Below are 130,643 nucleotides of genomic sequence, written 5' to 3'. Positions count from 1 at the left end.
GTTTGAATTCATGTCACTGAGACTGCTTATACTCATCACTGGTCTATAAACTCTTATTAGTCAGACCTGACAGTGGGTGACATCTTGATGAAAGGAATAGCCTGTGGATCACCATCCATTCAATAACAGTTTACAGCAATGATTTTAAATGAGCCATTTTCCCAAAGACCACATACCAAAATATTTTGGGGAGATAAATAAAGTGATACTGGAGGATTTTTTTTTTTTTTTTTTTTGAGAAGGGGATTAGAAGGTCCCAGAGTTCTTTGTCACTGAAATAACCACATGTGTCAGGTAAATTGGCAGAGCTATTATATTTAGATTCTAGAAAGGGTTCCTTAGATGTTGAGGTCTTGGATACCTCCCAAAAGACTTGCTCTCTGGACAGTTGAAGCAAAATAAAATTAGAGGGGAAAAGTAGTTCATAGCCACCACTAGTGTTTTCACTTTTTCTGAATATCACATGGTACAAGATGTTGATGAGAAAAGACGGACTTATGAGGGGTGACTTGACAGGAATCACATTTTCATTTCCTTCATAAAATTTTACAAGATTTTCTCTCTCTCTCCAGTGGCCACCTTGGTGTTTTGCCTTTTGGAGGCCAATATGATCCTCCCTATGAGAAAAAGATATCCCAAGGCATTTCCTTTTTTCTTTTGCAAGATGCAAACAGAGGATTCCATTAAATTTTTTAATTTGTTTAACTGGCTTCTAATTTTCCAGACTCCTGTCAAGCCATAAAACTGACTGATGAATGACAGGGCCCTGCTAGGTTTAGCTGGGGTGTAATGTGAGCTCCCAGGGATGGAAACAATAAAACACAATTTTCTGAGGAATGGGGTTTTGCAAGAGACTGCAAGCTCTGACTTCACCACACCCTTTCATTTTGTTAGCTCCAGTTCAGCAAGTTGCTGCTGATTGATTTTGTTACATTTTCTATCATTACGAGCTGTCTGTTCACAAACGTAGGAGAGAATCCTCCAGGTAGCTCCAGGTCATTTAGGAAGACAGCTGATGGGTGCTGTGCTGGGGACTTGCTGTGCATGTATGGGAGCCACGGGCCTGTGGAACGACACGGCCCAGGCTCACCCAGCGCAGCTCCTAAGAGAGGAATCAAAAGGCAGCTCATCTCACCTCCCACACGGTCCTTCTTTGGAGCTGCCCTACACTGAAAATCTTCTTTCTTTCCAGTCATCTGTACATTTTCAGAGGACAGTGGGTGGAAAAGAAGAAAGAAGCAAGCAGTAGAGCTTGTTTTCAGCAACCATTGTCACATGCTGGTTTTGGAAACCAAGTGACAAGATGTTCACGATACAATTCAGCTCACTGTCACTAACACGGTCAAGTTGTGCTGGAAGGGAAGCTTCCTCAGAACTCAATACTGATTCCTTGGCTTTCTATATAAACCCAATCAGATCTGACTCATTTCTGCAGAATATCCTCCTCAGCATCCAGGCACAGACAGTAATAACTATTTTTGCCCTGTCAGACTGCCTGCAAGTAATCTAATCGGATCTGGAACATTTTAATTCATAATGAATTGGTCCATCTAGCTGCAAGTGTCACTAAGCAACTGCAACAGTAAGCCTCCAACTTTGGGCACCACCCTGCCAGCTGTGCCAGCCTGGTCTCCCAGCTGTGCCACCAGCAGCACAGACACCGACCTCTCAACAGGACTCTTGTTACAGGTCCCAGGAGTGCCAGCTGTTTCTCTGTCCTGGCCAAGCACAACTACAGTGAACGGCAGAGGCTGGAACAAGGCTTTCCCCAGCCTTTCAGCAGTTTTCATAACAGACTTTTTCAGTCTTTGCATTCCAGGATTTTGAGATGGGAGTGAGACAGGACTTGCTTGGGAGGCAAAATCCTGAGCCATTCCCACTAAAATCCTGTGCCCTCCTGCTGCTGACCTCAGGACAAGATTACTGCCAATCAACCCTAGAGCAAAATCCCTATGGGAATACCATAGGGCTGTGACTTCTCTGCAGCATCTTGCAGCAGCCTGTGCTTGTCAGAGGCTGCAAAGCAGGAATGCATCTGCCCTTACAGTGACAGCATAGGGAATTTTGTTTTGGTTTTGAATAAAAGATTGATAGGGTAAAGGCAACTGTGGGGGACAGGTCAAACACGGCTAATGAAAAAAGCAGACCCAGTCTTCATCCTGTTTTATTGCTTGCTAATAGAGTAGTGTTTAGCAATAGCTTGTGTGTTGTAAGGCTTAAGGTTATCAGCAGACTGACTGCAGAGAGCTAGTTAGAATTCAGCCTGCATCTGGGACTGTAATCTGGCAATTTAAACAAAAACATGTATTCTGCATAGGTGCATGACATAGACTATTGCTATCATTAATACAGCAATAGTCATAATAAATCACATATTGAGTGTGTTTGTTATTGCAAGGAAAACTTAATTATCATTTCCAAGCTGGCAGCATTTGATTTACTTTTTGCTATCTGTATAATTAGTTTCCAAGTTGCAACTGCAAAATCTCTGTCTTGGTGGGGGTAGGAGGTGTGGAGTTACAGCTGCAGCCATCGCTCTGGCAAAGACAGCTTTCCCTTGAGAATATTAATTTTTAGCACAAAAATAATACTCAATTAAAATTCCCCTAGAAGGGGGGGCACTGCTTGGAAGGCGCCTCTCAGGGAGCCTCCCCTCGCCCTGCGGAGCTGTTTTTGGTACAAGGAGCTCTCTAGTGTCCAGCTGTAATAGTGCAGCTCGGGAAGAGGATGCTGTGAGCACACAACGTGATCCAACACGTGTGCCAGTGGAAGGCCTGGGTCTCTTCAGGTCCCCAGTGCTACCGCGCAATGTGGAAAGTGCTACTTAATATCGCTATCGTCGAAAAATAGTACTCAAAAGTTTTAAGGCACAGCACAGAGGTCTCCTTCATTGCCACCAATTTCTCTGCCTGTTCCTTAAAGGAACTTCTGCTGCACTGATGAAGTGGCTCCGGCTCAGTCTGTGGGGAGAGGATGTGTGTAGATGTCTGTCCGCATTCAGGCCATGGAAAAAAAGGTTTACACTTTCCCTGTGTTCCCCTCCAGGGACAGCAAAGGGCCTGCCATTCATGGGTCTAAGGCCACGTGCTCATACTGGCTAGAGGCAGTCTATTTGGTATGAGTGAATGCCTAATTGCAACCCCTGACTTTTCATTTATGCACCTGATTATGTGGAATTGTCTCAAGCCAGACAAAGCATGCCCATGATCACTAACCCTAGAAAGAAAATTCCAACATATGTGTGGATGGTGGTGTCCAAAGACAGATCACTCCTCTGTGTTTCTAAATTGAAAACCTGGACATTTTAGTTGCAATTGTGCAGGTTTGAGCACATGCTAGAATAACAATATATTGTCTTCACACTGCTTTTAATGCTTGCATTTGTTTTTTTCAACACATTAGTGATGAACTCACTAATGTTGATAAAAATGGATTAAAAATCTATTTGGTTATCACTGAGTATCACAGATGGAGAATAATGACTTGATGAATTGGCAAACTGAGATTATCTGGAAATATGATGAGAGGCGCTTGAAGCTCTTATAAAATACACCATCATTTTTAACATCATTTTGCTATTATGGCACCTCCCTTGTGGATTCTGTGGTTTAACACTGCGAAAAAGGATGCCAGAGCTGAAGCTTTGCCACTGAAAGGCACCATCTTGTGCTTCCTATGCTCTGCTGCCCACAGCAAGGTTTATTCCACAGTAGAAAATAAATTAAGATGTAATAATTAACTAAGTGCATTTCAAAGGCAAGAAATCCCAGAGAGGGCTAAGATGCTCACCTTTAATCACTGCAAACAAAATGATGGTGGCTTTCCTGCAAGTCACTGTGAGCCAGAGGTTCCAACCTTTTGCCTTCAGATGGGTTTGCAGCAGGTTTTTCTTTTCCTGCTATTGACCTATCTTGTCTGAGCTCAGCTTGCAGAGAATCCTTAGTTCTAGAAGCTGGGAAACAATTTCACAACATAAGCCACAAGCAACAAAGAATCCTGCCAGGTTCAGGTCAGTCACGACAATAATAGTTTTTTATCCACTTAGCATTTTAGCTCAGTATTAGGGTGATCATTCTTGATAAATGCAAAACCTATCATTACATTATTATGTCCAAGCAGCCTGTGGAATATCTGGGATATGGCAGCCCATTTTCCCTTAATTTTTGCAAACCTGCAGGCATGGTGGCAATGGTTTTACCATTTTCAAGGCACCACTTTTTTTTTTTTTTTTTTTTTTTTAAGAAAACAAAACAAAACAAAACCCTGCTGATATTTTCAGACCAGATAATTAAAGGAGGGGTTTCCCTCCTCATAAAACTTTTTGTAAAAACATCCTCTGATGGTTAATCTCAAAAATGTGGGTTCCTTTTTCCTCAAGAATTAGGTTAAAAGTGACTGTTAAGACCTTCTTATCCAAACTCCTCCATAATGCAGGGTCTCTGCAAAGTCCATGACTAATTTCAGTTTTATTTGCAGTGTTGCAGCACACAGAGCCCTCACTCCCTGCTGATTGAATTCAGTCTCCCTCAATTGAATTCAATTGCTATTGAATTCAGGAGAACTGGCCCAGAGCCTTAGAAAAAAAGAGCAGTTCCTGGAGTCCCAGCACTGTTTGTCAGGTAGGACTTGGTGTTTTACACTCTGTCACGTTTGAAAATGATAAACTAGAAGATGTGTCAGATGTGTTTTAACAAGAAGAATAAAATCTGTAATTCAAGACAGCACAGAAAGCACCTGGTTTTAGGCTTTGTTTCCATTTTAAAAAATAGAAGAGGCTCAGAGAAGCATCTGCTGAGCTTCTGAATGGGTTTGGATCAGCTGCAAGTGCCTGTCTGCCAAAGGCAAGTCCAACTCAGACATGAAACCAGGCAAATCTCAGTGAGGCTGGGTCAGTTTCACATTTACATCCCAAACCCATAGTAAATCTGGATTGGTAGCAAATGGATCTGACCAAACAAAAAAAAAAAAAATCAGAAGCTTGCATGTCCTTCACAAAATGAAATTCCTAAATATCAGGCAGTTGCAGAAAGCACTTAACCATTTGGGGATACATTTCTGTCTTGCTCTGTTTTTATGGATGCAGAATTATGGAAATCTCCATCTGATAAAATTTTCAAGTGGAGAAGAATATTATTTTTCCATGAATAGGTCCAATCATGTAAGGTAAGTATGTAGCTAATGTAAAACTTCAGACTCTGGGGTACCCACAGCCCTTACCTGAGCTCACTGAGCTACAACCTGAGGGCACAACAATTTTACTGGAAACTCCAAGAGCAAATCAGAATTTTTGGACTGCCACTGATTGTATAGGAGAAATGTCTTAATTTGGTTGATATAGGGGGGCTTTCTGAAAAAAAAAAAGTTACTCGTAGTAAAGAAATAATAAGAAGTGTTCACCTTGTTCTCAGCTAAGCTGTGAGATTTTACTCTCCCTGGCAGGGAGCAGTGGCAAACTGATGAAGTAACAGATGTGGTAGGTCTGGAATCACTTCTGATCTGCCACAACCAGCCATGGATCAGCTTGGCAAAAGCCAAGCTATGTGTCATTGCCCAGGGAATAATAAGTAGACATCCACCTGTAGCACCCATAGACACCAGCAGAGTCTAGGCAGAGTCCCAGGACCCAAATCTGAAGGGAACCACTGCAAGCAAAACCATCATGAGGAGCAAGAGTCTTGTGGGCTTGGGTTGACATTGCTAAATGCAGCTCCTGCTGCCCCTGAACTCACCATCCCACCTCACCACAGCTGCTTAGTGAAGGCACTGAACGGTGCAACCACGGCTTCAGAGCTGGCTTGGTCTCTACTGCTGAGACAGAGCTGTCTTGCAAGCCTTGCAAGGTGTGTCTGCCCAACACTTCCCACGGCTTCTCTTCCCAGGGTGACAAACCTCTGCAGATCTCTAACAACTGCCTTTTCCCTAAGTGACAGTGATGCCTTCAAAACAGGCTCTAAGCTCTTTTTACACTCTCTTCCCAATACTGAGCTGTGCACATAACACGTGAACAACATTAGCAAATCCTAAAACAGGTGCAGATGCTTTATCTTCTTTAACAGCTAGGAAGCCACTTCGTAGAGCAAGATGAACGTGAGTTGATCTGCTCAGACCAGAACTTTGGAAAAGAAGTTCACAGGTTTAAAAAAATAATTTCTACTTAAAAGCCAAATAACAATAATAATTTATAAAAGGAAAAAAAAGATAATCCAACCAGCTAGTTGACAAGTTCTCTGAAGAATTGTGAAGGCTTTCCTTTGCCAACAAGCTAGACACAATGGCACACCCTTTAAAGCTTTTGCCCATCACCTTGCAAGCTTGCTTAGATTTTCCTGTGCTCTCACTGGGAGTTGGTAGGATTAGTGTGGGTATCACATCTGAATCCTTGGCAAACCTCCTCCAGCCATCAGCACAGTGGTGGCAGGGTAGGTGTTCAGGGTGGGAGATGCCAAAAGGCAAAGGATCTGGCCTTGTTGCCAGTGTTGGTGTTGCCAGTGTGCCATTCAGCTGCTTCTGCTGAAAATTAGTCTCTCTCCAATTCTGATGAATATTGATGAACTTCACAGCATCAAAAGAAGCAAAGGCAGGACAGCTGTTTGAAGGGACAAACACTTCAGTTCTGGATTGGAAGAAAAAGAGAGAGAGACAGCAGAGTTGTTGTGATGAGCCAGGCCTTCTCCCTCACTTGTCAAAATGTGATTTACAGACACACTTCCATTCACCCTGTGGGTGCCAGTTCCCACATCCTGTGTCCACAAATCTCTCTTGTTAATTGGATAGGCAATATGTGGGCTGCCTCCTCTATAAAAAGCTTCTTTAAACTGGGACGCTTCCCAGCTCATTTTAATAAATCATGACTATAATTACATTCTTTTGCTGCATATTTCTGCAATAGAATCTGTATCATTCACTTACTGGCCTTCTTTACTGTCCAGCTCTCATTTCGTCTTGCTTCTGAAGCTGCTTTTCTTGACTGGTCATTCAAAGAATGCCATTTGCTTTGAACTCCTAATCTAACTCAGCTGCTTTTTCCTTATCTTCAAAGCCTCTCCTCATTCTGTCCATCCCAACAATCTCACTTGTGGCTCCAGCTGCTTTTTGCCATCAGTGACCACTTCAACTCACTCCTGATAGTTCTGCTCACTAAGGCTGTCCCACTGCCTCAAGAGTCACTTCCACCAGCATGCCAAGTGCATCTGAGGCTGCCTCTTCCCAGTGGTCACCTGGCAAAAGCACTCATTTACATAACAAAACCCCTTTGTCGATGGAATTTGCTCCTCTTCTTTTGGGGAAGTGTCTGTTCTCCCTTAAGGACTTTAACACACGATCAGCATTACTGCGAAGCCAACAGAGTAACCACCACCCCCATCCAAGTGGAAGAACTTTGCCAGACTCTACAAGAAAGCACAGTCTGGAACTGCATTGCCCTCGGGGCTGGAGAGGGAGGGGAGACAGAGCCGCTGAAACACTTGTGCTGGCTGCTATGAGAAAGAAGTCAAGAGGTTCAGTTCGCTGAAGTTCCTCATAGCTGTAATTCCCCTTTTACATGGCCAGAACAGGGGGAGGATGCCCTGAGCCAAATACTCATGCTCCTTTTGGCTTTGGGGTGCAGTCTGCAGAAGGAGCCAGGAGTCCCAACCCTCAGCTTTAAATCCCACTCAATCAACAAAAAGCTTCTCTTGGTTTTCATTTTCCTAAATGTCCTGTCAGTTCTAATGTCTAGAGGTGACAGGACTGATCTTAGGAGCCATGTTTTGGAAAAAGATGCAAAAAAAATTACAAAGAAAAAAAAAAGAACTGAGAATCTGGATGGGATGTGGGTCAGATGAAGGAGTCTAAACATTCAGTCGTCGCTTGGAAATAACCAGAGTTTTAGACATGAATGTGTGAGGCACCGTCTTGTCCTATGGCTCTTAAAAGAACTTACCAATTTCTTTCTTTAAGACAGAGTAATTTTTTAAGTGAAAACTTTGTCATTCACTACCTCAAAAGAAAAATGTAAAAGGTTTTACTGTGTACAGTTATAATGCGGGGTTGGTTTTATACTGACAGTTGGTTAGTTTCAGATTCAAAACAGATCGAGAATGCCTCTTTTTTGCATAACTCCAAGCTCAGCTTCAAACATGTAAGTGGGAAAATTAACATTAAAATGAATCCTTAAACTGCAATTATTTGGAAGATGCAGAGCATGAAGCATTCAAATGGCTCTCACTCAGTGACCCAGTTAAAATATACAGATCAGTACTGCAATTTGGTTGCAAACATTTCAGAAACTTGAGGATGTGGAGGCTCTACCCTCCTCCCAGCTTTATTCTCCTCTTGGTGCTCTAATGCAGCCCAAAGAAACAAATACATGTCCAAAACATTTTTGCCTTGAATGCATTTCCATTAGGTTGAGATCTTCCTCAGGCTTTATGAGGGAACATCGAAATACTCAAGAGAGCAGGTAAGCTTTAGGGATGTGTCAGAGTATCATACAATCATTGGTAATATGAGGCAGGAACTATTTACACTGGCACTGAAAATTCAACTGCTGTGCCACATTACTGTGAAGTAAAAATGTATCATATCAGATAAATAAAATCAAAGAAATAAAATCTCAGTATTTGCTATTACATAAGAATGGCTTTGTTGAAGGAGGCACTGGTCGAAGCATCATGTAGATTCTGAGAAGAGGGAAAATTAATTTCTTATTTTTTCCCCATTTATTAGAAGAGGCATGTTTGAGATACACCAAGAAATGGAGTGAGGTAGTATAGTGCTGTTGGTGTGAAAACAGAGTGTCCTTCCCCTGCAAAAGGGTAGCAGAACACATAATCAGTGTGAAGGACCTCATAAAACTTTGCCCTCAAAAACCCCAAGTTGCTCGACTTCCTCCTAAAAAATTCTCACACCATTACCAAGTAAGCAGAAGTGACCAAGCTGACGCCTTTGTCCCCCTCTCTTTCGTCTCCTTGTGACCAGTCTTGCTGTTTTTAAGGGAAAATGCAAGTGAGGGAAGCTTACAGCCACTGTAACACCCCTGGCAACACAAGGTAATACAAGCAAGAAGGGACTCCAGGAACTCCAGCCCCGACTTCTCAGTGGGAACCAAAGGAATAACCTCACCAGCTGACAGCAACAGCAAAGGCTTGTTTTCCCTGGGGTTTATATGCTAGTGGAAAAGGAGCAGGATGTATTTGGCAAACATTGCATTCTCAGTGCATTAACACGCTGTGGCTGCATTTCCCTTCTTTCCAAGGCTGGCTTCGGGTTTCGTTTCTTTTTTTTGCTTCTATATCCACTCACAGCAGCTGGGCAGGGTCTGAAGGAAGCCTAATGCAGCAGTGAGGAGTGTGACCTTTCCCGTAGCTCAGCGAGGATGGGCTGCAAATGAGATAAGCAGCCTGATGTTCTCCAGGCACCTCCGTGCAGCTCTCCCACTGACATCATTCGGGGACTGATGCCAGCACCTCCGACAGCTCCTGGTCACATTCGTCTCACAGAGCCTGCACTTTCCTCCCTCTGCTCAGCTGAGCAGGCTCTTGTGGTGCTCTTCTTAATTGCCTTTGCAAATGACAGATTGTCTGATACCGAGGAGACCTGTGGAACAGTAACCTGCCTGCTGATGCCCAGGTGGGAACGATTCCATTGGCTTCTCCTTTCATGGTAGTCTGAAGGTGTTCCCACCTCTCCTCCAGCCATCTACACCAGCCCTCTTTGCCCTTTCACTTGTACCAGGGCCAGACAAGGGAATAATCTGATGTTTGGGGTGGGTGAGGGGGTGAGAGGGTTCTTCAGGAGGGCAGGGGCACACTGTGGGCCATGGGGGGCTCACAGGGAACTGGCCAGAGAAGTTCCACAGCCCAACTCCTTTCCAGCTACATGTGATCTTCCCAGTAGACCTGTACCACAGTCCTGTCTAGTGTTCCTGGGCCTGGGGACAAGTCAAGGAGTGGGAACCATTAGTGAGGGAACTGGAACGGTAACAATGGTATTTTTTTCCCGCAATCCATTTTGGGAATCAAATGGTAATTATAATTACAAGGCAAAATTAACACACCTCCTATGAAATATGTATTTAAGAAGCAGCCATTCAATATAAAGCAAGAGCTCATGTCTGAAATCACTCATTTCTGTAAAGATTTAACATTTTAATCTGTAAGAAAGCCCGAATGACATCAATTAAATACAAATATTAAGAGTGATAGAACCTCTCTGAAGCCACTGAACATGGCACTTGCATTCAGTGAGAGCAGGGTGAGACACACAATGCAGCACCAAGACATACCCAGCTGTTCACAGGCTTAGGTTTGTATCTACGTTGCAAGAGTTGCAGGCAACGCGTATTTCCTTTGTAAGAGACCATGAACAGCTGTAACTTGAATATCTAAACAGTCTGATAGAGAAATCTCATGAACTAGGAGAAGATATGATACAGGGGCACTAAATAAAAGAGCAACATAGAATGATAGGGAGAACAGTTAGTCCAGCCATTCCATTCAAAGCAGGACTATCTTCAACATTTTCTCATGGTCTTGCAGAGTCAACTTTTGGTAATCAGGGCCTCCAGCCTCTCTGAGTACCTCTTCAGCTCTGCATCTCTCTTCGGGTGAAACCCTTTTTCCTCAGGCACAGTAGGAATTTCCCCTGGTGTAAGTTGTGCCTGGTGCCTTTTGTCATTTCTCTCTGGGCACCTCTCAGCAGCTCTGCAATCCCCATTATGTAGTTCAAGGTAACCATAAGGTCCCACCTGAATCTTCTCTTCTTAAAGCTGAACAAACCCATCTCCATCAGCCTTCCTTGAACATTGAACTCCTGCCTACTGACCATGTTAGTGGCCACTCACTAACATTGCTCCAGTTTATCAATGCTTTTATCAATGGTTTCTAAGAGCCAGAACCAGATGCATTACACCAGATGTGGTTTCACAAGTGCTGGATAGAGGAGAACAATCCCTGCCCTGACCTGCCAGCTGTGCTGGTATTACTGCACCTCATGTCTGGTGTGGTTGGCTCTCCTTGTAGAAATAGCACATTTTTGACTCATGTTCAGCTTCATGTCCATCAAAACCTCCAAGTCCTTTTAGTTTAAGCTGATTGCCAGCCAACCATTCCCCAGCTTGTACTGTTGCATGGGGTTATTATCTCCCAGCTGTGGGACTTTGCCTTCTTAAATTTCATGCCTCTGCCATCCAATTTCTCCAGCTTGTTCATATCCCCCTGAATGACAGCAGCCTTGCCCTCCTGCATATACTACTCCCAATATACAAAATAACTGGAAGCAACATTATGGAAGAGATGATAGTCAGCTTAATGGTACTGTATAAACTCAGAGAGGAGCAGAACTGACAGCTCTGTTATACTCATCCTTCTGCGGGAAAACAGCCTGTGCTGCTGTCCTTCACGGGGTAGTCGATGCCCTTACTTTTCAAGATGAAACTAAAGGATGATGCAGTTTACAGAGGAAGCTTATAGAATTCCTCTGAGAAGCTTTAGGAAGGACTATTAGAATTAAGGTGCCTTTTTATCTCTACCTTCTGTCCCAGAAATCAAAATTATTAGCATAGCCCAAAGCATGAAGCACATCATGCAATCTGGGAAAAAAGATGCACTTTCCTGTGACCTTAACTCAGTCACATAGGTCAGGCAGCAAAAACGAGCTGCTTAAAATAACATCTAAGCAGAGCTTCCCTGCATTTGTCCACAGGGGACAAAAAAAAAAAAAAAAAGGAAAACACCAAACAGCTATATTTCCTCTTCAGAGGCGCTTATTCATTCAAATAAAAAGACAACAGCTAAGTAGCAACAAGCAAGAATTAAGGAGAAGATAATGCTGCATTCTTAGTCACGTAAAACCTAAATACCTATTGCTGAGGGCAAAGGAGAAAGTGGCTCCTCTCCATGAGCTGTACTGATAGCACTACCTACACCTTTCCCTTGCACACACAGCAGTGGTTTTGACTCAGCCCATTTGGATTGTCTCTCACATTATGTTGAAACACCATGCAGGAAATCAATGAAAATCAATTATTAAATCCATTAGAAAGAGTCAAGCGCATGCTTAGAAAAATCCAAAGAAAATTAAGAGGAAACTTACCAGCTCAAAGGGAAACATGGTGCAGCTTCCAGTGTTGAGCCCTGGAAGGCAGGAAGAGCAATTGTGAGGACTCAGCCATCTGAAGGAGCAGGTTGACAGCTTTATTGAGCTGCTTGAGGGGCAGCAGCTCTGGATCACCCTCCTCTCTCCCCCGGCCTGGCCTTCATGCTCTCCCAGCTGTTGAGCTGAATAGATCAGGAAAATCCCACCACTTTCAAAGCAAGATCACAGTTTTTCTTGAGGTCAAAACAGAGTAGACACTTTGGGTCCAGGGTCTTGCTGCTATGAGAGAACTGGCAGCGCTGCCTCAGCTCCACTGGGTACCTTGCCTCCACAAACGGCAGCGACAACCCACTGTGGCGCTTAGGAATCTGGGATACCCTGCAAACTATGTGTCAGAAGACCTTTGCACCCTCCCAAGGTAGATCTCATCTCTGCAAGAAACAGATTCCTGACATCTGTCTCCCACCAGTTTCAGAATCCAGCAGATTCCTGTCTCCCATGGCGTCTCTCTGCTCTGAGGAGAAGCTGCTTTTGGCTGCCTGCTCCTGAAAGTGTTCCCTGCTGAGTCTGCAGCCACAGCCTCTCTCCAAGGCTCCTCATGCCAGAAGCACTGTACAACGCAGGGTAGGATGCAATGAATAATTTTGCTAATAAAAAAGCAATTTCAATTTCCTTGAAACCCTAGGATGCCTGCAAGCAGTTTTCTCCAAGGAAAAAACTTGACCATAAATTCCATCTTCATCAAAACAAACTTTTTCCTTTAGAGGACCTCCACTTGTAACAGCCCTTGCCTGCCTAAAGAAAAAAGATGCTGCCACAGACCACTTCAGTGACCAAGTTTTTGGCAGTCAGCTGGGATATGAGAAATCCCCTTCCCTAAATTAGGGCTGGACTGACTGACTCCAATGCCCTTCCAGTACCATGTCAGGTAAATGGGGAGGCTCCCTATTTTGTGGGACAGGAGAATGGCTGCTGTCACAAAGCCCTATGAACTCCTGTCCTAAGATTTAATAAGCAGGAGTGGAAGGTTTCTGCTACCTTTGAGGGTCTTTATTATTCAGCTGCAGGGAGTCATTCCTAGAGTAGAAAACAGGCCTTCTGTTGGAGTCAGGATCAAGTGATTTTGCTCCACTAGTTACCCTATAGTGTTTCATCAGAATAATCCTTTAGCACATGGCAATTTCCTTGCAGTTCCTGCTTCCTTGTCTGTTCCTTGTTTGCATACAATCAGAGCATCTACCTTGCTTTCCAAAGAGCATCTCTCACTCTCCAGAGAGCAAGCTAACCTTCTCATTTCTTCATTTTCACTCAGTGAGCCATCAAACCCAGGGAACAGAGTCTGTGTAGTGGAAACTCACTTAAGTGCTGGCAGCTAGACCTGCCAGAAGGATTTTTTTGTCCTCGTTAACTGCTGGGCCCACTTTACTCTTTGGATCAAAAGTACACCATGCAAGTGCTGCTGTTGGCTTGTTGTTCCTGGGACAGAAAAATAATCAGCCTGACCACAGAGAAATGACATAAACTGGCTTGTAAGGAATTTCCTCTCCTCAACTCCACATCTCCTTTTGTTACAAAAAAAAAAAAAAAAAAGGAATGCCAAAATGGGAAAGCAAGCCCTTGTTCGTCTTTCATGCACAGTGAACCTGAGCTCACTTACCTGCCAAATCTGTAAGGATACCCATGTGTTGCTCCCTCCAGAGTGCAAAGCCACTGACTTTTCTTGGTCTCTGCTCAGCAGCCACCCAGAAGGATCCAGAGCAAGAGGCAGAGGCTCAATAAAATAGATGTTGTGCCTCACTCTGAAACAGATATGGCAAGTTGAGCTGGCGAGGAAGAAAAAGCCAATTTGTCTCCGGCCCCTGTAAAATCCCAGACTGTGTTCTCAGTAATATGATCAGATTTGGGGCTAGATGATCAGATTTGGCAGTTCTAATAGAGTCCATCTGCCAGCACTGTAATTGTAAACACAACCAACATCTGAATATAATAATAATAATGATAAAAAGTAATGTTACCATGGCCCACACCCACTGGGACATCTCATTTTTGCTTTGGCTTTAGGATAAAGGATGATGAGGATGTTTGGACCAACAGCTTCATTTCAGCCAGTGTTTCTGATAAGACTGTCACCACATTTGTCTCTGGAAAATATTAAGCATAACATCGGGCTCATTCCTAGATGATATACAAGCAGCTTGTTTTTCTCATTTCACCACAAGCCTTATTGATATATACAATGCAAATAGATTGATACCACACACAGAGCACATCCATAGAGCCTGATTTCCCAATGTTATATGAGGTTTGTGGTCTTGTAATTCCATAGACTTAAATGAGTTTTACCAGAATAAAGCTGGTTCCTAAAGAGAAAGGATATATTATGGACTTGCACATATTACTTATGCATCCAACCAGAAATGTTAGTACAGGCAGACACCTGGCACAGATGAAATAGTTAAATTTGCCTCCTACTCCCTGTCACAAGACCCTGATTTCAGTTGCTTGCAACTGTCAAACATTCGGTGTTCAGGCAAAAATTTCCCCTCTAATATGCTTGCCTCAGGCTAAATATTTTTCAGAGAGTTCCAGCAAAATTAGCCCAGCCATTTGGAGGATGAATTTAGGGAAAACCACAGTGTTTCACTAATATTAAATAAGGCAGGCTCTGCCTGCCTTATTTAGAAGTTCTGAAGCTTTGAAGCAAGGCTTTCAAACACTGAAAGGAAGCAGTGTGGTGTATTCCAGGAGTGGATACTGGGAATGCTGCTGCTTTGGAAATCTGTCCACAATCCAAAGGAGACGTGCCCAAACCCAGCAGTTCACACTCGGCTGTTCCTGTGCACCAGGCCCTCAGTTGCCCATGTGTGGAGAGATCTCTGTGCTCACACAAGGCATCATCACACAGCAAACCCCCAGTGGGTGTTTACAGCACCATTTAGTAGGAGTGATCAATGCTGGAAGTGTTCTGGGACACAAGCACATCATGTTTGCTCTGCAGGCTGCAGTGAGCAGAGGCTGGTGAGTTCAGAAGGCCAGAGCCGGCAGCTGGGCAATATGGACAACCAGCAGACTTTGGAGAAGGAAAGAAGAGGGGAGTGAGAAAACTGCCCTAAGTTAAAGTTGTGTGGTTTTGTGGTTTTTGTTTGCTTGGGGGGTTTTTTGTTTGGTTTGGGGTTTGTTGTTCTGGTTTTTTTATAAACAACTACCAGCAATGCCCTGGTGAGCACTGCCAAAAAACCCCTTCTATTGTCTTTGCTTAGGCAGAGCTACATTAATTTCAGCTGCTCATCTCTAAGGAAATACAGAAAATACCGCAGAATTATGTATTTGGTACATGAGCAATCTTTAGACAACAAAGAAACAGTAAAAGTTAGGCTGGATCAGACCTCTCAAGTTAAAAGGTCTAACAGCCCACCACCAATTTAAAACAAGACCAAGGACCAAGCAGGAATTTCAGTAATTCTCTGCTGCTGGGGATCACTGTGGTGTAAGACAAACCAGCAGCATGCACAGATGGTACCTCTCTCTTGGTGACAGCACCTAGATAGTAACAGGTAGAGGGAGGTGACCACCTCCACAGGAAAGAGAGTGTGGCAGGAGCTGAGACAGGAGGGATGTCTGTGCATCCACTCTTTCACAGCAACTGGAGACAAAGCTCAGGTTCTCCAGAAGAGGTCTGGAGGACAGATCTGAAGAAATCCCTAGCAAAGAATGTGACCCACCTTCTTCTATGAGTTGGCCACAAAGACCAGCAGTTCCCAAACCTTGCAGCCCAGTGGTTCACAGTAAACCCACAGCACACCCTCTGTTCTTCAAACAGGATATTCCACCTTTAACTTACACTTAATTTGATGTTTAATACATCCCTTGCAGATGAGCTGCTGACCCCTTACTACAGCCACTGACAGACATGGGCTGCAGACCACCCTGCCAGAGAAAACAACTTTTCAGTGCTCTGGCTGCACACTCTTAACTCAAGTGGAGGTCTCTGCTAGATAGTCTAAATAGCTCAGCCATTTTCCTGGCCCCTGTGAGGGTACATATGGTTCCATATGCTGGGAAAGCTGGTTTTTTTCAATTTTTTCCTAAAACTAAGTGTATGAATTTATACACAAACCAATGTTAAAAAAATATTAAGGTTGCAGAATCAAGCAGTTAAAATTCAGGAACTGGCTGACAATGTCTTGGTCACAGAAAAGAAAGATCTAAATAAATGTGTTTTGATAGCCAAAAAATGCTCTCTGGAAGACAGGCTAGATAAATAGAAATAAAAGAACGAGGTCACTTTGTTTGAGAACAGCTTCTTAAATCATGATCATCTTTCCAGACCATTTCCTTCTCTCCTCCCTAAACTTCTGCCAAATTGCAGCTAGGTTTAACATGAAGATTTCACAAAAGGTTAATCTTGGCATTTGAGAAGTAAGCAAAGTTTGAGCTTCAGAGGTGTTTTTCTTAGATCATTTTGAAGAGCTATAATGGTGTAAATTGAGTACCTTAAATTTACCACACTGAAAAGCTGCAGCACTACATCATTCTTCCTGCAATTTTTCTTCCTCTGTAAAGATGACATAAATCCCTGCGGTGGGTCTGCTACAGTGTTAGACTTATCAAGGTGAAATCTGATTTCAGCAGAAGGAGGAAAAAAGATTTCAGAAGGAATGTGTTTAGGGTTCTGCAAACAACCCCATGTCCCACTTCTGCCCCCTCTCCTCTGTCATCAGACACACCCCAAATAAGCAGGAGATACCTCTAGAGGCACTGCTGAGAACCCATCAGAACCCAGCATACAGGAGGCACCAGTCAAAAGGCTTTGAATACTGGGCAAAACTTGGGAGGTTAAAAAAAAAAACCACGAAAAACCCAAAAAACCCCAACCCTAAGCACCTCCTACCCCCCCCAAATTTTAAAAATGTGGTAAAACAAACAAATAATTCATATGAAAGCAAAACAAATTCAAACCCCTTTCCCTGAGAACTCCTACAAGCCCTGCAGCAGCCTGTCTCCAGCAGGCTTCACAGAGGCTTATCTGCAGGTCAGAATGGGCCACGGAAGGAAACAGCCTTGAAATCTGGTGGCACTGCTCACACAGATCCTCCTGGGGGGGTGAGCAGGATTTCCAAATCCCAACCTGGTTGGAAACTTGTTGAGGAAATGAGTACAGGAGCAGCACAAGCTGCCAAAGGCTAAAACTAAAAGACCAAACTATAGGACAGCCACAGCTTGAGGCAGGGGTGGGAGTAGAAAGGAGAGGGTGATTAGTAAAGGAAGGCCCATTTAAAATGGGAACAAGTCTCAGTCCTACCTGTCAAGTTCTGTCTTTCAGCAATAAAGGCTGTGGTTTTTTTTCCACAGGAGCATTTTCACTAGACCCCCAAAACTGCAGACATCAGTTCAGGCAAGATGATAGCTCTGGAGAAGGGCCAGCAGAGTTCAAAGCCCCTAGTTGGAAACCTAAGCAACACTGACAAGCATTGAGGGAAAATTTATGAGGTCCTGATTGCTAAAAGCATATGCTTGGGATCTAAAAAAGTAACAATTATGCCACCCACGCTGCTTATTCTTTTCTTGTCTGAAGAGTTTTGGGCTAACATGTTGAAATGTAAAACAACCTGAGCACATTTTAGATAGGATTTATGGCATTCCCAGACTGACATTTAGTATCGTGGCTTGCAGTTGAGCAACTATTCAACAAGACACTTGCCTCTATAAATGCCACTATTTGGGCTCAAAGCTGGTTTTCATATAACTCAGAGCAACTCCAGTTCTTTCAGTTCCTGCCTGTTTATAGGGATGTTTCATGGTATACAGCACTGAAAAAGACAATGTGTAGAAAATAAAGGTTAAAGTCTTGTGCGATTTATCTTGTTTGAAAGCAGTGGAAAGGGGCATGTGAAACCTGCATCCCAGTAAAGATGCAGGACTGCCCCCGAATTAATTGGCGCTGGCTTGTGCAACCAGCAACCCTGTGAGGAACACAGGGAAAAACCCACTCACAGTGAAGAGCAATGGATCACTGGGTGGGGTGACAGGCAGCCTTAGCTTGTCATACCTGGAGATTCCTGAGCCTTTGACAAACACCACGGGTGCCCAACGGGGCTCTGTCTGGCTGCGTGGATTCTTCTTCAGTGTAAGTCCTGCAGAAAAGCAGCCATCCAGCTACATCCATGGGAGCAAGCAGTGAACTAAGCATGGGATGCAGGAAGGCAGAGGCATGTCAGGACTGCAATGTGCTGGAGTGTTCAGGCTGCACAATCCCTGCACACCACACCACAGCCCCCAAAACTGTATCTCTTGAGTGCCTCCATGCTCCTCATGAGAAATGAAGGCAGCACTTGGAGACAAACTTCTGCCCAAGGGCAGCTGCAGCACCAATGGCTCCAGCACTGCTTGTACAAAGCACCTTTGATTCTGGCTACATGCTCAGGCAGCTTTATAGGAACAATGGAATAATTTAGGACTGAAAGGAAACTCTGCAGGTCAGCCAGGCCAATGTCCTGCTCCCAGCAGGGCCGACTACACTGGGTAGGTCTTGCCCTTATGCATTAGGATGAGCAGACTGCCACAGCTAATCCTTTGTCTCTAAAGATCACAGAGGCATTACCTAGACGTGTTCTCCAAAACCAGAACATTTGCCACACAGCTTTAGGGTGGGAATTCTGTTGGGCAGCAGAAGCCATTGGCAAATTTACTGCATAACTGTGTATCACAGTGAAGCACAGAGAGAGGTCTCCATCAAACTCTCTATTCCTTTGATAATGCAAAATTGGCAATTTCCTGCTTTGCAGGGAAGAAAAAGCACATAAGATGTTTCCCTGGGGTCTAGTCACACCAGAGACCAGTGAAATTAGGTGGTGAATAGCTCTGGAAAAGGAGTGATATGTTGAGACCATTCACAGAGAAACAGAGGATGCTCCATGTCTCTCTCTAAAACCTCCATATGAAAAATCAGGTCAGAAAACTAGTATTTCATACCAGAGACATAACAGACATTGCTCTGCTTTAACAAAGCTCTCTTCCACTTCACAGAATATGCTTGCCAGACAATCATATGTTATTTCATTGAAATATTTTAGTGTCTGAAAGTATCAGTTATCTTCCTGCAACCACCATCAACAAGGCTTTGAATACTGCAAAGAAGAGGGAAACTAAACCTGTGCCTATCACCTCATGCAATCAAACCTAGTAAAAAATTTAGCCTTTTCGGAATGACAAATTGGTGGCATACAGAATGAAAATCATCTTGATGGCTAGCTGAGATCTGCCTGACCTGATCTTCCTAACATGATCACTATTTTTTAAAAAATAAAATCATGTGTACATCATTCTTGAAGATCATGGGATGAAAAACTATACATTAGGCATCCTTGGGCACAACTTCTAATGGGAAACACGTTTTACATTTTGTCACAGGTTTATAAATGGTTGTTCTCCACTCTCATAGCTTTTCCTCTATGGTTGACTCTCCCTATGCAGAACAGAGTCCTGCAGGCAAAGACTGGGTGATGGCACATCGATTGCTGAAATGAGTTCTTGCTTGACACAAGCAAGATGGGTAGCCCCCTTTGTACAGCCATTACTTGAACATGTGGGGAAAATGAAGCAGAGTTTTCTAGAATCACATGAAATCTAATATATAACACAAAAATGCCCCATGCTAACAATACTCCTGAGGATAAGCCCTTATGTTGAAAGTAAGATTGTTGTAGATGAAACATCACCTCCTTCATGCAAGTGCAAGGAACAACACATATAGAAATAAAGCTATTATATATCAAAGGCTGCAAATCAACATTGTGACTCTTACAGCCAAGGCTTTGCCATTCTAAATAAAGGCATTCTGTCATTCCCTGAATTAAACTGAGATAGGACCCAATGCAAGATAAACGTAGGAACAGGAGGAAAAAGTGTCCTAGACTACTAACAAAGGCTTTTCAGAAAGCTGCCAGAAGGGATGATGGACAGAAGATACAGCATCAGAAAGCATGTGTTTAAGAGACCTAGGATCTCCTTTCACACGCTCCTTCCTTGGATGCTCAGCTGGCCTAGGGAATTGAGGTGGTGGTGGGTGTTGAGATTGTGAGCCTGACTGCCATACATACTCTGTCAGAAGAAGGCCAAAAGCACCTTCAAGTGAAAAATAAATCTATTTTATTCTAAAGAGGTTAAATCTCTAAATGCTAGTCACCTACAGAATGGTACAGCTGAGCCCAGCATGGAGCAAAACACCATGACACACGTATGTAACAAAACCTATAGAACTGTCTTTTGCTATCAGCTTTCCTAGGAACTGCTGGACTCAAAGCAGCACTTCAACACCATCAGAGAGATTGCATCAATTTAAATAATCACACCTCACAAAGAACTTTTAGTACTACAGAACTTTGAGCCATAAACCAATTTAACATGTTACCTAAGTAATAAGGGAGACTCTTCCTTTCAATGTCACTCCTGACTGTCTCTCTCCTGCTTTCTGGCTCCTGTAGCAAGTCAGGCACATGGTGAAAAAAATACTTCAAGCCAGTGGGTGGCACTCAGTACTATACGCTGGATGTGTTGCTGATAGTTTGAATATATCAGATATTTTTAGGTACTGTAAGCAGTTCTAGGCAATCAAGTATTGTAATGAAGAGCACACAGAAGCTCAGCTACATCAGTTCAGTCAGGATTTTAAGGATTAAGGTTTTGCAGCTCTATCGTTGATGTGCTGGGATGGTACAAAAGGAGATTCTCCTTGCTTTGGTGTAGCCATTTTCAGCAGAATTTCACAGGCATTTTCAGAAGAATCATCTTCCTGAGAACTCCCCACTGTGCTCAGCTTAGCAGACAGTTATTTCCGTAATAGCAGCTTTCTGCGAGGAAATAGGAAACGTGGCTCTAGGTGAAGATATTCAGAGTTACCCGCCACGGTGAAAATCCCTGGGTTCCAGTGGGCCGCACCATTTGTGAAATGACACAGAGATGTTATAGGCAGGAAGATTACAGAGCAGCCCATCTTTTTGAGACGAGGCAGGAAGCCAACCGAGGCAGCCCCGGCGGGCGCGCTCAGCACCGCGGACAGCGGCGCGGCCGCTCCCGGCCTGCCCACGCGTGTCCGGCACTCGCCTTCCCTCTCTCCCTCCGTCCCTCCCTGCCGCACAGCAGGATGTCAGCAGGATGGCTGACACACCGCCATAGCCCAGGGCAGGCTTTCCACGCTGCCCCACGCGTGTCCCTTGGCTGGACCCGCACGTGGGAGGCTTCAGCTTTGTGGTGGAGATCTCGTTTTGGTACCTGAGGGAAAGCGTTTCCCCCACACATGACAGCAAGGATCTAGGAGTTACAGATGTGCTCTAAACTGGAGAAGGCACGGGCTCCGTAGCTGTATTAATAGCTTTCCAACTTCTCCCTAAACTTGCCTGTACCTGTGTATCCCCTCTTCCTCAATATCTAGACCCTCCCACAACCTGGCCTCTCCTATCTGGCTTTTCTGTACATCCATAAAGAGACAATACATTGTACAATGTTTCAATTTAATTCAGGGAATGACAGAACGCCTTTACTCAGAATGTATTATATCATATATATATATATTCTGTATATATCTGCACCTCTCATGAAGGGGTCACTGCAAAGAAGTAAAGTCTGATAGCAAAACTAAAGACTGGAAGACACAGTTGTGCTGCCTGCGCATCTCTATGTTATGTTTTGAGCAGTTTCAGGGGCAGTAATGTGCCTATACTTTCCTTGACAGTAACACAAAGTAAATGCCTGCAGGTGCCTTTCACAGCCCTCAAAAGCCAGTATTTCCCTGTCTAGCGTTTCTCCTTCACCAATAAGCTTTGTCTTCTTGGAAAACAACATGGGGGTCACAACCCATCTCCTTGAAACCTCCAGAGGTCCCTCCATTCATCTGGCTCTCCCAAGCTTAGATCTTTTGTCAGAAAGATACTTCTTTTCTCTTGTGAATAATAAGCCACCCGCTTCTCTCAGCAAGCAGAACATACCAGACACCTGCTGACACTTTGCAGTGCAAACAGCCACTGGTTTCTCATGTGGGTTCTCCCTTTACACTTTCCCTTCCCCCACAGCTCTATAGTTCATGATGCCACAGAACTCTACAGTTCATGCTTTAGCTTTTGGCCTGCTCTGAGGAAGTGACATACCCTCGCAATTGAAGCCAATGCTCCTTGAAGCAAACTGTAGTTTCCAGAGTTAGAAACTGCATAGCAGTGGGACTCATGCCTAATGCTTATTGCTTTTCCTGCTCATTTCCTTTCAAATGTGAAGGCTAATTATCCTCTGCTTGAAGCACAGCTACTTCATTCAAGATGATTGCCATTATCACATTTTGAACAAGTCAAGCACCTGCCCTCCTAATGATCTCTGCCCACACAGGCCAACCAAGCTATTCTGCTACCCTCAAAATCCCCCTGCCCATGATTACAGAAAGAGCAGAAAGACTGGCTAGATAAAATTCTGAGCCATCTTGTCTGATCTCCGAGCTGACCATGGTTTGGGCAGCAGGTTGACTAGGAACCTGTGGATACAATATTGCTGCTAGCAAGAATTTTCTTGCTTCTTTCTAAGCCCGTGGGATACTATTCTCTCTCATGAAGAGATTAGCAGAAGTTCTATGAACACCTGTGACCTTTTAGAACTATGTTTATGGTACAGTAGAAAAATATTTTGACAATGGATGTTTAGGAGTTCTAGCCAATCCACCCGGGGGTGGCTGATCCTTTGTCCAATTAGACTATGAAGAAAAAAGTCTATGAAAGAGTTTGTAAAATAATTAAATAAATCAATCTTGCTGCACAATTCCTCCCTGTTGGATCTTCTCTCCTCTCCTCCCTACGGCTGCGGGATGCAGCAATAGGAACCTCCTAAGCTCCCTTCCAACCTGAATTAAATTCTGATTCCAAGTCTTCAAGGAGGGATAGTAATAGAAATTGACAGAAAACCCAGCTCTGTAACATACTCCTTTCAAGGACTATGTTTCCTTTCTTTAGAGCTTTCCCGTGATTCTAACAGACAGATCTGGACACTGGACATGCAGGGGCTCAACAGTAACTCCAAATCAGAACCTTACCTACCTTTAGGTGCTTCTGTTTTGCAGATTTCCAAGCTCTTCCTGCCAATAGTCTTTTTTCAAGGTCCTACAACTTTGGTGTTCATAGGTTATCTTGCAAAGCGCTGATGAAGTGCTGACTTGAATGCCTCCCAAGTTTCCTGAATGCCATAGTATCATTTACTTGGGTAAGAGAATCCACAGTAAAAAGCAAAATTAAAAAGCACCAAAAAGTCGTGATAAATGGTGCAATTAAGGCAACGTAACACACTTTAAATCAGAAGAAGAGCTACAGCTCAGCTCCTGGGCTAGGGAAGGTTATAATTTACCATGGCAAGACAAAGCATATGCATCAAATTAGTCATGTTTCAGAATCTCTCTTATGCACAAAACATCAGCAAAACTGACCATCCACTTGCACACCATCAGCAAACAAGAAGTGGAGACTTTTCTTCTCTAATTACTTTAGGTTATAATCCTTCTGAGTGTTTCTCTTTCCCCTCAAAATAAACCCACCAGGGGTGCACTTACATTAGCAGAGCTCCCCACTCAACATGGATGGTTCATTTCCCTGAGCTTGCTTTATGAGAATGAAGCAGGCTTTGCCAGAGGATGACTTCGAGCATCTGATGCTTCAGGAGCACAACTCTGGCTATCCCTCACCCTCCCACAAAAACCTAACAAGATAACCCTCCTCATCTAAATTAGGTGCCTAAAACCAGGCAGTGCGCTTATTTTTTCCCTTGTTATTTCCATTAGCATTCCATATCCTGGTGCTCATCTGTATATCTTCAAAGGTCCACAGTTGCTGATATTTGCCCTCTATTTCTTCTTTAACCAAAAGGGGGATATTTTTTAAAAAGTAAGAAAATGTTATTGCACAAAGTTATGTTGTGAAACAGAAACCATTCAGAGAAGGATGAAATGTTTCCCTGTGCTTTAATATAGCTTCAAAAATTCTTTAGATTATGAACTGTTAGTGTACTGTTAGGCAATCTCCTGCAGCAGAATAAATCTTGGACTCAGGTGTCCCATAACACAAGTGACCTTGGATGAAAGCCACAAAAATGGCAACAAAATAAACTAGCACACATCCTTTGACATTAAGTAGCTGGTGCTGTATTTTCCTGCAGCAATACTGTCATAAAGTAAAATCCAGAGTTGAGTCAACCACAGCTCCATATCCAAATAAAAAGTAGAAGCAAATTATATCTTCCCCTGCCCAAAACTGGAACAGAGCAAAAATATGAAGAGATAAACTAAGTATTTACAGTTTATAAACAAAGCAATACTGTCCTTGTCATAGTTAATCCGGGATGTGTTTGCCTCATGTTTTCTGTATCTTCCCCAACCTGCAGTACAGTTACAGAATTTCATCATATAAGGATTTAGGTCTTGATTCAGTAATTTGGCCCTGAAATGCTGAAAAAAAATTGCTCAAAATCTATTTGAAAACATTTTACACAAAACTGTATCTAAAGAAAGAAACAGAACAGTAAGAGAATCTCATGATCCATGCTTTGTGGGAGTATCTACCGAGAGAAAAATCTAGCACCACTCCACAGTTCTTCCTAATTCAGCAGATCACAGCCCCAAACGCCCAAGAGGTGCACATGTGAGAGGAAGACAGAGGAATCCAGAATCACAATTAAGTGAGAAGATTTCTGTGTTTACCAAAAGCAGAAGCTGAAGATCGAAGACAAGATCCTGATGCCCTGGAAGATCAGAACATTGTGAAGCTACAGAACAGACAGTGAAGTGAGAGGGTAACAAAGCCTAATCAGAGCAGACAGAAACAAACACAAACGCTCCTCTGTGACAGGCAGCCAGGCATGATTTGCAGCCACAGAGCGCTGCTACTTCAGCCACACAGTGGCAGTGGTTTGTGTATTTTACTAGAAGAGTATCAATCACCAATAGCAAATCCCATTAAACAAAAAATCAAATGAGCCTTCACAAGACTTAGGAAAAAGCAACCACAATAACTGAGGCAGCCTGAGACTGTGCAGAATCCTCTCTTACTAACAGAACAACCTTTGGCAGCCAGGAAAAGTTCCTTTAGAGCCTCTAGCTTGGTGGCTCAGACAGTCCTGGGTTGCAAAGTACTTAGAGATCAGAGGAGCACAATGGGAAAGTATTTGCAACCTCTGTACCGTAGTCCTACCTTTAAGTCATCAGTAAACCTTTTGCCTAACAATGCATTGGGGTAAATATTCTGTAACTGAACATCTGGAGTAGTCACTCTTCTTTGCAGGGATTTCCATGCTTGCTGTTCCAGTGAAATCAATGTTTAGAGTATTTCTTGCGCATGGATTCTCTCTTGGCCAGGCTGGCTTTTTGTTTTCCTTCCATCACAATGGTGCAGACAGGTCCTGTCAGTTTTTCTTCAAAACAGTAATGGAAATTGAGCTAATCATGCTGTTCACCCTAACTGAGTTGATTCTTGTTTGGCAGAATTATGATCCTTGTCACACTGAGGAACTAGACTCCACGTCTCTGTTTAATCTCACCTCATGCTGACACATTTCTGAGTGGTCTATACATAGCAAAGGACGGTGATAACCGGTTCAGCTCAGTGCACAGTCAAGATGCACTGCAGTGTTCTCCAATTACTCTTGTTGCAGTTTTGTTTAACCCCCTGCATCCTCCAGGAAGATCCTTATAGCAGCAGGAACACGAGACACAGGGTGTGCTCCCCCTGTGAGGACACAGCTCTTGCAGAGCACAGCCACAACTGCAGCTGAGGGCGGAGTGCCAGCCCCGTGGCTGTGCTCAAATCCCTACACAGAGGCGCAGACATCTGGCCCCATTCCCACACTTTGCACAACAACCTCTCAGGGCAGGCAGGTGCAAGGCAAGGTACGTTGTATAAAAAGGACAGTATGGAGTATTTATATGTAATAGAAACTGTGTGAGGCACCCTTATTTATTGTAGTTGCACATTCTGCTCTACAGGGTGCTGACAGATAAAAGCCCAATATATTTAATAAAAAAGGAAAAATTCCATTATTCATATACTGATATGACCTTTCCATACTCTGTATTTTGCTCAGAATCTCATTTAAATGACAATGGAGAGTTTTCCTGATGTGCACACAATACCACGTAGCTTAAGCTCTGCCAGAAAAAAAAAAAAATCAGCAGGAAACTGCATGACATTAGTTAAATTCCAGTAATTTAATCAAACGGGTAATTAAATTATTTAAATTATTCATTTAACGTACCTGGCAACAAGAGAAAACCAACACTGATCCTATTTCACCCTTGCTGGGGACCAAATGAAACAAATTACTATTTTAAAAGACTGGGCATTAGAATTCAGGTTAAGAATGTGATTCTAGTTTAAAAAAGATCAACACTGTTAGAGGGCAGGAGGCAGCATAGGAGCCAAATATTTACTTTGGTAACAAATACACTCTTTAGAGCCTGTTAGGAGTGGCAATCACAACCTACAACTTCACAACCAATCCAGGATGTTGGTTAATACCACAGAGGGGCTTCCCAACCTGTACCCTCACACATGGCACAGATGATACCGCCAGTCATCTGGAGTCCTGCTTCCAATCCATCAGGTTCACTCCAAAGCCTCAAGGGGAATTAGCAATTGGGATGTCATTCATCATCTCGCTGAGAAACATTTTTTCTCCAGAAGAGCTTGTCATACCAAGCAACCCACACAAAATGCAATTAAAGAATGTCACTGCTAGACAGATTAGAACTGCAGTTCAAGAGTGGAACTCGCTGTTGATGAATTTCATAAATTAAGTATGTTCTGGCAGAGCTTCTGTGGAAGGTATTAGCAATGATCCAAACATCAGGACCTAGCAAACTGCATGGGTAAAATCCTAGCTGCATTAGAGCCAATAGCAAAACTCCCAGGCACTTATACAGAGCCAGAATTTTAATTTCTCATGCCAGGTGCAACACATTGCTATGGCTTTGGGCAAACTACACTAATTCAGCCTCCCTAGTTAAAAAATGTGGACCACTAACTACTGCTTTTGGAGAGAGAGAGACTGTGGAGGATACTCAGAAGTGACCCATACAGTAAAGGGCAAGCATTATCAATCAACGCAATTTAGCAAACAGGCTACTTCAGCAACTCACCATCAGAGAAATACTCCACTGATACAAACACCAGGCTTGCAGCTCCAGCTGGATTCATTTCTTGTCCTGGGGAGGCCTGGTAAAAGTATCTTCTTTATGAATTCCATGCACAGAAGACTGGCCCAAGCTTTGGTGCAGATGACTATCGATGTTGAGAACTGTGTTTGGGTGTTCTGCCTCAACCATCAGTTATGTTCTTTCACAGCCAACGTGTGTAAGTGAACAGTTGCTTTCATGAGTCAGGGATTAACAAACACACTGCTACACAAATGCATACATTAACTCTGGATAACACACACATTTGTTTAAAATTAATTCTCGGGTGTTCTTGCAAAAAAGTTTTATGGCTGTATGAAAAGCAGCTATAAAATGAGATTTGGCTCCTTGGTAGGTGGCAAGTTACATTTTTTTAAGAAATATTATTCTTTCCATATAAATGCACAACAGATGTAACATTCGACCTAAGCAATAAGATTTATTACTGTTTTTAAAGCAAATTCAGCACAGCTTAAGAGAACACTGTACAGAATTCTTTAAGCTAGGAAGAGGTTCTTCTTGACATCAATGCATGCTTTGCATTTGTCAATTCTTGCCCTCAAAGCCAACCCACAGTTTAGTATTTCAGGCTTTTTACAAAGGTGATGATCCTGCAATTCAATCTGCTAATGTAGCACATAGCAGGCTCCCTCCAGTCACAGCAGTCATGGGCTCATCTCTTTGCTTTTAATATCAAAAGAAATGTGCATGGTCTCTTTGGTCTCTTTTTGAGCCCCCAAAACATTTCACGTGATTTAAGTTAGGCGTTATTCCAACAGCACATGCAATCAAAAGCAAGTGTCACACATTGTTTGGCAATGAAAAATAAAAAATAAACATTACAGCTGTGATCAAAGAACGTGTCTTGCTTATATTGTCTTACATTAATTTCTTTACCTCATGCACTTTTGTGTAAGTATTTATTGTTTTGTATTTTCTTCAGAGGCCATAGTTCTTCTGGTTTCTAAAAATAACCTGCTTATGCATAGTCTTCTCTTTTCAAAGCACCATTCTTCCTTTTGTTAAGTTCATTTCCAAGATCTCTGTGCATGAAAAACGGTGAAAGATGAGTATGTGAAACTTCACTAACAAACACATTGAAAATACCCAGAAACAAGGAACAATTCTTGGATCAACACCTTCAGTGGTAAACAGTTCAGTGAAAAAGGAACAGGCCTCGAAGTTATGCAGTAATTTTGCATTTTGTATAAGGGCACGAAACATGAAAATTAAAACATACCTGAGAATAATATTAAAATCTCATCTCAAGAAAATTTTTGTTGCTCAACAGCTTTAACTACCAAGTAGTTTCACAGTTTTTGCATTTCATTTCATGTAACATAATCCAGATGGTCCAGCAGGCAGCCCCTGACCAACACACTCTCAGGTGAATCCTGCAGCTGACATTGCTGTATTCACATTGGAGAAATGCATGTATCTGAAAGTTCACCTCCTATTCCACCATGAACACAGCCAAGCACTTAAACTGTGAATCTCTATACAGCCTACAAAGAGAATTCTAGCATTAATATACACTTCCACCTCATTTTTCTGTTATGAACAACTTGTACTCAAAATCGTTTTCTGATCTCAAGTTCAAAGCATGGCACCAAATTTGGGGCTGCCCAAGCACATTCTCTTCCAAAGGAAGGCATGGGACAAAGTTCTTGGATGCTTCTCTAGAAGATCTAGGCAACACTGGGAATGCTGCAGATCTCAATCATATCAAGTGCAAGAGTAGTTCATCTGCCACCTCCCCAGACAAAGAGCACTTTCAGTAGCCCTTTAGGAGATATGCTGATAATCTTTAAGAAATATTCTAATCCCACTGAGCTCTCATGTTGGTGATTGCATATCAGCCAGTACAAGCAGTTTACAGACTTTTTAAAGGGATGCATCTGATTTCTGCCAGAGAAAAATCACATTAAGTCTTCACCTCTCATTAATGGCTGTCAGAGTCTCGGTACTGACATCCATACAGATGATGCATATCATATTTGAGGAGTATCTGAGTGTATTTGCAGTGAGTATAGGAATTGGATTCACAGGCCAGAAAAGTTTCTGCCTGTCTAGTGCCCAAGCACTGTTTTAATTTTCTTTCATTTTACACTGGTTTTCCCTGACTGGTTTTACAAAAGTAGTAGCAGTGGAAGAAGTGTCCAAAGCACCAAGTAGCTTGATCTGTTCATATATCCTCTTTACGATATGGTTTTATGCTGAGACTTCCTAGTATCTGGAATAGTGTCTGGCTTCCTTAAAAACAATGGGAACATGCATCTCTACTGTATCACACCCAGCTGGGGTAAAATCTGATATCCTAGAGAAAAGAATGGTATTTTCACTCCTAAGATCAAGAAATTCATGCCTGCTGTATACTTTCCTGCAGTGAGGGAAAATTGATTCTCCGTCCACCTGCAGAGACAGTCTCTTGGACTTGAAGAATGTCCTCAATCAGAGACAGAGATCCTTGAGGAACTGACCACCAGACTGCCAAATATTAACGACAGACTGGGGCATATCTCAAAATGAGGACTGGGTACTTCATTACATAGTGCATTTTTGCCTATCCTTTGGGCAAATTTCAGTACAAGGTGTGGGGATTTCAAAGTGCCCGTATTAAGGAGTAAATCACAAAGAGGCTCATCGAGCCACAGGCACATGTGAGGGGCTTTTGAAGTTCTGTATCATCTGTGTATGTCCAATGAGAGACTGTTCTACACAGAGAAATGCAACTGATAAATTGCATTGCTTCAAGAAAAAGAGATTTTATAAAAATTGTTTAAGGTTTACCTTTTCAGGTATTTTGAAAACTCCCTGAAATATCCAATAACACTGTGGCTGACAAAAGAAGAAATGGAAGGAAGAGAAAGACAGAAAAGTATTCTGGAAACAGGACAGTTAATCATTCATGTTGTCTACAATTCCTTTGGCTCACTAAAGTCTCAAGATAGACTGTGGCTTTGTAATAAGAAAAAAAAAATCCTCTACTGTCCTACCATCTCTCCTCTACAATGTACGATGGAATCTAGAGCCACAGACTCCCAGGACTTCACAGGCAAAGGACATATCCTAAAGCAGAGCATTTCATGGCTCCCTGACATCCCACAGGCACCCTTTCTCCCTAAAGCAAAGAATCTCACAATATCATTTTGTGTAGCATTCTTTACATATTTTGACTTATACTCCCAAAGCAGATTTATTTCAGTCAGACTGTGCACATGTAGGTTTTGAGTGATTGTTGAAGTTTGGGGTTTTTTAACCTTCTCCTCAGCTTGATATTCTGCACTCTTCCTGGAGCTGGCCATTGTGATTAAAGATTCTGCTTTGTAATGAAAGCCATGTACTTCAATGCTTAACTAGAGAGAGCAAAAAGAGGCAGCCAAAACATGTGGCAATTCTTATTTTCCTTTCACAAGTGACAAAACAGCATATGCAGTTCAATGCCCAGGATCAGTTAATTTTATCTGGAAAAGCAGCTTATGTTAAGTTCACAGTTGCTATGATTATAACCCCCATAACATCAATTTCGTATGTAAAGCCACTGTGGGGCCCATATGGATCATCTTTACACTTTGGGAATATGGGCTCAGGGCAACATAAGCCACCAGTTATCAGCCTTTGTCTTATTTTGCAATATATTCATGATTCTCTGTCCTTCCAATGGCAAATACATCGTGCTTGGTTGGCAGTGCTGGTATCTGATATTCCATGATTACCTTGGCTTCAAAGTGAGACAGTAAATGCATATTTGTGTTACTCTCCCTTTAATGTAGTACAAAGCTGGACACAGCTCAGAAAGAAACACCTAAAATCCATTACCTATTTATGATCATGTACAAATGGGTATTTATCATGTTAAAAGAGAACCACATGTTAAAGTGGAGGCTAGAGCCCAATAAATCATTTTGGATGAAAACCCTTTTCAAAAAAAAGGAATAAAATAATTAACATTTGCTTTTGCCAGGAGAAACATTTGCTCATGAATCTTCTGGGAAGGGAAAGGCATTTAACCTTTTTTACATGCCATTCCCTCAGACATCTCTGACCCCACTGCAAAATAGACAACAAAGATTCCCGACTCCACGCTGCTGATTAAACTCTTGTACAAAACATCTGGCTGAAATTTTCTTGGCAGTTGATTTGAAAAGTATACAAGAAGCAGAACTAGGGAGCAGCCATAGTTCAGCTGAGTGACACCAAGATAATGCTATGCAAAAGCAGATTTTACCTTGAACACATCAACTCCTAAATAATAGCCAGTGACTGTGCAAGCAACCTCATTAGCAGAAGAAAAATAAATCCATCTTCTACTCTGCAGGCCAGTGTAGAGAAGGCAAATGGGCTTTGAAAGAAACCCAACTTGACAATTTTGTTTCTTTTAATAAAATAATAAAGGGCTTAAACTGTTTACCTGCCTAATACCTAACTGCAATAGACAGATAGGAGAGAAGTCATCAATGCCCTTAACTTCCAGAAGCCATTCCTTGTATTTGTGAATGATTTCAAAACTTCTGTGGTTTCCGATAAACTCCCCAAAAAACTGGATGTAATGCTTTCCTACTTAGTGTCTCAGTCAATACACCCCAAGGCCTAAATTAGCAAAAGTGACCTGTAATTTTCATAATCTGACATTCAAAATAAAGGATATCCTGGCCCTCTTGCTGCTTTACCTTTAAAGAGCCTGTCCAGTGCAGGTCAGCAGATTGTTCCCTTTTGGAAATACAGACCCTGGAATTCTCACAGTTTTCTGCATGTGGAACAGGCCTAAAAGCAAGACATTTTCACTGCTGCTATTGACTAAGTAGCATCAGTGAAAAACCTCCATGAACCAGGCCAACTTTATTCTGCAGCTGCTGGGGAGAGGAGGGCAAAAAAAAGAAAAAGGAAGCAGCAGCACAGAACAGCCATAGAGTCTGACACAAAGGTGCAGGAAACATGAAAGCGTAGGGAACCTTCTGCCCCACAGCTGCCAGGCTAGGAAAATTCCCAAAGGAACATGCTGAGATCCTCTGGCTTTTTCCACAAGCCAAGGCAGAGAGTGCTTCAGATTTATCAGACTCAACCAGAATGACAAATGAAAGCTTCAGCACTGCACAGGGCCAGCAGTCTGTAATTTACTGTAGTTATGGAAAATTTGATGGTGTATGGAAAAGGCTTTGACTTTTTATTTGGGACCCTGCTGTAAAGAAACAGATTATCAGTATGTGTTTAAAATTGCTTGATAAATATTTTTAAATCATAAAGAAATTAACACATAGAGACAAAATCTGGTCTAAACATTTTATCTCCAATCCAAAGTTCACATTCTAAAGCACCCCTACTGCTTTGTGCTACACCACTGCCATCCCAATAGACCTAAAGGAGGGGCACCTATTCAAATTAGTTCTGCTATCACTTCCTCTCTAAATGAACTTACCCACAAACACCTTGTTCTATAGAACTCTTTAGGTTGGAAAAGACCTCTAAGATCATCAAGTACAACTGTTAACCCAGTGTTCACTTCTAAACCCTGTCCCTAAGTGCCACGTCCACATGTTGTTTAAACACTTCCAGGATGTTGATTCTTCCCACTTCTCTGGGCAACCTGTCACAATGTGTGACCACCACTCCCACGAGGAAATTTTTCCTAATATCTAGTCTAAACCTCCACTGGTGGAACTAGTCTCCAAAATTTAGGAAAAAAAGTCTGTCAGATAAATAAATTTCAGCAGGGAGCAAGAATAACCAACTGCAATGCAGACCAGAAATATAATCACAGAGTGTAACAGTAAGAAGTAAGTTTGAAGCTGTTCATTCTATCAAAATAAATAAAATATTGCAAGTATTTTGTACCACATTATTCAGTACTACCACTGGAATGGTAATGTATGAATAAAACCAGAAGAGATTATCCCATGTATAATCCAATATTCATCAATAATAGTAGAAATAAGTTGTCATGTAGAACATCTATGTGAGAGGGCCACACCACTTGTCCAGGCAGGAGCTAATATTGATGTAGATTTAGGGTAGCCACCTGCCAGGCAAGCCATTGTAACTCAAGTGAGTTGAATTCATGACTAAGAGAAATAAGTTAAGACTACTGCATCAAGGGAAAATCTGCCATTTTGTTAAGACCCTTTGTATGCTTTGCAACTCCAACAGACACCTTCTTCTACAGATTTGGTCTGCACCAAATAGGGAAGGTGTGATAATATTTTGAATCCAGCAATTTGTATGCAACCAACAAACAATTAAACCGAGCAGTAAAAAGCAGGTGATTGGAAAACATGGAACCAAGGCTTACAGTGTATCAAGAAATGTCCTTACACTTAAAAAATTATAATGCACTCCAAAATCCATTTGTTCAGGCAATCCATGTACAACAGAAGGCACTGTTATCCATATGAATCTATCAATTCTGCACAGCAAAAACCTGAGAAGTGCAACTCAATTAGATGCAGCCTGGCCCCTCCCGGTCATTCAGGTTCCTTGAGGACAAACATCTCCTTTCAGTCCATCAAATTATAAAAACACCACAAGAATTTGTACATTACAGTAGCTGGTTAGAAAGAACATTCTGGTGGGGGAAGCACACTGCTATTTTCCAGAAAACCTTCAGCAGCATTAAATTACCCTCCCCTATCACTCAGAAGCCACGATGATTTCAAGAAAATGTAATGATGAGACCCTTCCCATTGACCTTTGTAGCCAATCCTTCAGTTGCCACCGGGAGTACTTCCAGCAAAGTTAAATGCTGTGATCAGTCCTTTGTTGTCAAATGTGTAGCCACTTTGTTGTTCTACTGTCTTAGTCTCTAGAATTCAAAGAAAAAGGATATGAAAAATAGCCTCTAGCGAACACCTTTGTCAGAGACAATACAGCTCAGCTAAGAATGCAAAGTTATGGAAAAAACCCCCACCTGAGCCAAAATTTCATTCCCTAAATGCAATGACAGGAATAAATTACAATCAAGTGTGCACACCTCTGCAACAGAGTTGAAAAACTGATCCTTTACAGAATCAGTCTATGCTACACTGTTCTGCATTCTTTTTGACTAAATCTGAATTTTTTTTCCATGATGCAAGTTTTCTATACACCTAAAATCTCACACTGACTGCAAAGGCAATGTGAGTGGTTAAAAAGTTACAAAGCTGTTAAACACATAATAATTGATAGTAATCCTCATCAAATACCTGGCTGACAGGTAGATATGGCCTTAATTTGTTCTTCATTTCAGATGTCAGATTGTGTAAAACTAGTTCATAGCCTGTTCTAACAGCAGCACAAGTCAATGAGAAGGCAATTAATTAGAAACAACAGTAAACTTACTCTGAATAACACACACTTCCAGGCAAGGAATAATGTAATCATGATATCCTGCTCACGCTTCCTAGAAAACGTCAATTAGCACAGAGGTGGTTGTTACAGATTAGAAGCATTTCCAACATCTCTGCAACAGCTGGAATGGGCCCAGGGAAGTGACTCACCTGCAGCAGTTCTCCGGTGCTCTGCTAATGTGTAAATCTCCTGCAGCTGCTTCTTCTGATCCTCACTCAACGGCGCGGTCAGGGAATGGTACCAGGCTGCGTCCCGGCTCTGCACCGCTGTCAGAGCGGCAGTGGAGGAAAAGTGATCATCAGTTTACACGCAAGTTCATTCCAGAGTAACAAAATGAAACAGATGAATATTCTGGTTGGTTTTTTAAAACAGAATCTGCACTGCAAAACATGATCAGTATTCCTGTCGGTTTTCATCACACAGAATTCCCACTCTGTTAACAGAGGCAATCCATTTTCAGGAACTTAACTGCATCCTCTGCTTTCTGAAACAGAAAGTGAACTGTGTGGCCACTATTCATGGACAATGTGAATTGAATCTTCTCGTTTAAAACTCATATGAAAACTAAAAGCAACAGGATTAGTCAAACAGGAAAGGGAGAAAATAATTTCTGCATTAACATCTAGAAGGTGAGAAATATTTCTCTATATAGGAGTCCCTCTAGTGACCAAGCCCCACTTATTTAGGCTGTGATTGAAAAATTCTGAGGGAGAACGTGAAGAGAATTGATCTCTGGCTGTATTTGCTACCAATTTGTTTTTTGCAGCACTTGTAAGCCAAAAAATCTTAGGACTAACATTAGAAAGCAAGATCACATTTACCAGTTTCAGTAATCTAAACTATTACTTGTAACAAAGAAAAGGGTTTTTCCCAGTGATGACCATAAACATCTCCAATTTCACTATGTTATATCATTCCACCAACCAGCAAACACATACTTAGAAGTGCTTGTGTAAAAAACTGGTATTCATCAACACCATTTTCAAGGTCAAGAGGTGTGCTGAACCCTTCAAGAGCAGTCTCTTCCAATGCATCTTCATCCCAGTCATCATCATCATCATCCTCCTCTTCCTCTCCACCTCCAGCACTGCCACCTCCTCCTCCTCCACCGTGGTTCTCTTGCATTGCCTGGCTCACTTCATTTGTCTCATCCTCATCGCTCGGTATCTCTTCTGCAAAAGCATTGATATGTTTTGCAAAACTAAGTTTAAAAACTGTAAGAAAACAATGACTTATGAATTAAAAACAATTAGTAAATTTAGGATTTGGCTGGAAAAGGGACACACTTTCCCCAAAATCTTTGAAGCCTTGGAAAAATGAAGCTTTTAAAACATTTCCTACATTCAAGATCAGTTAAACTTTTGTTTCTACGCAGACCTGAGGAATGTGAAACTGCCATCTTTTCCTTCTTTCATTTATGCAGTCATTGTGCAATTATAGGGTCCAAAAATTTTAAGGAAATGTCTTCCATGAAGTGGAACAGCACTCTGCTTTTTAAATTACAAACAGAGACTTGCGTGGAATTCACAAATGTACATAAAACCATGAGAAATCCATCTGTACACCAACTGTCTGCCTTCTACTCTTCAGTGTTCCCTTATTTGAACAACTTAAACCAACACATTAAGTTGGCGTTACCTTCCATTCTGCTTATGCAACTATGACTCCCTGAATTAAATGCAACTACAATGTGCAATTCTAAATACTGCTCTTTCTTACTTAAGTATTTCTGAATTATAATCAAGATTAAAAAAACCCCCTTCAGTTCCAAACCTGCAGCTCTTCCTGTGTTAACAGTTTAGAAAGAATAAAGATGACTATAGATGCAGCAAGCAGGGACTGAATCACAGGACAGAGATTTGAAAATTTGTGCTGTTTCCATACCGTATTCCTATGTATTGAGAAGAATTCTGTAATTCCATTGTGTGAAATTCAAGTGGACTACATAATCTGCTTACATCCAATTAATTTTCACACCTCTAAACATCTATCTCCAACTCCTTGTCAAACAGATTTGCCTGCAATGCTGTGCATAATTCCCTCCCCATGATTCCCTCTGTAAGGCATTCTTTGATGCTTTTTCTCTTCTGGCAGACCCAGAGGTTAGAGGCCTATGTGCTCAAGGAACCTCAGCTGTCTCAAACCCCACTTTGCAAACAACATTCCATTTGGACAAAGAAGACCTGTCAGGATCTCCTTCAAAAATTCAATGAAAAAGATCTTTCAAACAGTTGGGTAGTAGGAACAGCTTCTTTCTAGGAAGTAAGAATATACCTAGTGGAGTCCTGGCAAATTCCTGCTGCCGATGTGAGAAGAATATTTACAACCCAGAAGAGTGGACCTGCAAGTTACTCTTAAACCAACAGACCCTTTCACAAAATGTTAGCTGTTACACCTTGAAACATCCTGATTACGCTTTGGGAGGAAAAATCAACTCAATACCAAAGATGGTATTTCAAGCACCCAGTAAGCCGAGTTATTTCAGCAGACTAATGAGTCTTAAAAATGAACTGCAATTTCTTACCCCCTTTAAATTAATTCCAGACAAAATCCACAATGTGAAAAGGGGAGATTTTACCATTATCTTCTGCAAAGTGTTTTTCATCTTTAGCATGATCCTCATGTTCTGTGAGCTCCCGTGAGGCGCAAACTTGTTTTAAGCCCAAGAAGAGGAGGAGGATTGAAGGAACAATCTGGGCAGCCACAGCATCCACTGCAGGTGGTCGGTTCTGCAATTCCATTAGGATGCTCAGTCCTATTATACACATCTTTCTGTCATGGAGTCTGAAACAAGACACAATTGTTAGACAAAAACCAGATTTTCACTGCAAGGATGTATAGAGAACACTAACGTCCTGGTGCTTGACATGGCAGAAGACAATGTCTCAGATGCTATGTTCAAAGTCTATGTTCAAAGATCCTACACAAACTATTTTCTTCTGAATGCAAGTTCCCACTGGAAAGTTCTTATCCCATAACAATTAAACATCTTTCAAGCACTGGTCAAATTCCTGAAGCAACTTTTTCTGATTACCAAATGCAAAATTTGTAATGCTAAATAAATACTGTTTAATAATTATGTAGAATATCTTGTCTTTAATAAATCATTTGACATACATTATCATTATTAAATAGGATGGAAAATTAATTTGCCTTGGCTTTGATAGCAGTACTGTTTCAGGGACGGAAATTGGCAAAAACTATTAGTGAAGAGCAATGATAAGCAGGAACGCATTGAATCGCAGGGTGTATTTATGGAATGCCCCAGGGATAGCTGAAATTAAATTACTAGAAGTCCATCAGAATGGCTGTCTTATACATATTTCAATATACAATTTCTAATGTTAACTTGAGACACATTGCTAACTCCAGAGAAAGCAGGGAAATAGTTCCACCTTATCAAGAATAACTGGCAGTATACGCAAAGTGGGAACTTGCAAATGAGGAGACCTCCAGTAAAACAAACTACAGATAATTGAAGGGAAAGAAATTCATTAAATTAGTAGCAGAAAGATTTTTATGTGACCATAGTCAGGAAACTGGGAAAGAATCTATGCTCTTAAACACAAGACTTGATTTTCACTTCCAGAAAGAGAAGTTTCTGCAAACAAGACGGAAAAAGTCTCTAACTGCCTCTGCAGATACTCTTTTGGTTCTCCTTTACTGGAAACATCAGAAGTATTCAACCTGGGGCTAACAATACAGTATTCTGCCATTATGGGCTGGAGAGGAGCTTTTTTTGTTTGAACTACTCCATTTTTATGCTGATGGCTCCTGTGCAAGCCTTCTGCAGGACAAGTAGTGCCAGCAAGACCTAGAGAAACCAAGCAAACCTCCAGAGCTGGCAGAAAGTGGCCATCCTCTAAACTCTTGGTATACTTCCATTAGTGAATCAGTTTTACTTTGGAATGAAGAGAATACAAGTTGAGAGAGATTAAATAAGATGGGCACCACAGACTGCAATAAAACTAACAGGGGGACAATCAGCTCAATCCACCATTTCAAAAACCGCTACAGAAATATAATTTTGAAGTGCTTAGCATTTCATAACCAAAGTTCCTATATAACATGCTACTGAACTATTATATCCTTTAAGTAACACAAGTGATCCTGTATTGCAGCTTTCTAAACTTTACTTGTGTTTAAACAAGGTTAGAGATCTAGAGGGATTTTATGACACCTCCCACATTGTTAGTCCTGTGAGGATTTACTGAAGTGATTCATTCTCAAAGAGTAGTTGACAACAAAAATAAATTATATATGACTACGCAGAACATTATGATCACAGCAGACCTTCCAAGAAAAACAAAGTCAAGCAGCATATCAAATGACACACTGTCACACTGGGTTTGGCTGCTTCGTTACATGTGTTGAAAAACGCACCAAAGTGCAATCAGGTGAAGAGTGTCCTGTAACCATAATCCTTTCTTTACCTGTGGAATGGGACACAGAAGAGGGCACACAAACCAGCCAGGGAGACTGAGATAGAGGAACAGAGTCTGCTTTCATAAAAAAAACCCCAACATAAATCCCTTACTCCTCTTAGCTGAAATGACTTAACTCCTGCATGTTGAAAACAAACCATTTGCTCTCATGCTGACACTTTGCAGACCAAAAGCCAAGCTAAAGATACTGCTACCTATAAATGAAGCATAGCTGTTATTTGGAGAGTTGTCCTTAGTGCAAGAGCAAAAGGAAAAATCTCTACTTCCTCTTTTTGCCAGCACTGTCATCCAAGTGTGACCAAAGCTCTGTAATCTATGCACAAGACTTCAATCCTGCATCTTGACACTGGGAAGCCATGAAATTTCTTCAAGACCCAAATGTACAAAGAAGCAATTTCAGCCACCTGCACAGAGTAGCTAACAACTCTTTGCACTGTTTTTTATCATACATTTGAAAAAGTTGCCATTGTACAATGCCAATTGCAAAATGCAACAGTAAAAGGTAAAAAAATCTTAGTAATTAATGGCTTAGCTTCATATTAAATTATCTTTTTGGGACAGCAAATCAAAGTACAAGAATGAAGCCCTGCTGTTTGAAAGGGAGTCAACATTGGGAAGCAGCCCAAATGACCAAAACCCGCAGCATATTTGTCATGCTCCACTGTAAAGCTGCTAAACAGAGAAGTTCCAAGAATGAACACGTCTTCAGAATATGCATGTTATTAGAAGGCCCTGCAGGACAGCAGAAATTGAGGCATTGAGCCATCTTTAGTGAACCTGAGCCAGAAAGAGCCTTTTCTTTCACCTGCCAGCAGAGACAAACAGCAGGAAAAGCATCTGCCCTACCTGAAGTTCAGTATTCTACTATGCCCCAGTTGTATTAAGGACCCACAGGACTGAACAAGCCAAATAGAGTTTTATATATTTTCATAATAGCAAAGAATGGCTTCAGGACCATTCCATTGCTATCAAAAGGCTCATTATTTCAGCATCCTTCCATCTGCTCAAGGGAGCCTGGATATGATTCTCCTCAGTAATTTGTGCTTTGAGATCTGTAGTTATTTGCTCAGAAGCACACAATAGCCCTCCCTAACAATCAGGGACTCTGCTTATTCCTCAATGGTTTATCAAGCCTGGAGTGTTAAACACACAACACACAGCACTGCAACGCACGACTCCAAGCCAAGTCTATTTTTAACAAGCTGTGTGTGGTCTTCAGAACCTGCAGGACCTCTTCTTGCTAAGCCACTTTCTTCTAATACAGCACAAAGGATTTTAAAATCTTTGGATTTTAAACCAAGCTGAAAGTATTTCAGAGAAAAATTGCTAAGCTGCTCTTTTTACTGGTTTGCTGTGCTCCTTTATGCGAGAATCAAGTTTCTTTCTATTACATCAATCTAGTTCCTGGACAAACTGCAAATAATTAGCCATTTCCTTCTAGCTGCAAAGTTGGAACCAACATAAGACTGGGATTTTTATATAGAACTCTGAGAAATCTAGGATTTTTAACTATTTAAACTGCTATCAAATATATAACCCTATGCAGCTTCAAAAAACCCAAAATCACTTACTGAGGGGTTTTTTGAAGCAAGTTAGATTTTCCTTTCACCCTAGTTACCACAGAAGAATTTTCAGTATGAGAATAAGCGTAAGTCATGCAGAAGCTTCACCCAAACCTCAGCTGTTAGGAAAAAGGTAGAAAGAGGTAAGGAACAAATGTTTCTGCAAAAGGCTTTCGAGTGTGAAGTTATTGTAGAAAACATTTAGAAATAAATACAATATCCTGTAGCATATGGGCACTATGAGCACAAAACCACAGACGTGATATCCACCATGACATACTGAATTTATGCACAGTCTTACAAGGAGTTCTGAGTTCTCCTTGCCTGGCTAATTTTTAATATACCAACTTTGTAACACTTTTTCAATAGTTTCCATGGTTTTAATAACATGGAAGAACAGCTACTGATCTTACCATAACTGCTCTTCCCATCCGTTTTTCCCATGGATTCCATCTCATGTGCTGCTCCAGAAATACTGCACTCTGCTGGCAAACACCATTGGCTCCAGCCTGAGCATGCGCAGCCATGCATAACCCTACAGCTGGCAGAGCAGGATCTATGGGGACTAAGACTTCACAGGAACAGAAGAAAGAAATAGAATCATAGAATCGTTTGGGTTGGAAGGGACCCTAAACTAAAGGTCATCTAGTTCCAACCAGTCTGCCATGGGCAGGGACACCTTCCACTAGACCAGGTTGCTCAAAACCCCATCCAGACTGGCCTTGAACACTTCCAGGAATGGGGTGTTCACACATAAGAGTGTAAGATTTATGTGGACAAAGCATCTTGAACAGCCACTGTTACTACCAAGTCCCAGATTTCCTGCATGGCTGACCAAGAAATGACAGCAAGATTCACCTGGTCCTTCACATCTGGGGGTGGATCTACTTTGATCTTGTCCAATTTCTCCAGGATCTGTGAGTTAACCAAATGATTTGAATCTGGGCCTAAAACTGCCTCTTAATGGAAATTAATCTAAATGTAAACCAAAGCAGCAAATGGCAGCTGATGAGAAAAAGGACTGTACAAATAAGGGTGCCCACTGCTCTCTGATGAAGACATGAACTCGGCAGGCGTGGACCCAAGAAAGGGTTTCAAGAACGCCAGATTTTTTTTGCATTTCTGTCTTTTCCTGTTCAGTTAGGCCTCTGAATATGGGGCTCCTTTAATACTCTTAAGAAAACAAATGGTCTTCTAGAAGCAGTGCTCTCCTGAAGGAAAAGGAGGAAGTCCCTTGCAGCACATCACAGCGCCTCACCAGCAGTACTACAGCAAAAGCCCTACCCTACACCTGCAAGCCACGAAGTGAGGAGACAGCACAGAAGGAAGAGTGACTTTTAGATTTAAGCAATATTACAGATAATTATTTCACTGCTGGCAGCAGCAGATCAAAGAGATTTTTGATCCTCCGCTGCCATTCAAGTGCAGTCTGGGCAGAATGACGGGCATGACAATCACGTGTTTAATTTTCATTTTCACAGCCTTTGTCAGCCTTTGTCTCAGATCTAAATACGAGTTTATTTGAGCAGTAGTTTCTTTAGCTGATGCTTTCTGAAAGCAACACAGAAGAACTGAAAATTAAGCTGTAGCTCACAGTACTATTTGAGATTGGGGCCTAGTCAGACCCTCAACATTTTTCCTCTCTGAATCTGACTAGTTTCTCACTGAATGCTCCAGGATAAACTGTTTTAGGCTATAAATCTCTTTCAGTTTACCACCTGTAGGGAATATCTTCTTTCCTACCATCTCTGTATGCATTCAGCATGTGATATGTAGTAGAAAAAAATGAAAGCACAAAGAGATGAAGCTCAAGAACTTTGCTTCAGCCATAAAAGAAAATTGGTACGTGTAAATCCTAAAATGTCTTGCTCTTTCCTAAAGCTGATAGATATACAAATAATTTAGTAATTAACAATAATATAACCACAAGGTGTGGAAGAAGCAACTTCAGGAAGACACGGTCTAAGCCTGTCCGTACACCTGCAGGCACATGTCAGCCTTCAGTAACAAAACAAAACTCAAGCAGGAAGGTGAGAGGTAGCTGTTAACTACATCTGACTGTCTGCTTTGCCTTTAAGTGGATTTGAATCTCACAGTTAGACACCACATCTCAGCTGAGAGGCAAGCACTGGCCTTCACCTCTGCTCAGCATCAAGTGCATGCTTTGCTAGGTGATGACAGGCTTTGTTCCCCTTCATTAACTTTACAAATATTCAGCTCCTGCCTGAGTGCACACCCGTGCAGCACACACACATTCAAGGGAGGTCACAGTGACGTTTAAGTTCAGCAGTATGCTAAGCAGTCAATGGCACAATGATAAACATGCAAGTTGATTGTGAAGAGCCATTTAAAATTCAGAGTGTGGGATTCACTGGAAAGAGTAATGCCTTTTTAAATTAAATAGAGCAGTTAAAAGTAACTTACAAAATACAGAACAGAAAGTACAGTATACAGTATCTCAGATAAAAAGTTAACATGCTGTTGAAAACTTGCTGATCAATTCCTAATATTGTAAAAAAAAAAAAAAAAAAACTTCAATACTTGCCCAAAAAAACAATCTGTGTCATTCATCCACTGGTTTATGAACTGTGCAGTGATGGGCTCAGGATTGTGTGGAAATCTGATGTTCTCCAAGGTGTGCAAAAGTAGGTCAGGATTGTAGTAGAGTGCAGCTATGGCAACTTGAAGACACATGGTACGAAGCTCACTTGTTTTAACTCCTCGAGTCAAGCGCTCCAGAACAGCCTCCACAAAGAGGGGAATACACTGGGCATAAGAGAAATGAGAAAAAAAGAAAAGGGAAGGAAAAAAAAAAAAGAAAATAATCATTAGACATGTTGCTAGATCACACAAAATTTTATACTACTTTTATCAGAATTATGTCCTGAGTTATCTGGAGTTCAGCTATAGAACCTAGGAACACATTCTATTCCCTTTCTAGCCTCCAATCACACATTTATAAATGTTCCCCAAAACAGCTCTTCTCTGAGCTAAAAATTGCGATGTTATTCTGAGCACAGAATATTTGGGGCCACTTGGTGAAACTTGTTCTAGCATGCATACAAGCTTCAGAAAGAAACTCAGACATTTTCATCTTTAAAGAAAGATACCAAACAATTTCAAAACTAACAGGCATTAGAAATTGAATTATCTAAATCTGTAACATAAGAAGTTTTTCCTAATATATGTAAAGTGATGTTAAATTTCTTAAAAAAGTTTAAAATGAGTTTGTTCTGATAAAAGCAAGTATGCACAAATTTCTAAACAATGATATGAACATCTTCTAAACATGTATATATTTCAATGTGCAGATTTATACTTTACAAAAATTTGGGAAGCACTAGGAAAGTTTTGGTTTATGAGTTTCAGTTCAATGTGCAACCATTTTAATTCACAGAGTTGTACAGCTCAATTAAGCCTTCCACCACACGCTTATTTTCAATGCAAATGTTCAAATGCAAAATTTCAAAAAATGCATTGAATTCACTTTAAACTCTTCCAGATTTCCATTAAAAATAAAATCTTTCAGGGAGCATTTTTATCTTCAATTACTTCAGATTTACACTAGTAAAGTTGTATTGGTTTCAGTGAAAATTACCTGAAAATTTATCACTGATATCCATGGACTGCACTGTGGCAACATCAAACATGATATGTCAAGGTAATTTAGGCTCATTACCCAGAACTTGGCCCTTTATAGGAAAAAGACTACTTTCTAAAAAGGTGTTCTAAGAAACTCTGGAAAATTGTGATTATGTTTCTCCCTGCAATCACAATCCAGTCATGCTAAAAAATCTGCATTTCCAAATGCACTAAGTACTTAAACCATTCCAAGTTCCTGTAGCTTGGAGAAACAACAGTAGTTGGATATGTACAGTTAACCTCTCAGCCACAATAGTTTTAACTCTGTGTTTTGCATCAAAAGGGAAATTCTATTAAGAGAAAGCAAAAAAGGACAATCTTGCACAACATACTATATCCTTATAATTCAGTCTATATCCATTTTGTAGTCATGCCCATTAATATCTTGTCTCAAAACCAAAAAACTCCAACCTTACAAACTCTCCTGAGCTCATTTACTTCTTTCTGTCTTTCTCCCCACTTTATATTTCTCTCAAATTCTCTAATTCCAGCTGTTTCTCTCAGGAATCATGGATCATTAGAAAGCAATAAAAGAGAAAACCTGTTCAATTTGTATCACCTGGTCAATACCCCGTCCTTTGCACTGAAGAACAATCACTTCTAGGAGTTTGGCTGCATGGCACTCTGCATCTTCTCCTGCATCTCCTGTCAGTACCTAACAACCAGAATGACAATTTAATTTATCAGTAGCCACCGACAACACTGAAAGCAAATGCTCCTGTACCTGCATACATCCAAAAATCTCTACACGGCATATACATACGTATTCACGCTAAATTTTCTGGGACACATAATTCACCTCTACAGGACATAAACAAGTGGCTAACAGTGAATTTTAAGAAATAGAAGAAACTGCTGTAGTTCTTAAAGTATGTTATATTCTTTGTATGCCCTCACTTTCCCTTTTTTAGAAAGAAATGTCACTAGTAAGAATTACCGATGTTTTCCACATTGTGTTTCCATTTTTTCACTTCAATTCTAATAGGCACTGGCAGATTAACAGCCTGGTGAAGTGAATGCTATGTCTAGGCTAGTTTCTGATTAAGAACAAGATGTATGCAATTATTCTGTGTGTAGGCACATACATATGAAACTGAGTGCTTCATCTCAGTACATTTCAACCCTGCGGCCACTGTCAATCAAACCTCACAAAGAAGCAAAATTTTCACATTCAAATACTCTAAGTTTCTTAAAAATAAGCAGGTAGCTAGATGCCTAGCACTCTCTAATGCCCCAAATCAGAGGAGGACTACAGAATGATCTCATACTTTATTATACATGAGAGACTCAGCAAAAAAGAGAAACAAGATAAATGTAGGAAGAACTTCAAATGAGTTTGCACCTTAGCTGACAACCAGAGAGTCCAACTGCAAGATACATAACCCAAGGAAATCAGGCTTCATTAATTCCCTACCTACCAAAATAGCTCTCCATAGAAGAGAGTCAAGATGAACAGCAACTTTCTCCCACACAGATTTTTGCATGTATTTTTTTTAAAGCATGTCGCTTAAAAAGTGTGAAGGTGCTGTGTGTGCTCAGAACTGAGTCAAGACCAAAATTCACTTAGTTCTGAAATGCCTGGCCACCACCTGGCATGTTCAGGTCACTCAGCAACTCTAATTGTTATGTACAAGTGATAAGCTCAACAGTAAGAATCAGAAGGCTTACCTTTTTACACATAGAGTAAATGATTTCTAAATGCTTTGGGTTAGACAGTAAAGTATCAGTGTCAATGGTCACATAATTATGCAAGAGAGGCATCATATCTGCAGAACAGGGAGAGCAAAAGAGAAAACAGTTACAAAAAGTGCTAAGCAGAGAGGATGTAGTCCTAAAGGAGAATTCATTAGTTTAGATTCTTGAATATGGCTGGAAATTCAAACTCTGCAAAAGTCTTTTCTGGAAGAATTGTTCATAAAATGCACTATGCAGGGTGCATTCTAGGAAGAGGAACTAGAGTAAATTTTAATTAATCAATTTTTAGTTTCATATTAATTTTGAATATTCAGCTTTCTTTGAGTTCAGGACCCCTACTCACACTGACAGATTTGAACATGCTTCTCCTACTTAAATATCTCCTGTTACACTCCCACACTAAACAGACGTTCAGGGCATGACTCAAATACACGATCATCTGAAACCAAGACATTAAATGGAAGTGACCCTTGTTAGGATGGGTTTTAGAGACGAATTCTCAAAGAATGAAAACATCAATAGAACAGAAGCGATCGTACCTGCAAAGTATTCAAAGCAATCCTGCTGGAAAACCTCGTACAGAACACCTAAAAGCTGCCACATCTGGGGTGAAATCATCTGGCATGTTAAGCTGAAGGCCAAGGACAGAATTTCTTCATAAAACTCTGCAAAAGACAAACAATTTGAAGCAGGGTGCTTCACAAAGTAAATTTAACTTGCAAATACCTTGAAATCTGAAACCGAGTCCTGAGTCATAGAACAACTAGAAGACAACAATTAGAAACTAAATCATACATAGAAAAATAAAACAAATGGTAAAAGACTCAGACAGGCCTTATGTTGGCTATAGTTACAATGATATGCATAGTTTTCCACTATAAATACACACCAAAAAGATACATCAGCAGCACATTAAAGACGATGCTTCTAACTGATTTACTGAAAAATATATTATTTTCTCAGCCATTGTTTTTTCTGAAAGGCCTTATCACAAAACTGTAACTTTTAGTGCAGCATACTGACAAAGCAGTAATGTAATTGCAGACCATGTCCATAAGAGACTAATGTAATTGTAGACATTGTCCTTTAACACAATTAGCTAGAATTATAATCAGAACACCATCTTCTGCTTTTGACCTCCAAAACACAATAGCCAATCTGACTAATGTACAAGAGTAGATCAGGAGAAACAAATTACAATGGTAAAGCAGGAACTTTCTTTCTTTAAAGAAACACACAAAAAGATAAAATTCTGTTCTGGAAGATAGTAATAATTTATTTACACCAAAAATTATTCTTTTTTTTTTTTTCTAAAAATTATCTCTAAAACATACCGATAACGTGTTTCTGTAAAACAAGGCCAATGATCTGTAAACAAATGCTCTCGAGCTGTTGAGTGATCTGAAATAAAAACATAAAGCACCTTATTAAAAAAATTAGAACTACAGCAATCAAATAAATGTATTTGACTAATTCAGTCTGAGAAGTTCTCCAAATGAAAAAGGCTTTTATCATTTTTAAATGCTGCATTAACAATTGCAAAATTATGAAATAAGGTCTCCCTGATGCCGAAAGAACCTCTTTACCCTGAATACGTGATATGTAGACATACATTGCACCACAACTGGGAGACCAATTCCTAGGCATTCTATCCAAGAAATTGCTGGGTAAACTATAGATATGGGTCACCACTGTAAAAAAACTAGCCTTATGCAAAATATTTCTTCTTAAATTATACTTTAACATGCTGTAATACAACTAGCCACTGTGAGGAAAATTAACGCTACCCCAGCCAAAACCAGCACATTCCAATGAAGCATTTATCAAGTAAGAGCTAAGAATTTTACCCTTGGGACATAAGTTCCCTTGAAGTTGAGAAAGCTCAATGATTAATAAACTCCAAAAGTAAACTTTTGGGCTTTAGATTCAGATCTGTCAGAGATGGCTTGCTACCATCCTGCCAGAGTAAATGCACATTCATGCCAAGTGATGCAACATACACAGAAGTGCTTGTTGTCATGAATGAAAGGAGAAAAGCATGAAGGAAAATCTCACCTCCTTGTGATCTTCCACAACTGTCAGGATTGTGTCAATTGTGTGCAAGATGCCCATGGCCATAACGGTTTTGTCCTCCACTTCCTCATATTCCTCACTCTGAAGTACTTTACCAAATATTTCGGCCTGTGAACAAAACCAAGCAACTTGACATTCAAGAGCGAACCTGTGTTTCTAATTTGTCATTCAAAACCAAGGCAGTTAACGCAGCAGCAGCAATGCTTTATCTGTAAGAGCTGTCAGCACTGAAAAATATGCTTGCTACTTTTGAAAGGGGAACGTAGCAAATTAAAATCTCCTTTTTTTTTAGAAGTCTGACTATGTTAAGTCATTTGAAATGCTAAATAGTCAGAGCTTGGCTCATTAAAACCAGTGACACAAATCAGTATCTTTGAAAAATCAACAGGTTTTAAAGATGCTTCATAGAGAAAAAAAGCCATAAATACTGTAAATACTACAGGTGGGCCCTTATAAAGATTACTTTAAACAGTGCACACTTCAAACAGAGTTCCTTTACCAAATTAGGCATGTACTTCTGACTGGACTGTTATTTCCCTATTGCTCTTACCAGGTGCTGAGTCATGTCCACGGCAATAGTAGCCACTTCCTGGCTGTACTCATAGATCATCTTCTGGATTACATTCGTAAGATCATCGTTTTCTGTCTCTCTGACAATGTGCAGGAGCTCCTGCATCACTGGCCTTACATAAGGCTTCACATATTCCTTGGCTAAAAAACCAATAGGAACTAGGTGAAATCAACTATCTATAAACACAAATATACATACAGCATCTCCAAACTGCCAGGTAGCTGACTACTCTTGAACAAAGTAAGTTTTTTTAATGTGAATTCACTAGAGAAATAAAAAAGCCAAAAAACATACCCAAGGCAATTTTACAGTCCATAGCTAGTAGGCAAAGTAAATTGCGTAATATCGCAATGCCATCTACAGCTAAAATCCAGTTTTGAGGAAATATTTGCTCTCATATATAAGCAGTATTCATTCTTAAACATAAACACTACTTCACTAAAAAAAACCAAAGACAGGTGATATTTACTTTATTAAAACAACCATGCTGATTCTAATTTCTTTTGTGCCAAAAAAACTTGAAGTCAGAATTCTGGGATGTATACAGTAACTAATGAGCAAGTGAAGCTGTCTAAACATGATGAAATATTCTGAAATCTGTCTTTAAACGGCAGAAATGTTTAACAGATAAATCTGCACCAACCTTCTCGTCTCTACAAAAAAATCAATAGATCAGTGTATACAGCTGATGAATCACTGCCACATACCTTGCTCTTGGTTGCTTATTAAGGTCTGAAGAGCTATGGCTGCTTCTACTTTGACAGGCATTTCCTTATCATCAATCAGGCTCTTCTTTGCCAGCTCTACTGCATTCCTCAAGTTTAGCTCATTGTGAAATTTCAGAGCACTGAATGAATGAAGTACCCAACAGGACTGCAAGGCAAAAAGAGAAGCAAGTTAGGGACTATGGTAATTTTAAGCATTTTTAATTGATTCAAAACCAATATTAACTATCTCCCTGTTTGAATGCACTGCTTTTTTTTTCCCCCACTTAATTATGGTGTATTCATACATTAAATGTAACACAAGTTTTGCACTCAAGAAGTTCTTTATTCTCCTTTCCCAAATTCCAATAAACTCAGTATGCACATAACTGGCATTCATAGCTTTGGTACTTCTGGGGGAAATAAAATCAGAAAAAAAATAACGAAAACTGTTTGTCTATGACTGATATTGGCACTTGGGGATTCTCTTCAAGCAACACTCAAACTGACATTACCTACTTGCAGAAATCCTGCCTATTCTTCACAGCCATCCAAGTACTCTAGTTATTGAGCTCTGCTATGAAAAATGGCCACAATCACTGCTCAGATTCTCAAGTTTGATTGAAGAGGTGAACATTAATACAACACAGAGCCTTCATCAATTCATTTAACTGAAAAACCATTTTTAAATCAAAATAATGAAAAAATACTGCACAAGAGTGTTATTTTAAATTTTACTATGTATTTACTTAATTTCTTTCTTCAACATTCAGAATGAAATCAAACTGCAAAGGAAGGAACCATGGCAAATACTGGAATTGATGTAACAAGTGAACTTACTCGAGCTCTAAGATACCCCAGGTTAGACATGAACAAGGGAAACACGTGATTCTGTAACATCAGTTCCATTTGATCCTTGAAGACACTCTTCTGTTGGAGTAAGGAAAAATTAATTTTGGAGACCATTCATTTTACATACTTCTGTCTAGCCCATAATGCATTTCAAATATCAACCATGGGAAATACAATTATTTGTCTATATAATAAAGCCATTGTCCCACAAAGAGAACTGAATCCCTTACCTTGAATAGAACAAACTCAAGAGCATAGCAAGTTCAAAACCAGGTAAGTGAAAGAACTGTACATACAATACTCAACTTGGCATTATTCATTACAACCTGTAAACTGGAATTTCCATGTTATTTAAGGCAATTAATTCCAGCTGATTTTTCTTAAAAACTAACTAGGATCAATAACCTAGTACTTCCATTCTTCCCAGAAAGGAGTACATACATACCTGAAGATAAATATGAGCCTACTATGGAATAGATCTGAGTTTCAAATGACCTACTGTTACTCTAAATATCAAAACATATTATTTTGGACACTACAGCAACAAATCACATCTTTTTTTCATGTTTATTAATGGCTGAAGATAATTCCTTTGTGACAGAAATCTCCTTAGCTGCAGAAGGATACTGGATGAGAGTTTTTCTTCATTATTCCAACCTTAGCAAAACCCAAGATACTCACAGGAAGCTAGAACCAGCACGAAGATTTGAGACTTTCCTTATAGTCTCAGAACAATAGAAAAGATACATGCTAGGGATGCTGTTACCATCCAAAGGAACGATTCAGTGGCTAAGACAGGAAGAGGGTGAAATGGGACATTCAGTACAACACGTATCTTACACGATCACACTTCATTTCACCAATGCATACAGCATTTTTTCCATGCTGATTCCCCAGAGGCACATGAAGGACTAAGCAGAGAAACAACAGAGAGAAAGGAAAATAATGCTCCTTTGTGCACACAGGCCAGAAGTTTGCAGGCATTGAAATGGAGCTGCTGTGGGGAGCCAGGTGGCTAAGGCAGGGTCATTGTGCCTGTGAGCTCCTTAGACGCTCTACCTCAGTCAGCTTAAGAGACAGAAAGCACTTACAAATCCAGGATTTTATATGGAAACAGCTGATGGAATGTTGCTATGTATCAAATTCAAAACACGAGAAATTCAGATTTTAAAGGGGTCTGCAGTGTCTGGGGTTATTACTCTTTTATAAAGTAAAATATAACCTCATGTTTCAGGACTGAAAATTTCAAATAGGAGCAGAATATTGGAATAAATCCTCCTTTTTCCCCTCAGGATAGAGATAAGTATGTTAATATGAAAGTCTCCTTACAACACAACCAATGTCATCCTCTTTCATTGTTATACTCCAGCATGAGGAAGGGCATTTACAATCCAAAATAATCTACAAAAATTCTGCAAAAGTGACTGATGTTTCAGGATTTAAGATCAGCTAACAGATTGGTACATTGGTGAAAAAAGAGATGGTAAATCTTGGTAAGATGTTGCTTGTAATAGGAAGACACATCCTGCACAGAGAGACAAGTCAGACAAACTATAATAAATTACTTTTAAAAAGAAGCCTCTAGAACAAGGTCACCATTCTCATGCTAAAATGATAATGATTTGGAAATTACTTTTGACATGGAGCAAAGGCATATTCTGGACTCCACCATCTACAAAAGCACCAGGCAAACTGTAATCATTATTAATTAGAGAGCAACAGTGTGGATTAAATTTGTATTCAGATTCCAGAAAAATACTCAAAATTCTGAAGATGCTGTCTATAAAATAATGGAGGAAGGCTCTTTGTTCTTCCTAGCTTTTTTCAAAACTCCGAACTGGCAGAAGAAGTAAGACTTAAAGCTACACATTGCAAAGTAAAAAAGTTGGAAAGCTAGACAAAACATTCCTGCAACATGTTAAGTAAACCTTTTCCTGGAACCAGAAGAAGCCCATAACAGTGCAGGCTGTTGGGGAATTTCATAAAGAATCACAGGCAATGTTGCTGATAGAATGCATGTTTGATTTCTTAACTCTTCCATTTAACTAGTAAAGCAGGAGGGGACCAGGGGACTGCTCTCTAACAAACAGAGCTTTGGAAAAGCGTGAGAAGGAAAATCTGTGTATAAAACTGTGATATAAAAACCAGGAAAGAATGTTAATATTTTTAAATAAACAGACTCTCATATTCTGATTGCAATCAGAGTGCAATCTCTCTACAGACTTTATGAATATGGCTAAGGGCTAGCCATACTTTATAAAGCAAGACTATTTTATTTTAAATCACAGTTGATAGCAGGAATTGCAAACCTTTTTCATTTCTTTACCCACTTACCTTCAGTAAAATATCTGCTAGGGATCCTATAACATGCAAAGCTCCATCTTTTTTCCTCGGATCAATGTTTGGCTCTGTCAGAATCTGGTAGCAATATGCCATCATTTTTGGTAATACCTATGCAGGACAGAAAACACACAATCCCCTTTTGTCAAGTTATTTCAATAGCATCGTTTAAAAAATTCGCATGACATTTTCAAGAAGAAATTTTGTTTTGGCCAAAGCAATGTGAGGTACTAAGTGTAGCATCTTTCAATAGTTAAAATGTGGAACTATGGAATTTTCAACTTTTCAGCCAAACTGGTCAAAATTAGGTTAATCTCCTTGAAATTTTGCATTACTAATAGCAAGTAAGGTATTTTTGTTACTGTCTTGAGGCAAATCAAAAAAGGTGATGAAAAGGCACCTCACCCATTTTTTCCCTTAAGTTCTTTTCTGGCTTGTCTCACACATAAATATAAATACATATGCGTGTGTACATATATGTATGAAAATATATATGTGTATTTTCAAGGAGAGCTTGGACTAAAACCTCATAAACTTAATTTGATCTATTGATTTTGGCAGTAGTTTCTAAAGTTGACTAGACTTAGAAAAGTTTCTTAGCAAAACCAGCTGAACGTGATTTCCACACCCATTATGTCCTTTTCCAATTCGCCATTTTGATGGTCTAAATACAAATTATGAAAATGAAAAGGAAGATCAGTGGACAAGAACTGTTTTGACAATAAGGAAGTAGAAAGGTCATATTCCACCTAATGTAAAGACTGTGTTCTCCTCTGAAAATCCACCTGGAAATGGAGGTCCATGATTACTGGACGTTAAAATGGAACCTAGAAAAACATTTGCTGTTTTAGCAAACTGCTTTCCAGGGTTTGCCTGGGTATTTTTGCACAGATCACTGTAAATACAGAAGGATCTACAGAAAAGCTTCATCCTCATTTAAAGAGGAACTGTATGAAATGGGTTTTGTCCTTGCTAATTTCATTGCTGTTAAGAAGGATTTTTAAACGGCATCAGTGAAAATTAATAAGTATCAGGTCCACTTTCCCTCCTGCTACAGTTAGTGATACTCAGAACAGCTGTGACAGAGGCTGTTTGTAAACTTGGGAGAATCTATTCCAATACATCTATTCCAACCCAGTTTGTATCTGGCAGACGAATTTTAAACCTGCAAGAAGAATCCACTTAGTATTTATACACGCCATACTTTAACTCTCCCAAAATCGAGAGCATTCAGCCAGGACACATTTGACTACGTAGCAGCAAGTAGATTTTTCAAGAATAGCTTCCTGTACCATCTTCAAACATAAGGGGAAAATAACATTATTAAGGAAAATGCAAATAATTAAAAGCCACTGGTTTCATACCTCTTTTCTCTTCTTTGCAGCAGTGTAAAGGAGATTCTGTGCTGCTGTTGTTGTGGATGCATAGTCCTCAAATACATCTGAAAAATGGGGAGAAAAAGGCATTAAAGTTTTTTTCTTTTCTGAATAATTGATTTTTTAAAAACCATCTTGTTTTTCGGGTATCACAAAATCTGGATGAATTCATAACCTCAAAATTATTGACATGATTGTCTTCATGGTTAAAAATTCAGACCCAAGCTTATGTCACATACCTTAACAAAGCATTTACTTCTTGCCTTCCAAATCCACTGCCACTCTTCATTCCCTTAATTAAGAATATGCTATTTATTCATTAGCTTTTTTGAGACCATAGACAAGGGATGAAAAATCCCATCTCTTTTTTAAATTAAAACCCCTATAGGAAGAACAACAATACATTCCAGTACCATCTGTATACCATGTGTACACATTTTTGACTCCATTTTATTAAAACCTCATGGGAAACTTTTTGTACGTTAAAACTACTTAGATCTGAGGTTGTTTTATATCTGCTGAAAGGTCAAGTTTTTTAGTTTCATTCATTGCAAGTAAACCTCCTCTGTTCATATTGAAAGTATAATTTATATGTTGGAAAAAAAACCTCCTGCAAATATGTTCTAATCCAAACATCCCTACACAAACTGGATGAAACTAAAAGATTTTAAAATGTGATCTTAAAATGTGACCCAAATTACATACCAACTTTTCCTGAAAACTTTAAGATAAAACATCATTAAGAAATATTACCAGATTACTGGAATTCTTGCTCCAAATGAAAAACTGCCTCACTAAACTTGCATTTAATGTACTTTGATACTTGAGTGGTTTTTTACCTTCCATGATACAATCTGAATCTGTACTTAACTGCCTCAGCTACACATAAAAATAAGATTCACTACTTACACAGAAAGAACTGAATTCACACACCAAAAATCAAGGATATATTTATACTCCAGTGATCAACACTATGTTGTAATTAATTTGTTGCATAACAACTCCCCAAGCTTTTAAAATTATTCTATGAATATTTAAATTCTGTTTTCACATATGCTAATCCCAAATCAACTAATTAAAATTTCCCCAATGCTGCATATATATCTCTGTGGTGCCTGGCTCACAGGAGTTTTCCAGCTAAAATTGCTGTACTTTTAAAGTACCCTTCTCCTTTTCAGTGACAAGACTCTTTTAATAAATGTAATTATTCATAATATGGCCCTGTGTGTTATTCCCAAGATTTTGCACTGTCTCTTTTAAAAGAATATATATATCTAATTACCTTACAATTTAGTAGTAAAAAGTGGCAGAAAAATGCTGAAGGCATTGACAATTTTCAACAGGGAAAGAGTAAGTCAGGCCTCTTCTGGTCAAAGTGAGAGCTGCAGGAACCTGCAGACAGCTGGCACATCTGCAAGTCAGGATTCTGAAACTGGCGCTAACAAGTGAGCAAGCCAGTCTGTCTGGGCTGCTCTGAGCACATGTGAAGTAGAAAAAAAACTGAGATTCATTTAGTTCGAAGCTACCAGTCAAATGGCCCAAACTCACTTGATCTGCCACCTGCTTTTAGCTACAGATTGGTGAGATTTAAGAAAAGTTTTCTTCTTCCCGGAGTTCAGGTCACTGGGGGTAAAGAGAGACATTACAGTGACCATGCTGATCACTGGAACTACAGCGTGCAGTTGCAATGAAAGCAAAAAATAAAGCCAAATTACCAAATTTCATGCGGATATATTCATATGGATCCTCTTGCCAGAGCTCTTCGTCCTCATCTTTGTAGCACATTAGAGAGAATATCACCTCTTCTGTTATAGTCTAATTTTAGAAAAGCCAAATACACATAAGTACACATAAACTAAAATTCCAGTACAGCTTCCCTCCACCACAGACTAATTTATTAGACTTATTTTTCTGAAGAGTTAAATTCCTTTAAGCAGCACTTTTATTTTGTCTAACGGAAACAAATTCACAGTACTATAGGTACTTTCCTTTTGAAATAGTCCCAGACAGCAGCAGTAAGTATACAATCTATCTTTATAATGTTACATTACCATGCACAAAATATACTTCAGGACATAGTCTGTACACAGCAGAGTATTACATTCTGCAGAAGGATCTCACCAATGCAATACCTAACGAGAATGGATTTCAGAGTCCTTCCCCTTAAAAGTCATGGAATTAACTAGCTACAAAGAGGATCTTATGATATGAAAAAATAAAAGAGCAGGAAAACCACTTTTCATTTGTTCTTATAAAACATGTCCTTAAAATAGGTTTTAGCTCCTCTTACATGAATGTTCTCTTTGTGCACTATCTTTGCACTACAATCAAAAAATCTATTGACAATTCTGAACACCAGCAACTAATAAAAGCCAGAACATTATGACTTTCTAGCAGACTGTAAAAATTAAAACAAAGAACTTACGGAACAGAATCCCTGATTGAGTTAACAGTATCTGCAATAAAAGGCAGCAATATATTGCAAAACACAACCACATTTGTGTAGAAATGCTGTTTTATTTTCCAGATCAATTGCTGAATGATTCATGAAACCTTCTTTAAAACCACAGAACTTGTTGGGGGGGTGGTGGTGAGGTTTTTTTAATGCCTCTGATGGCATGCACTGTTTATGATTGGGTTTTATCCACTGACCTGTATGTGTGGCTTCATTTGCTTCCATGTTATAGAGTGAATCACCCCTTGGTTCAGGTAATTCAGTGTTTGCTGAAGAACACGTGGTGCAACATAGTCTTTCTGCCTGTACTGGTCTAAGATTCTTAAGAGAACCTAAAGAAGTGACAAATTGGTATTTTTAAATGAAGACTGAAAATTCTGTCTCATGCACTAACATGCAGTGCACTCCCTCAATGAATATACATGAACAGATAAATTAGTTTTACAGTAGATGTTCTAGTATTAGAAATCACTACAATGCCCTTGATCCAAAAATAGTAAATAATTTAAATATCAAGGTTCTAATCCTGCAAACATTTATGCAAATGTCCACCTTTACTACTAGCCTTACCAGATGAACACTTGTGATTATAAACCAAAGATACACTACAACAGTCACAAGCTCACAGTTTACAGAGGCCTCAGCAAAATTTGGAATAGGTAAGGAAAAGGCACAGGGAGATGTTCAAACTGGTTGCTTCTATACCTGCTAAGTGATGTCTGTGTTCATATTTAAGGACAGGTCCCTAAAGAAGACAAATTACTTTGGAAGAACAGTGATGAGAACTGAAATACTAAACCAGGAAAGAAAAATAGGTTCACCTAAATCTCTGAATCAGAAGAGATGCAAACCCTTTAACTTCAATTACCTATTGTAGCCATCAGATAGTATCACCTAGCATGCTATTACAAACTCTATTACACAAAGCTTCCTTGGTATAAAGGTTTGCTCTACTAAGAAAAAAACACAGTACAAGCCACTAATCTGCACTAATGGCAGGTCAATTATTAGTAAGTGTAAAGAAGTGGCATATATACGAATAACAGTAAAAATAAAGGGCAATGCAGAACAAAAATATGAGTCATATGCTTTTAGCAGAACAATTCTGCTTCCTAATACTTCAGAACATGGTAATAAATTTTATTTTTAATATAGCTCCTTCATTAGGAATACTAAGTCTGATGTTAAGTCTTCTATATGACATGTTCCCAGGACAAGAACTGTCTGTTTCTTATACAGACTCTAGCACAATGTCAGCACTTACCAACTGATGAGTAAGTAACAAAGGCTTAGTAATGTAATATTCACAATAGAATTCCGTAAGCAATCATGATAAATCGCTATTTAAGAGCCAGAAATTGAAGAAGTGTGCAGACCATCCAACATTTATCTTGAAAGCTAAACTGTCCCCTCTGCAACATAGTTTAATGCCTTAACAGACAAACTTTAAGTATTTAAAATCGTAACTGCCCACGGGAGTCTGTTTTTCCACTCTGGAGTTACACATTGCAAGGAATTTAGAATAACTATTAGACTGCTTCCCTTTTCATTTAATTTACAGCCTTACACAACCACTCCTATCCTGATGGATAAACTATTCTGTTGTCAAACTGGATGGAGGAAAGTAATTTTGTTTAGCAACTTTATCAGAACTGAACTGTCTCCACACACCATGTTAAAAACAAATAATTAGCATTCCCTAACAAAAATAATTTCCTTGCAAACTGAATTTAGGCTACATTTTCAGATAATATGTTTTCCAGGGATAAAATAATGTTCATTGCTGTTCTCCAGACATCTTCTAACCTGCTTGTATCTTCCTGAAATAAAACAGTATCATTGGATTACTGTACCTAAGTTGTTTGCAGCAAAAGCACTTGGGAAAGACAGGACTGAAAATACATGAAATGAGGCCTCTGCACCAAAAGTGTTCCTCTCAGTTGTATCAAGAGTGCTTATACACGACAATACCACCATTTTATCAGCGCTCGTCTTTTCTGAGAGTTTTCCTGCAGGGTTTTTTGAATTGGTGAAAATTTATGTTATTATACCTCAGCTGTATGGCACTGAAGAACTGAAGAACTTCTCAATCACTAAAAGGAAAACCTGCCAGACTCACTTCATTTTGTTTAATAAATTAACCTCAATACAAGCACACTGTTAAAAAGTAATACATTTCTTCAGCCAAAATAATGCAATTCACAAAAAGTGAACTGTGCTTACCTGTTGTATGCCCACAGCATAGGTTTTTAGAAAGAAATCTGAGAATTCAAAGTATTCTTTAGTTACATTTCCAGGACTTCCATATCTTTAAAAGGAAAAGGACACAGATATTTACACTTTGAGAAGTCTATAGTGTCAGGAAAACACAGTACTTTCTAAACCATAAAGGACCCCAAGTGGTCTTGCATCAGCAAAGGAAACCTTTACCACAGGTTTCTTCCAAAGCCACCCTTTCCCATAACACCTCACTTCCCTTTTCTTTTCTTAAATTATCCTAAGGTATGATATTATACTCAAGTAAACACAGCCGACTTTTTGTCACAAGCTCTGTAACTTCCATGTTTATGGACTTCTTTTCAAATTTTCCCCTGCCTTTATATTTGAGAATATAAACACTTGTAGCCGGGTGTAGTAAAATAAATACATATTTAGATAGATTTACTTTTCCTGTGGGGCAAGTTTCTTGCCATCTTAAGAGAGTCAAATCATTTCACTAGGAGCTGAGACCATTGTGCCAGTGCAAGGCAGAGGACAGCAGCAGGAAAACCTCTTCAGTGACCATGAGCTGTTTAATTGATCAAATTTCTTCTCTACTTGCATGTCAACTAATGGTATAGACTTGTAACCCAAATTTGGTTTTAATCAGTTTGTTACCGTTCAAAGAGACGAGCTACAATATGCAATGCCCACTTCTTGCATTTCCACCACACCAGCTCTGGTCTATCATCTTCATCAATTTGCAAAGTCTCCTACAAACAAATACATGTATTTTAAATTAGTTACATCACTTGTTGAGAGCAATTACACTTTAAACATTCCTTGCTGAGAAAACTAATATAAACACACAGCATGGACGAAAGCTTTGGTTCTATTAACAGTTACATAACACCCAGGAGCTTTCAATTATCTTAATTAGCCAATATAATGTGTACATGCAATACCTGCACAACAGCTGTACTTTAATTTCAAAATTATGCAAATTTACAAAATGCAAATTCTCAGATATACTTTAATACTACATCACTTTGGCTCAAAAATCCAAGGAAAAGAATCTTAAACAGAAATCTTAAAAAAAGAACACTGAGAAAATCTTTACACGGACTGCTCCTCAAACGCCAACACACAGGTATCAGAGGTCTTTACAAAGCCAAAACTCACCAGTGGCACATTTCTATCAATGATGGTCCGGAAGATCTCCATCCACTGAGTCATAGTCTGGTTATTCACCAACTGGAGGGGCAATGCATACTGCAATAAGGGAAAAAACACAGGTATGAAATACTATTTTCCTCTGTAAAAGGCAGATCTTCCTGTAATAGTTACATTCTAAGGAAGAAGAGGTTTTAAGTAAAACTAAAACCAATTAGGTTACATATCAACACTACTCTAATTGCAACCTTCTTGGTACAATTTGGAGAGGAATTTCTGAGCAGACATAATTTGAGGAAAGTTCCTTGGTCTAAGAACTCTCTTTGTTTTTCTTCCTCACAACAGCCCAGGTAACTTTGAGGACCACAGCAGTATCTGTATTACAGGGTTTGGGCAAACCAATAGCATTTTAGCAAGCAAAATGTACTCCTTACTACTACCTAGCTACTATCCAGTAAATCTTACTTCTCTACAAAATCCAAAGAAAAGTGACGATATTCAGGCAAGTTATTGAAAAGAAAAATAGGATCTTGGTATCTTTTTAATCCTCCAGCCATTTAATAACAAACTATTTTAGCTTTTTAACCCCCAGTAAGAATTTTCAGACTGCTCCTTATAAAGGATCTGGTTTGGTTTCCAATTCTCTGTAAGTACTCCTTCACCAAACTCATCCCAGTAAAAGCCAAACTCATCTTTCTGAAGTGCATGTGCCTCAACACACAATATCTGCCAGATCTTCAGCAGATAATGATAAATGCCACCCAGTGAAGTGCAGCATTTGACAATTACACTACAATATCCATTACTGACACTTTCAGAGGCCTACCACACAGTCCAGATAACCATGCAGTTCATATCAGGCTATGTGCAACTTTATAAAAATAGGAACACTTCTCTAGTGAGCTTACAGATAGAATGTGCAGAAGCACCTACATTCATTAAAAATTTAATCTGGGAGATCGTGTGACCAGCTTCGAAGTAGAAAAATCTATAAATATCCTATTTCTGTAACACCTGCTTATTGTACATTACTTTTCCCATCCAAATGGGTATTCTTATTTAATCACACCCCTGAGTATTCTGAAAGGGGTCACTGTGCCCAGCAAAGTAAAAGTTTGGTTTTCCTCTACACAGATGCCCACCTGAACAAGAGCATAGAAGATTTTTAAGATTTGTTTCTGAAGCAGTACAGAGTAATGGGAGTTATCAGGCAGAAGCTGGATCATCTGCTGCTGAATCCGAGGCAAAAATATTTGCATGGCGGCTATGAGAGGATCTCGCTCCTCTGCCTTTTTGTATCTGGAAAGGAAACAAAAGTGTTGGTCCAGGATCTACACACTGGAGATTCTAATGCCTATTCCCCACCAACAATTTAATTTCGGTGCCCTAAAAAAACCAAAAAAAGAATATCCAGCACTCAATCAATCACTCTCCCCTCCTCTAACCCCCATCTGAACCCTTTGTGCAAAATCACTAAAAACACGTATAAATAAAAAAAAGGAAAACAACAAATGTTACCTTATACAGTTACTGAGAGGAAGAACTACTGTTCTTTATTACTGAATTGTCACCTCACAGGAGCAGGGGACCTGAATTTCTCTGCTGCTCATACCAATGCCAAACCCAAGTTGTGTGCTGAACAAATGGGAGTGAACAGCCATTGAAAGGGAAAGACGATTCCTTGCTTTGGAAAAGATTCTCCTTCTCCATTTACATTTCTTTTGTGTGGTTTATATATATGTTTCTAACAATAGGTAATTAAAAAAAAAGGAGTGATAAGCCCTACTACACTGCTCCCATTTTAGGCTTTGTGGATTTAGACTATCAGGAAGATGCTACAGGTTAACAATATGCAATAGCAGTATATGACAATGACAGCACTGTAGTCATGACATAAAAGCAGAAAATAATTTGCATTCATACATCTAGAATTTGGGGAATCTTCAAACAAAGGAAGTTATAAACCTAAGGGTTGTTTTTACAGCCAGATCAAAAGTACAAAGCCTCAAGAAAAAAATCTCAGTAAATTCAGATAGATTACTGCTGGCAGCTCTGCTTTCAATTCACTAATGATGAATATTTTTCATTTATTTGCAGGAAAGGAAGCATATGATAATTATTCATTCCCATTTTCTATCTGAATTCCCTTGTAGAACTGCCAGTGCTCTTAAGAATGTCATTTTCAGCAATCAGCTCAGACCGAAAGTACCAAATCCTCATTTACTGATGGACACCAACTTACTCGTAAGTCTTCACCAGCTGATAGAGGCACAGGAGGCTCCCAAGCCAACTCCCACTGTTTGGAGACTGCAGGTAGTATCCTATCTTGTCTACTACAGCTGTCCAATGGCCAGGGAAGTCATGTTTAATGATAGCACGGAGGCACATTGTCAGCTGGGCTCTAGTGCAGGGGGGAAAAAGAAATATAAGCAAATAAGGTCATAGCATAGTGTTTAAGTTACAGGATAGATCCCAAATCTTAAGTTTATTGGCTACTATACATATTATGTCGTAAGTATCATACATATTTTGACAGCACTGAGAGTTTTGGGAAGCAGCAGAGGAAAAGCAAGAAATAAATCCCACAGGGTTTGACTTTAAGGAAAAAACTCATTTCAGAACATTTTAGCTACTTTTCTGCCTCCCTCCTCCCTCTCCACATGTATCAAGCAGTATTTTAAAAGAATTAATAAGAATTAATTGCTCATGAAACCAGCCAGCTTTGTGCTTTGAAAATGAATGTTTATACTTGCTTATCAAGCTGAAAGCAACCACAAAAACACAAATTTGTATGTTTTCATTAAAGAATAATGGCTTATGTTATGATCCGAGCCACAGGTTCCTCAAGAAATTACAGTTTTCCTGGGATCTTCTAGAACAGCACTTTCTCAACCTCCAAAGCATATGGTAGAGCCAATTAGGTAAAAAACCTCTTACCATTTCTCTCCTGACACACATTTTTAGATACCCCTCACAATGGTGAGGCAAGGCAGAACTGTTGATTGACTAAACTGAAGTGTGACTAAAAAAGTTGAGCAGCACTGAACTAGAATCTGTGGAGAACTACTTTTAGTTTTGCTAAGCAATGAAAAAAAAAAAAAGCCTGCAGAAAATATCAGTTCCCATCCTATCAGCCTCACCTTAACTAAAGGGGTGAACAATCACAGACTGTAGCATGTCTGTGACTCTTAACTATTCTTCCAGCAAAAGCAGAACTGCAATTTTCATTCTTTTAACACCTTAAAACCAAGAACCCTAATACATATTTAAATACTGGGATAAAGTAAAAAAAATTGATAAAGTAATTAAGAAAAGGGCTACTAGAAAACAATGAAACAAATCTTGGACAATATTTCCCTGAATGGTTAATTCTATATTGCAGACAGCCCTGTATATACTATCTGCCTTGAATCAGCCAAACAGACAGGCTGTCACTACAGCAAGTGTTACAAGACACTTTGAACAACACCCTTAGAGGATAAACCACATCACACGGCTCTCTGCCAGGTTACTACTTTTCTGAAAAACAGGAAAACATAAGTAAGTGTAAACAGATTATTATTACTTTTGCAAAGGAAGTACTTGTCTCATCTCCCAAAACATCGAGATTCTCATGCTAACAACATCCACACTGCTAGGTCTGAAAACCTGAGCAATAGAAACATCTCTATGCAATGTAAGGTACCTCACTAAGTCAGGAGAACGAATTATTCCTTCTACAATGTTATCCCGAATCTGCTGACGATCATTTTCATGAATGTTAAATGGAAAAACTGCTTCTCCAAGAGGTGGCTCACGGTCTGGCCAGTACTGTGTCACCATGTTCTTCAGGTAAATGGCAGCTAAGTACAGACAGTGGGAAAGAATAGTTTAATTCTACACATTGCCCAGTGCTCAACATGTAGAACAGCTAAAAGCAGAACAAAGAGTTCAAAAGGCGCCTAAATCCACCACCTGAATTCTTAACAATTATGGGCACTGAGCATAGCTGAGTCAGAAAATCATTCTTCTCATGATTTCACACAAGATCAGGCTCAAGCGCCTGATCAGAACAGAACAGGATAGTATTTCCATCAGCATCTACTGAAGTACATTCTTTACTACAGCACTCTTCCATATGGACATAATATTCCGTCATTCTAAGCAAGCCAACAGCAATCTACTTATCTGTGTTTTCACTCATCCCTAAAACAGCTACTCAAGCTCAGTAAGCGAAGCTTTGGAAGGCTCATGTAAACAAATTGCTGCACACACAGATGGGACCCTCTGCTTGGGGAAATGCCCAGTATGAAACTGGCACGTGGCCTACCTTCTATTCAGACAGAAATGTTTGTTGTGAATTGCCTAAGCTTTATCTCACTATTAGGATTTCCCATAATCCCTTAGAATTGTTCCCTTCTGTCTCACATGAAAAAAACCCACGAAAAATAAAGTTAATCTTCAACAGAAAATAAAGCAGCATTTATGCATCAGTACTAAAATGCCTGAAGGCATTCTTCAGGAAACAAAGAAAATATGGTGTGAGGCATTATAGGAATGTTCCTAATAAACACTTATGCCTGTACACTATTTTAGTTGATTACTAGCTAGGGTTTTAAAGTATATATAAGATATCCTTGGGTACAATTTTTTTTTTTTTTTTTGTGATAACAAATTGCAAAGTATGAAAATACGTAGTTTGTTAAATATTTTATAGGCACAAGAGGAAAAACAGCTCTTTGTCTATGACATGCCAGACTAGTCAGACAAGAAACAGGTCCTGAAAGACCAGCCCAAGACTTTAATCTACTTTGTCCATAGATCTTGTTGTTATACAAATTCTTGGCTTTTAAAAAATTCCCAGGGAAATCTGTTGGCTTACAAATATAACTTACACGTACTTTTCTATTTTACACCCCTATTCTGTAAAATAAATAAAATTACATTCTACGTAATTGTGTTTTTTTCCTGAATGATACTGAAATGAGAGATTAATTTATAAAAAATGACTTTATGGAGTTTAGATTAAGCCTCAAACTTTACTACAGAATGGACTAACAACACCATTCAAAGTTGGATTATCTTTGAAAAAATAAAGGCCAGCATGACAAACAGAGTATGTCAGCACACCCCAAAGCACTCAGGGGATTAATGGGATCTGTACCAAAAAAACCCAACAGTGCTTCTATGGGAAATGCTGTTCCATAGGATAAAAACAAAGCTGTGAAGAAAACAGTATTAATTAATTTATGGGAAAACCTGAACAGTCTCTGTATCTGACAAAAATATTATACACAAGTAGTTAAAATGGATTATGAGAATTTAGAATCTGATCTTCCATAAATGCATACCCCTGAAGTTGACTGCACCACTATACCTGAACTCACACACACAGCTGGGCAATCCTTCCAGACATGCTCAGACTGTAACTGTGTAACTTATCAGTGATGTGACCTTCCTTCATATCTACTTATTTAGGTAGTCCCCAAGATACTGATTAAATGTATGTGGCTACCCTTGATCTAGGGATTAAGGAGTTATTTCCATTTTTCAGAAATTTTCATTTTTCCAGGGAAAAGAGATTCAAATAGAGAAACATGTATTCAAATGTGATACACTTTTTAATATTTAAATTCACACTTGCCTTAGCATCATTACTTCTTCACCATCAGGAGACATAATACCTAAGGGTGCTCACTTTTGAGTGGAAATCATGCTTTTTTCATATCAGTATCACAGCAATCCAGTAGGGATCACTATACACACAGGGAAAGTCAAAGGAGGACTCTATCCTATACCCATGGTCTTACCTGACCCTCGTGAAGGAAAGACACAGCTAAGATAGATCCTTTTCATTTCCTTCTTCAGAACAAACCTGAACTGACTTACACTGCAACAGCTCAAGAGTCTGTTCAAACAACAGACTGACTTTCTACTGAAAGAAAATGGAACGAGGAATTTCTCACCTGCTTGACGCACTGGAAATTCAACTTGATCGGATACTATGATTTGCAGCAGACTTGGAGCAAAGTTGATGATCTTATAGGACTGAAAGACATAGACAGCACAGTAAGTCACTATGTTTAAAGAAGACCGTATCAGCTAATGCTGAATGGGAAATACAGACTAAGGACTTTGCACTCTCCTCATGATGTATGAAAGGTTTTAGCACTTGGATTTACCCAGATCTGCAGAAATCGAAACGATTACTTATAAAAGCCAAGCACGTAACAGCACATGGGCAGAATAAGTAATGTGAAAAGGTTCTCAATTGGAGATCAGTGATTATGAATATTTAAATAATTCTAAGAATACATAGTGAAAAGCACTAGATATCTGTCTTGGAATTATTCATCTTAGCCCCATAAGTCAAATGGATATTGACATGCTTCATCAATACACGCCATTTATTTGCAAAATAGTTGTGGTAGAACAGCAATAGCAAAGAGATTTTTAAAAGCAATTTAAAATTGCTTTCAAGTGTAAACAGCATCTGCATTAGCCATATGCATCTTTTAGCAAACTAGATGTATAGTGCATCTCAATAAAAACTGGGGAAACAGTAGGATAAACATTTTCAATTAAAATCAAGTGTAGGCAGATAACACTTAAAACCCACAGCCTTCATGGGAACTTTTCAAACACTGCATCAGCCATGCAGCTGAAGAATTTCAAAGACAAAACAATGCTCAGTGAACTTCTGAGCAAAGCACACCAGATTTAAAAGATGTGACAATCTGATAGCATTATCCTGCTGCCATCCACCAGGGCTCCTCCAGCGAGGAATCGCTGACTCAGCGTGGTGCAGTTACTACTAAGCCTTGGCAGATCAGTACTGGCAGGTCAGATCTTTCATCCCTTGGATCCATGTTCTTTATGTTCAAAGAGAGAGGTTTCTTGGGGTTAGATGGCAGCAGGTTTCTGTATTTCACCTTTTATAGTATTTCTTCCCACTAGATTATGCCTGGCAGTTCTGTGGTTGTTTCCAGACTTGTGCTTTAAGCACAGGTATAGAATGTCCTCCCATAAACTCTGCCTCATTTGAAAGCTGTGAAATAAGAGATACTTTCTGCCCTTCATGTCCCCAGTTCCTTGATCTAACATTTTCATAACAAGGTAAAATTACATCGCTTTCATGATGCCTAAGTGTCCCAGCTGCATCGCGACACTATCCTTCGATAATTTTACCAAATCACTTAACTTTCTGGCCCTCATTTTATTCACTATAATGATAGTGTAATTCTAACCTACTCTGTGCTCAGAGACTCATTCAACGTTTATAGAGTAATCTGAGATAAAAGCAGTAGTGGCAAATCAAAAGCACACCCTCCTGCAATTTCCTTCTCTATAAACTTTAATTATCCCTAAGAAATGCTCCAAATAAAGTAAAAGCTGTAACATCCAGCACAGGAAGTCCATTTATCTAGAGACATGCTGAACTGGTTGAACCATACTGGATTCCAAAGAGCACCTTTTAATCCAGTATCCTGGAGGGCAAATCTTGCCCTTCAGTCACTACTGGACAACATTGGTGGATTCTGACAGGGCCACAGTCGACTGCGGCACCCTCCAGCACTCAACACCCAAGTTACAGGGAGATAAGGAAACCATGAGAAATCCCAGCAGCACGGAAAACCAAAACCACGCATGAACTCTAACCACCCTTTCTGTTCTCAACAGTGCCTGTATACTGCTCTCAGACCCAATCTACAAAGCTTTTACTACTATAAACACACTGATTAAAAATGCAGCTTTGGGGGGTTGTTTTGGTGGTGGTGGTTTCCTGCTGCAATCCTACCAGTACCACATTTAGAGTGGACACGGTGCTAACAGTATTATTTCCCTTTCCCTGTCCAAACAGTTTTTACTGGATCTACATTAAAATCACTGCTACTTCAGGAAGCTTTATGGGTACCACTTGTGCCGGTGTACAACTGCTTTCCCTCAAGTTTTGCCAGGATCTGCACAAATATGGTTGTTTGCCTCCGTGCCAGATCCACTCAACAAGCACTCAGAGTGACAAAAGCCCCGTTACACAGACGGAAGGCACAGTGTCCCCGAGGGGGTCCCATAGCCACCGGCACAGCCCTACGTGCGTGTCCTTACACTTCACACACCACCACCCCTACGGAGATCGCCAGGCCCATTAAATCCTTCTGTTCCCTATTACTGTCACGCCCATCATTCACATTTTTACATAGCTCTGTTTACTACTCGTTATCAGAAACAAGAACACTGTAGAGATGAACAGAGACTGTGAGCCCACGTTAGAAACAAGACACCCGATTCTGTTGTATTTGTGAAGCTCAAATTACATCCTGCTCACTTGTGCAGCAACAAACCCCGGTCAGGAAAACTACATGCTGTCTGCAGTTTTTAGAACAGAGGACTTTTTAAAAAGCTGCATGCAGCAACATTTTTCCTGTACCAGCACATTCTCGTTTGTTTAGTTATCATGCTAATTGTGATGTTGGGATGCGTCCCTTCCCTGTGCTGTTCCGGACATCAGCAAACAAAGCTGAACCTATCGTACAAGCAGGTGCGGAGCAATTGTCAGGTGCATACTGTGACATGGAAATGGACACGGAAGAGACCTTGGAGCTGGATGAGTTCAACAAGACAGTTCTTTTAATCACTGCAGCTGCACCTTAACAAAAGGAGAGCAGGAATATTGTCAGTGCCACGGAAGGAACACAAAACTATCTGCTGATTTTGAAGAGCCGTGCCCAGGAGCCGCAGGGAGGCACCAGATGGCTGAATAGACCTTCAGCACAACTCCCACAACACAGCACGGTGCTTTGTGCACTTGGTGAATAATAACACTGCCTTGAACTCACATTGTTGGGATCTGGTAAAACTTTCTGTGAAAGTGCTGATCCATTGGGGCATGTGTTTATTTTGAAGGAGAAAGTGAAAGTTTTTGAAAAACAAACTTTCACTGAGTACTTACAAAGAGCAATTATTTTAAAGCTGTCTAAAACAGAGACTGTTCTTGCATGAATCACAGATCAGAGCATTTATGCTAAAAAAGAATCTCATTTAATTTCCACTGGGATTAAGAGGACGGTATACAGAAGTGTGCAAGGCTAGCAGCTATACTGGGAGAGGCACGCAGCATTGGGAAGACATACTTGGGTAAATTTACAGCAATGGAGAAGAAATGCAGGTCTATGACCCATGCATGTTGCTCCATCCGTGTCCACTGTCTTGGGATCTACACACTGCAGCTGCACAGCTTTTTGCACTCTGTTCCTTCAACTTTGGCCTGATGTATCCTTCCCTGCCTCAGCATCACAGCTCCAGGCTTCAAAGATCAGAGAACACATCTTTTTTTGCCTATTTTCCATTTGATTAGGTACAGAACATATGACAGCCAAGTGAGCTTCAGATGGGCCACTGAAAAACATCAAGATGAAGACCATCACTTGTAAAGAACTAGAATACAAGGAGAAGTAAGTAGGAAAAATATATTAAAATCTTCCCAAATGGATCCTACTGAAGCAAATACTTTTCACATCTAATGTTCAGATTTGGCTCCCAGGTTATCACACATTATACACTACTAAACCCATTTCATGAAGCATTATTCTTGCGTCTTGCTTGCTGTCGCATTTAAAGCCCACAACGAGCAACTGCTCCAGAACCACAACTGCCAATAACCTTCCCTCTGTACTGATGGCAACCACAATGCCCAAGTGCAGAATGCCACTGAAAGGTGCTTCTTACCCCGCAAAACAACAGGACACTCTAGGACAATGGATATGGGAAATCTGGAAGGCCTACTTCAGGTTCTGCAAGCCAAGATTATCCTTCTCCACCACGAGTAAACATCACTTTTTATTACCTCTGAATGCAAGTATGGCACATAAGAATTGCTGAAAAAACAAGGCACTGCATCTTCATTTCCAAAAACAAACACACCGAAGAAATTTGTACCTTGAATTCATGAGCAAATAACTTTTTAAAAATATAATTTTAAGGCTTAAATACATTTGATCCAAATGCTCAGCAACCTGGTTTACCAAGTCTTACTTTATTTTCTGTGTACTGAAAATGTATACTTAGAAATTCCATTGGCACACTTAGTATTTCTGCAGTCATTAATAGCATTTTCACTCCTGTTTTTTTACACTGTCAGTCCGACAGTTGTTAAAATAAACTAGAACTTCAAGAGACGCTTTTTTCTTTCCCTGCCTATATGCAAAGGTACTATGTGGGGAGGTGAAAACACACAGTGTTTTCACATAGAGTGAAAATAAGCTTGTGCAAGAACCCACCTGAATTTCTTTCCTCTGTGGGTTCCGCAGCCAAATTCATCCAGTATCAAAGAAACTTCACTTTCCACAGAACTTTTATTCATCCAAGTCAACTTCCTCATCAAATTGGTCTTTAATACCTGAGATTTCTCCCTCTAGGTATCGTGAGGTGCTCATTTGGCACTTACAGAGTGGCCTTAAGATCCCTGGCTACTATGGCAGCCAGCTCAACGAAGATGCGGAAAGATATGGAAGGAAGCCAAACTTTATTCTGGACTCTTCTGCTTTTGGGTAATCTTTTCACACTTCTTTCAGCACTGCTACTCAGTTTCTGTCAAAGCCAAATTATGTAACTCCTACTCAATATTTAAAAAAACCCAACTGTATTTCTGCAATTGAGTTCTTCTTTTCTCTTTTGCTACAGGCCAAAGGAATGTGTTACAGCACATTGAGCCACTGAAGATTAATGCATAAAAACTGTACAGAAATCCTATCTGAACTGGAATTAGAATGACTCTCTATGTTCAGTAATCAGATAGTATATTTCACAGCACTCCAAGAACTGGCACATGAAAGCAGTATATAGCCATAGTATAAATAAATAAATGAACCCAGCAAAAGTCCTTGAAGTCCATGAGACAGATGTAACAGAAGTAATAGCCTGGAACAGATACTGACAAACGATGCACTGAAACTGAGTATATTTCTTGGTAGGATAACTAACTGTTCTACTGAGTACAGTGTGAGTGATAAATATCTTCAAGTGCACGCTAATTATGTGACAGAGCTGAACTAAAAAAAGGCAGGGCAGGAGGGCAAAAGAGAAAGAGGGGGACGGAAAGATGTGTACACTTAGAAACCCAAGAGGCTAAAAGGGAAATGACAGCAATTACAGGACACAGACACTGACCTGGCAGGAAATTACTGCTCCAGTTTAGCAAGAATCAGATTTCAAATAAATCCCACACTTACAGTTGTGTTCAGATCACAGAGAGAAGTGAAGTTTGTTGATGATTTGAAAGTAGCAGCAACCAAGGAGAAAGACCAGAAAAATCCTACTAAGAACTGAATGATCTTTAGAACGCCACCAACAAAAATGGAGTGGGGTAAGAGGCCAAAGTACATGGTCAGGTACTCAAAGATAATAGAATTTCTCCTAAAAACATGAGGTTTCTGAGGGAAGAACAAGCATAGTATAAAAGACTAAAAGGACTTTGGTATATTGAGAGATAAGAACCATGTAGATGTTGGACACAAAGAAGATAATTGAAGATTTAGTATTTAATGAGGTATTAGTGGCATGGAGCACGAGACTTTCTGGAACACTGCAAACACAAATAACCAGATTGAACAAGAAAGATTAATTCAATGGGAAACCAGTGCAGAGAAGAGCTGTGCTCCTATTATTAGATTTCATAAATTCAGTTTTATGATATGGCAAAGGAAATATAGCCTGCTGAGGCTAGAAAAACAGGCCTCTAGGGGATCAGCCTTTGACAAATCTGTTCAGAGAGGGTACCAAGAAACCTGTTCTAGTTAAGAAGTAAGATTAGCACAAATGGATATAAATGGACCATAAACTAATTTTGACTGAAAACCAACACTTGTTTCTAGCTGCAAGAGGAAGAAGATTCACAAGCAGCCTTCCAATAGATATAAAAAGGGAAAAAAAAAAAAAAGGAATTCAGATTCCATTTCTGAATGCAGTTAGGTGATAATCCAGAAAGCAGACAGCAAATTCATTGATTTGGGTGTATCTTCACACAGCTGCAGGAACATACAGAGGAGAAAGAAGCATTTTCAAACACGCTGGCTCTTCTTACAGGTAGAAAAACTTTCATTCACGTAAACTCTACTCCCCACTCTCTACATTGTAAGCAAACTATGGCGTCAGGACTATCATGACACTGCTCTAAAGGACTCTCTGTACTGGTATAGCACTGAGGTGCCTACAAAGAGGCACTGTCTTGGTGCACTAGTAGGATTTGCAGTGTCTGGGAAGCTCATGGCAATACCTGGATACCAAGCTGAATGCCAGTGCACACTGCAGATGAGCTAACACAGCCAAGTTTTACCTCAGCACCCCTGAGCCTGTCTCAAGAGCAGCATCCCTGTAACTATGACACAGAATAAAGGTGACCCTCGTTCTGTTTGGCCATGGGCTACATCACCACTTTGGGTACTTATTGCCAGAGAGTTTTCTGTTTGCTTGGTGGATTGGTTCCTTTGCTAGAACAAGATAAATGCTAGAACAGCACCTGGATTTCAGCACTTTCAGGAACACAGGGATATGTCAACACTACCATCAGATATATGGGAGAGGAGTCTGACATGTTGCTTTGAAGCCTTGCTTCAAAAGCACCTAAAAGCTTCAAGATGTCAAAGTCCCACGTTAAGCAACATCGCTCAGGAGCACTTTTGTTCCTCTTATCCAAAGAGTCATGTCAAACCCAGCACTGCATCAGCACATTATGTCAGTCAGATACATCATGCTTCACCTAGTAACAGGAAGCCTACACAAAAATAGCTATGTCTTGATTTCAGGATTCAGTCTTCATAATAGTTACAAAAAAGAAGACATGTGAAGTATTTTAAAAGAAAAATCTGCATCTCAACCTGTTCTCAATAAGTCTACTTGCACTCTTGAATCTAAAACCTGTGTCTTTAATGAGAATTGCACTATCCATCGCTTAAACTTAGAACTTTTTACAGCTCTCAATCTTAAAATGCTTTCAAGACTTTTCCTGACCTTCACAGTACTTACTGGTGATGACTGCATTAGGAGCAGGACCTAGGAGCCCAGAAGCTGCCTCTTTGCTCTGAACAGAACACTGTAGTAGCAGTACTCTGTATTGTTGTTTTGACCCCTGTGCAACAGGCTGCTGACAAATATTTCTCATTTCCCTCTCAGCCCTTAACAGTAGGGACAAAACCAGATACTGATGGATTTTTAAAGTAACTATGCCAAAAAGGGAAAAAAAGCATCCTTATCTAAATATTCACAAGAGCATTCTCAATGTCCAGCACTTAATCCACTGATTTACTAAAGGAACTTACCAACTGCTAAAGCAAGGATTAGCTATATCTAATTCAGAAGGAGTTTTAAGTTGCCTAAATATAAAACTAAGCTGGAGGAGCAATCCTGAAGTACCATAATTCCTGACAGCCAATTCTTATTTTTTTCTTATTAGTCCGTTTTGCTAACACACCAACACAACCAAAAAATCCCGAGTCCTCAAAGAGAATTGATCAAATATTCTATCAAAGCATGGAAAGCAAAGCTTTACTAGTGCTGTGCAAAAGAACTTTCTCTTTTCTCGAACGTTCAAAGCCTGGGGTCACAGTTTCATTCAGTGCATTCTGCCGCTACTTTAGGAAAAGGTTTTTCCCCCAGTGGGTGACTGGACACTGGAACAGGCTCCCCGGGGAAGGAGTCACAGCACCAGCCTGACAGAGTTCAAGAAGTGTTTGGACAACGCTCTCAGACACACGGTGGGATTCTTGAGGATGGTGCTGGGCAGGGCCAGGAGTTGGACTCGATGATCCTGATGGGTCCCTTCCAACTCCACATTCTGTAATTCTGTGATTAACTGTAGGTTGCCATGACATATACTGTCCATGGAATCTAAGGCGCCTTCCTCCAACTTTCACTTGCCGCGCTCCGGACGGGACAGAGCGCGCCCCGGAGTGTCACTGCCGCCTGCCCCCTGAGAGCGCCAGGGCGCGACCCGCGCAGCGCCACATCAATGTCATCCCTTCCCATACCGAGCGGCAGCGCCCCGGCCACGCCGAGGGCCGGGCTGCCGCACTCCGGAGCGCCTACCCGGGGGTCACAGCACGGCGCTCACCGCCGAGCGAGGGCAGCGACCCGCCCGTGCCCCGGCCCCGGGCCCCGGCCCCCGCCGCGGGCGGGCGGTCCCGGCGCGGAGCAGGGAGCGCCCCCTCCCCTGCCGGCGGGGCCGGACGCCCCCGTGCCGCGCGTGGGGCGGGCCGCCCGCGGGTCCCCCCTCACCTGGTTGAGCTCGTTCTCGGCGGCGACGCGCAGCTTGGGGTCTATGGTGCCCTTCAGCGCCTGGATGATCCTGTTGGGATCCATCTTGGCCTTCCCCCTCCGGTAGGCAGCGCTTTCCCGGGGCGGCAGGACGCGGAGGAGCCACCGCTAGCGCCGCCGCCCCCCCGTGCCACAAGCGCGGGCCCGCGTCCCCCACCCCCCCCGGTCCCTCTCCACAGCCATTCACCGGTTTGCGACAGCTGGATATCGGGAAACGGGCGCTGCTTTACGGCCGCGGCGCCGCCTTCTGGCTTCGGGAAGGGGTAGGCGCGAGGTGGCCGCCATCTTGTTGTACGGATAGGAGTCCGCCGGGAGGGCTCGCAGCGGGTGCGGTTTGCAGGCCGCGGTACCACAGGGGCGGCCATGTTCCCGTACGGAGCGCTGGGCGTGCCTCCCGCCGCGCCCTGCATGGATTGTTTTTAAATTAGGATTTTAAAATCCCATTTTTATTTCTTAATGGTTTGCTCTATTTTTCTACGTACATTTTAGGCTTCCACGCCAGGCTTGGGTGTTCCGTATTTGTTACCCCGCGAGTCATTCGCACAAGAACACGGGGGCTGGATGAGGTGGCGAGGTCAGGTCCATGGAGGGGAACTGACATTGGTCACAGTTATCCAGGTGCCTCCGGGATGTGCCCTGCACAAGAGTGACTGACAACATACAGGAAGACAGAAAATTGCTGCAAGGAGCTTACTAAAATGCACAGTTGGGTCACACGTCGTAATTCCTACTCTGCATCTGAGCAGGTTTCTGTATGATACTTGTCTTCATCACTATGTAGATTAGTAGAACCTGAAGAGGGTTTGCTTATCTTAATGCTACTTGTGTGTGTGATTGTGTGTGAAAGGGAGTGGGAGAGGCTTACCCCTCATCTTATCAGGAATATACAAACACCACCTCTAACACTTCAAAACTCAAAACACTTGCCCCACCCTGATTCGCCACCTCTCGCCCATTATTTCCCCTCTTAAATCCTAGAACATGCAAGTGAACCAAAGATTTAAGCATCCGTGCAGCTGTAAGAAAGATGTCTGTCAAAGGTGTAATTCTCAGTAAACAGACCAGAAAAACCTCATGACTAACACGGTTTTGGTGAGCCAAATCCTTTGGTTACTTCTGCGGGTGATGTTTTACATAACATTTACAAACCAAAGACGTGATTAAGTGGTAGGAAGAACAGAAAGACTATTTGCTGCACTAAGGAGGAGTCAAACACAAGGGCAATTACAAGATCATCCCATTATATAGGTGCCTTAAGAATACAGTTGGACAATATGTCATTTGTTCATTGTAATTACAGTATAAACCAGAACGTTAAAGCACCTGGCACTAGTGATTTAATAATAATTTGAAAATGTCCCTTAGTAACTTTGCCTCTAATTAAAAAGGAATCTAGCTGTCACAACAAATTGCACCTACCTGGCACTTGGAGATCGTGCGCTCTCTTGTGGTTTTCATCACCTTTTGAAGTGTTGCAGAACACCTGATCATTATCTTTCCTTTCTCCTGTAATACAGCTCTACGGCATCTAGCAAGAAATTGTAGACACTTTCATTGACCTTTCCATTTCTTCTTAAAAGCAGATGAGAGTATGCTCAGTAACCATAAAATAAAAACCAAAACAGTGTTAGAGTAAAAAGTATATATTATTAACTATGGTAATTCTTTGTTGCTTTCCCATTTTGATTAAGGTAATAAATTGTCCAGGGGAAACTGCCCATTTAAAAAATCTTGGATTCCATATCATAGTAAATCCAAATTGCTTTAAAGGATTTGTAGTGGTGTATCTCTACTCCCTTTTCCCAAATTCCATGTTATGGACAGTTTAAGAGCAGTTCTGTTTCATTCCATTTCTGTTAAGTTCACCTACCATGGATGAATACAAAGTTATTAAATTTATTCATTGAAGAACTTTTGTAGAGCTAATGATGTAAAACATATCAATAAAGAACAAAATATACCTAAAGGGTATTATAACATCTTTCTAAAATGTTTCTCAGAATTTTTTTGCACTTACAATGGTACTTTTAGTGTTGCAAGCATCGTAGTTTACCTGTGTGCTGGGTTTGCTGGATGCCTGACACTTCTTTCTGGACAACATGAACCTTCATAGATACCAGTGACTATGTTACTCTAAAAATAATTAATTGAAATATTTTTATGTGATTTCAAAAACTTCAGGATGAAAGTAACTACTTATAAGCAAGAACTAATATGCCTTTTTGTTAGAGCAAAGATTCTGTTAATATTTGGGGTTTCATCTACTTAGAATGAATGGTTGGGTTTGGTTTCTTAAATCTGTTCTGCTACTCTGCAAATTAAGAATCTGAGGTAAAATTCAGAGATTTTTCTTGTTGGCTCTCTAACTGCTGGTGACAGAAGATCCAATGTGAAGGGACTAGTGAGATATTAAGAAACTAAAAGAAATGAAATCAAAGTTGCACCAGCATGCAAGTAAGGAAAAATAAAAGAATGACAGTACCAGGGAGATAAGGAAATAATACAAAACAAAGATGTGAGGTTTTTTTAAAGCTTCAAAGCTTTCCAGGTGTGCTATAACAGTTTTGTAAAGTATTTAGAACAAACAATCTTATTTTAAAACTCAGCTGTGAAACCAAGGATTTTCAAAGTAACCAGTTTGACCTGAACAAAAATTAAACAGGTTCTTTACAAAGTTGCCATCAAGACAACTCTATTAAGTTCAAGAACTTTGGGAGGTGTAGAAAAACTTGAAAAGCCTCACATGTTGCAGGTTACTTGGAATAAGTCCTTTGACTTTTGGTGGCTTTGAAATGCAGTCTGGTGGGGTCTCAGCTGCCTGTAACACACTGCTGGCAGAGAACAACCCCTCTCTCATCATGCCAACCACGTCCCTTTAGGACAGCACCTGGTTGTAAGTTGTTAATAAGAGGCACTCCTGAAAAAGCATAAGAAAGCAAGCGGCGCTCCTCTGTGTGATGTGCTACAGGCTAACAGCAAACCACTGCTTTCAATGTAGTGCCTATTTCATTGTAGTAAACTAATGACAAAGTGATTGGATCTGTACTTAGCATAAAGCCTTCATTCCGTACCAACCACATCTCAAACCTTACTCTAGGGCCCAAAAACTGTATGAACTAATACTTTCCATAATACTTTCCAGCCAGATTAGTACTTCACAATATTATTTTTTCAAACATTCAATCCACAAATACTAATGTGTAAGTTTTTAAAATTCTTAATAGAATTGTTTATAGTTGGGAGAAAATTAAGTTGATCAGAGACTTGTGAACAAGTGTGTAACTAGGATTAATTCATTTTTACCTGGTTATGATACTGCATCTCTCCAATTATAATACACAACAGACTTTTCATATCCTTCACAAGACATGTATAGGTTTAATAAAGAACTAGCAAGGATGATCTGCAGCAGATAAATGTATTCCAGTCCTCCAGACACAAGCTCTTCATCACAGCTAAAATTCTGAAGCCGTCCCCCCCACTGACTGTTTTGTTGGAGCAGCTGTAGATAACAAAGCAGTTAGGGAGGAAAAGGTGTCTAAACTGAACCAGCAGGACAGAGCAGTGACATTCTCTGCACCACCACTGCAGCCTGCAGGATGGAGGTTTCCTTAGCCACAGGAAGTCAGCCATGGCAGTGCTGGGAGATTATTCATTGTCTCCCCTCACTTCCATGACCTGGAAAAAACCCACAAAAGTCACAAGTCCATTAGAATTTTGAAAACTTTAAGAAACCCTTTGTCAGAGTTGAACCCCTCTGAGCTGGCAGCTCAGCCCCACACAGCCACTCACTCACTCCTTCCAACGGGACAGGGAAAAGAGTTGGAAAGACAAAAGTGAGAAAACCCACGGGTTCAGATAAAGGTAGTTTAACAGGTAAAGCAGAAACTCAAGCAAAGCCAAGCAAAGAATTCATTTACCACTTCCTATGGGCAGGCAGGTGCTCAGCCGTTTCCAGGAAAGCAGGGCTCCATCACATGTAACGGTGACTTAAGATCTCAGACACCATAACTCAAATGGTTATTTTATATATAGTACTTCTTCCCCCAGCTTGGATTGCTAAGCACAATGTCATCTGGTCTGGGGTATCCCTTGGGTTGGTTGGGATCAGCTGTCCTGCCTTTAACCCTTCCCAAATCCTTGTGCTCCCCCAGCCCACTCACTGGTGGGGCAGAGTGAGAGACCGAAAAGGCCTTGACTCTGTGCAAGGCCTGCTCAGCAATAACCAAAACATCCCTGAGTTATCAACACTGTTTATACAGTTTTATACAACCCCATACCAGTTACTCTGACTAGAATTAACTCTCTCCCAGCCAAACCATTACACCCCCCCATTTCAGGGTCCTTCTAGTATTTCACTGCTGTCAAGAGAAGGAAACACAGAAATTTACTCACTCTAAATGCAAACATAGTGTTTCTTACCCTTAAAGTTTGTCTTCAGCAGGCTGTACGAGAGAAGTAAATCAGAGAGAATTTAGGTGGTATCCAATGTGCACAGCAGACAGCAACAGGAAATGTAGCAGAACTATGACACCCCTTTCTATGTTTCAATTAGACCTGATTATATTCCTCATATAGTTAAGGCATTTTTCCTAATGCAACAATCCAATCAACTTCATTTAACAATTACTGAGAAAAAAAGGAGTGTAAAGACAACTTACACTGTCAGACAGTATTTACATGAAAACTACACAGTGAAGTATTTCCAGGTTGTGAAACTCACCTGTTAAATGCTTTGCCCAGAAGCAGAATAAAAAACTAGGTCGTTAGTCTGGACACACTGACTAGACTAAAACTGTGTCAGTAGAAAATGCACTGAAATATTCTGAAGTACTTTGGGAAGCTTTCAAAAACCATTATTAATCTAAAAGCATAATGAGATATCCCTACCTTAGTGTTTATCATCATGGAAAAATCATATGACATAACATTTTTAGGTATTTTGGAGATCAGAGTAGCAATTTGCTATCAGTGGATTTTGGCCAGCTATGGCTATGGCAAAAAGGTGCTTTGCTTGGTCTTATGCATTGTTTTTTTTAAACACACTCTTAGCATTTAAGGTTCAGTAACAGTCTTTTGAGTTGCTTCTAGTCTGAAAACTTCTTTAGGACAGTACCTGTTCAGTTGTATTTATACTCCTTTTTGTAACAGAGGTTACTAAAACCTGTGTTCACAAGGTGGCTAGAAACAGTGAAAACCAACAGCTCTAGCTAAAAAGGTACTATGTGAGAAATCCACAGGATTAAATCAATCATATTTTTTAGTTATTCTAAGGGATGAGACTTCTCCAAGTTATGTGTTCTTTTCAATAAAAAATAATAGGACAAAACCAGACATTTTATTTTAAAGTAGCTACTACTGAAAAGATTGTGATTCAGGCTGATAAAGCCTAAAAACCTTCACTTTCAAAAAAACCCCATCCACTACATGATTTACAGTCAAGGAATTGTATGATTAGATTTCATATTTCATCTTACCTGCACAACTCTGGCTGTAATTCCTTTTAGCTAGGAATTTAAAATCTCTTCTACAAGATACAGCTCTGAAATTGAAATGTTTACCTCCTATCTAGTTAAACCGCCACTTATTCTGTAGTGCATGTTCTAGAAATAAACCTCTTTGTTGGCTAAAGTCAGAACTACCATTTTTAAAATTACAAAATACAGGCTTAGTGTACAAGAGTTAAGGCTTGACATTTTTGTAGTGGTAAAAACTAGGTTCCCTAAAGCTTCTCCTACCTCAACTTCTCCTCTCAAAATTTGCCAAAGGAACTAAACCAAGACTTGAAGTATGATCACCCTCTAAAAATCTGTATGGAAAAAAAGCTGAGCTTGGAACAAATCAAGATCTTTATGCCAGTAACTTTATGAAGTCATGCCAGACTTGTTGTGGCATCTGCATGGTAGTAAGGGCAAACTGAAGTTGGAAGGTGTGAAACCACTTAACAAGAAACAGCAGCTTTATACTAGGCTTGAAGTTTATTCAGTTTAGGTTTTTACTTTTATTTAAATAAGCAGATAGCTCAGCTGCTTTCACTTTGCATAGTTCTGCTTCAGCCTTAGATATACCAGTCAGGCTTGTGCACCAGCTAATTTAGTACACTCAGATAAGTGCTTTATACTGCTAAAACAATCTACTGAAGCTTTTGAAATGAGAGAGCCAGTGACCTACCTTCTTACTAGTTCATATTACCATTTTAAACATTGAAACTATTTATAGTATTTGACACTGCAGCTTCGACAAGGACATACATCATGGCTGTTCAGTTCTCAGGCCACAAGAGTACTGAAGGCTGGTCAAACAGCCCAAGAGCTGTAAGAAAGGGATTTCAGAAATGCTTCCTAGCATTTGTATTCATGTTTGATTTAAAATGCAAGCACCAGGCTTCAACAACAAATACCAAGTTCCTCAGCAGTTCTCTGAAATGAGGAAAGTATTTTTATACCTGTATAAAGATTTTTATACCTGTATAAAAATCTGATTCAGGTCTCATGCAGGGGGAAGCCATACACATTTATGCTTCATAAAGTTGAATTTTAACTTTAAAATATATTGCAGCTGAATAACAGTGTAAGCCAGCCCCTTCTGTGACTGTTCTCAGGCTTAAGAATTTCAACCACATCACTACTGAAGGACTGAGGCTATGACCATGCTAGATTTTGACAGCGTATGTATTTAAAATAAGTAGTCCTAATGAAGTATGTAGCATTGCACTTGTAATTTCTTGACCTTTCAGTTGAAAAGAAAGAAGGTAACTAAATCCTGAATTCATTTTGATCAAGGTAACACTCTTGAGAATGGCATTAAGCAAGAACAAAACCAAATAATCCCAGTTAAATACAAATTACCCTAAATTATTGAAACTTTGACACCAGTTCTGTGTAATAGTCATGTACAGACCAAATCAGGAAAAAGGTCAGTGATATGTCTTAAAATTAAAACCACGGGCAAAATTAATACTAAAATGCATATTAACTTGTTTTATTGAGGCACAACAAGGCATTGTGAATAGCCCATACTTGAGGCAATCAATAGTGTAGTAAGCTGGACATTAATACAGTTTAGGGTAAGTGCAAACAATATACATTCACAGCTTTATTAGCAAGGCTACATCACAACTGATAAAGTGCCAAATTAGTGCTGATTCAGTACCCCAACTCCATGATTTCACCTTGCAAAACAGGACCACCATTTCCCCCCAATAATGGAACCACATATCCTCTATAAAGTCAGTAGTAAGTGCAAAGCTAGTCCCACCCCCCTCACCAAGGTGTTTGGAGCAGCTCTTTTGTAAACATCGCACTGGATTTTAGTCCTGATAAAGGAGGTATCCCGAAAAGGTGGAGTATTTCCAGCTACTTCCATAGATGGCTCCCCGATGCAGCCGTAGCCAGATCTGATCTCCCTGGAACAGCTGCAGGACTGCATGGTTGCTAGCTGTTTCATGGTCAGGAGCCCCATCATTTGCATAGGCTGACACGAGGACCTCTTCGTTCTTCATGAGATTCACATACAGGGGGACATTGACAGCCAGTTTCAGCATGTGGAAGATGAAGACATAGGTACCATTCACGGGACAGTTGAACCTACCAAGCTGGATATCAAAAGTTTCTCCAAGGTTGTTGAGCAACAGGTCAAACGCAATGGGCTGGTCTAGAGTTCCAGGGGCCAGGTTGGATGTTCGAGCAGCAGAGAAGGCAACCCTCATCTGCTGTGGGAGCGGGTAGACGTGCACTGGGAGTATGGTGGCAGCCTGGCTCGTCACTGGCATATCCACAGGGGTGATGCTGCGGGAGTCTCCCTGCCCAGAGTCCCCACTGTTAAAGGTCTCATTGTCTCGTTCTGGGCTGCTCACCTGAGAGGAGTCACTCCACCCTGCTGTTAAGAACCATTAGCAGCTGTAAGTATTAAAACCCTTAAGCCTGCAGGCATAATCTCAAGCAGCAAGTACACAGGCTTTGCAGCAGATTGATCTTTCAGCCACAGCAAGTTGTCAAAGGACCCCAGTGAGAACAGAACTGTGAAGTGGGCTTACATTCATCACACTTGCATTGAGCAGGATGGGACATAACTGAGCAATGAACAATTACTTCTTATACTTCTAAGTAAGAGAGGGCAGTAGGTTGCAATCGTTTTAGCTTTAGTATGTCACATGTGTCATCTTAAAAAGCATATGCTAACTTCTGAGGGGAAATAAAATGGAATTGCTGAAAAATACTGACAAAGTGAGAGCCACGGCACCTTCAAGATCTGAATTTTCACTTCATGTTACTCACTGTAGTTGCATTTCTAGTAGACCTTACCAACTTATGATGCCAGAATATTTAAAGTCTGACAAACTAGAGCTGCTTTTAAGTTCTCTGCACCTCACTCCCCAAATTAAAGCTGTTAATCTTTTCAAATACTCAAGTTAAAAGGGTCTATAATGAAAAAATTAATAAATCTGAGAAATTTAGAGCAGTCACACTCAAGTTGCAAACCATTGTTATTTCCACTGGGAAACAACACCTTAAAACAAACTATAAAATAAGTGAAGTTGCTGTGAGATCTTGATGCTAATGAGTACTTCTATCAGCTATTAATTCACCATGATCTCATATTTAGTTCTCTTCTGAGGTATATTCTATGAATCATCCCTCAAACTAGGATATGACCTGCTTTACCCTAAAACAGCTTCCACGGTATGCCGTAATTTCCCTTCAGTCTCTAAAATAGTGATCTACAGCTACTCTTCATCTCGCTTCTCATCTGTAGCACTGGAAGTCCCTCTTTTTCCAGCACACAGAATAGGAATAAATCATCTTGTTTCCAGCTCTTCAAAACACATGCTATTCATGCTTGGACTCCAACTAGAACACAGGGAACTGCCCTGAGTGCATTTTCCTAGTCAGGTTATTTGTGACATTCAGTAAGGTACCATTGTGTCAGAATTTGGTCATGAAGACTCCAGACTAAGAAGAGTAAAATTAAATCTTCTTGCTGTGCAATTCTGTGTAAGAACCGCACTCAAGCCTCCACCTAAGCTTGGTTAACTTACACCAAGCTCAATCTGTTAGGTGAGTGATGGTATTCTGCTTTTCACACTGTTCCCAGTAACACCCCAGCTGCAATGCCCAAGCACATACTGGACCACTGATGTCAGCCTTACCTCTTGAATTTGCTCGAGGACCGCTGCTTATCCCACCTCGTTTATAGCACTGCTGGTAATTAACATCCTTAAAGAGAAGTGTTAGGAAGATGGCTATAAGCAAATCTGAACTCAAGTGAGGCAAATACACTTTTTTTGCTCAATTTATTCAAATCTCTAGCATAGACAGTGACAGAGCTCAGAAACAAGATGCAGATAAACAGCTTTACATATGGAAAATTTACTTTTATAGTAGCTTGTATGAAATTAAAGATCTACTTTGATGCCTGTTGTAGCAAGTTAGCTTCTGAACTATGGACTCAGTTGAGGTTATGAGCACTACCCTTAAATCTCATGTCTGTTCAAAGTCCATGAGCCTGCACAGAAGACACTGACAGACCCTCCTCACACCAGGAACCTTTGTCTTCCTACTTTTTTTTTGGGGGGGGGGGGGAGGGGGGGGGGGAAGGGGGGCACATGGTTTTTGGCCTAACCACATTCTCAGCCAGTCCATTTAGGTGTTCATTATTTTACATTACAGAGGCATTTTAGTGAACCAACTTTTAAAATAATAGACTAGACTCATACAATATGTTATTTACCATCTGTTTGCATTTCAAAGATTCCTTTCAGACTAAAATCAACCTGCCATACAGCGATGTTACCTTTCTGAACTGACTTATTTCAGCTGCTGTCTACCATTCCACAAAAGGGTTTGTCTATGAAACAAAACTAACCTCTAGCTTGTAAGTAATAGTTCACCTGTTAAGATAATGAAAGGCTACCGTGTTAGAAGATTTGGCTCCTGTACAGCAGAAGGCTACTGGAAATAAAGTCAATACTTACCCTCTGAGAATATGGCATTCCAGCATAATCTCTACCAGGAAATTGTAACTGGCCATAGTTGCCATTAGCTAATGAAGGTGAACCTCTGTAAGCATCAAAACCTGTTCAAATAGAGTTGATTATTCAGTATCATTCATTGTTTGATTTGCATTACAAGTCCAGAATATAACTATAACTCTTTTTTTGGCAATTATGTACATTAAGTTATGCAGTAACACAGCTATTCTTAAATTTGGAATTGAATAGGGGCCTTGCTACTCCTATAACAAATGCATTTCATTAGCTACTCATAACTTACACACTGGCTATCTCAAAATTGCATGTTTAAAAATATTAATATCAGACCCTATCCATTGCCTGTGATACTAATGGGACATCCCAGAACAGCTGAAAAGCTTCCTAACTCCAGAAAAGGGATTTAAGGTAGAATTAAGAAACATTTTCTTTTGCTGTTACATACACTGAGCTATTACTGTTATACATTTAGGTGTTACTATAATTTTTGCCTTTTTAGCTATTAGCTTACTAACTTAAGCTATAATTTAACTACCAAAGCAGAGCTGCAAGCAATTCCATACCAGACACCATCAAACCCTGGACTGCTGTTAAGTCACAACTATAAAACTCATCATCTGGTACATGTTCCTACAAGGTACTGAGCGGGCTCAGCCCAACAACTGAAGCACCTATCGCAGACTAAATGCCCTTCCACTTCAAAGGGGAATAGGCCACAACCTGCAGCTGGTAGCTACCAACAACCTTAATTTAGTAACTGCTTAAAGTCAGCTGAAACTCTCTATAGTACTTCAGCTAGCAGCAAGAGAATAACTGGTCTGCAGAGACCAAATAAGCCTCCTCTTAAAAAGCTCTTCAGTTTGTAATTCATCTAGAAGGGCTCTTCGCTATTGGGAACCTCTCCCCCATCTTGGTTTCTGCTGGTAATATTAAAGTGAGAAGTGCTAAGCAAAAAATACCTTATTTTGGGCAAACACTGCAAGTAATATCTGAAAAGAAAGATGCCTGCCCAGTTTGTCAGCAAGATGCCAGGAGAAAGAATTAAGTGGGTAAAAAGTTCAGAACAGCAAGTGAAATTGCCAACAGAATAGTCCATATGAGTAATCTAATAACCTGTCACTGAAAGTTCCTATCTTCATGTTTAGGGAAGCTATGAAATTGCTCTGCCATTTGGCTTGACATCTCAAGTACAGGGACCACAAATAAAAGCCAGAATGAACTTCCTTAAATTCTACAACAGAGGGCCCCGTTCTCTGCACATTGCCCTTACAGCCTTGTTTTGAGATGTTTCGTATATATAGAACATGAATTTAATACTGTGTTGCGTTAAATCACGTTCCAGTGGTAGTACATTAGATCTTTTTTAGGATGATAGCAAATACAGACATACCTTTGTACCCACCAGGGGAGCGATACGAGTTAGCCAGCGACCTTCCACCTCTAGCAGATCCTCTGACAGACCCACGACTGTTGAGATAAGGCTGAGGGGGTCTGGGAATAACATTAGCCTGTGCTGGATAAAAGGCAAGGCTACCATTGCTAACAGGAACAGCTCCATCAGGTTGATAGTTCACTGCTTAAAAACAGAAGGCACACATGAATTCAAAGCTTTTTATAACTGCAGTAAGTTACCGTGCATAGAAGCAAGGGCAGCATTAGGACATTCAGAGACCAATTAAGCTGCTCTGAATATTCTGTTCTTCTGTCCCTTTATTACTTCATTTAAGTGATTGGATCCTTCCCTTTGTTTTGTAAAGTGTAATGCTTGTTAAAGTCTACTGTGGACAGCTCAGGCTCTCAGTGTAAGTCCCTAATGCATTCAACAAGAGTCAGTAGCATAGGTGAGAACAAGCTTGCCAGCGGCATGAAAAAACCCAATTTAGGTTAAAATCAAATAACATTTGATTAAGAATTTTCACTGATAAACTAGGTCACCTCAGTACTGACATCTGTTGAAACAGTGAGACAAACCACCACAGCTAGATAGCAATGATGGCTATGGAAAGCAGATATTTGGGTTCAGTCTCTTCAACAGGCATTCCTACCACATATTAGGCAGTTCAACTCCAAGCAAAATGTATTAAAGAATGCTTTTCACTCACAGGGGTGAGTGACTGGTTAGCTTTAAATACAAACCTTGCAACCATGAATGTACTTCCACAAGACCATGCTTTATTTCAATCCAAAAAGCTTAAAATTGATCCAAAACAATAGTATAAACACTCTGCACGTGAAGTCTGTGCAGAGTCACTGCACAAGGCTAATCAAAAAATTACAATTTTCTGTAAAAGAAGTACAGAATGCTTATCACCTGTAGTCTCAGAGATCAGAAAGAGCATTGAAGCTAAACATGCTTTCCTGACTGCTACTCTTACACTGTTCTTTTGAGTTCTTAATGTCTCATTCACTTCACACACTATCAGTCTGTTTCTAGCCTAAGACCTATGAAAATCACTCTGGCAGAAAAACAGCAGTTTTAAATGACCTTGAGCCATTTCATTAGATAGCGTTATGAATACAGATCCCTAGCTGTCACTTTCTTTCATCCTAAAACTTCAAGATATTTAGGGGCCAGTTTCATGTCAAATTTAGTGCCAGCTATACAAATCCACCTGGTGCACTACCTGAATGTCAAGTAGGTCAGGTTTGTGTTGAATGCAACAGCTCAAGACCACTTACTAGTTCGGTACTTCTCAGGTCAGATTGAAAACTTATCCCAGCTTTCTTACTTAGCATTCAGCAGCTCCCAGCACCGACAGCACTACTACCAGAGACCAGATTAATGATTTTAAATAAGAGTATTTCATCATTGCTGCTATTCCAAGCAAATGATTGTTTGACTGGCAAGTATCACCACATACTTGAATTTCTCACCTACTGGTGAGAAATTCAGGCATGTAAGTGACAACAGTCTGTTCATCTAATATAGAAACAAGTTTGAACCAGCCTTTCATCCTGCTAGCAGTTTTGAAATTAAGTTTACATACCATCAACTACATTAGAATTGATGTATGCCTAATGTTAGACATTTATGTAGCACCTGTTAGGAATTTCACTGGGTTAGAAGAACTCAACAGCACATGATAATGAATTTAAATAGTGATATAAACAGAACATACTTAAAGACTACTTGAAATACAGATTCAAGTGCAGTTCTCACCTGAAGACAGAGATTCTTGTGAAAGAGAGGTTTGTTCTGCAACATGAGAAGATTGCAACTGGCATTGAGGAGGAGTCTGTGTACTTGCTGTGGAGAAACTTTGGTTATATCCTGCTGAATATGAAGAATCCTCTTTAATTTCCTGGTCTTTACGTGGAGGCAGTGGTGCATTCACTTTAAATACCTACAACATATTTGAAAACGAGTGCTTAACACTACCAGCTAAAGTCTCTACCTATGCCACCACCCTGCTAGGCTGTGGTTTAAATCCATATGCTTTTTAACATCTCTAGAACACCAACTGTTTCTTAGAAATAATCAAGAACACCATGCATCAACCCATCCTTTTCTCTCTCAGTAAACTCACAGAACACACTCCTGTTTATGTAGCTAGTACCCAAGGAACAGCTTGATTGACCATAGCTACTGTACTCTATCAGCAGAGCTACTGTACTCTTATCAGCAGAACAATTACCATACAACAAGCTATTTTCCTTCTATGGGAAATCCACTGTGAAATCCACTGACTACCTGTCCTACAGCTCAACCTGAAGCTGGGACAGCTTACATTGAGATGAGATATTCCCATTTAGGAACAACCTGGGTGTTTATATGTGTCTTGGAACCTGATGCAACACTGCTATCCACTCAGACACCATATTAGACATCATTTGCCCCTTCAGTAAAGTCAACTTCATCTTTTCTACTCATTTAAAATTCCCCAAGAGTAAACACTTACTCTACATGAGCCTTGTCATTCAAATGTTATAGTCTGGGCAGTACAATGATGAGCAGATATTACTGTTAGTTAAATCTAATCAACCAGACTCCAGTCACTTCAGTGACTGTATTACTTTATAGCCAATAACACAATCACCAGAAATAATGCTGCTAAAAGTATCAACTAGTATCAACATCAAATAGGCAAAGTCTATTTTGATTAAAAGGATCTAAATTTCACATAAAGAACTGTCAGCACTACTGGTACTGAGTCTACACATGTATCTGACCATTTTCCAAGACTATAAACTCTCTGAAGACAGACTTGGGCAAAAGGCACAGCTACACGATGCAAGAAACAGCTTCACAGCTTGACAATTCTTCCCATTTGCTGATGCCCTTTAATTAAAAAGCAAGAAACAAATACTTTTTCCAGGGTCATGAAACCCACTATTGCCTCTAAGAGGCAGCATGGAAATGCCTCATGATATTGAAGTGTTGAGCATAAATTTTGAACCACTGTAAAAAAAACAGGCTTTGTTGGTTTTGGTGGTTTGTTTTGTTTGTTTGGTTTTTTTTAATTTTGATCACTTCATCTGGTAAACAAAGTGATCCAAAGCTAATCCTTTTTCTAAAAGAAATTTGAGAATGCAGGGCAGTCAGGCTGTCAACACCCACATGCTGAAGTATTTGTAGCAAGTGGTCTGCTTTTTCCTGCAGTGAGGGTTAGAGGTGGAATTCAAATCAAGGACTAGGGCTACAGGCCAAGTCTGCCTTTAAGCTTCCATAAGCACAAGAGCAGCAATAGGATGTTTGAAAACCTGTAATCAGATACTTCCATTACTGTCACTGTGATACCACTATTCGGCAAGGAATTATCCTGGCTATCTACTCAAGTGCAATGGCTATGTTTTCCTGGCAGCAATGAGAATCTAAGCAATGTAGGGAAGAAGAGAACCCTGCACTGCAAAGTTAAAGATTCCTACCACTACAAGAGGAATGAACATCTTCATGACTTAGTGACAGATGTTTGCCAGGTTTACCCAAAAATCCCAAGAGCAATCTTGGACATTTAACATCTCTGAAAACATGGCATTAGTTCAAGTGAACTTTCAGTGGTATTGTTATGATCAAAGCACTCTGAACACAGACAAGTTCCGACATAACCAGAATGACTGAGACCAAGACTCCATATTTATACCATGACAGACCCTTACCTTATAGACTGGGTCCCCAAAAGACTCTGGATTCCTCAATCATAGCATGCTGCTACTTCTCCACTTTCAGGAGAAAATCACCACCTAGCCACTTCGCATAACTTAAACATATCTAGCTTAGAAAAAAACCCACCTCCCTACCACTTATTTGTAATGTGCATCACAATTCTGTGCCTCTGAGGTAGGTTCTACTTGGATCTCTTCTACAAATACAGAAAACCAAGCAGAAAAAGTCAATGCAGTGATTTTACTACAGACCACAGCAGGATGTCTCAGATGTTTTAGTTGTTGACTCCTGTGATTTGAAAGGCTATTAGCTACCTTCTTCCACCAGCTCCTACCACATATGTCCCCATACTGCAAGACAGAGATTATCCAGCAAGTTGTGAATTGCACTGGTACTTTCGTTAAAATGGAGAATGCCTTTGGAGAATCTAAAGCTTGCTTTTGAGGAAAACATTAAATGAATGTTTGTATCATCTTCTGAAGAACGTACCAAAGGAGTAAACAATGTTACCTTCTCTGCAGTTGAACCTAATGAAATGGAGAGCCTTCCTCTGAACCCCTCTAAGCCTGCACTGCAGATTACCAGGAAGTAACAATGTTTGATACTATTTTTTGAGGCCATACACTATTACTGATGCTCTATATTTGCAGCAAACATCTCAGACTGTTTGGTCTGTTTCCTGGATACGTACACTGACTGCTTGTTAACAACTTAGGATAATGAGCAACACCAGTTTTACCAAAAAGACATTTTCCGTAATTCCATTGGACTGAGTTTTACCCCACTGAAACAAACACTATAAAAAGCAGCAAGACAAACTCAGGCTTCCGAAAGCATTTTGTCCTAACAGCTATATACTTCAGGATTCCTGTTCTCCAGTGAAGTCTGTTTAATTTGAAATCTTTTCCCAAGAAAACTGTAACATCAAACCTTACTTTAGGGCATAGCTATAAATCTGTTAATTTCAGGCCTGCCTTCTCCCTCTTAGTTCCTTGAGGCTACTAAAATATCCTAGTATTAGTGTTTTGGGGACTATACAGAGCAAAACCAGGATCTTTGTTCTTAGCTGATGTGTTTTCCAGGATCTTTGTTCTTAGCTGATGTGTTTTAAGTTCTGAAGGCATTAGAGAACCAGAGGACTAATCTAGGTTTTATTGTTAAAACAAAACAATCTATCGAGTTTGGTACTATTCCAAGAGGAGCCAGTTCCTCAGTGCTAGTCCCAAGTTACATCACTGTCAATTCTTTCTGCGTGTTGCATACTTACAGTCTGCATAGCCTGAAAGGGAGCTGCTGTTATTGTGACAGAGCTGCTGCTTGCTGGAGGAGACTGAAAGCTTTGCGCTGGTGGCACTGATGGCATGGGGGTGCTTGAAGTAGGCAATGGTGACTGTGGCTCACTTGGGAGGGGAATAGTTGCCTGGGGGAAGAACAAATGTAATGAAAGGTCACTTGATAATTATCAGGCAGTAACAGAAGCAGTTAATTTGTTCTAAAGCCTAGCCTGACAGAAGTCAGCAGTTTCTACAGGATGACATTTGGACATAGTAGAGCTACAAAATAGCTTTTGCTTACAATTTCAAATCTTGCTGTGCATCCTCAGCAAACAGTACTTCTATTGCAGTCTCTGCTGATTAAGTGAAATGTGCCTATGAGCTACTATACATACCATTCTTTGGCATAATATCACAATAAAGAGACATTGGGTATTTTTCCCTACCACTAAGGACACACAGAATGCTTTCTGTTCCATTTATTAATAGAAGATTCTTTGGCTGATATTAAAAATTACTTCTCTTTTCTGGAAGAACTTAGGAAATTTAGAGGGTCTGATTTTTTTCCCTTTCCCACTTAATTATGCTTCAGATTAGAAACAATGCTGAGTTGTCCAGACAAAGTATTAACCAGCATTAGGCCTCAGCTGCGCAGATGGCAAAATGAAATGTTGATTTAGAACACCAATATTTTTAGGAATCAGGAGTCAAAAGGACCACATCTAGAGCCTTACCATTTCAGCAACTTAAATATTTACCTTACTTGTGATAGCTCACCTGGGCAATTTCAATCTTTTTAGGTATCAGTGGCTCAGAAATACGTGAACTTGTCTGATATAGAGGCTGGGAAGTGTATTTCTCATTCTCTTGAGAAAGTGATGTTGCTGCCTAGAAGAAGCCATAATGCACCTGCTATTACAAGCAGCACTACAGAGTTCTGGTAAAGCTATGAAACACCAGTGGAAAAGTTGAAACAAATAGATTTTGAAAGACCAGCACAAACATTAAGTCCAAAGCCAAAGTACTAAACAGTCATCTTAACCAAAGCTTCAAGTAATTACCTTTAGAGATCCAAATTTAGATTACTCTTCTTACACAACTGGTTGTACAACTAGCCCTGCAAAGTCAGATCATTTTAAGAACAGTAGATTACTGCAAGCACTTACAGTGAAGCCTGCAACACACACCTGTCTCACGGAATCAAATGGAAAGATAAGTTGAGCTTCTGGTAAGCTCTGTCAAAGAAGGCTTTGCAAAGCCTGCATGTTCTGTAGTTAGCTCACACTTGTAAAGTTTAGGAGTTGCTTAATACTTAAATACAGAGCCTAGGGCTAAAGACTACCAGTCCTGTGCTCACCATGTACACATCACAGTGCCTCAGACAGCACTGGGATGTACTTGCACACCAGGAGGAGCACTGTCGCCATGGTGTGTATTCCCTGGTTGCGCTGGAACAAAAACTTATCTACTGCTTTCCCTGGAAAGAAAGACACACTAGACTTCAGGCTGAAGGGACTAGAGATAGGCTGGGCACAAGCAACCCAAATTCCAAACAATAAGTTTGCAAGAAATCTCAGAACATTCTACTAAATCAGACGTTCTACTTTATAGCACAGCACAAGCCTTCTGGATGCATATTGAACAGCAAAATCATTGAATTCTTCTCAGCACAAGGAGTCTCATGGCACTGTAGAAGTGAGAGAAGGTGTCAAGAATTGGGACAGAACTGCTGATTCAAGAGGTAGTAAGACTAATAGCCCTGTCAGAGCATTATATTCAGCTATAAAGTATATTGAGAAAAAGTAAGTACTACATACACAGTATGCTGGTAACATGTACATCAGCAAAAAAAATGTAAAGAGAACATTTCCCATTATGATCTACATACTCTGAGTTATAGAGTCCAACAGGAAAGAGCCAGCTGTGTTCTTGAACACAGCAATACAACTCACAAGAGATCTTTAAGACAGTGATCTGCATAAATTGAAACTTCTCAGCTCTAAACACTATTTGAATGTTATTTGAAGATTTAACTGCACATAAATGCAATTAAGCAAAGTTTTAGGTCTTAGCTGAACATAAGGAAGTCAGATTCCCAGTATTTCTTCAGTTAGTGCTTGAGAGAACATCTCAGTCTTCAGGTTACACACAGGTTCTGCTGTTTCATGACAGTACCCATCCCAAATTTATGCAACCTTTGTCATCATTAGAGGGAATATTCTACACTGTACCCAAAGCAAATATTTATGCTGCTCCCATGTTCCCACAAGAATGTGCACCACACTTTTTAGTGAGCATTTTTCATCCCACACCCTTCCTGTGTCAAGAAGCAGACTGTTCACTTTGCATTCATGCAGTACTAGCAAGACTTTTCCACCCATCTTTAAGTATTCCAGATTGCAGGCTATACTACTGCTGCCACTTGCATTCTGTCCCTGTATGTTGTTCAAGTACAGCTACTCAGGAGGGCCCCAGCTCAGCTTTCTGTTAGGGCTGGCTGTCACACAGATCTGAATGCCAGTGAACCCCAGGGTATGGTACCTGTGGTGTCACCAAGTCCTCAGTTTCAGAGCCAGAAAGAGCGTGATCAGCAGATGCTAGGGAAGTGTTTGAACCATGCAGTGCCATGGATGAAGCAGCAGGCTTGCAAGGAGAGAAGACAGAGATAAGGTTTCGAAAATATTGAACGTAAGTGTTTGGTTTCACTAAGACTCACACCCTGAGCACGTCCAAGTAAGCCTCACAATAAGGCAGGGACCAAAGTGTTTTGACCAGTTAGTCAGTTTTCTAGGAATTCTCGTTAGTGGCAAGGAAACATTTAAAAGCAAAAGTCACAAGACATGCAAGCACAGTGAGTCAATTTAAGGTTCATTTAACCACAATTACCAAAGCTTGGGACACAATCTTTGGTGTAAGGATCTTGAAAATGGAAACATGCACTACCTAGGAAAGAAACTAGCTGTTCTTCTGCACACAACTACTAGCTATGACCTGAATCTATAGGTAAAATATGCAAGCTATTTCAGCATGTCTTCAACATACTTCAAGAATTTTCAAGCATTTATTGCCCCTTTTCAACCAGAAGAGCAGCCAGCTTTGTCAGCATTTGAGTGATCTTAGACTCACAAGCTATTACCTTGTATGAAATACAAAGCAACTGACAAGAAAAACAACTCAAGTATAAGTCCATGCTGGTAAATAACTTCTATCTGCCTCTTCAGGGCAGCCCTAACTTCAACTTACCTGAAGGGGCTGTTGAAGAAAATCACTCTGACTTGGCAGTTTCTGCTCTTTTGAAGCTGTAAAAGTAGAATGCATTAAGCAACATTTACTTTTAAATTCAAACACTACATATAGTTTCAGTGTGCAGTTCTATTATTTTAAAATATTTGGTATGTGAAGATACAAACTATTTTTATCACGTGGACTGCAAATATTTAAACCTAGCATCAGCAAACTACACCCAATTGAAAACTTCAGGTTTTTGGTAAAAGAGGACAGGTATTCAATGATAAAAATATTTTTACCACAGAAGAGATACCCACTTTCCAGATTAAGAAAAAAATTAATAAACTGGGTAATTGAGATCTACAGCCCAAGATCCACCCAGTCTTTTAGCATGGTCTGTTCTTTATAATTAAACAAGCTATCTTCACCAGGCCTACTGATCTACAGCCCAAGCAAACCCTGTTAGTGCTTGCAAAATTTTACATACCATTTACACTTATAGTATCACCTACCTACAGGACTACTTGCTGGAGTAACTGAAGGAGGTTGGGATGAACCAATGGCACTTGGTGAAGCTTTATCAAAATCCAGAATGGACTCCTTTCAAAAAAAGATCACCATTGGGTAGAAAAAAAATTAAAGTCTAGACACAAATGAAACATTCTCACTTGACAAGCTGCTGTTAGCTAATTAGAGGTAAATTCATTCATTCAGTGCCAACACACATTGTCAGCACTGTTCTCCCTAACCCAGTAGGAACTGGAGCTTTGTGCTACAACAGCACAGAAAAACATACTTGCATGAAGTTGTAAGTCCCTTGTATCTGAGTCATCAGATCCTGAAGTTTTTCCCTTCTCAATACTGGATCTTTTGGAAGAGTTGAAGTAGAGCAAAATTCTGCAGCTGGCTGATGTACAGGTTTAGGCACCTAATAAGGAGAAATTATATTAAATCTAATACTGGAAGCAGGACAAGATCCCTTATCCAATACACTTCCAGAGCAACCAAGAGGTGTCAGACACTGTGGGCCAAGGAATTCTGTGCTGTTATTGATATTTCTTGAATCAAGCTTTTGCTTTATCAGAAAAAAGTCATCTTCCTGTTGCTACAACTAGTTAAGCCACATATTTTATAGAATGGTTTGGGTTGGAAGAGAGATTGAAGATTATCTAGTTCCAACCTCCCTGCCATGGGCAGGAACACCTTTCACTAGATTAATTCACTTCAATTTCTTATAGTCTAACGTAAAGTTGACTGCATCTAGCACAAAATTAGGCACTTGCATCTAAGGACAGTCACATTTAATTTGAAGGACAGAGCAAACTTAAAAATCAAAGCTGCATCACTCAAGGTTTACTTCCTCCCAAGAGAGCCTACACCAGTAAGTACAGATCTTTTATTAGGATGGCATTTCCAGACAATCTGTAAAAACTGCACCTAAGAGATATACTGCAAGCAAGTAACTTGGGATGAGACCAAAGTGTTTCTACTAAAAAGCCAGATGATCTCAATGCACCAGCTCCTGCAGAAAGTATTACATCCAAATTTGGCATAAATATACCTGTGCTCCTACACAACAAACTAACATGGACTTTTGCAGGGCTTTATCACTCCTTGAGTATTTCAGCTGGTTCCTTAAGAGTTCATCCCAACTGGTTCTCACTCCACTTTAAAAGAGGGACATGCTTTGTCAGAGAACAAGTCAGTCTAAGGTAACAGAAAAATTATAATAGTAAGCTCCTTAAGTAGCAGAAGCCCTGTTGTTTAAAGGGTGACAATAATCTTAGACTGTCTAGATAGTCTAACACATCTTTTGAAAGCAGCTCAGAGAAGAGGCAGGCTTGTTAGAAGTATTTTAACCCAATAACTTTTCGTGGTTCTCTAAAGTTTTGCTGTTCTGTGCAGCTAGAGGGAGGCAAATCTGAAGACATTTAGTTGCATTATTTCAACTGGCCCAAATGTTGAGATAGCAGGAATATGTGAAAGCCTTTATTTTCAACACCTGTGTTTCTAACAGGAGGTTACTACTTCAATATATTGTACAGGCGTGTTAGTGAGTATTTGCATGAAGTCATTGGAAAATACATAGCAGAAGGCTATTTGTGTTATGACAATTGTCACACTAAATCCATAACAAACTGATGAAGTGCTCTTTGTCCACTTTTAGGACAAGCCTAAGAACACTCCTGCATTTCTTTTTTGACAGTTATCTGAAACTAATCTCTGGCCTTTGCAGAAATTCCAATACCATGCACAGGCAAGAAGCTTACAGCACATGATTAACTTGGGAGGACTCCGTCTCTAGTATCTGTGTGGCCCACATGATAGCTGCTTGATCAGCTGTGAGAAGTTTTACTTCATTCTAGAGTTCAGAGTGCATCTTTGTACAGCTCTATCTTAATTAGAAATTCTGCTGCACAAGCACTACCTTTGACTACCCGTTAAATACAAGTTTATACTGCTAGAGCTTCCAATAATGAACAGTAACTAAAGCTTTTAAGGATATTAGTGTAGGAAAAAAGATACAGCTGAATAAAGTTAATCTCAGTGAGTTATAGATTAAGTTGCTGGCAATCTGAATCTTTTTGTCCATCACTTTCAGTCCTCACTTGCAAATAGTCTTAATTTTACAGCACTCACTGTCATAGTAAATCCAGTATGGGTCAAACTGATTCATGCTTTTGTTACCCTCTTCCTCCTCACTACCATCTCTACTAAGACACAAGGACACTACCAAACTGGTTCTGTATGTTTGAAAATGGGTAACAGAAGCCTTTCACCTTTAAGTCACCTAACTAGGTCAAGTCTGGCAGGGTCTAAAGCTCTTAAGGTAGTCCACTAACTACATAAGTAAGACTTGTATATTAAACACAAAAAAAAGTTGAAAAAGCCCCAAGAGCACAGAAGCAGAAAAGACTTGTCACTTTTCAAAGTGACATTGCTTCCAAAGATGATAAAATTCCTGTATGCTTCTACAATTTGTCAGAGTTTTTATCTCCTTCCCCAGCTCACACTCTGTGCATTATGTTGGTAGCATTCTTTACTTCAAGAAGTACAAGAATGCAGGGTTACATATATGATATCAGAGCTTTAAACCAGGACTGAAACATTGAGACTTTACATTCCATAGAAGTTATTTTCTAGTTCATATATATATTAAAATACACCAGCCAGAAGCAGCCTCATATTGATTTGCTGCTTTGCTGGTACCTAGGAGTCCAAAACTACAATACTTAAGTGCAATATAAGATCATATACAGGAAGGTACCAGGAAATTAAAGTATTTCAGTTTTTATGCCTTTTTATAAAGAGATGCTTTGAAGAAGAGCAGGCACTTGACATTTAAGATGGTTTTAAACCAAGTTTTCTTTCTAGCCTACTATTGTTTCTGGTAGTCATTAAAAACTAGCAGCAGATTCTGACCTGCTAGTCTGGCTCAGATCAAACCTGTACATGCTAAGATCACTTAACACTAACCTGAATGTTGCTTGAACTACTAGAGTTTAACAGCACTGGTAAATTGAGGGTCTAATTTGTCATAAGAAATGTTTTTGAAACCTAGCTTGAACACTACTTATACATTCAGCAAAAAGTGTCTTGCCTTACATCCAGAGAATTGACTGAAAGTAGAGGTGAAACATCTAGAATTTGTTCTAGGACCCATTAAACCATTGCAAATAAACCAATGACCACTTTGGAATTTGGCTAGTCAGAGTGCCAATATACCAAGGACTCCTGTTAAAGCTGGAATTTTTAGAGACTGAAGGTCTGCTTACATGCACCACTAACATACCACTTCAACCATCTCATTTACTAGTAAAACTTCATTCTGTGAGACAGGACTTCAATTCCTCTTTAGGTTTGTTGGTTATGGAGTACTAAATGAGGTGGAAATACCTAAGCTGTAATCAGTTATTGCCAGCTGTGCCATGTAGATACACAATTAAAATCTGCTTGCTACTCAGAGCAGCATTCACAGCACATGTGAATTAAACGACACACTGGATGACAGCACAAGCCAAACTGTTTTGCTTTCCTGTAGCAGGCCACAAATTCAGCTCTAACCAAGTTTGCTGGTCCACAGGTTGCACAAACATTTAAACAGAACAACAGGTAAACAGGTCTGCACATCAGCTCACCCTTCTATCTTCGGCTCAGCTTCTTAGGTATGGCACCTTAAAGTACATTAAGTTAAATAAGCATATTTAAATACCTCAAAACATAGGTTTTTTTTAAAGACCTCAGAGCTCTAACAGTTTCAGCTCAGAGGGCAGCAGCAGTGGCACAAGTCTTTTATCTGACATGCCTACATCCTTGCACAAGAGCATTTATAGATTCTCTCAGAGTTAAACAGTTCCAACTATAGCACTGCATTGCCTCTTTTTTATATAAGCAAGTGCAAGAGAAATTGTTATCTGAAGAGCTTAACATGATTTTAATTGTTCTTTTTATGGACCTCAAGTCGAAGATGTCTTTTTTAGAAAGCTGGTTATGGAAACTAGTTATGTTGACAGTACACTGTTCTCTACTCTATTGAATATACTTTTGATACTAGGATTTCTCAATAGCTACTAAGCAAAAAAGAGCCAGCTGATGCTTTCCTATGGTCTATGTAAATCCAAGTTTGAATATTATAAAACACTCTTTGTTTACTTAATTCAGCAATCCCCCTTCAGTGACCTCACATTCCAGCATTTAGTTCAATTTTGCCAGTATATGCACACCTGCACACTACCAGGGAGATTCTGAAGCCGTTTGCAAGTTTCTCCAGATGACTGGAAACCCTTTTTTTACTTGCTGCAGCAAAGTTTTCTCAACCACTTAAGCCATCCATCCATCCCACACAAAAACAAGAGGAAGTATCTTCTCATTAGGAAGCATCTTGCATTTAAGGTAATCTGACACCAGAAATTCCAAGGCACCTTACAAGTGCTTGAGACTATTCCAATACCTAGTTTCAGTTACAGGAATACCGTGCATAGTTGGGTGCACAACACCTATTTGTGCTCAGAGTTACTTAGTGAGGCAACCAGCTTTTCTACTTGTACCACCACCACCACCAGTGGACACAAGATTCTACAAAGCTTAGTGTAAAGATGGATCAAGCTGAAACACCATAATCCCATGCTGTTACCCAGTGCTGCATGTTACATACTCTTTTAATCTCGGGTTCAACCTTCTGTTTGCGGTCTCGCCTCTAAGCACAAGAATATCCATTTTTCAGTTAAGTCAAGTTTACTGACAAGATACAAGCTTAATCATTTACCATGAGTAACATGGGACATACTGATTCCTGCTTTCTTGCAGGAAGATAGTAGTTGTGACAACACTGTGCACAAAGAAGCACTCAATTCCCCATATTTTCTTCCTCAAGTCTACCTTTAGAGTAACACTTCTCTTAGTGTCTAAGGCAGACATAGCAGAGCTCAGTTACCTGTTTTTACAGTGATCAGCATTAATGCTACCCAAGCTCAGGTGAGAAAGAAGGTAATGTGCCCAAAGGGTAGCAGCCTGCTCAGCTGTAAGCCATGCAATGGCTTTCATTTTACATTTCTAACACTCTGCTATTGTTAGAGTCCCAGGACAGCAGTATGGTTTATGCATTCATCTGGAAATACATATTTAAACCCCTGTACAGTTGGTATTGCTTGATCTAGACATTAGATCTCTCTTGAATCAGCAGCTATTTTAATCAAAAGCCTAAAAATTACTGAAGTGTTATTTGCATGCAGCCACAAAGTATTTGATCCCTGGATGAGTCATACCTGCTTTGTACTGCTAACAGTGGACAGAGCCAATAGCTACAGATGAACCAAGTTAATTCTTCTGTCTTATGCATAAAGCAGTTATTCAAGGTTCAAACACAGCAATACTTCGCTGATGTAAAAAACAAAGCAGACCATCTTGCTATTCAAATATAAACTTTATCCGCCAGGAGTATTTCCCCCAAGAAAGAATGAAATGGGAGTCTAAATATTGGCCTACAAAATACACCTTATACACCTCTGCTTGGTGTATAGGTGGCTTTATTCCAATACACTAATGTCAAAAGCTTATGACAGATAATACTACATATGCCAACTCACTTCTTTGGGTTCCATATCAAACTTCTTTGGCCCCATCTGTTCCTTTGGCCCCATACTGGCAGCTGCCCAGGACTTCGGAGGGTTCTGTAACTGCGGTGATGACACTTGCTGCTGCCTGTCAGCTTTTTCCCAAGCCTCTCGAGTCTCCTGCTTCTTTTGTTCTGGCTCCTCCCTAACATGTGCAGCCCAAGCCTTCACAGGCTCCTGCTTCTTTTGCTCTGGCTCTTCCCTAACAGGCACTTCCCATGTTTTCATAGGGTCTGGCTTCTTTTGTTCTGGTTGCTCCCTAGTTTGGGTTACCCAAGGTTTTGGAGATTCCCGCTTTTCTTCTGGTTCTTCCTTAACTTTGGTTACCCAAGGTTTTGAGGACTCCTGCTTTTTCTGCTCCTGCTCTTCCCTAACTTTTGTTACCCATGGCTTAGGTGATTCCTGTTTCTTCTGGTCCTGCTCTTCCCTAACCTTTGCTACCCAGGGTTTGGAAGACTCCTGCTCCTCTCGGACACGTGCTACCCATGCCTTTGGAGCTTCCAGCTTCTTCTGTTGTTCCTCCTCCCCACGGGTCTCCCAGGGCTTTGCAGACTCACGCTTCTGTTCCTCCTCTTTAGCACGAGCTTCCCAAGGCTTTGGAGAATCTGGTCTTTTTAGTTCTTGCTGTCTAACACGAGCTTCCCAAGGCTTTAAGATCTCTTGTTTCTGCTTCTGTTCCTGCTCTTCAATATCAACAAGCATCTCCCAGGACTTTGGAGGTTCTTGCTTTCTAGCACACTCGGCTTCCCAAGATCTGGGCTCTTCTGGCTTCTTCTTGACAGAGTATTCTGCCTCAGGCAAATAACGCCTGTTGAGAAACTATATAGACCAAAGAAACTTAATGGCTCCCAAGAACACATTTTGCTACTACAGTTCAGGTCAGTTAAATTAGGTCACCCAGCTACTGAAAACTGCTGACTAAAAGCAGAGCCTAGACAGTCTAAGCACTAGTCATAGAAACCGTGTGGACAGCCATGGCTTTATCCTGCAACACTGCAGACTAGCTTTGCTTGGCATGCCACAGAGAAACAGGGAACAGTACTGAACAGCACAAGTAAAACCCAGCTGAATGAATCTACTGCCCTTATCCTCAGTGCTACCTGATGCTCCTAGACAGTAACAATGCTATATTTAATTGTGATTTTTATAAAGGTAGCTCTCCTTCTAAGCACCTACAAAGCCTTGGTACTATATTAGACATTCTGCTAAGTGCCCCAAAATATTAGACCCAGTAACCAAGTATAACCCTCATTCTTAGTGGAGTTTTAATACTAAAATGTCACCATATTCTCAGATTTAGTACCACTGGACTTCAACTGCAGGCTGTTTAGTGTCAGTAAGTCTGAGAGTTCAATGATGATGTCTTAAGTTTTTCTAAGTTACCACTTTGTCATGAACAGGAAATAAATACATGAAGTGAAGAATGTACAAGGCTCACTGGCTGAAATCTTTTTTCTGACTAGACATCAGATGAGTGTTAGGTAACAGTGCTACCAGTAAGTTACAAAGACTTGTTCTAGAGTACACCCTCTAGTGGGACACCTTGGAAACAAGGATTCAGCATTTTAAGAACCAGTATTTCCACTTGGAAAAAAGACACCCTTCCCCACCTTTTGAACCAGGTCTAATGATTTCTATGCTACTGACAGTCAAAGCTTGAGTACGGGAGTCTGAAGAGCTGCTGAAACAGGTCTACACAACCTGTGCACACAAGTCTGTCTTGGGTTTCCTACCTTCCTGACAAATCAGAGTAAGACCAGCATCATTCTCAACCCCACCAATATCAAGCCTACTGCAACAAGCTTAGCTTTTATGGAAAGCTTTAGTAGATGTGTATTTTCTCTATTCCACAGTACACAAAAGATCAGTGTTTCCACTCTAAAGGCTGATGCTTTGTTTTATTCAGGAAAGTGCCAGAGCATTAAAGTACTATACTGCTTCATATAATCCTGCTCCATTTATCCCAAAATATCCCAGATGCCATAAATTTGGGGTTACAAATGGAAGTGTAAGCAAGTCTTTAACACTTCCTACATCCAGCAACACCTAGATTGCTGTTCAGACTCCCTTTTTAAGTTTAAAAAAGGGCTGCAAAAGAGCATTTGTGTCTGATAAATCACAATACTAAAGGCAAGCAATTAACAGTAGAGTATCTTACCTCCTGTGGCTGTATTTCAGACTTCATAAGCTCCATAATGGATTCTAGAGAAAGGATGTTAATTTGTTTCAACTGATCAAATGCAGAAAGGCAGATCAAACAGTAGCAACTCCTTAAATCTATTTTAAATAGTAGTACCAGTTGCTAAACCAGATCTTCTGAAAGCTGAGCTTGCCATTCTATTTGTAGACAAGCTTTTACTTTATGACTAGCTTTTACCATTTCAGTAGTTTAAACAAGAAACATTTTATAGTCTTCATAATTTTGTTATCCTAATATGTAACATTCCCTACACACCAGACAGTTCCCACATCTTCAACTTGCTCAGAGGGCAATAGCATTGTATTGTTATGAATTAATGTTTTTTCTACATTATTAGCTAGAATAGGGTTACAAGCCCTGCAGGTTCCATTTCAGCTACTACCTTGCAAGTAAGCAACAGCACAGCATCAGATTTAGCGCCAAGCTATGCACAGTCAGTGCTCAGTTTGAGCCTTTCCCAACACTGATATAAAAGTTGAACCCCGAAATATTCCACCTGGTTCTTTGACAGGCTCTCCTTTTGACATCTGTCTTGTTTTCTCAGGTTTTCTATTTACTTCTTCCAATTCTTTTACTGGCACAGTGGTGCGAGGAGTCGGAATACTTTCAAAGTAGCCAGAGTCTAGAAGTTTGGATAACAGGTCCTTCATGTGTTTATCTAAAGAGTAAAAGTCCATAAAGTTAAAATAGGAAAACCTGAAATTAAGGGGTATTCAAATTACTGATTAAGACTTGGTACTTCCTCCCTTTATATGAACTGCAGTTTCTCACATCTTATCAAGCTATAGCAATAAAATGTTTTAGTAAAGGAAATCATTTATTAGACTGCTTAATTTAATGTAGTTGAAAACATCTTTGCAATCCCAGGGCAAGACTGCAGCTTGTGTTTAAATATCCACAAGGTAAACACTGAGCCACCTGGTCTCCCGCATGCTTAGAAAGGGCTTTGTTTACCATGTATAAAGCTAGCCAGCATCAATACTAAAATTAGGTGAGACTGCAACAGAGGTAAAGCTAAACAGTCACAATGGAATTACTCTACAAGACCCTCTTGCTGGTAACAGGACGGTGTCTCGGAAGGAAAAGTTAAGAACTACAGAAACAAGCAAGGGAAATGCAAGGGACTGTTCGCAGACTGAACTTACTCCTCTGAAGCTGGAAAAGATTCAAAGCTGACATGGTTGAACAAAAGCTTATCTGTGTACTCTCAGGACTCTGAGAAGCACTGTCCAGTTCGCTCCTCTGTGCAAACAAGAGACAGCAGCTTAGAGTAGAGAGTAAGACCTCAGAAGTAACAGCGATTCTAGAAATTGTTTCAGAGGAGCTGGAAACAGGGCAGCCTTGAGAACAGGAGGAACATTCAGTGAAAGATCACTCCTACTAGTGACAACCACACAAACAAGAATTGTAGCTAGAATTTAATATGGCTATAAAAAAACCTGTCTTCCAAGGCAATGAACAATAAAACAACCTAACAGCTTTATCTGAAGTCTAGCTTGCATAGAAAGGGATGCAAGACTGACACCAAAGGGATAGAGATACTAATAAACAATCTATTCATGTCAACAATCTATTCATGTCAACAGATACAAGGCTAAGGCTACCAGCCTGCAGCAATACAAGCTTGCAGCTTGTCCAGAACTACATGGAAAGGTTTAACACCTAGTGTTCAGTTCAGCTACCCATATGTGGAAGTTAGACAGGGTACTCTAATGCTCTGGTCTAACAGTTTCAGCACTGTTGTCAGTAACAAATGAAAGATTCCTGCCACACAGCTGCTACAAGATCAGCATAAACACAACAAGCAAGGGCTGTTTGCAATAGGAAAGACACTACAACTCAATTAAGGACAGTTTCCTCACAAACAAGTTGTAAATAGGAACACAATGTGTATGTTGGCTTACAACCAGGGATTTTGGAACTATGCCACAGAGTCCCACAGATTTTGGTATGCTTGAAAAGTAAGGACACTTGCATTACATCAAAGAAAGACAGAAAGACTGCACTGTGCATGATGAGAGATCCCAGCAAGTTCTATTAATGACTACCCTTTTCCTTAGTGTGGAATCCTGCACTGTAGGGAGACAACAGGTATGAGTCTAAAATCCCAACAAAGAAAGCAGACTCTTCAATGCCGTGGGACCTTCAGCCCAGGGCCAATGAAGCTTTGTAATACATCAGTGTACCCAACTAAGCATTTCGTGGCTGGGTACTGTTCTAAGCTTAACCCATTTGCACATAACCATACAAAACCCTTCCCACTGTTCTGTAAGGTATTCATGCATCAGGTTTTGAATTGCTACCATCATTATTCCTCAAAAATATGCTAGTACACTGGTAGAAGAGTAAGTCTTGACTGAAAAACAAAAGCATGTGGCATTGTGATTGACCTGTACTTAACTGAACTAGGAACAGCTATTCATCCTTGTATAATCAAGATACACACATCTCTTGAAAGTGTTTAAGCCTTCCATGTGTATCCACTGGTTTTAAGATGTTTAACAAGCACACAAATTTTAGAACTTTAAGTTATTTCTCTAGATGAGACACTCACATGTTGTTCCAACCACAGGTTTCTCACTTCCTTCTAGAAGGTCCCAGAAGTAGAGAGATGATTGTTCCATCTGGTCTTCAACACTAAAACAAATGACAGTTTTACCAGGTAGAATCATAGCCAAGATCAAGTGCTGCACTATCCTAATACCCCCCATTTTATGACATTGACTAATGTCCACCCTTCCAAACCAAGGCTGCATACACCAAGTGAATGCAAGCCCTGAGATCACTGGAAGCAATTTATCTCTGTCTGCACAGGATTTAACCTAGCAAACCTAATTTCTTTTGTTGGTCAATATAAAGATCCTGAGCACTGCCCCACAAGACCATATGGCTGAACTTCATTCCAAGCCAGGATTCCCAAACAGGGCAACAATTGCTGTTTAATCAGCTGGTCACAATTACTGGATGAACACATACAGGTGCAACCAACAACAGCTGCCATTCTCACTAACTAGCAGCTACTGGAAAACTTTGCCATAGGTCCAAGATCCACCTCCTCCAGAAGACCAAATTTGCAGTCCACTGCAATGAAACACAGTATCCCAAAGGAAAGGATTATGCTTCTTGTACAAGTAATACCATAAGAGTAACCTAGAAACAACTTACTTCATTGGGATGAGACACTCCTGTTGTGTAGCTTTTTATTAGCAGCTGTTCTTTGGAAGTTAACTAAAGAACGAAGATTAGGCAATTCTAGTGTATGACAAGTGACTAGAATTTTGAGGCACTTAAAGAATTAGCCCATATTCAAACATGACTTATGGATAAAGGGTTTCGGCTTACCATATAATAACTACTTATTCCATATTCCAATACAATTCTTACTGCACTACCTTACCAGACAGGCTGTCACACTAAGCATGAGCCATCGCAGCACCAGAGCTGTGCCACATGAGCACTGATGCTGACATTACCTCTGTTGACAACCAGGTAACATGCATGACATTTAGTGCTGAGGTATCAAAAACTTCAGGCAATTTTTTAAAACCACTTCGAAGCTAACAGCAAGAGCACCTCAGTAGCACCATCTTACATTCCTCTGGAATAAAGATGCACATCTGAATCATCAATGTAAATGGATTACAGAAGAGTTCTGATTTTACTGCACTTTTTTCACTTCATGAACAGTGAGACCTCAGGGAAGCAGCACATCCCCTGCTTCCCTGCTCAGGATGGTATTGGATTGAAGAGAATTTTAATTAATGTTCCAAAACACAGTATTTAAAGACATGGCAGTGCCAAACAAGACATTTAGCACAATGAATGAAGCATATTAATTAGACAAAACCCCCTGAACTTACCTCAAGTTCTCATTTCTTTCTGGACACGTCAGTTTTGCAAATCTTATGAGGTAGTCTAGTTCTTTAGAAGGCAAGTATATTGCACCATTCACACCACCTTTGAAATCTTTCTGAACATGCTCTTGAGTGAAGTTCTGCAGCACATACTGGACTTGAAGTATTGTACGCAGCTTTTTCTTCTCTGCTTCAAGCTTCAGTAGACTCTCTCTCCGCTGAGCCTTCTTCTGTGCTTTCAGCAGCTATTTTAATGCACAAATTCAACAATTAAACACAATTTAGTGTGTTTAATCCTGTTTAGTAACAAAATTCTAGGATAAAACATTGAGTTCTAGTATTGGTTATCCTACAATGAAGAAACCAACTACTAATTTTGGTTAGACAACAGAAGCTCCTAACTCTTCATATATCCAGAATCTTTTAAGCTCTTCCTTTGGAAGAGCTCCCCATTTATCTACTAATTCTCTACACATCTAACTTTCAGTTGTTTTATTGTAACAGCTTTTAAAGAAATGGATAGAATTGATACCAGTGCACAAATCCAAACCCAGCTGACCTTTAACATTTGCCACAAAGTTAGAGATGCAGAAATTGTCTCAACTTCCTCCTAGTAAGACAACTACTCTTCACTTTTAAATACTCCAGCTTAAAGGATACAGCAGAACCCAACAATTATTTCTGTTGGCAGAAGACTGAATTCTCATTAAATAAGCAACACCAGGAGTTATAGAACACATACAGAATACGCATTCAAGTTTCTCATCATGCATTAATACAACTACCCAGCAGAAGCTATCCAAGTAACTGCAGAATTTAAAATGCCTCAATATGTGTCAAGATCTATGATTTTTTTTTTTTCCTACAAGACACTGCAAAGGATGCAAGGATGCTGTTGCCAGAATGGCCCCTAGTGTTCCAGTAATGGCTATTGGCTGTAGAATCCATACCAGCAGAAGCAGAGCCAAGTTAAAAACCAGGTGGGTTAGCCTTCAAATGCACCACAAGTCCAAGAACAAACATGAACCAGTAGAAGTTAATGCTGGATTACAAAAAACACCTGCTCAAAGATACACTGGGTCACCAGGTACCAGTCCTTCAGCATTCTGTAGGAGGCAGAGAAATAATGCCAGAGCAGTGACTAATCATGTTTAGCATCCCTACCACTACCTTGGATCAAAGCTTCCATAAGTGTAGAATTTGCTTGAGCCAAGAGACCAGTTTCTCCAAAGACAAAACAGTTGCTTACATAAAAATAATGTACATAGTGCTTTAAATCCTGAACAAAGACCTAAATAAAGCCCTAAATCTGTGACTCGCCACAATTAGAAACAGCTACAGCAGATTAAGTAGCAAACTCCACAAGCTTCAGTTAAATTTTACTGAGGGATGTACTTCTCATCAAAGCCAAAGTGATTTAACACCAGCACTTTCCCTCACCAGAAACATTAAAAATTCACTTGGGAAGGGATCTTGGAACATTGTCTAGCCAGGCCTCCAGAAAGGCTACACTGAATCAAGACCAGATCGCTTGGAGCTTTGCGCAGTCAGGTGCTGAAGAAATCCAAGGACAGATTTTACCACTTCCCTAGGCAGCCTGCTTCTAATGCTTAATCATCCACCGAGTGACCATTTCCTCTTACCTGGTTGGAGTCTATTTCAATTACTGATCATTGCTTCTCCTACCACATCTCTCAGCAAAAGTCCCACCTCCACCCTTTCAGTATTTGGGATCAGAAGGATAATAGTGCATCTCCTGGCAAGCCTTCACTTCACCAGGCCCAACAAGCCCAGTTGTTCCAGGCTCTCCTCACAGGTCTCATTTTCCAGGCCCCAGCCATTCAGAGACCCACCACTGGAGTCACTGAAGCTTCTCCACCCTTTGCCTACCAAGTGGTCAGAAACAGACAACTGGTTAACAAGTACCAATAATCAGTTCTCCTTAATCTATTGCTCCTCAGTTTCTGCATAGGCTTCACTACTCCAGAGATACAAGACAGGAACTTCTTAGTATGGGGTGTACTGGAATAGAGGTGTAGCCATTAAAGAAGCAGCACAAATTTTGAAGGTACCTCCTGTCAATACAGAGACAAACAGTTACTTACATCTTGGCTAAGTCCTGAAAAAGTCTTCTGAAGCTCCTTGGCAAATTCCAGGTTGTGCACTACTTCATCATATTTCTCTACTGCCTCCTACAAAGCAATAGATAAAAACGTGTTTTTCACACTTAAGACTACTCATTGCACTCAATTGCCTTGTATTTAAATTCTCATTGTGAAGCAGTCATTTAGTGTGTCCTTTTCTGAAATTGTAGCTTTTTAAAGATACTATGTCTGTAGCTGGTACTTTAGTTGCAAATACTATTCACCCGTAACTGTCTCTGATGCAGCTCAAAGCCAGCTCACACCACCAGACAGATATCCTACAAGTTTGCCTATATAGGTCTTGGCAATCAGAGGCAAAGAGCTACTTAAAATCAGTCTGAGAGCCTGGAAGGAATACAGGAGAAGTTCAGCACAGATCTTCTACCCTCATGCTTAACTGAATGCCTTTACAGAAAATTTGTACAAACTTTAGAAATATACACGGCAAGTCATACCTCCAGAAAAAAAGTCTTTCCAATTTAGTTTCCACAGAAGAAGCCACATTCTTGTCTTCATAAATGGCTTTAACCAGTATTTTACTGGCTAGTATTCAAAAAGACTAATTGCAGTAGATTATTAATTGCATTTTAATGAATCAGTTAATTTCTCTAAGTTCCCTTGACAGCTCTGAAGACAGAAAAATGCTGTAGTTCAGACATGCTGCCCATATCTTCATACCACAAGGCATGCCTGGGAAGTAACAAGTTTAATTCCAGTTGTTCACGTGTGCTTTACACTCAGTTTGGTTTATGCTCCTGACATGATATCACAGGTTTCTCTAGAAGAGGCCCATCAGTCCAATATAAAGCTCTTTCACAGCAGTATTAGTGTTAAGCATTTCATCAGTGCACTGACAAAAGCTTAATCTACTGTTCCAATAAGACTTGGGACATCTGCAAATTCCATGTGTTCCTAAGCAACTGGAAAACAAGTTATATGTTCATTTGTTCAGTTTGACTGCTCAGTTACTTTTATTCACTTGTTTGTGCTATACTAGACACTACCAGGACTAAATGCCACTCAACACAAAGTGCAAGCACTCACCTGGTAGTTTAAGGTGTCTTCACACAATTCACCAAGCAGCTTTGAAGTACTATTTAGCAATTCACCTAACACTTGAGAGAATGACTTCTAAGGCTCTAGAGCCACACATTTGAGGAAGACTCACAATTAACACCAACAATTTACCAGTCAGGTTACAATAATTGTGCTTTTAACAACAAATTGCAGAGTAAAACTCCCTACCTGAAAACATCAAGAACAGCTACCCCTGCTCTCCTGACAAGCTGTAACTCAGCCCACAGGAAAGCAATAGCTTTCTTCTGTCACACCGGTTATTAACATTCATTAACAGCATGTTGGAAGAACAGTACTGAGGAAAATCTGCTCAGCTTGCAAAAGAGCACAATACTGCCAGTAAGAGCATTTAACTTGCTGGAAGCTCCTCATTTTTGAAACAAATGTTTCCTAAAGCAAGGCTAGTGCACACATTAGGTCTGGCAGGCATGCACCATGAGTAATTACAGCTTAATCCAAATTGCTTGCAAAACTAGCTCATCACCAGACACGCACTTCTTCCTCTGTGTGAGAAAATAAAAACTATAGATAACATCAAGCTGTATTAGAGCACCACTGTGTTACAGGCAGTTGGTTTCTTTAGCTTTTAAGATCTATTAAGCTCTACTCCAGCTTCAGTTTGTATACACACCACAGACTTGCATCTGAAAGTTACAAATGCAGTATTTCTGTATCTTCACCACTGAAACAGGGGACTTCACTATTAAATATTGAGCATATATGTGCTTCTACAATAGTCACCTGGACCATCTGACTACCACTTGTCAGTTCACTATGAAGACTAAATCTAATTCTTCATTTTGGTAGCCTAAGAAAACCCAGAAACTGGGAAAAAGATACTAAAATTTAAAAAGTGAAGCCCAGCTAGGAATACTAAAATCCAGTAACCAAGTTAATGCCATTTTCCAAACACTTTCACCTAACAGCTTGTTGCAGTCCAGGGTATATACTGAAGTAGTCCATATATTTAAGACTATTCCAACTTACAGAACATTGTTCAATAGTCTCACTGTTCATGGCAGCAAACAGATTGTAAAGAACACCTATGATCTAAACACAAAAGTTTCTTGCCCACCTGATTCCAGATTGAGTTGAGAGGAATTGAAAGGCCATCAACCTACTTCAAACTATCAGATTTAATTCATTTACTTTTGCACTTGAAATGGAAAGAGACCACATCGGATTTTGCAGTTAAGCACTAAATGATGATTTACTCCAACAGGTTGACTCTACTTCTAAGAAATTACCATTTTCCCATCTTATCCCATTTATGTCTAACTCTTTTACAAATGATTCACAGTAAGAAAATAGAATTTGTGTTCTCAGACTGCTGCACTGTGATAAAGTTAGCAATCAATAACATTTTTCCAGCTGGTTCATTAGCAGGATCAGCACTATCACTGAAGTGTCAGTAGTCCTCATCAGACAATTACTCTTTAGCAAGTGTCCACCACCTTTTAAAAATGTGACTCCTAGATTACTACAGCAATAAACTCTTTGAATTATATGACACTGCTACTCAGATCTGCTAAAACTTTCAAGTTACAGAAGCTTGGTTTCAGATCTAGAATCCATTCCAGCCCAAGACAAAAAAAAAAAAAAGCCAGCACTGTCAGTTATATTAACAGCTACTTGTAACCAACAGCACTGCGCAGACAACAGGCAATTTCAAGTAATAGCTGCTAATGAAGAAATCAGGAAGATTAATTAGCCACCTCAGAATTCTTGAGGCTTGGGTTCTAACACTGCACTGCCACATAGGTCAGCTGCACACAGACACCTCATTAAGAAACAGGTGCAGGAGCACTGAAGCTGAAAGTATACAGATCAAAGATAAACAGGGACCTTCTATTACTTCAGGAAACATGAAGGTTAAAACAGAAGATGGAGCTTGTAGGCTCAACATCAGCCTGATTACCAATAATTTGTTAATTTGATTTTGTGAAAAATACCTTTACAAGCCTGTAGGCACTGCTTCTGTAAAAACAACACCCTCATCTCCTTCACCAACCCATCCCTCCTGACACATCAGAAGGTTTTGAGGCCCTCCACTCTTGCTTAAAGCAAGCTTACCAACTGGTCTTGATTGAGGGCTTCTCCCTTCTTCAGCCGATCTTTGTAATCTTCCAGTTTGAGCTGCAGAAAATTGAAAGTAAACATTATACAGAAATCAATATAAAAATTAAATAAGGGGTATGAGTGAAATACTGTAACTTTGAATAGAAAATCTCCTAGTTCCTCTTTTTCCTGGAGGAAGGAACACAAAGTTTTGCTATACCTTTGATTTGGCAATTTCAGTCTGCAGGACTGTCTACTTCCTTTCCCTACTGCTGATCTTTCAGTTCTTACTTGCTACTTTTGTTTCATGTAAGAACTGCTAACACGTTGATCCAAGTTCTTTAAGGGGCTCCAAATACATCCAGAGTCCTTGTTGAAGTTAGGCTTGTATAGCTTTTCCAAGTCAATGCTGGAATTTAGTTTTATTATCCTTGAATAATCCTCGCTATATCTTTCCAAAATTTGGCTTCAGTTACATCACAAACTTGTAGCCCTGTTCCCTAAGAAAGTGGACAAGTATACTCAGGGAAGAAATAAATCTATTTCCAATATACCAAAACAGTCTTTAAGTGCTGATGTAAACAATACAGAACTAAGCTATTTGGTACTGCAAACTTCTTTAGGGAAAAGAAAGGTTGACTTCACTGCCACGAAGTAAATACTATTCCATTTGTGTCTCTAGAGCTTCACTGACACAGCACTTATAGGAGCATAGGACTAGGAATACTTTCTACTCATTTTAGTAAGTCACACTTTTATTTGCTGATAAAGCCATAATATCATTCACATGAAAATCAAAGGTACCACAGAAATTCACAACAAGAAGCTTCCTTGGACAGAATTAGAATACAACACAAAGTTGTTTAATCACACAAAGAAAACATGCTTGTCTGATGTTATTCAAAATTACAGCATGATGCATGACATGAGACAGCAGTAATACTGCATCTCCTGCAGGAGGATCAAGTCCCCTAAGCACATGGCCAGATGTCTGATCTACTCTCTCCCCTTGCCTTCAGACATAACTAAAAGCTTTCCAGACATTTAGAGTAGCACAACATAGTCATACAATTGCTTTACTTGTAATCCTGATCCAGCACTGAAAGCAACAGCACCATTATTTCTTTTATCCTACAGAAAATAACATTCTCCCAATTAAAAACCAAGCACAAAGCCTTGTAGCCACCTGCCAATCAACTGAAAAGCCTTAGAACACTGAAGTCTGACTAGCCACAGCCACAATGTTTTAGGTGTATCATTATCTCAATTATTCTTACTTACACTGTTCTGTACCCCCAGCCTCAGAAAAACAGGTCAAAATGAGAGATCAACTTTTGGATGATTTCTGCATAAAAGTTTCTTAGTCTGTAACATTTTCCTGTATTTAAAATATTTAAGTCAAATATTTATGCAAAGTAAAGGGCAATACATATTTAATATAATCTGACATTTCCACTGTCAGAAGAAACACTTTTTCTAATTTGCAGTTTTACAAACAACTTGCATCTAAATTAATATCAGATGCATTTAATTGATGAAAGATTTCTGGCAAGACTATAAACCGTGTTTAAATCAGATCCAAGTTTGTTCTGAACTAATTTGGTCTAGAGAAGCATCTTCAGTTTTGATCAACATATATTGATCTCTATATACACACACATAACCTTATTCCAGCTATTAAAAATACTGGAAATAACATTAAATGTTATTTAAAAGGCAATGAGCTTTACTATCGGCAGCTTAAATAGGTGCCATAGGCAAGAAAACCGAGTTACCTTTTTTTTCTCGATGTTCCTGATCTTGTGTTTGAGGCAGATGAGCCCGTTGTCGATGTAGGTCTCATACGCCTGGGAAGGAGAGGCCGCCGTGCTCAGCGCGGACTGCAGGGGGCTGGCGGGAGCCGGGCTCTCCCCAGCCGGGGTCACCTGCTGCTTGGCCGCCTTCATCCTCTTCTCCTCCCCTTCCTCCGACCGGCCTGAAGGTGATGATGGACGATGGAAAGGGGCTTGGGAAAGCTGCACCATTGAAATGGATGGAGCTGCAAAGAAACTCTTTCATTTAGCTCTCTCACACCCTGCTCCCCCTTTTCAAGTTACATCTTTTCTTATCGCATATTCAGAACATGTAGCCACAAAACTGAGCCTCGGTACCAACCACAATTTTTCCACTCTCCTCCCTCCCTTTCAAAATATCTGTAGCAAGAATTTCAAAGCAAGGCAAACTTCGTATTGTTCGAAGCCTCCCCACCCATCCAGACAGCAAAAATCCTTTACATAGGCAGAATTAGACAGCACAGGGGATGATTCCAGAAACCCAATATAGTGACCATATAAAACTAGGCAGGTTTCCTGCACACATCACCCACAGGGGAAAAAACTGCAAGCAAGCAATTGCAAATCATGCCGCCAGCCTGGCATCCGGGCTGCAGCCTGAATGAAGATTTCGAAGTGGCATGCCTGAAGGTATGGCCCCTCTTCTTCTCACCCCCATTAAATCGGTTTTACCCTTTCACAACCTTCGCAGCAATCCAACCGAGAACTTAAAAGCAATTCAGTTTAAAAAAAAAAGAAAGAAAGAAAAAAACCAAACAAAAAAACCCCGTTTGATAAAGCAAAAAGCCGGCTTAGTTACAACAGCATCATTCCTCATGAGGAACCAGTCCCTGCCTACACCCATCCAAAAGACGTGCCTCTGCCACGGCAAGACACCAGCTTCCATGGGAGGGGCTGTAACCTTGAGCAGAGAGTTTCTGCAAGAGATGCTCGGCCACCCTCATCTTCAACTACTTACGGACACCTGCTCCTGGAAAGCAATGACACCACAATTCTGCCTGCCCGCCGCCGGGGAGGCCGCACCGCACCGCCCCGGCGGGCAACCAGGGCAAAACCCCCCTTTCCCCAGGACAGCCCCCGCCGCCGGGGGAGCCGGGGGCGGCCCTCCATCGCGTCCTTGCCAGGGATGAGCAGGAAGCTCCTCCCGGGAGGAGAAGGGCACGGCCACCGCCGCTCCCCGAGCGGGGCGGCGGCGGAGGAGCGGGGAAAAGAGGAGCAGCGGCTCCTTCCTGCCGGGTGATTCACCTCCTCCGCCTCCCGCCGCGCTGCGGGGGCCCACGGTCCGCCAGCCCCGCTCCGGCTCGCTCGCTCCCGCCTCCCCACTCACCTCGGTGCCCGCACACGCTCAGGCCCGCCCCACCGCCCGCCCCCCGCCTCATATAGCGGCGGGGCGGGGCGGCCCCGCGCCGGTCACCGCCCGCCTCCCAATGGCCGGCGCCGCCTCACCTGCCCGCCCTGCGCCGGGCCGGAGGGCGGGGCCGCGGGGCGGCTCCCGTGAAGGTCGGGGCGTCCCGCCCGGGTGCCGCCCGAGCGCTGTGGGGGGAGGATGTGGGTTTCCTAGGGCATGGGGGGGTCACTCGGGTGGGACCTGGTGCTCCTGCAGAGAGCTGAGCGACGGCCCTGGCGGGGAATGGGGTGTCCGGGGAGGGTGGCCCCGCCACCCGCTTCGTGGGGAAGGGACGTGAGGTGTGTCGCTCTCGGCCATGTGCCGCCCGTGAGGGAGAGGTTCGGCGCAAGGCTCTGGCGAAGCCCCGATGCGCTGTGGCGTCGCGGGTACCGCAGCAGCCTCTCACGACAGTCAGCCTGTGGCAGCTGGGCAGCGCTCCCTGAACAGCCCCACGACAAGGGCTCCATCACCCCAGCGCAAGGGGATCCTCTCGGCCTCCTCCGGTTCACAGCGCATTGTTCAGTCACACCCTTTGGCTGGTGCAGCCGTAAGAAAGAAAAAGTGTTGGTCTGTGCCCGTAAACCAGCTGAAGGGTTCCTCTGGGCCCGTACAAAGTTCCTGGAGGAGACTTGCAGGGCTGTGCGTCACCTTACATATCAAAAAATGTGAATGTCCTCTGAAAATCACAGACTCAATGAGATTGGAGTCCAGCCTATGACTGAAGCCCACCACGTCAATTAGACCAAAGCACTGAGTGCCATGTCCAGTCCTTCCTTAAGCACCTTCAGGGATGGTGACTCCACCACCTCCCTGGGCAGTCCATTCCAGAGTCTAACCACCCTTTTTGTGAAAAAATTCTTCCTAATGTCCAGCGTAAACCTCCCCGGCACAGTTTAGGACTATCCTCTCATCCTATCCCTTGTTACCTGGGAGAAGAACCCGACTCCCCTCTGGCTACACCCTCCTTTCAGGTGGTTGTAGAGAGTGATAAGGGGCCTCCTTTTCTCCAGGCTGAACATCCCCAGCTCCCTCAGCCACTGTCCATAGGACAACCCAATGCCACCCAACCATGTAAACTCTTGGTAACTAGGAAAAGCACTTAATTGAATAGACACAATAAAGTAATCACAAACTTCGTTAACCTCTAGCAATCAATGCCATGGAAGGTATCAAAGGCTGGAAGACTAGGGAAAATAGACCTTCCAAAGATCAGAGGACTAAGCTGGAATTCTGTTTTCTGTGTTTCTCTTTTTGTGGCCATTACCACCAAGAATAAATAAACCATATGGCAAGTTCAAAGCAACCCTGAAGGTTGTGAAAGTAACAAAAATAGAGACATTTTGAAAGAGAGAAAGGTGAGTCAGTGAGGAGGGATTGCAAAGACAGGTTTTACAGAACACAAGAAGTGTTTATGTAGTACACAAGATGGATGAGAGAACTGGGGAGGAAAGGCTTATACATAGGAAAGATTGCATTTAAAACAAGCAAATGATAAGTGATTCAAACAATAAGGAGAATTAATGGAGTATCACAGAATCAGATTCAGCTGTATGCAACTATCTGTAGCATCCGCAATCTTGCCACTTCTCAATGTGTCAAATTCTTTAATCACCTCAAAATTCTTCATTTTTGTAAAGCCCTGGCTCCTAGAATGAGGTCACTTTGTGACGCAGTTTTCATGACTGAAAAGAAATGCTAATGAATAAGACACAGCTTGTGTTTAAGATCAGCAGTGTGCTCTGAGAGTCCTTCTGGTAGATTTCTGTGTGTTTTTTTCAAAGCTAACACTGATGGGCTAGATCCTTGAAAATTAATTATAAAATGAACGATCAGTTAATGCATTTATTAATAGTAAGTCATAATTAATGTTCATACACCTGGGACTATTCTGTAAGTCATAATTACTGCTGACAAATTGCTTTATAGTGCACTTTTACAATTATTTATATAAAAGAGGAAAAAATCAAAGGGAAAATTCATACAAGCCAAATTAATATTTAAAATCAAAGGATATTTTAACTTCATTTCTGAAAAAATAGAGAGTAGCTAATTGAGACTAGTGCTGTATATATTTATAGTATATATGTGGTCTCTAGAGCACTGCGAAGAGTGTATTAGTGTGGTGAGGTCAAGCCCACAGAAGTTAGGAAATGCCAGGATTAAGCACAGCCTAAATTAATTAGTTTAATGCCATTTTGCAGATCCATTGTGAGATCAACTTTAAATAGATGATCATAGGTTATGATAATCTATCCATACACTGATCGTAGCCATGGAATCCTAGACACTCAGCATTCTCAGTCTGGGGATCTGTGCTTTTTACTCCAGGATCAGAAGGGGAATACACTCTAATGGCTGAAGAAAAGAGTTCTGTTCTTTTTTTCATGATTGACTGATTCTTCTTATCACCTCCCACTGGGACTGCCCTGATTTTTCCCAGTCCCAGAAGTTTATCCTGCTCTCATTTTTCTCAGATTCCTATTTCCACTCCTGAACCCCAGGTTCAGTCTTTCCTCCCAGGTGTGCATGTTGTCCAAGTCACAGGCTCTTTTGAGAAGAATTAGCAAGTAGCTCCTTTGCACACAATTCCAACCCTTTGCCCAACCACTTCCAGTTTCCCACCCCTGACTCTTTATCCAGCCCACTAAACTGCTTCCTAATCCCAATGGCATCCAGCGTTAGCTGCCTCCCTCCAGCTGCAGTGGGCCAACCCACAGCCAGCTGTGATGAACAGAGACCAGGTTCCCACTTTCATTCCCTGCCATCCCTTCTATTACTGCATTGTGAATCTCCAGAAAGTCAATGTGTAGAATAAGATCAGCTGCTTGTTAACTTTAGGAGAGAAAGACAGACAGTGAAGGTGTTGCAGATTGTCCACCGATGGACTAGGGGAGCCTGCTTCAGTCATGGAACATATTTCAGACAGGAAGGCTGAGGAATTCTGGATTCAACATGGGCTGAATACATTAGGGCTCACAATGAGGACTGTTAGTCAGAATTAAACCCGATTTATTGGAAGAACCTGGAGGAAATACCTTGCTACAAGGCTGTTTTATGCTGCAAGGAGTTTTTTCACATATAAACCCTATGGCCGCCTGCCTGCTGTTCAGAGCCAAGGGATCTGGAGAAAGGGTGCTCCACTCAGTGTCCAGCACTGCCTTACACAAGCTGCTGCAGTGTAAGGCAATGCTCTCAGTGATTTCTAACTAACTTTAGAACTGCGTCTTAAACATACAGTTCTCCCTTTACAGCTCCTTGTCTTCTGTGTTTTCTTCACAGGATACTGGTTTCAGTTTCCTCGTATAGAAACTTTCTCTCCTTTTTTTGCCTCCATGTTCAATCCTGCCCAGCAAACTGGTTCTTGTTCTTGCTTTTTGTGTGCAGCCAGTGCCAGGCACCCTTTCCAATTCCCAGCCAGTTCCAGCCTCCTTGCTCACTTCTTGCCTCACCAGAATTCTAGATTCTGTTGATTCCTTTCCATTCCTCTCATTTTGCTTTCCTTTTTTTTTTTCACTCACTTTCTGTGTTTTCATCAGAAAAATTCTTCCAAAATTTTCGAGGGAAAGAAGAAAGGGAGCGACAAAATTTAACAGAAAGTTACTATGCCTGGGAGCAGCCATTACAAGCTTAGCCAAATTTCACCTATGTAGCTCCAGGCCAAACAGCATGTGTTTAATTAAAGTCCATGTTAACACCTATAAGATCGGCGAGGGAATGGAGTTATGCTCCCTGACAGAAGCTGAAATTCCTGTTTCCAGGCTGTGGGTTTCTGGAATTTCAGTGGAAGTGCAGAAAGGATCCCATGAACTGCTTGTTTTTTCAGTCCCATTCTGGAAAAAGGTTAACCCACCCAGAATCACCAAATGATTGGGGTTTGGGGGGGGGGGGGGACATCTGAAGATGACTTAATCCAAATCCTAGTGCAGCTCAACTCAGTCTGAAGCACTCACCCAGAATGAAAGAGTTCATTTAGAACTGAAAAAGTGTTAAAGCAAAAGCAAATTTTAAAAGTGCTGGGAAAGCTTAATAGTAAGAGGGCCCAGCTGAGCAGAGAGATGATGTGATCCAAGCAGCACCTGCCTCTGTTAATGCCTCTGTCCTTGCTTAGGAGTTAATCAAACCTCAGTTGTAAAAGGGGAAATGTTGCAGAGCAGGCATTCATATGGGATTTCTTTTTGTGTGTGTGCATGAGGAAAAAGTTTTTTAAAAATCACTAATTTCCAGCTGTGAGATTAAAGAGTTGTTTTCCTGTAAATGCTTTGCAATAGGGACCAGTCCATGAAAGTGGATTTGTTATTTGTGTCAGAAGCATTTCTTTCATTGACCCTATGAAAAGAGTTTGCCTACTCTTGGAAGTTGCAACTCACACCTGTGCTTATCAGGGGTTTTGGGCAGCTAAACTCTCTCCAGAGTCTATGAGCAGAGGACCTGCAGACTGCCAGGCTTTGGATGGCCACCGTGCTCTGCTGTGGGGATCACTCTCATTTTCAGGACAGGAACCATACTTCTACTTTTTCTGTGTTTCTGCTGCCAAGCAGATTGACAAGAAGACGCTTAACTCAGATGCAGGGGAGATAAAGGGAGGAAGATGGGACAGAAGAGGAGTGTTAGACTAACTAAGAAACCTTGGAAATTTCACGTTAAAATATTAGTAAGCCTGTAAAATCAGGCACAGAGAAGTTAGGAAACAGTAAAAGGAAACTATCCTTTCAAGCTGGTATTAATTCAGTTCGTTCTATGTCTAACTGATGGCATTTTGATACATTGATATTTGAACACATGTAGAGTGTTATGTTCTCCACAACACCTCTCCTCTCCCCTTTCTCTGTGCCTGGCATGGACGTGGCCTTAGAACAAAGCTGGCCTGTGCATTAAAACAGTTGAGTTCAGGATACATTCTTAGGTTTTGCAGTATTTAGAAGATTTACAGTGAATGAGCAAAATAACTGCAGGAAAAGATATTTTTACAGATAATGCAAGTGAACATTGACCTCTAAGCTAAATTAAGCTATCTCTGCTACAAATTTCTGAAGAACTTTACATGCATGTGTTCTTCATTTTCTAGATGAATTAGGATCTGCTTGTAGGTACAGAGCATTCACAGCTGCAACTGGTATAAACAAGGGGGATGCTTTGAGCACACTATGGTCCTTTGAATACAAATTCCTGGAGACTGAGGAATTGGATTATGCACTCAAAGTTAGTCGCATCTGTGACCTTTGCCTGTTGGAAAGGGGGATAATCCCACCTCCACCATTCACAGGAATGCTGACAAAAAAGCTGCCATGGGTATTTCTCCATTTGAAACCAACACTGTCTCCAAAGCAGATTGTTATTATTGAGTTTTGTTAGTCTGTGGAAAAATGTTTTCTTTTCCTAAAAGTAAAGGAGAGTTTTGTGGTGGAAAGAGTTTATTGAAAAGAGGAACTATAGAACTGCAAATCCTCACAGTTCTGCACAGGGATTAACCACACGATACTGAGATACTGGGTGTGTTACCTTCATCTGCTCCTCTGGCAGAACCCAGATAGTCCAGGGATTCTTTGCTTCCCAAGAAGTAGCTATGAATTGCTCAGTGTCCTTGTCCTTCCATCGCAGCCCTGAAGAGCCCTTCGATGCTGCAGGTCTCCATTAAAATATTACTCTGTTATTATTTTCCTGCTAGAGCACTATTTTTTTTTGCTCTGGTTTTCACTTCCATTAAAGTAGCTTCTCAGCTGTTTTTAGAAACATTTCTCAGGTCCTTCTTTTTCAGATATCTGAGTTCTTATGCGATCACATTTTCTTCTCACAGAGTTTGGTTTGCTTGTCCACTGACTCAGCTGCAGGATCCTTAATGGCTCATGACTCTGGTCTCTGTGTAACAGGGATCTCCTGGCATCTCACAAACATGAATTTCAGACTGGCTGTACCCTTACAGCCACAGTGCATGAGTCAGAAATATTTAAGTCAAATAAGTCTTAAAAATATAACAGCCTGACTTGGTTGGGGTTTTTATCCAGTTAATCATCTTAAGTATGGTTTAGATAGTAATGAGTTGGACAGTTTTCATGTCTTTTATCCCACAACCAATAATCTGACTCCTCCAGAGAAACTAATGGATTTTTATTATTCCCAGGGAAAAGCTAACGACAGATTTATTTCCTTCTCATTGCCACCTAAACACCTTTGATCTCAGGCTTTTCAGGTGGACCTGTGAAAAATGTTTTCACTCGTGTTTCCCTTTGAATCCTACTATGTCACAGATGCATTCTGGGACTCTATTAAACTTAATTTCAAAGTCTGATTTCAGACCATTGCAGACTATCTCTGCAATTTGGTAGCTTCCTCTGCATCATTATGCAATAAGTTGAGAGGAAAGAAAAAAATAGGCCCCACTTTCTGATATTTTTTTCTCATTAGGAAGAAAGGAAGAGGGGTAGACAATTGACATTCCTGAAATCTCTCTGTGACCTGAATTCAGGACTCAATTTCTGCGGCTTCATTTTTTTTCCTTCTTCAAGTTCTGAGCAATTTAATATGCAAAATGTTGTGCATCTGTATGTAATTGAATAAAAAGAGGGGCAACATTCGGCAATTTCACAAAGTGCTATTGTGAGATTCACTCAGGAGGAAAAAAACCATCCAAAATTATTAGTGAACAAAGCTTGAAGACTGTAGAGATTTTTATTATCAGATAGCTTATTTCATTTATCTGTCTTCCTGTAAATACTTAAATTTTACATGAAATAACGTGGTGTTTATATGGGGAAGATGTTAAGAAAAGTTTAACATGCATGGTAAATAGAAATTATAGGGAAAAGTCATAAAGCAGAGACCCAAAACATCTCTCTTGTACTTTCATAAAGCAGAGAAGTGTTTTCTAAATACGTGCATGCATATGTTTAATTTTATTTTGGCCATTTTGTCACAATATAAAACAATAATGATCACATGAATGCAAATAAACACATTTAAAATTTATAGAATAGGCCCTGTCTTTCTTCAAGACTTCCAATGATTCCTTGCAGAATTCAAAGTATGAAAACCAATTTTGATAATAGCCCTTCATTTTTCTACTTTTTAAAAAAATCCAGGCTCTTCATTAATTTATATTCTAAAAAGATCTTATCCTGCAACCATTATTTTCTTAAACTCACCAGCAAATAAATTGCTCATAAATCTATCAGTATGTCTAAAAAAAAAAGCCGTCGATTTTTATGAGAAATAAGAATATTGTTGACAACTTTTAACAGGGCTGAAACCATCCCAGCAATTTCATAAAGCTCTCAGAGAGCAGCATGCATTTGTCCAGGGATTCTGACAAGCTGGGTCTTAGTATTTTTTATGCTATTAAAATCATTCAATAGTGGCCACTCATTTAAACCCCTGCCTCATCTAATTCCCATTTTGATTTACTCTCAATATCTGTTACAGAAAAAGCTCCCTCTTAAAATGTCTGCATAGAAACTAATCTGGTTTTCTCTTACTTTATTAAGTTTTGCCACAAGAAGGAAGCTTTCACTTGGAACAACTTTGATTAAAATCTAAGTATGCTTCATACTTTTTGATGAAATGCTTTGTGTATTTTATGTTGGCTGTGTTGATGTAAGTGCAGTCATTCACACCAGTGTCAGAACATGGAACCACAGGGGGTATAAGCTGCAGCTGAATCTGCCAATTATTTTTTTATTCAGGACCCTCATTAACCATCTGCATAAGCCCATGTTTAACTCTGAGCAATTGACTAATCCCACTGACTTCATTAAGACTATATACAAGTTTCATTTTTATTAAAAATTCATATTGAAAAGCATGGGGGTTTTTGCCTTTGCTGTTTTTCCTGCTCACAAGAGTTGTGATCTTAGTGAGATGGTTCATCTTCTTAAAGGGAAGCAGCAAGTGCTTCCTTGAGATAAAAATCTGGACAGCTTTCCAGGACAGTATTAGGATGGTAATGAAAAAGTTACATGAAAGAACTTTAATTAGAGTGTTTATGAATAATTATTCACTCTCGGTACTATTAATTCATCTAATTCAGATGCATATGTATGACTATGTTTTAGAGGTTATGAATACTGGTCAGTTCAGAGATCCTGTTAAAAGAAAAAAAAAAGAAATAAAACCTTAGTGTTTCTGCAGCACTTTGAGCATGCAGACATGTAGTTATAAAAAAGCAATGAATAATGTTGTCAAAAGCATACTGCTCTTATACCTCCTAGAGCCAATGGAATATCAGGAACATTTTCTGGTGAAAAAAATACCAGAACCATCTCTGAAACTTGACAGGATATAGGAGAATAATTACATTTTCCTGGTTTTCAGCGGGCTGCACACTAGATAAAAACCTGTGAAATAATGAGAACCTTCAGCATCCAGACAAGGTAACAGCAGCAGAGCGTCTTCAGATCCTTAGAATAGCAGCCTTGCACTACTATCACTGCTGATAACAAAACAAAGAGCCAGGAGTGAGCCTGGGAGGGAGACAGAGATTTAGTGACCATCCTACAGCTTAGCAGGAAAACTATAAAAACCACAACAAAGCACAAACCTTCTCTTACAGTAAGGCTGAAAGGCAGCACGAACAGATGTGGTTATCTTCATGTTTCAATGATAAATAAATATGTATTCATTTCACAGACTAAACTGCCCTGGATTGACTCAAGAGACAGCAGCATGATGATACACAGGATTGCTAACACCAGCTGAGAAAAAAATTCCCATGTGTGACTGGTGAGTGGATCAGAGCTCAAATGCAGAATCAGGAGCCATTCCATCTTAACATCCTCCAGACCTCTGGGGTAGGTAGGACCCCAGGTAGCCTTAGACCAAGCAGACAACTCCATAGCCAAAAGTCTCCACTTCCAGAAATGCTGAACCACCTATAGCTCCCTCTGACATCAATACTAACCAGAAGGGTCCAGCCACTCTGAAAACAAAACCAAAAGCCCCAGGGTCTGTACATATTTGTACACAGGTTTATCTCGAAGTACATAAGTAACCCCGCAAGACATCACCCAGCCTTCATTGAAGGCATTGGAAATTTTGCTGTGGGCTTCTTGCCAGCCAGTATTTTGCCCCTCACTCTCACTGTACTTATATATTCAGTGGAGATCTAAATTTGACTTCTGTGCTCACAAAAAAGCCCCAAACCAAAGCAAACAAACAAACACATGAGCAAAACCCAACAAATAAAAAACCCCTCACCCTGAATATTTGGATATATTTTATGGGAGAAATTTTAAATTAAAACCATCCATGTTCCCCCTTACCTTGTGATGATGCCTACACACGAAGCTGCTGTTAGTTCCACATTTCCAAAGGTTTACCAGTTTCAGGTTTGCATTTTAGTTTGCTCGTGTCAGAAGTTTCTCTTGCTGTGCAGTTCAAGTATATTGAATCCTCACAGAAAAGTCCTTCAAGCAGTGCCTGACTGCAGTTAGGTGGATGTTTCTGCTCTCTGCAGGGCAACATACAGTAAAAACTCAGAGTATCTTGAAAATTCACTAGAAACTGCATTACTCATCCTGATTTTATAAAGATACTCAGGTGTGATGGCCATATGAAAGGCCAATATAATTTATATCTGTTCTTTTGGTGGTTATTATTTGTCTTCCTTCAGTGGATCGCAGGCTGAGTCTCAGACTCTCTTACTTTGTAGCTCTGGGGTTTTTTTCAGGTGACACAGGGGATCTACAGACCTGGAACATTCCCAGGAATAAAATGGCTCTACACAGGGCAGTACAACTCTGCTCAGCTCCTCTTTTGCTCTTTGCTTTACATGGTGGGATGTAGCAGAGAAAATCCAATATAACAAACCCCAATAATTATGAATGACCTTAGGGTGGAACCTAAATTAGTTGCCTAACTTTCCAATGCAACTTAAAGAAAATATTTTTATGAAACTTCTGCCCTCCCAGCCTCACAGCAAATGACCCTTCTCACAGCAAAACAACTATGTGATTATTTACTCTGAAATTATATATACAGACTACAAGTGGAAAAATTATAGCAATTTAATGGGCTACAAAACATTTCTAAACTTTTTTTCCTGTTTAGATGATGTTACTCTTGCTATTAGGAACCTATTCAAGGCAGCAGGTGCAGTTGAATAGAACTTTACATGGGAACTTCCCTTGAAAACCAGCATCAAGGATAAAAAAAATACGTCAAGTAGCAGATTGAATTTCAGCAAATTGACCAGATGCTTTCTCCACCTTCCAAACAGCCTGCCCCTCCAAATATAGAGGAAGAAGAAGTTGCTATATTTTTGCATCACAATCATGAGAAGAGGAACATGTGCTTCACTCTGTGTGTGTGTAGGAACAGTGGGTGTTTACATTTGGTAGACTGAGAAGAAATGGGAGTATTTCTAAGTAGATGCATTTTATGTGATTAGTATGTTGCCAGTCCAGCAAAGCACAGACTTAAGTGCAAAAGAAATTAATTTACTCCAATTTAATTTAACACCATTATGTGATTTTTTGCTTTAGTTTCTTTAGGCTTTTTAAAAGTGTACTGATTAGCTAATAAGTGGTTTGTTAGACTCACGTTAATTGTTCCAACGAGTACTGTAAGTGCAGCATTCAGACAGAGCTCAGTTAATTTTAACCAGCACCTTTTATGGGAATCCCGTGGTTGTCTGGAAGTTTCCCATCCTGAGAGAGAACATCTGTGATGATGGATAGCATTCTGATGAGGGAAGGAAGTGAAACTATGTTTTTTAATCATCTGTTGATTAGTTTCATCCTGTTTCCTTTTTTTATCTATCCTCCAGATATTCCATTGTCCTTAGGGGCTGTAAGACCTGTGTCCAACGCTTCGTCATTGATGCTGCTTCTTTCTCCCGGCCCCAGGCTACCTGCTTCCCTTCTTCATCAGACAATTACACAGGATGAAATGTGCAGCATGAAGTGGTGTGAAGGAAAGGATGTCTTGAACTCGTTATTTGGAGAGATGCGTAACAATGAACTGTTTGTGATGCTGTTGGAATAACATATGAAATAAATTAAGTGGAACTGACTTTGCTGTTTTGCATATGATAATGGAGAGTTTTAAAGCAATGCTTGAAAAAAATTATGAAGTTGATTGAAATTATTATACATTTGGGTTCTACCTCATACATTAATAAGAGAGTTGTGGCAATGATTTCTAAATAGATAATAGAGAACAGTGAACTAATGCACATGCTTTAAAACCGTGATTTGAAAATTTCACACTTTGTTGCATAGTCATGAGGCTTGTTACTTGCACATTTAATTTCCTTTGAATCCTTTTAGCCCAGTGAATGATTATAATTATTAAATGAATGTACTGAAGACAGAATAATTTGTTATTTTTATTTCTATCTAGACACTAACGCAGGTAGAAATGATGATTAATGTGTGGGGTTTTATAAAGCCAAACATTGCATTTATTCTGTTGGACATAAGTTTTCAACTGACTTGAACATTTAAATGAATTTACAGGTTACAGAGATGACAGAAAGACAGTGCTAAAAACAGAAATCTCATTTTCCTTTGTGTTGCTTGGTGGTGGCTCACAATAACTAGTGCTCTTATATGGGCTATGGCTGAAAACAAGCAGTAATGGTCAGCTAATATCCAAGTTAATTTGTATGTTTGTTTTGTTGTCTGGCTTTGGTGGGGTTGTTTGGTTTGGTTTTTTGTTTGTTTGTTTGTGTTTTTAAGAAAACCGGAAGTTAAAAAAAATAGAAATTAGGTGCAAATTCCAAGGGGAAGGGACAACTCTAAAGTTAGCAAGGGGTCTGGGTAAATCCCCATCTCATGCATATACACATATAACTCACACTATTGCTACACTATAAATGAGAGAAAAGACTGAAACAAAAAGATGCAATTTTCACCTTTTTTTTGTTGAGATAAAAGCAGAGCTGACAGCATAATTTTTGTACTGCCTTCTCCCTAGGTGTAGCCAATAACTTGGCAGTAACTGGCCAAACTCCTCTAAACTCCTGCTGGCAATAATTTACACAGTTTAAAATACCTTCTCCATACTCATTACAGAATACAGAGCTGATGGCACCCATCCTGGACAATGGAGTGGGTTCCCCTGCAGCCACAGGCAGCCAGAGAGCATAATCCCTTATACAAACACTGCCCTTTTATTTTGGCCAGCTCATAGGTATGTCATCTCCACATTAGAAAATTAGGAGAAATCTACCTCATGGTTCACAGCTCACAGACATTGCTGCTTTTAACCTAATTCAAGAGATGTAGGAAATAGTAAAGCCACTAATGTGAAAGGAGAAGGCATGACTTTCCTGGGATTTTTGTGTTAGAAAATCAAAATCAAATCTCACTATGTATCCAAGCACCAGAATCACCCTCCAAACCACATGGCAAAAATTCCACCTCCCCCTCGCCCTTGCCCCTCAAAGCCTACAAAGCTCTGCACTACACTTTCCTGCACGGAGATTAAATCAGCCCTGTTTAGTTTTCGCTTCCTTTCCGTTTTGCCTGCAGGTAAAACTGGGTCTGAGGAATGTCCGCAGGTCCCCGGGGATGGGGATTTCGCTCGAGGGAGCGTGGGAGGAGTGTGGGAAGCCAGCTGTGCCCGCGCTGCTCCTGCGGCGGATCCGTGCCTTGCGCAGAGCCCCTCGCTGTCCCCGGGCTGCCATTTGCAGCTCCGCAGCTTCCCACGGCAGCCTGGGAGCCGGCTCCTGCTGCACAGAGCGCTATTCACAGCGGCACCAACAATAGCCCAGGGTTAGCTTGTGTCAACCAGCAGAGGTGCTGCGGAGGGGGTGGGCTCCTCACTCGCCCGCCTTGCACAGAGGGGAAAGTGCCTGCCCAGCAAACAGCCCGTCTGCCATGGAAAGCTGCGGATGCAGACGGGGGCAAGCTCCTGCCTCCTGGCTGCTGACAGGGCCTTCCAGAAGCACAAGACACAACAGATGGTTACTGTGTGTGAGCACTACTGAAGAGCTGTTCGGGTCCTGGTGCTTCTCAGCTCTCCTTCTATTCAGTATTCCCCCATATCTCCATATCCTCTCGGACCCTTCCTAAAAGGCACATTCCTCACCTGCAGTAGGAGCATACATTATACTACTGTTTACAGTTAGAAAAAACATATTTTCCTTCATTTAGAAAACTTACTCTTTCTGTTTCTTTTTAAGAGGCACATTTGCTAATTCTTCCTATGAAATCCATGTGGATACTCTCTGTTCCCGTTTTCCATGTGATCTTTGTTTCAAACATTCAACTCGTGCCAGGACTGCCATCTACCCCCAAAGGTGCAGAGTCAGCAGCAAACCCAGGATGATTAGTTATCACTCAGACTTCAAAAGTGTATCCAACGGGCTAGACAAAAATGATGGGAACATTAAAAGAGACAAAGCCAAGAGAAAGGGAGAAAACACGGCAGGATCAGACTAAGCAGGTGATGTTGCTTAGGAGAGTTAGTATATAACTTGGTTAGATTTTACGCAGTTTTTCTTTCTAGAGTACCTTGACCTCTGTTCATGACCGTTTTGAAATTTCTAGAAGCTCTGTAACTTTAGAAGATGAAAAATAACAGAAAGAAAAAAAAATAAAAGGAGTAAACAGGTTCCTATTTTCCTGTTTTATTTCAGTGAGGCATAAAGGGGGACAATGAATCCGGTGCCCCTTCAGGACATAAGATAGGATAACTGCAGTAGTCTCCATGCCACAGCAGCTTCAGAAAAAATTGCCCCTCTTGTTCCCTCCCCGGGTATTTCTGTCCCTCTGGCTGGCTCAGCAGGAGCCCATGGACTGGATGTGTGGCACCAGGGCACACATGCCACTGCTATGCCCCAGGCACACCGAATTGTGCACACATGGAGCATCCCTCTGCGGGTGCACCCTGGCACACTGACACACATGGCACTGCAGCCATCCTGCCCAGCACTGCAACCCCTGCCAAGGCCCCCAGCAGGGTTCTTTGGCACAGAGTCCCCTGAGCCCCAGGGTGTGAAAGGGCTGGACCATGGGCATTTTGATAAATCAGACATTAAAAGGCTGCATTCACTGTTAATAATTTACATAGATCTAATTAGGTCCTCAGGAACCCTCCCTGTGTCACCATTACCAGGTGGCAGCCTTTCTGTAAAGGGTTCTGTAAAGGCTGGGGTTTGCTCTCCAATTCCTCACTAGGCAGCCTTGCCATGAAAGCAATCCTTGTGGGAGCCATTAGTGACTGACCTGTGATGCTTCACCTGGATTCAATCCACTGCATTTTGCCAATTACTTAGTGAGGTTTCTCAAGCAGGTGGAAGACCTCCTCCCACTAGATCAGAACTCTGCTGCAGGACCAAACTGCTGTGGAATGCCATGGCCTAATTAAGGCAATGTTAATGAGCAGCAGGAGCACATGGATGTGAAATCTCATTGGAGTGGAACAGAAGTTGTTGACTCTGATTACGTAGTGTCTGGAAATCAGCTGTAAAATTCACAGCCATTTGATTTGCACCTGTTCTCAGGGTCTTTTGACTCAATTGCAGTGGTCTGCATCTTTGAGCAGGATTTGGCCCTTGATACTTACTGTGCTCTGCAAGTAATAGATGCCATGTGTGCCTCGTGCATGTCCTGTACTTCCATTTCTTGTAGATAAAAATCACAGAAGGCATACCAGCAGCTATGGGGCTACGTAGAATGCCAGAGCCTCTCGATGTAGCAGCAAAGCCCACCTACTGATTTGTGACCTGATGTGTGCTCTCCCTAAAGCAGAGTTGAAAAAAGACTCTAGGTGGATATAAGATCTGTTTCTCTTACGGTCACATATGATGGGGAAGAGGTCATGGTGCCTGGTCATCTCGTTTCAGGCAGAAGAGGAGCTCAGAGATCATCACTTGGAGGCAAACACCCAGCATCCAGCTCCTTGATCAGGCAGAGCAATCAGGAAGCAGTTACTTCCTAGATGTCAGAAGGTGAAACACTTACGAGGTGCAGCACTGCCAACCAGGAGGGCATCACGCTGTTTCCCAGTTTAAATTCTTGGGAACAGATCTGGCAGCAGGGAAGCATCTCTAGCCCAGCTTCTAAGAAAATTTCCTGCCGTGTGTCCCAGCCCGCAGCCCGTGCCCTACTTTGCTGTGGAGGACAGCCAAGTAAAGAGCTGCTCTCAGAACCTCGCAGGGCAGCCACATCCTCAGAACAGCAGCACCCGGGCCAGGTTCACCGGGAGTGTAGCTGTGGCTCTCACATCACCACACAGCTCTCCAGCAGCAATGAGAGCAGACTGATGCGTGCATCATCCACTGAGCTGCTTTCCCTGCTAAGGGATCCCGCTGGCAGCAGGTCCTCTGCACGTCTCTTATAGTCTCCAAATACTTTTACTGGGCCAAATCTGGTGCCACCTGGCTTGGATGAGACAATGACACTAATTTACTCGGGCTGACAACCATGACCACTTCTGGTATTACTTGTGTTTGCCCAGGTAAAAACCATTTTTTTTTTAATTTTTATTTTTGGTGTCCGTTAACTCTTTGACGAGATGAAATTAAAGCAATTAAAGCCCCAGTTTCCTGCGCTTGTGAGCAAGGAAGGGCGGAGATGAGGTCTGTGCTCGGTTTTTGTGGCTGGAGAGCGGCGCCGGCCGTGCCGGTGCAGTGCGGAGAGCCGAGCGCTGCTGGCGATGCCTGAGCCGCGGCAACTCACAGCTCGATCCCGGGGCTGCGCCGGAACTGCAGCCGGGAAAGGGACACTGGGACTGCAGCCGGGGATGCCCAGGACGCTGCGGCTCCGGCCGGGCATGCCTGGGATGCTGTGGCTGCAGCCGGGAACGGCCAGGGCGCCGTGAGCGCAGCCGGGACCGGACACCGCCCCAGCGCCCAGCACCGGCCCGGGCCAGCGCCGCCTGGCGGCCTCCGGGAGTGGCGGGCGCAAAGCGGCCCCGATGGCTCCCGCGGGGACCGAGGTTTCCAGGTTTCCAACCCCCTCACGAACGCCCGTGGGCTCCCCGCTATTGCCAGGCCGTGCTGTAGAGGTCGGCAGTAAGGGCCACCCGTGCCACCCTTCTTTGCAGCCCGATTCCCCTATTCCTTTCCAAGAAGTATCACCTACGGCATGTTTCCCCGTCCATTTCCAGCGCTCTCCTATCCTCTGGCTTCCGCAGGGAAGTGGGGGGCCCAGTTCTCAGTTGAGGCATGACACTGACTGTGGTGATGAGACATCAACAGTGAGGGTGAGGGCTGAGCAGGATCATGAGCTGTCCCTTCCCGTGCCCAGAACTGAGGGTTAGGACGCCTGGGCAGTCTGCCCCTTTCCAGTCAATTTTCTGCTGCGCCAGAGGCGATGGCCATTAGATGTCCCACACTCCCGTAGTGATAACCTCTCTCTCAGGTACAGTAGAAAGTATTCTCCAAATAACTCACTAATAAATAGAAAAGAGATACAAAACCTAAATTCATGATGACAGATGGCAGGAAATGTTAGTGTCACATTCATTTCTAGTACACTCGGGATTT

General features: G+C 40.7%; 2 protein-coding genes across 13 annotated transcripts; both read right to left on the bottom strand.

Annotated features, from left to right (window-relative positions):
• Positions 1–27,679: 27,679 nt before the first annotated feature.
• Positions 27,680–74,123, bottom strand: IPO8 (importin 8). Of its 3 annotated transcripts, XM_048300770.1 has the most exons (26): positions 73,920–74,122; positions 65,618–65,699; positions 63,358–63,514; positions 61,915–62,073; positions 60,815–60,971; positions 59,682–59,771; positions 59,178–59,272; positions 58,524–58,608; positions 56,498–56,632; positions 55,561–55,660; positions 53,834–53,910; positions 52,464–52,580; positions 50,118–50,207; positions 49,281–49,446; positions 48,553–48,713; positions 47,985–48,110; positions 47,264–47,330; positions 46,469–46,594; positions 45,903–46,000; positions 44,794–44,889; positions 43,138–43,358; positions 37,164–37,369; positions 35,524–35,757; positions 34,735–34,851; positions 34,577–34,637; positions 33,975–34,061 (listed from the first exon to the last, which is right to left on the bottom strand). In XM_048300770.1, exons 1-25 carry the CDS (start codon positions 74,001–74,003, stop codon positions 34,615–34,617), a joined length of 3,069 nt encoding a protein of 1,022 aa, XP_048156727.1. In that variant the 5' UTR covers positions 74,004–74,122; the 3' UTR covers positions 33,975–34,061; positions 34,577–34,614. The 3 variants fall into 3 exon arrangements, with proteins under 3 accessions (XP_048156726.1, XP_048156727.1, XP_048156728.1); XM_048300769.1 differs by lacking the exon at positions 34,577–34,637 and having other exon boundaries at positions 27,680–34,061; positions 73,920–74,121; XM_048300771.1 differs by lacking the exons at positions 33,975–34,061; positions 34,577–34,637; positions 34,735–34,851 and having other exon boundaries at positions 35,677–35,757; positions 37,110–37,369; positions 73,920–74,123.
• A 6,788-nt stretch (positions 74,124–80,911) lies between these two features.
• Positions 80,912–114,240, bottom strand: CAPRIN2 (caprin family member 2). 10 transcript variants are annotated; one of them, XM_048302067.1, is made up of 20 exons: positions 114,158–114,240; positions 112,774–113,036; positions 111,014–111,076; positions 107,825–107,911; positions 105,726–105,964; positions 104,420–104,502; positions 102,362–102,523; positions 101,824–101,867; positions 99,639–100,484; positions 94,349–94,480; positions 94,065–94,152; positions 93,568–93,623; positions 92,866–92,967; positions 91,102–91,212; positions 90,318–90,470; positions 87,107–87,290; positions 85,337–85,522; positions 83,932–84,032; positions 83,107–83,173; positions 80,912–81,836 (listed from the first exon to the last, which is right to left on the bottom strand). In XM_048302067.1, exons 1-20 carry the CDS (start codon positions 114,207–114,209, stop codon positions 81,268–81,270), a joined length of 3,588 nt encoding a protein of 1,195 aa, XP_048158024.1. In that variant the 5' UTR covers positions 114,210–114,240; the 3' UTR covers positions 80,912–81,267. The 10 variants fall into 10 exon arrangements, with proteins under 10 accessions (XP_048158024.1, XP_048158025.1, XP_048158026.1 ...); XM_048302068.1 differs by having other exon boundaries at positions 85,337–85,519; XM_048302069.1 differs by having other exon boundaries at positions 85,337–85,459.
• Between the last annotated feature and the right edge of the window lie 16,403 nt (positions 114,241–130,643).

The sequence above is a fragment of the Corvus hawaiiensis genome, chromosome 4 (assembly GCF_020740725.1).
Source record: "Corvus hawaiiensis isolate bCorHaw1 chromosome 4, bCorHaw1.pri.cur, whole genome shotgun sequence".
Lineage (NCBI taxonomy): Eukaryota > Metazoa > Chordata > Aves > Passeriformes > Corvidae > Corvus > Corvus hawaiiensis.
The sequence above is the reverse complement of the archived record's forward strand: the minus strand, read 5'-3'. Positions and strand labels throughout refer to the sequence as shown.

Bases quoted from the DNA above. Each gene is read 5' to 3' on its own strand.
- CAPRIN2 (XM_048302067.1), bottom strand. From the start codon at position 114,209: ATGAGGCGGGGGGCGGGCGGTGGGGCGGGCCTGAGCGTGTGCGGGCAC. The intron at 113,037-114,157 runs GTGAGTGGGGAG...GTTTCTTTGCAG, and splicing joins GAGCGTGTGCGGGCACCGAG to CTCCATCCATTTCAATGGTG. The intron at 81,837-83,106 runs GTAAGGCTGACA...GGTTCTTAACAG, and splicing joins TCCTCGAGCAAATTCAAGAG to CAGGGTGGAGTGACTCCTCT.
- IPO8 (XM_048300769.1), bottom strand. From the start codon at position 74,003: ATGGATCCCAACAGGATCATCCAGGCGCTGAAGGGCACCATAGACCCC. The intron at 62,074-63,357 runs GTACCTTACATT...CCCCTGCACTAG, and splicing joins CGTTCTCCTGACTTAGTGAG to AGCCCAGCTGACAATGTGCC. The intron at 48,714-49,280 runs GTATGTGGCAGT...TTGGTTTTTTAG, and splicing joins AATAAGCAACCAAGAGCAAG to CCAAGGAATATGTGAAGCCT.